General features: G+C 42.1%; 1 protein-coding gene across 2 annotated transcripts; it reads left to right on the top strand.

Annotated features, from left to right (window-relative positions):
* The first annotated feature begins 44,508 nt into the window (after window positions 1-44,508).
* snx16 (sorting nexin 16) lies at window positions 44,509-133,284 on the top strand. Of its 2 annotated transcripts, none has more exons than XM_039754304.1 (8): window positions 44,509-44,667; window positions 79,517-79,898; window positions 95,793-95,879; window positions 109,371-109,519; window positions 113,588-113,657; window positions 122,946-123,082; window positions 129,367-129,483; window positions 132,136-133,284. In XM_039754304.1, exons 2-8 carry the CDS (start codon window positions 79,533-79,535, stop codon window positions 132,251-132,253), a joined length of 1,044 nt encoding a protein of 347 aa, XP_039610238.1. In that variant the 5' UTR covers window positions 44,509-44,667; window positions 79,517-79,532; the 3' UTR covers window positions 132,254-133,284. The 2 variants fall into 2 exon arrangements, with proteins under 2 accessions (XP_039610238.1, XP_039610236.1); XM_039754302.1 differs by having other exon boundaries at window positions 79,448-79,898.
* The last annotated feature ends 10,895 nt before the right edge of the window (window positions 133,285-144,179 follow it).

The raw sequence follows: 144,179 nt of genomic DNA, 5'->3' as shown, positions 1-144,179 counted from the left end.
TTCTACACACAGCGTTATGCATGAGGCCCCAGGATATTCAACCAGTCTCTGTCTCAGTCCACTGTGCCACCCTGCCTGAAATCCTCTGTCATAGTGCCTGTGGCCAAGAAACAGACCATCACCAGTCTTAATGACTACAGGCCAGTTGCACTGACCCCTGTGGTCATGAAGTGCTTCGAGAAGCTCATCAGGAACCACATCATGTCATTCATGCCTCCCATGCTTGATCCGCACCAGTTTGCTTACAGAACAAGCAGGTCTACGGAGGACGCTGTGGCCACTGTTCTCCATGCTGTTCTGTCCCATCTGGAGCAGCAGGGGAGCTACGCATGGCTGCTCTTCATAGACTTCAGCTCTGCCTTTAATACCATCTTACCCCACAGACTGGTGACCAAACTGTCAGACATAGGACTTCCACACTCCACCTGCCTTTGGATCAAGGACTTCCTGAGTGATCGCACTCAGAGAGTTAGAGTGGGCCCCTACTTCTCCACACCCATCAGTCTCAGCACTGGCTCCCCTCAGGACTGTGTGCTGAGCCCCCTGCTCTATATTCTCTACACTCATGATTGCATTCCTGCACACTATAGTAACGCCATTGTTAAGTTCACTGATGATACCTCTGTGGTACGCCTCAACTCTTGGGGGGGATGAGTCCGCCTACAGGGATAAAGTGGAGCGGCTGACAACGTGGTGTAGGAATAACAACTTGCTCCTAAATACAACCAAGACCAAGAAGCTCATCATGGACTTCAGGAGGAAGGCAGACAACATCCAGCCACTCATCATCAATGGGGACTGTGTGGAGAGGGTCTCAGACGTCCACTTCTTGGGAGTCACCATTAAGGAGGACCTGACCTGGGGAACACACACTGCTGAGGTAGTGAAGAAGGCCTAAAAGAGACTCTATTTCCTGAAGGTGCTTAGGAAGAACAACATCCCTGAGAAACTGCTGGTGTCCTTTTACTGCTGCACAGCAGAGAGCATCCTGGACTACTATCTCTGTGTGTGGTTCTCCAGCTGCACAGTAGCACAGAAGAAAGAGCTCCACAGAGTCATTAAGGTCGCACAGCGGATAGTCGGCTGTCTCCCCCCTCACTAGAAGAACTACTGTACATAGTTCCTGTTGTCTCAGGAATGTCAAGAAAATTCATCAGGACCCATCACACCCAGGACGTGCATTGTTTGATCGCCTGCCTTCAGGGAGACGTTTCAGATCCATAAAGACTAAGACAAATAGACTAAGAAACAGTTTCTATCCTTCAGCAATCACCATGCTGAATGCTGCTAAGTGGTCAGTCTGACCGAGTGCACCTTCATTCTACGTTAACATTAGATAAGAGACAAGTGCAATATAATGTATGAGTGTATGTATGAGTGGAAAGCATTGTTCTGCTCTTATGGACAATTTTGGATACTTATTTTATTCCCTTATTTTAGTTGTAGCTTGAGTAATTATGTTTTGTTTTTGTTTTTATTTTATTTTTGTGTTTTGTTTTTGCTTTTATTTTCATTTGGTTTTTTTTTCTGCACTGGAAAATTGCACCTAAAAATTTCTTTGTACAATGTCTCATTGCTACAATCACAATAAAGATTTTGATTGATTGATTAGATACCAAAGGAGATCTTGATATGTCTTTTGTATTAAAATATTTACAGTTTCTTGATTAAATAGCTTTGGCTTTGACAATTAACAAATCACAGGGACAAATGTTCAAAAAAAAGTAAGTTTATTTATTAGAGAGAGAGAAACGATATTCAATCACGGGCAGTTATATGCTGCGTTGTCATGATGAAAGTTCAAACACAGAATCAAAATTCAATACGATATAAATGACAAGTTAAATCAAAGAATTGTTTTTAGATAGATAGATAGATAGATAGATAGATAGATAGATAGATAGATAGATAGATAGATAGATAGATAGATAGATGTGAAAGGCACTATATAATAGATAGATAGATAGATAGATAGATAGATAGATAGAAGAGGCACTATATAATAGATAGATAGATAGATAGATAGATAGATAGATAGATAGATAGATAGATAGATAGATAGATAGATAGATAGAATCCGAAATGAATCACAACATAGAGGGGGGGCGCCTGAGACAAAGGAGACGGAAGATGAAAATGAAGAGCCACACCAGAGGATCCTGTTCACTGGTGGACTGCTGAACGCCCAGGTGCCTTGCTTGGACCCCCCTGCATATTCGGTTTCTCATTTCTTCTGTCCCCTCCAATGCACTTTTTCTCCTACTTACATATGTTTGTCAGTTAATCAGGTTCTAATTTATTCTCATCTATCATTTCTAGCACGTCATGTTTTAATGATGTTTCTCTTTTGTTTTTCTTCTTTGACATCTCGCCTGAAGAAGGGGCCGGAGTTGCCTTGAAAGCCAGCATATTGTAATCTTTTTAGTTAGCCAATAAGAGGGGTCATTTTGCTTGACTTCTCACTTCTTTGTCATTCGTAAGGCACTTGGAGCCACATGCACTGCGTGAAAACTCGCTACAGAAATCAAGACGGCTGTGGCGTAACAGCAAAAGCAGCCCGTCGCCCATCAGCTGATGTCTCCAAACTGCTCTCAGACTCCACAAAGCACTTCAACGTCACTACATCTCCACTGCACAGACGGGTTCAGCTGTTTTTTCTCCCACGCCATACGCTAAATTAACAGGATGGCCGTCTCAATGCAAATGAAAGAAATTCACAAACAATGAGGCAGCACTAAAATTCACCTCCTAGGGGAAAATGGAGAAGATGATGTGCTGTGCTCTATTCTCAAACACCTTATACCGATTTATGGTCAGACCTGAAGCTGTGGGCAGATTAACCTAAGGTTGGATGCCAGTCTGCCACTCCATCACACAGGCTCACTTCTCATTTCTGGGCCAGTTTTCAATTCACAAATCTAGATAGATAGATAGATAGATAGATAGATAGATAGATAGATAGATAGATAGATAGATAGATAGATAGATAGATGAAAGGCACTATATAATAGATAGATAGATAGATAGATAGATAGATAGATAGATAGATAGATAGATAGATAGATAGATAGATAGATAGATAGATAGATAGATAGATAGATACTTTATTAATCCCAAGGGGAAATTCCCATACTCCAGCAGCAGCATACTGATAATAAAAAACAATATTAAATTAAAGAGTGATAAAAATGCAGGTATAACAGACAATAACTTTGTGTAATATTAACGTTTTACCCCCCCAGGTGGAACTGAAGAGTCACAGTGTGGGGTCTCCTCAGTCTGTCAGTGGAGCAGGATGGTGACAGCAGTCTGTCGTTGAAGCTGCTCCTCTGTCTGGAGATGATCCTGTTCAGTGGATTCTCCATGATTGACAGGAGTCTGCTCAGCGCCCGTCGCTCTGCCACGGATGTCAAACTGTTAAGCTCCGTGCCTACAATAGAGCCTGCCTTCCTCACCAGTCTGCCCAGGCGTGACGCGTCCTTCTTCTTTATGCTGCCTCCCCAGCACACCACCGTGTAGAAGAGGGCGCTCGCCACAACCGTCTGATAGAACATCTGCAGCATCTTATAGCAGATGTTGAAGGACGCCAGCCTTCTAATGAAGTATAGTCAGCTCTGTCCTCTCTTGTACAGATCATCAGTATTGGCAGTCCAGTCCAGTTTATCATCCAGCTGCACTCCCAGGTATTTAGTGGTCTGTACCCTCTGCACAGTCACCTCTGATGATCACGGGGTCCATGAGGGGCCTGGGCCTCCTAAAATCCACCACCATCTCCTTGGTCTTACTGGTGTTCAGGTGAAAGTGGTTTGAGTCGCACCATTTAACAAAGTCCTTGATTAGGTTCCTATACTCCTCCTCCTGCCCACTCCTGATGCAGCTCACAATAGCAGTGTCGTCAGCGAATGTTTGCATGTGGCAGGACTCTGAGTTGTATTGGAAATCCGATGTGTGTTGGCTGAACAGGACCAGAGAAAGTACAGTTCCCTGTGGTGTCCCTGTGCTGCTGACCACAATGTCAGACCTGCAGATGAGGGTTTGCTTATAATTGTAAGAGCTAAACTTAACGGCCTTCTGCTGTTATGAACCTCAAACCTGGAATATGAGTTTACCGATAGAAATTTGCCAGGCTAATACGGTGGACTGCTAAAAACTCATTATTGTAACATGGCTTTCTCAGAGCTTCATTTTAGTGTAACCCTGATATTCTGGATATGCATTGAATTATCATTTTTATCATGGCTCCACAATCCATACTAACCCCTTCTTTCTCTGCTGTTCTTTTTCTGGTTTTCTTTGGTGGCGATCTGCACCCCCACCACCTGATCAGGGCACCATGCAGTCTCTACATTGATGGATTGAAGGTCCACATGACCATCGTCATCTAATTCTTCCACGCGGAGCCTGAAAACCATGAGGACTGATTGAGATCATTGATGTTAGGTAGAATGCCCAGTGGGGGCTCGGTGGTCTCGTGGCCTCAGAATCCCTGCAGATTTTTTTTTTCTCCAGTTCTCTGGAGTTTTTTTTATATCCCCCTGGCCATCAGACCTTACATTATTCTTTGTTATTTAGTATTGTCTAACCTTATTTTTATATTTCTAATTTTTATAAACTTTTCTTTCATTATCTTGTAAAGCACTTTGCGTTATATCATTTGTATGAAAATGTGCTGTATAATTAACTGCTGTTGTTGTTCTTCTTCTTCCTAACCCGCCCTGGAATCTGCATACGTCCCCAAGCCAAAAGACTGACATTATCCCACTAGCATGTTCTGGATTCCCCCAGTGGGCCACGTCTTGTACATCTCCCGTAGGTGGTGCCCGAACAACTCATCGATACTTCCATATCTAGTTCCTCTCAAAACAGAAAAGCTGTCATTTGCTAAAATGAAAAACACCCCCCTAGGGTTATCTTTGCCCACCACATCAGTTATCAGCCAAGCTCCCTCCATCTTTGCTGCCCTTGAAGGTTTTGACCAAGTACTCTGCAGTGTGGCTCGGTGTGACAGGCACCATATGGAACAGAGACTGGTATTTCCAGCAATGCCTTATTGCTGTTTGTTATTTACTAGCAGTCAATACGTGGTGCCCATGTCACCTCTCACACAATTCAGCACGGAGCATTTTTCTCTCTCATTTGACCTGCCATTGTTTTCCGGATGAGCACAACACATCAGTCTGATACATCTGGGCAGCAGATGAAGAAAGCAGCCTGCAGCACACTTGTCTGTTTTTGAAATGTTTGCCCACCTTGTGCCACTCGCACATCTGCCATTCTCTTTAGCAGTTTGCAACCAAAGGATACGCTTCAAGGAAGAGATTAAGACAAATAAATACATAAATAGATGGCAATAGCAGCTGGCACTTGGGCAGGCTGTGGAGTTTTGTTATTTTCTTTTAAGGAAATTCTTTGACTTTTGTTGTCTCAGCAGATGAAATTGTCTTCCTCACTTCTGATGATTAGTAAGGATTATTAGTTACAGTGCAAAAGAGAAGCAAATTAAATAAAAAGGTGGGAAAATTTGAGGGGAGCATTTCAAAGCCAAATCAGTCCCGTCAGAGGAACATGGCTAGGGGCTATGGAAGATGGTGGGAGCTAAGGCAGCATAGCTTAATCCTTGTCATGGTGCAGATATTCTGTGTCACACACACGCACACATGGGAGACATGATGGTAATTCTCTGCCGAGACAGGAGATGGCGCTGCATAACTGTGATCTCTCTTCTCCTCCCTTTGCAGAAATCCTCTTATGTCACTTTTGAGATCTGTCCCCCTGGACCTGCCTCTTCCACCCAAAATGCCCAAACTCCGGAAAAACCACCACCCTGAGCGGTCAACCTAAGGCAATTATCTGAGGAAGACTTGTTTTGCGTTATTACATGTGTTGAATTATATGGGGTTGGCCACAAGGTGCCCCAAAACTTTACACATTGTTCTTTCATTTTTACAACTGTAAATTCTGTTCTATATCTATATATCTATATATATATCTATATACACTTGTTCTGCTATATTTGTACCTTTTATGAAGGTGTTTCTTTGATATTTGGACTTCAGGCTTCACACATTATACACCTCATGTCTACATTTTGACAATTATTACTAAAACATGAAAAACGTTTCTGTTTTAACGATTTGTTTACATAGATCGTTGTAGACACGAAACACACATGAAATGCAAGTGTTCCAAAATAACGATATAGTATTTATAAATGGTGTCATTTTGCTTGACTTCTCACTCTATACAACTCTATACAAGACTTGAGCTGAGAAAACTGTACGCCGGTGGGGGATGTGATAGCAGGCTGCTTGCTGCTTATCCACACATTTAAAGGACAAAAGACGCTGACGGAGAGGTGCGAAGCGATTTAAGGTGGGACGGATCTATTAGTTTTTTCGTAGGCTCTGGTAATTCTAGTGTTAAGTGAAAAACACACAGTCCTTGTAATCAGGTTAATGTGCATTTTAAAGTTTAGGTCAGAGTCCATGATCACACCTAAATTCTTCACCTCCTACCTAAAATGGACATGTTAGTTCAGGTAGTATAAGTTGTGAGAGACGCCATGCGGGGATTGACATCCCATGTACCAGGATTCTTGTCCATTTGGAAACACCAATGGAAGGACAAGGGAAGAGAATTCACTAAGGGCATTGTCTCCCCCAAAACGCAACCCGGGTAACGGCACCACCACAGATTCCCACAGGGTACTTTGGGATCTGTATTTCATTGGCTCAGCCCTGTGGGATTCCTTGGGTGCCACCAGGAGGAACTGGGAAGACTAGCGAGCCCTGCATTGTCGGGCTGCTGCCTCACTTGGAAGTACTCCAGAGTTCACAGTTTTGGGAGATCAGAAGTTTTCCCCGGTTTTAGATAAAAAGGTCTGCCGGCCTCAACTCTAGGAGCCAGTGACGGGAGAAGGAAGAAAAAAGATTGTCTGCAGAAGCGGAGGAGAAATGGAAAGAGAGACAACAGTGTTGCGGAGAGCATTGTGGTTGTGCTGTGGGAAATGATTTTTTATAAAGAGTTTCACACAATATAAACCCTTTTGTTCATAGCAAACTTTGGGGTGCTGCAAGCACCCCCTGGTGACCACAAGGTGTAAGTGCCAGGTTGTCATCAGTGCTGCTGTGTTGAGAGACAGATGTCTAAAAATTGTTGATAAAACACAGACAACCATTGTGCATTGTGAGACCCTGAATCCAGATCTTCACCTTTTGATAGCGAGCACCATTACAAAAAACAGCAAATAAAATCAAGCAAGTCCGTTGATAAATATTTCCAGCCCACTTTCTAATTTCCAAGAGAAAATGGAGACATCTCGCACAAATCTGAATCACGGCCTGCAACCACAGCCTACTGCACCGAGTGAATCCAATAAGTTCACGGCCATCTAATATTCTTGCAATTTTCCTCAAATAATGATATCCCTAGGAAACAAAAATAAATAAGCAGCCAGGCTGCATTTTCTCCACTCATCTGAACGGTAATATCCATTTCACCCCGCTCAGAAGCAGCCGAGCCCTCATACATTCCCAGGTGGGTGTTATTTATTCTTAATTTAATATGTTAGTGGATTATCCAAGACCACGCCACGCTGAAGGTGCTATATTGCTGCCGACAGAGTTTCATTTTGAACTCACTGAAGCCCGTCTCACTTGATTAAGAACAAATATGGTTTTAATGGAGCAGGTACGATTCTTCACAACTCATCATTCTGTGTATAATAAAGCCATCTTTTTATATATATTTCTTTTTTCCCTCGTGGAATGAGTAATATCTTTTTTGCCATCCTATCTGCAACTCATAAGAACAAACGTTTCTCACTGAAAGGTGCAGCTTCTAGAGTGATCAATATGTATTGATTAAGTGTCACTTTTTTAACCAGTTTAACCCTTTAAAGAAGTGTGGCTATGGCATCGTATGATTCAGCTGAGATAAGCATCTGGTAAGTGATATGCAAAAATAAAAAATAATAAATCAGGGTGGCACGGTGGCACAGTGGGTAGCGCTGCCACCTCGCAGTTAGGAGACCCAGGTTTGCTTTCCGGGTCCTCCCTGCGTGGAGTTTGCATGTTCTCCCCATGTCGGTGTGGGTCCTCCCACAGTCCAAAGACATGCAGGTTAGGTGCATTGCCGATCCTAAATTGTCCCTAGTGTGTGCTTGGTGTGTGTGTGTGTGCCCTGCGGTGGGCTGGCTCCCTGCTCGGAATTTGTTCCTGCCTTGCGCCCTGTGCTGGCTGGGATTGACTCCACCAGACCCCCGGGACCCTGTGTTAGGATACAGCAGGTTGGACAATGACTGATTGACAGACTATACGACAGTATTCAGAATTTGAGGTAAGGCCAGACTGTTATATGGGGTTCAAATCCTTGTGCTTGTTCAATTTATGTTAATCTTACTTTCATTCATTATGTGCGTTACTCTTTGGTTTTCATTTTGACTATGTACTGTATGTAGGCTGTCTGTGTTACATTCTGTGCGTTTTGTGGGTGGACCTTCAAGAGGCGGGGTCACCTGCCAATCACCGCTAAGGACTGCCCTCCACTCTATAAATCTGGAAGGTCTCCCACAATTCCTGGAGGTTCATTAGGAGTTTTGGTGAGTCACTGTGATTTTTTTTTCTTTGTTTTTCTGTGATTTCTGGATACTTTGGACCCGTCCTCCATTTATAGGTGCATTCACAAATAATGCGCAAAGCAAAGATTGCGAAAATTCATGTCTGTCTGTCTATCTGTCTGTACATATTGTAAATTAAACACAAAGACAACGTCAAAGGTTTCCTCAGGTGAATGAATAACATCTTTACAGACTGGAGTCCAAAACAGAACTGATTATAACAACAAGGAGGCGGTGTGTATGGAAATGACGTCATGGGTAAGTGGCATTGAAGGTGCGAAACACAAAGTGTGGCTACAGCAGGAATTTGACGCATGTAAAGTCCTTGGCGTTTCATATTTAATCAACTCCATTGTTTTATTAAAACAGTGTTTATTTTCCATGTTATGTATTTCCACAGTTAAAATGAAACTCAAGACAGACACGGTAAGAAAAATGTGTGTTTCCAACGCCCTATTAATCCACGCACAAACTTACAATAACTTCCGATTTCCCATAACTCCCGCTACCCAGCACCCCTTCTTAAAGTAACAATACCCCATTAGACTCAAATAATTATCTAGCCCTATTCTTAATATATAAGCTAATCTTGATCTACAAATAAATTGACCATATTTTCAGATTAACTGAACATAAAAACGTCAATACAGAACTGGGCTCATACAGGCATTCTGGAACGGGAAGTGACATCAGGAGAAGGAGGCGGGATCTGGTGCACAGGAACCGGAAGTGATGTTGTCTGGGGACAGGAAAGTGAGGGTTGAGCTGAGGTTTCTTCTGTTTTTCTGTAGAGAGAGAGAAGAAACAGAAGACAGCGCCAAAACCCTGGTCCGGCGGGCAAATGAACTTATTTGAGCTCGAACAACGGTCTACTAATCGCACGTGAGTGACAATATGTAGGGGCCAGTTTTGTTAAGATACAATACAATACAATACAGTTTATTTTTGTATAGCCCAAAATCACACAGGAAGTGCCGCAATGGGCTTTAACAGGCCCTGCCTTTTGACAGCCCCCCAGCCTTGACTCTCTGAGAAGACAAGGAAAAACTCCCAATAAAACCTTGTAGGGAAAAATGGAAGAAACCTCGGGAAAGGCAGTTCAAAGAGAGACCCCTTTCCAGGTAGGTTTGGCGTGCAGTGGGTGTCAAAAGTAGGGGGTCAATACAATACAATATACAGAACAGAACAATTCCTTAAGACAGCATAATAATAAAAATTTTAGAAGTACGGAGCAGAATTTAACAGTAGATGATATCACATAATAAGATTTGGATATTTTTAGAGTCCTGGAGACCTCATCCATCTAGCTGCCTCCCCATTTGGCCATGCCACGGCTGAAACATTGCTCCGATGAAAGGACCCCTCTTTCCCATGATTCCTGTGATCCTCCATCAGGGATGACTTTACCATAGGCAGGCAAACAACTTGGCAGGTGGGCCGTGGCACCAATTGCCACATTTGGGTACCGAGAAAGAAACAGAATAGGTGAGGGTTAGTATTCAAATATAATTATCATGTTACTTATGTTTTAGTGCTAATGACTAACAACAGAGATGCAGTCTGTACAGTTAATCAGCAGCTCTAGTCAGGATATGCTAAACTGAAGTAGTGAGTCTTCAGCTGGGATTTAAAGGCTGAGACTGAAGGGGCATCTCTTATAGAAGCAGGAAGACCATTCCACAGTTTAGGGCCCTGTAACTAAAAGCTCGACCTCCCACTGTTATTTTATTAATCCTTGGAATCCTAAGCAGACCGGCATCTTGAGATCTTAATGTGTGCTCAGGTTTGTAAGTCATGATAAGTTCAGACAAGTAAGCGGACCTTGGCCATTTAATGCTTTATATGTTAAAAGGAGGATTTTGAAATCTGCCCTAAACTTAACTGGGAGCCAGTGTAAAGATTTAAGAACTGGAGTTATGTGTTCATATTTTCTTGTTCTTGTAATAATTCTTGCAGCAGCATTTTGGATTAACTGGAGGCTGTATAGAGAACAGTTTGAACAGCCAGTGAACACCGCATTGCAGTAGTCAATCCTACTAGAGATAAATGCATGAATTAATTTCTCACAATCCTGTTTATTTAGAAAGCGCCTTAATTTCCTAACATTTTTAAGATGGAAGAAACATGTTTTGGACAACTTTGTAATATGTGCTTTAAATGACATGCTAGAGTCAAAGATAACTCCTAGATTGCGGGCTGATTCAGTAAAATTAATTGGGATTCCAACTGAGTTAAATGATGACAAAATATTGCTGTGATCAGCGTCATTCCCTCCAACAATTAACATCTCTGTTTTATCTGTATTTAAAGACAAGTAGTTCTCATTCATCCATTCCTTTAATTCACTAACACAACTAATTAAAGACAACATCGGAGAAACTTCATTTGATTTAAATGAAAGGTATAACTGGGTGTCATCTGCATATGAGTGAAAATTAACATTATGTTTCCTAATGAGAGATCCCAGTGGAAGCATGTAAAGTGAAAACAGTAAAGGTCCCAGTACTGAGCCCTGCGGGACACCATATTGAACTTCTGTGTATAATGATGGAGTACTGTCAGCACATTTCTGTACATACTGGAATCGATTTGATAAATAAGAACTGAACCAAGCGAGCACGGGGCCTGTAAGCCCAACATCATTTTCTAGCCTGTGCAGTAAAATAGAATGGTCAATGGTGTCAAATGCTGCACTTAAGTCCAACAACATAATTGTAACATAACATAAGATGTGACATGCTTGTTCTTCAAAGACAGCACAATTTTCGCTCAGAGATCTTGCTGTACACATTTAGTCAATTTATATATATAAATTTGCTGAATTTGCAAAAACATTCGGTGCGAGTTCAACTAGGGATGAGTTTAAGGTTACAATTTTACTTTGAGAGCGTCGCTTGAATTTGCAGATTTTGTCATGAAAGCCGCTCAGATGCCCGATGGAAGTGAATCAAATGTTGGGCAGAGCATGCGGACACACAGCGGCGCCCACACCTGGTGCCTTAGGCATAAGTTATTTAATAAAGCACAAAAAAGTCACTTCCATGGAAATAAATAGAAGGGGCAAACAATTATGTAAGCATAAATACGACTGAATTGATTGAACAGAATTATTTGCAGATTATTATTGTAAATAACTGACGTTATCAACCTGCCGATAAACTGCGTTTTGAACTCATCAATAACAAGGGAAAGGTTCAGCTGCCCAAGACTGATATAAACACCGGACAGGACACTGGTGTCAGGATGTGGGGGACTTCAGTGTTTAAAGCCCCTGATCCTTCAGTCCCAGATATATACAAAGAATTGCAGCGAGCCCCTGATCTTCTTGGCCATCGTGTGCCATTCATATTCCCGTTATACAATAAATCAGTTCCTTTCCAAGATCTTATTTATTTACCAGAGTCATTCAAATATTATGAGCTATGCTCTATTTATTGAATACAATGAAATGACGTACACACTAATTTTCTATGTTGTCTCCTGCCACTGCAATCCATTCGTTCCAGTGCCCAGGAAGCTTCTTAATCCCCGAAGAGTAGAAGTCTTCTGACTGCACGTTGATCTATTCTTGAACAGTGTTAATAATCTCATCATTCGGCTTGAAGTTCTTCTCTCCTAAAAATCCCTTAAGTGGACCAAAGAAATGACAGTCCCCCTCTGAATGACTTGCATCAATCATACACTCTAGACCAGGGGTCTGCAGCACATTGCTTGCGAGCTATCGGTACATTGCCACCCCTTTCCAAGTAGCTTGGTTAATGAATCCTACATAAATTTAAAAACTTGATTTATTAAATTAGGGCTGGGCGATCTTTCCAAAAAATCATATCACGATCCTGAATCGCAATCTCTTTTCAACATGGCAGACACTTAAGAGAATATCCGGACTCAAACTCATCAAGACCTAAGTAACACTTAGTTGAATTCAATTGGTCTCTCGTTCGCTAGTTAAGCGGAGTTAAGGTACACGCTCTGAAGCTGGCGAATGAGTGAGGAAGGCTCCTCGGATTGTTTCTTGGATTCGCACAAATAAATCGGTACTGCAAGCGAACTGTGATACATAGCGAAATGAGAGAAGCCGCAAAGTCATCCGGAATGTTCCAGCAAATTATAGAGAAAAACCCAATCTAAACCCGTTAAGCAGTTCACTCGTTTAAAGCTGACAGACACACATTGCATGTTATATATTACTAGCCAGCCCACGGCATAGCATACGCCACATAATCAGGCCGCTTTTTAAATGATTTTTAAGCACAGAGGAAAAAATAAACATTTGAAAAATCTGTAATTTAATAAACCACCAAGAAAAGTTGCAACAATGCACGTACGAAGCAACATACAATTGTCCGTGACTGAAAACCGGAGGAGCGCCTTCTCCTTCCAAAGCGAAGGACGGGGTTGAACGGCACTCGTTCAGTACACACTGCCCGCTTATGTGCAAAAGTAACATTGCAACAATGCACGTACGAACCAACATACAATTGTCCATGACTGAAAACCGGAGGAGCAGCATCGCGCTTTCTCCTTCCAAAGCGAAGGACGGGGTTGAATGCCGCTCGTTCAGTACGGCACTGTGCCCGCCCCCAACTCCCTATCTGAGTCGCTTTCGTCTGTGTACAGTCCACACGCACCTGTGAGTCACGTTGACTGTTAATTTTCCAAACACCGCCTCAGTCGGTTTCCACGTTGATTTTTCGTTGTTCTTTGCGGTTCCGGCTGCTTTTTTTTTGTATATAATCCAATGGGGGGCTTTACAAAGGGCAGGGACGTAATCAGTGCGAGCGTATGACCCCCACGTACTGGGAATTTCTCGTTCGTGGGGAACAATTGGAAGCCACGGTCTCCATCACGAATGGGGTTCAACGGCTTACCCGCCGGGTAGACACACGTTGATCCATTCAGTGTAGCGCGCGTGCAGTACCGGACATACAAGTGCATCACAGACCTGTTAATGCTCAATCTCACGTGGCTGAAAGCCACTTGTCCCTCTAAGAATTTGGACCCGACCGCTGTTGGGTCATGTAACTATTTAGCAGGCGGGAGTCTCGTTTATTTTCGGAAATAACCAGCCAAATCGCTCCACCAACTAAGAACTGCCATGCACCACCACCCACAGAATCGAGAAAGAGCTATCAATCTGTCAATCCTGTGCGTGTCCGGGCCGGGTGAGGTTTCCTGTGTTGAGTCAAATGAAGCGAAAGGCTCCACACCTGGTGGTGCCCTTCCGTCAATTCCTTTAAGTTTCAGCTTTGTAACCATACTGCCCCCTGAGCCCAAAGACATTGGTTACACGGTTGGCTGCCTGGCGGGTCATGGGAATGACGCCACCGGATCGCCTATTGCGGGACCTGCATTGGTGAAGCAGGTGAGACGGTAATGAAACAGAGGCACAGGGCTTATTGGTTTTTAAAGACTGCTCACTTCATTGTGTTTTAACCTCAGTTGTAAAGGAACGTTTTAAGGATCCCATGGGATACCCCTCGCAAACAGTTTTACACGCCGCATATGGCGATTCACCTCCGCGAGAAACATGCCTCTATTAACAGTCAACGTGGGTTGGAGCTGCATGTGACCTCTACGATAGACGAATATAAGTGACGCCAGTTTTTCTGTGTCGTCACGTCCGAGTTGGTGGGCATGGCTCTGTGAGTTGTTGTCGTATCCAATGGTCTTGGAGTTGGTGGGCGTGGCTCCTTCCTGCGTGCGCCATAGGTGTCTCACTTGTTGGCGGCTTAGTGAATCCACGCCCTTTCCGGCGTGCTTTCCATGGTCGTCTCGCCTTAGTGAATTATATATATAGATTGTGATAAGAATAAGTCTTCAGACATCTTAAAGGTTTGGGGCAGTCATCCGTATATTATTTCCCAGCTGCAAAAAGTTTTTGATTAAGATGGCGGTTTTAAGGAACGGGAAAGGAAATGATGTCATATAGTCCGGAACCGGAAGTGACATCATCAGAGGCACCACAGCCGGAAGTGACATCATCAGAGTCACCAAAACCCTGCCCCCACATCCACCCATTCCCCGGGTGCCGGAGGTGACGTCATCAGAGGCGCCGGTGCCAGAAGTGATGTCATCAGAGTCACCAAATCCACAACCCTGCCCCCACATCCAAACCTCCCGGGTGCAGGAGGTGACATCATCAGAGGTGAGAACCTGGTGAGATTTCCCAGGAATGGTCTGCAAGAAACTGAGTGAGACAGTCAGCACACTCTGCCACCCCGTGGTCTGGTGTAGTATTACAGTTCCCCAGCCCCCTTTAGCCATCTCCTAAATGCACGCGAGTGACATTTTATATTAGCAAACCTTCAGAATAATGTGCAGTTAAAGTCTCAACAGCATTCTCAGCATTTCTGGAGTTTAGTAGAGCCAGATAACTATAAGAATCTTCACCAAGCAGCTCTGAAAATATCCGCTTGGTTTGGGTCTCCATACCTCTGTGAGTCTGACATGAATGTCATGAAATCAAAGTTCAGAACAAGACTGACAGACGGACATTGAAATGACTCCATAAGAGTGAACCTAAGGGGGCTCCACTCACCAAACACCTCAGTGCCAGTCGTCTGACTAACTAAAAAACACATCACACATGCAACTGGGCCTGTGAATAAAGTGACACAGCGACATGTGACAGAATGACAAATGAATAAGTCAGATCTGTGGATTTAGAATTGCATTGTTTTGTGTTGACAGCATTCACGTTTTAATTCAATAGTGTGAGATACACGAGAAAATGCATACAGACATACAAAATGCACTTGCAGGTGAACTCAATATTTTTTGTGCTGTCTTAATGCAAAATATGAGTTGTGGACACCAATATTTTGTAAATGTGCAGGGAAAACAAGCTTATTTAGTTTGTTTGGGTTGAAATAAGCTATGAGAATAAACGATAGAAAACATGAGGAGCTCTCGGCCATTTTCATTTTGTAAAAGTAGCTCTCAGGTTGGAAAAAGGTTGGAGACCCCTGGCCTAGACTGAGAGAGAGAGACACTCATCCTCAAACTGTTTTTAAATCTCAAATAAATCTGAGGTGGAAAACTGAATAATAATGCGCTGCGCAACACTACTGTGCACCTTCTGCTCCGACATGTTGATTACAACTGACAGGAAGGGGGTAAAGTATGGAGCAGCCAGCACTACTAACCACACCTTCATATACAGTATGATTGTGTTTGTCCGGTGAGTCAGGTCTACCTTGCACTATTTATAAGAACAGAGCATGAAAATTCCTGTTTATAATTTTATATAATTTTAATGAATTACTGTACTATGTTTTAAATCATATTAATAGATTTAAGGGGGACTTATTTCAGTTTCTTTTATCCTTTCATATGGAAATATTGATCCTGATTTTATGCCTGTATTGGTCATTTTGTATTAATAGATATTTTTCAGTTGCTAATTATTGGATATGACTCTATTGGGTATACTTTCAAACATTTAAGAAGACTGGACATGAATTAGTCACAGATGCTCCGCCACTAACAGACATCATCACTTGAATTACAGTCTGCTGTGTGTGAGCCACCACGAGCCTCTTTGTGCTCCATTCTGAACTCCACTGTAAAGTGCCGATAAAACAGCTTAACTGATGGGATCACATTGTACTTTTGAATACGCCTCATTTTTATAAAATTAATTCCTAATTGAAAATGTAATAATAGACTCTTGGGTGAATTTATTAAAAAATGCCAAATGCTCCAACTTTCATATCCGTTAACATAGCACCTGAATGTTAGGCCATGCCAACATCGCCTCACTTGGATTCTGTTCAGTGCCCAGGGTTATCTTTGCTGGTGGCCACTTTATGGCTTTGTGCCCTTTGGAGCCTCATAGTGTAACAGAGCACTTTGTGAAAATAAATTGTACTTTATGAAGACCTGGGACCCCGTTTATGAAACTGTTTGTGGATTCCAGTGTGAAAATATGCGCACAACCAAAAAAAAAAGAAAAAAGATAAACCATGAAAACACATTTGGTAAAAAATTAAAAAAAAATCAGATTTAAAACTTATACACATTTCTCTGCAGTTTACCCTTTAAAAATCAAATTCACCTTGTAAATATAGATATCTAAATAAGGCTTGAAACAGTCATATATACAGTCATATGAAAAAGTTTGGGACCCCCTTGTTATTCTTTGGATTTTTGTTTCTCATTGGCTGAGCTTTCAAAGTAGCAACTTCCTTTTAATATCTGACATGCCTTATGGACACAGTAGGATTTCAGCAGTGGCATTAAGTTTATTGAATTAACAGAAAATATGAAATATGCATCATAACAAAATTAGAGAAGTGCATAAATGTGGGCACTCAACAGAGATATGACATCAATACTTAGTTGAGCCTCCCTTTGCTCCTTTGAGCCTCCAGACGCTGTCCTCCTATAGCCTGTGATGAGTGTCTGGATTCAACCCCTGCGTAACTTCAACTTTGTGACTGATGCTTGAACATTATCCTGAAGAATTTGTTGATATTGGGTTGATTTCATCCGACCCTCGAGTTTAACAAGGGCGCCAGTCCCTGAACTGGCCACACAGCCCCACAGCATGATGGGACCTCCACCAAATTTGACAGGAGGTAGCAGGTGTTTTTCTTGGAATGCTGTGTTCTTCTTCCACCATGCAAAGCGCTTTTTGTTCTCACCAAAGAACTCAATTTTTGCCTCATCAGTCCAAAGCACTTTGTTCCAAAATGAATCTGGCTCGTCTAAATGAGCATTTGATACAACAAGCGACTCTGTTTGTGGCGTGAGAGCAGAAAGGGCTTCTTTCTCATCACCCTGCCATACAGATGTTCTTTGTACAAATTGCGCTGAATTGTAGAATGATGTACAGATACACCATCTGCAGCGAGATGTTCTTGCAGGTCTCTGGAGGTGATCTGTGGTTGTCTGTCACCATTCTCACAATCCTTCCTCTCCATATGTCGCTCCTGTATTTTTCTTGGCCTGCCAGACCTGCTGTGTTGGTTTAACATCAACTGTGCCTGTGGCCTTCCATTTCCTGATTCCATTCCTTACAGTTGAAACTGACAGTTTAAACCTCTGAGATGGCTTTTTGTAGCCTTCCCCTAAACCAGGAGACTGAACAATCTTTGTTTTCAGATCTTTGGAGAGTTGCTTTGAGGGTCCCATGCTGTCTGTCACTCTTCAGAGGAGAGTCAAAGGGAAGGAAGCACAACTTGTAATTGACCACCTTAAATACCTTTTATCACTCATGATTGGACACACTGATCTATGAAGTTCAAGGCTTGACGAGCTCATCAAGTAATCAGCACTGAGCAGTGACAGGCATTCAAATCAGCACAATGACAAGGGGACACACATTTGTGCACAGCCAGTTTTTCACATTTGATTTAATTTCATATAACTAAATACGGCTTCACTAAGAATCTTTGTTCAGAAAACACCGCAATACTCAGATGTTCCCAGGAAATGAATACCACTGTTATCTTATTTGTTAAAAGGAGAGTCAATTATTATGCAGGCTGAGGGGGGTTCCCAAACTTTTTCTTATGACTGTATGAAGTACGCTAATCAGCCTTTGTAAGGGATGGCCGGCAGGTTATCCCAGCCGGGACGCCCCAGTAATGAAAGAATGGGGGAAGGCGGCTTATCAGGGACATTGCCTCCTCCAGGACAATAGGTGGCAGCTTCCCTGGACTGCAGAGGTGCCCCAGATGTCCACAGGGCACTATGGGACTTGGTGTTCTGCAACACAGCCCTGCTGGGTACTGTGGGTGCCGCCCGGAGAAGCTGCAGGGAGACTGGGGAGTGCCTACTGTTTACATAGCCCGGCAGTCACGGGGACGGAAGCACAGAACTACAAAATACAATTCTCCATCCGACCCAGAATTGCTGATGAGTCACATGGATGCAAGGTCAGAAGCATTTCCTGGTCAAGGACTATATAAAGGACTGTTGGAGACCCAGCAAGTGAGCTGGAGTCAGGAGGAATGTGACTGAGCTTGCTGGGATGTGTGAAGAAGAAATATGGAGATTTAAATATTATTGTGATTATGTGTTTATTTGTGCTTTGGGCACTATTTACTTGAAGAAGAGAAATTAAGCAGCTCCTTGGTGTTTTAAAAAATGTGTTGTCAGTGACTGTGTGTTGGGTTAAGCACTGGTATGGCGCCATTTAGTATTACACCTCATACATATGCAATAGGGACACTGCAGAACTTCGTTGGTGGGCAGAGTAGCTCCCACCTGACGCATTGAGACCCCTTCCCCTGCTTTCAAAAGTGTCTGACTGCACTCTGCAACTGAGAAAATGAAAGATCATATGCAGCATTACAGCACCTCTCATCTGCACTCTGCGGGACCAGTAAAAGTTTAAGGCACCATTGTCTGAGCGGGTAGTCACTATCGCCTGGCACATGTACTGACGTGAGTGCTGTTGCAATGAATAGTGCAGGCCATATGAAACACTGAGACTTCAGCCAGTCACATGCAGTGCCATCACGTCTGTCAAAGCTACTTAACCTTAAAACCACTGGGTGACCCAGGCCACTGAGCCCTGGCATTTGCCAATCACATCTCGGATGGCTTGTGCATTAATGGAATGTCACTGCTTATGGTTTATCAAAAGCGCTTCATTTTCGCTCAGTCCGTTAATGCAATATGAGCTCAGGCAAGTGGTCAGATTACATCAGAAGAACTAGACGCTGCTGCTAATTGCCTTTTTATGTTGGACAAAACCTGTCACGCTTTATGTATGTGCACCCACACCATACAAAAACTGGATGTGGTGCATCGCCTGTCAGTTAATGGCTTTCAGCACAGCAGGCATGATGAGGTGATACTTCTGACCTGTTGGGCAGCTCCCTGAGAAATAACAATAAGTAGCTCATATAAACTGGCAAATAAAACAAAACAAAAATACTTCAGTGCAAATACGCAGCTTTGGCCCTCTTAAAAGGAAACTGAAATACAGTATGTGCACCATATTCGTCATTTTTGAGTTTTAATATGTTTGATACATCAACACACTTAATAATAATGAGTTATTATATACAGTACGTAAGCTGTCATTTAGTTGATTTGCCTTCATTGTCCTATCAAGAGTGTCATCATTTCCCAGTTTCTCCGAAATGTTGCAAATGCATGGTTCCAAGGTCGTTATTGTCACACGCATGTGCATCAGGGGCTCATATAATAGTCATTTCCCACTTGGACACAAGAGGGCACTGCTGATTAACTCCTGGTCTCTTCCTTTCTCTGGAGACCGGAAGATTGATGGCTTTACCAATCCTTAATACCACTTCTGGTGTCCACCTACCTGGACCCGCCTCTTCCTGCAGGAAGTCCTTATCAAAGGAATCTCCGCCATCTTGAGTAGTCTATTTGGAGACTCGTGTCTGCAACATTTTTCTTTTCCTTCAACATGTTTATAACCTGCATTTTGTTTGCATTGTACGGGGTTTGCCAACAGGTACCCCAACTCTTCACAGCTATCTGTGTTCTTTCTTACATCATAAATATACACATGTTCCCCCATTACATTTTCTTTTATAAAATCCCAACTGATGCTTGCTTGGGAAGTTGCATATGCATTTTATAGGAGGCTCCTGCTGTTTCTCCATTTGAGACTTCTAGATCATAACACAGAAAAATCAAGTAGGGCAGCTGGCCAGCTCAATATATTTTTTTTTTACTGTTTGCAGACTGGAGGTTGCTTTTAATTACTGTGAAATATATTTTAATAGAGCTTCTCAACATAACAAACGCCGTTCCCATAGTGTTCCCCTTCTTTGCCAATGATATTGTGGCAAATTGCATATCACACTCAAGGTCATGCTGAGCAAAATGAACCGGTAACCTTGTGATTTACATTTCAACGTCTTAGGCACCAGCACTCCCGGGACACGCCGTTCATCTAACAACTGCATCATCTGAAAGTGCACGCTTCTCTGTATCTCAGGGGAGTGCATGCAAAGTTCACAAGATGGTTCAGTGATTTTCAATTACAGACACATCAGACAGACAGATGACCCGAAGTAAATCAAAGGGGGCCAGCACACAAAGTGAAAAAAGGCAGCTTGTGACTGGCCAGACCCTTGTAGCTGTCTCAGACAACCTGAAATATACGGACGGTTCAATGTCCAGATTTTATTTCTTCACAGCTCAGGCTTGTTTCTCTCTGCAGGACAGAATCGAATGAGAATGGAACATTTTATTATGACTTAATGGGAACATTTGGGGAGAAGCAGTACTTTAGTTGGTAAGTATCAGATTTTGGGGAGGTAAGCTATGATAGTCACATACAGTGTCACCCATGTGTGAACAGCGGGCACCTTCATGGCTTCTACAACTCTTGTAATTTCACTTTGAGATGCAGGTGGGCACTGTCAGTTATACCTTTTCTTCTGTTGCTCTCGGATATGGCAGGAATAACAACAGTGTCACTTTCGCTTTCAAGAAGTTCATTTGATGACTGATTTGAAATTTATAAAAGAACTTAGGTTTCCTCCCACAGTCCAAAGACATGCAGGTTAGGTGCACAGTGATCCTAAATTGTTCCTAGTGTGGGTGTGTGTGTGCCCTGCGGTGGGCTGGCGCCCTGCCCGGGGTTTGTTCCAATCCACGGCATTTTGCGGAGAGCCACCAGGCCCTGCTCCCATTCCCACCACTGCCAATCCAGGTTCCACCTGGCGAGAAGACATCCCGGAGTGCAGCGATCACCCCTGCCCTGGGCTGCTATCTCGTTCATTTTCTTCTGCATCTGCTGCTGTGTGCGCAATAGTAGTAGCCAGATCATCAACGTTATCCAAATCTTCCAGTTGTATCCAGGGTGGTCCGCCGGATTTCCATTTACTTCAAAGCTGTGGATATTCTCATTGGTTCTATTCAATAAAAGCGTGCACAAAAAGACAAGCTTCAAAAGGGCGACATCAATTGAGCGTGGCGAATAAAGGCGTTCGTAGATAATTTAGTTCAAATGGCTCTGGAATATGTGAAGAGCAACAAAGGTGCAGATCTGCTCGTAGTCGAAGGCTACACATTCAGAAAGGAGAAAACTATCAACGGGAAACACATCTGGAAATGCACTGAATATAGGATTGGAAAATGTTCGTCTCGCTGTCAGAAATAGTTCGTTAGAAGTTCATGCATTAATTAATTGAATGTTTTAATATTCTTGCTTTTGCCTTTTTATACATTCCATCATTGCCTTTATCTAATAAATTTTCTGTAATAATTTTGTTGTGTTTGCCTTTATTCGCTGCGCCCAATTGAGGTCGCCCTTTTGAAGCTCGTTTTAATTACGCGCCCTTATTGAAGGATACCGTCCTTATTATCCAATCCATGTAAAAACAGCTCAGGTTGGTCAGCCCACGAGAGCCTCATCCCCGGGTCAGATCTTTTAGGGATCGGAACTCATGTGGTGCTGAGGCATCACCTGCTACCCAACAGCACTTGGGTCCCAATTAGGGCGGTGGAATGTCTTGCCTCTAAAAACAGAATACTTTTAAAAATTAGAAACTATAGATTTGATTTTATGTTTTTTTTCTGATGGATTTGCACTGCTACAAAGAGTATTTATTTATGACAAAAAATGGATAAGTGTGCTCGGCGTTGAATAAGCAAGGGGTCCACTCTGATTGCTTAATGGTTTTCTTAATTGATTTTGCAAAAAGCAGAGAGGGAAATCCATCTTTCTCTTTCGTAAACCAGCCTCACGCTAGACCTTGAACTGGAGGCGCCATGGGAGTTAAAAACACCAAATCAAAGACAAGCGGCCAAAGGTGACATCACCAACGAGTGTCCTCTCAGGTCGCAATTAGACAGGTTAAACGTTAGAAGGCGGAGACACGGCAGGTGAGGCAATTAAACGATAAGGGGACATCTTTGGAAAAGCCATGCCATAAACGTGATCCGTAAAATAAATGTATTGATTTAACAGTAAAGCTAATTAAAGCTCAGATCAATAAAAAAGAAGGGGATAAAAATAAATATGGACAAAACTGAAAATTGTAGTCCATTTACCATTCAGGTGCTGCATTAAAGGAAGAAAAATGCATCTGTTATGACAGGCCTGCTTTTGTAAAGCACTGAATCGATCTCTAAAATGGATTTATTATTATTTTGACTCTTAATGCACAATGAAAAGCCAGGCATGAATGAGTGGATTTAGTCAGATGTGCTCTTAGGCCCTTTGTGATGGCTGTGAGGATTTTATTCTTTAAATGTAAGCCATGTCTTGGGCTACACAGACAGTAAATTAAAGTGAGTCTTACCACACAATTCTTATAATCGCTGATCTTTAAAAGTGTAGACCAGAGGTGGGCAAAGTGGACTGGACTGCCAATACTGATGCTCTGTGCAAGAGAGGACAGAGCTGACTATACTTCATTAGAAGGCTGGCATCCTTCAACATCTGTAATAAGATGCTGCAGATGTTCTATCAGACGGTTGTGGCGAGCGCCCTCTTCTACACGGTGGTGTGCTGGGAGGCAGCATAAAGAAGAGGGACGCCTCACACCTGGACAAACTGGTGAGGAAGGCAGGCTCTCTCTATTGTAGGCATGGAGCTGGACAGTTTGACATCTGTGGCAGAGCAATGGGCGCTGAGCAGACTCCTGTCAATCATGGAGAATTCACTCCATCCACTGAACAGGATCATCTCCAGACAGAGTAGTAGCTTCAGCAACAGACTGCTGTCACCGTCCTGCTCCACTGACAGAGTGAGGAGACCCCACACTATGCGACTCTTCAATTCCAACTGGGGGGGTAAACATTAACATTATACAAAGTTATTGTCTGTTTTACCTGCATTGTTCTCTTTAATTTAATATTGTTCTTTATCAGTATGCTGCTGCTGGAGTATGGGAATTTCCCCTTGGGATTAATAAAGTATCTATCTATCTATCTATCTATCTATCTATCTATCTATCTATCTATCTCTATCTATCTATCGTGAAAACAATCCTTGCCAATAATGTAATTTCATGGCTTGTTCGTCCTTTAACTCTGCCATGTCAGGTTATTCTCATATGCTAGATTTTTTTATCCTCTCTAAGGATATCATCCAAATGATTTGAAGACTAAAACGGGTGAGCAATTCTCAGTCCTTCACCTTTTTCTCTTCACTTTCCTTCCAGGCATTTAAAGTGCACAATAAAACACACAGAGGTATAAATGGAAACAAGCTAAATGGAGAAATGTCTGTTTCTTTTGTTAACACTAGAATTACCAGAGCATATGAAAAAACTCGTAAATCCGTCCCACCTTAAATCGCTTCTTAAATCCCTTCACACCTCTCCACCAGCGTCTTTTGTCATCTAAATGTGCTGATAAAAATCAGGCTGCACGTAGCCGGCTATTCCATCTCCCCACCGACTTAGAACGCGCACAAACTTCTCCCAGCTCATCCCTTGATTGATTTTCTGGGAGTGAAGTGGAGTTTTAGAGTGGAAATTATAGACCGTTGTTTGGAACACACGCATTTCATGTCTGTTCCGTTTCTCCAGTAATCTGTGTGAACACATTGTTAACGTTTTTTATATTCTACTCGTAGATGACAAAATGTAGGCATAAACTATATAACGTATGAAGCCTGAAGTATCAAACAAATACTTTCACAGAAGGTACAAATCTAACACAACAATTGCGTTTTTATTCAAAAATATAACTACAGAAACAAAAAGCCTCCTTAACATGCAACATTGACACCCATTTATTATGACTGCCTCCGTGGCGCGATAGAATCAGCTGCCGACAGGGAATCAAAAGGTTGCGAGTTTGATCCTGCACCACTCTGTTTTGAGAAGTAAGCTGCTCTTAGTCTTACTATTTTAGAATAAAAACATACATTTGATTTCAGTCTGTAACAGCCGGTGTAATTTATGATACTTGTAAAGGTTAGCTTTGTTTTTTTTTTTAGTCAGTTTTATTATCTCAGCCGCGTTCACGAGCCCAAACACACCCCACCCCTGCATCTGACCCTGCTGTTTTCACATAGATGCGCTGTAACAGACGTAAACTCAACTCCCTTCTACATCGGAGCAAGAATGCACATACCATTGCTTGCATACTAAAGTGTCAGCAGGCACTTTTTGTGGCATTACACATGTATTTTTTGAGCATGTCCGTGCCAAATAAATAACATTCGATGTTTTGAAGAAATCATTTTATGACACGATTTACCTTTATTTATTTACTTACTTCCTAAAGCCTAAAGTCACAAGTAGTGTGCAGAGGGCATGCTCAAAAATGTGTGTAATGCCATGAAAAGTGCCTGCTGACACAATCAAGGCATGAGCTGGGAGAAGTTTGTGCACTTTCTAAGTCAGTGGAGGGATGGAATAGCCGGCTGCTTGCAGCTTTTCTTTTATCAGCACATTTAGATGACAAAAGACGCTGGTGGAGAGCTGTGAACGATTTTAAGAAGCGATTTAAGGTGGGACAGATTTACGAGTTTTTTCGTAGGCTCTAGTAATTCTAGTGTTAATTGCTAATAAGGAGCAATTAACAACCAAGAATACGGTTGTTTAAGACTGAAATAAGCCATAAAGTTTCAAAATGTTAACGCGTGAGACCACTAAAATGAAGCAGAAGTGTTACTTGAGCAATGAGTGCTTCTTATTAAGCAATTGGGTTGAAAAATAAAACCTGCAGCCCTCCAGGAACAACTTTGCCCATCCCTGGTGTAGACAAACAGTTCAAGTCAATCGCCACTCTGTGTAACCCTGAGAACATTGACGCAGAATATTCACCCTTCATATAAAGCATGAAACTCCAAAAAAGTGTGGTAAACAAAGAAACGCTTTCATTAACCCTTTCGGCCCTGGATATTCTGCTTTTATGGGAAAAAATAATTTTGTGAGATATTCCACCTTTGGGGTGTCTAGGAAGTTCAAAAATGAATTAACACAAATAGTATCTCTTTTATTATACAATAGCTGCGAAATACTTCAGTCTTCTTGAGGAAATAAAACTCAAAGTGGTGCTACTTACTATGTGGTGTGCACAGTCGGGAAAGCGTCCATTTTCACTTCTGTGTTTCACGGACTGTATGCCAGTCTCTCCAGTCTGTGCTAATAGTGGCACACCTGAAAACATGGTTGTGCTTTACAAAAATGGCTGCATATTTATGTACTAGTAATAGGATGTCAGGGCCGAAAGAGTTAAGAAACAAAAAAATTTGGACATGAGCATCAGTAGGCTTTGCGCCCTGGGAATCAAGTTAACCAAACTATTTGATGACATTTCAGTCATTACCACTCTGATGCTGATCTTACTGATCATAAAATAGGTCATTATGATAGCAATTTACAAGAAGAATTCAGAATTAAGTGCAGAAATACGGTATCTGAGCGTTCCTCTCGAGTGCTTCTTTCTCTTGCACGATTTGGCTCAAAAACTAATCAGCACACCGTCATCTCGTAACAGGATTAAGTTTCGAGTTTGGTATTTTTCGGCCCGGCTGTATTAGCTTTAGACTGTCTTCGAGAAACTGTGACACACACATCCATTATCGAAATAGTAACGTTTTGGTATCAGGGAATCCTAAAAAATTGAGATCCGTTGAAAACCGCAGATTGAAGTTTTTGACAAATCTAAAGGTTTCTCTCCTTTCCTATAGACGATAGGTTATGGTGGCGGAAGATGCAAAGCAAAAAAAACAGCTCAAACTGTGGATCTTATGTTCACGGTGTTTGCTTCACAAAGAAAGTGTTGAGGCCATCTCTTGATTATGGATCAGCACTTCTTACCATCGCACCATCCAAGTGGTCATACCAGTGTCATACCCAAACCCAGCGGGTCTCAAACTGTGGGGTGCACCCCCCTGGGGGGGTGCTGAAGCTGTACAAGGGGGGCATCAAATAAATGAACAAGACATTGTCACGCATGCGCGAGTAGGAGGCCGCGGACGGACCTTGCACCGATTCGAAAGACGTTCGCCAGTAGGGAGTGGCAGGGTACTAACCTTTCTCCTTTGTCTTCCAGGAAAAAAGACGCTCCGCCATTGTAACCTTCCCGCAGTACGTCCACTTCTGCCCTTCCTCCGCCATCTTCCTTGACGTCAGCAGTCCCATCCTCCCTCACGGTTTCTTCCCAGCATTCCTCCACTTCCGGCTCCTCCCCTATAAAATGGCCGCCGACACCTCTGAACGGCGTCGCTCATATGAACTGTTTTGTTAATATCTTTGACCTGGTTTTTTTTATTATTGTGGAGTGTCCGCAATATCCGGGGCCGGGAAAAACCCCAAAACTTTATACTGTCTGTGGCTTTCTTTTACAACATCAAAATAAATTTTTTACATTCTTATTTCAAATTTAAATTTGCAAGTATATAATCACAACAAATGCATTATAACTAAAATTTAAATAAAACATTTCTAAGGCATAGATCTAATGACTACTAACTGACGAGCGGCGCCGCTGCTGCTGCTTTTACTGTCCAGAAAGTTCGAGACATATTGGTATCTGTTGTGAACATTCAGGTAACAGTAGATCAGGTGATAATTTTCTCGGTACCCAAATGTGGCAATTAGTGCCACGGCCCACCTGCCAAGTTGTTTGCTTGCCTATGGTAAAGTCATCCCTGATGGAGGATCACAGGAATCATAGGAAAGAGTGGTCCTTTCATCGGAGCAACATTTCAGCCGTGGCATGGCCAAATGGGGAGTCAGCTTGATGGATGAGGTCTCCAGGGGCCTCATGTATAACGGCGTGCGTAGAACTCGCACTATAACATGGCGTAAGCACAAAAGCCGAAATGTGCTTACGCACAGAAAAATCCAGATGCAGGAATCTGTGCGTACTCCAACTTCCACGTGCTTCCGTTACATAAATCCCGATCAGCGTGAAAACTAACGCTCGTGCACGCGCATTACGTAACGCCCCAAATCCTCCCAGAATTACGCCTATTTAAATATGCAAATCAATATAAATCGCCCTTAAGCGCAGCCTTCTGTGAAAAGACAATGGGAAAAGCACGGGGAAAATATAAGAATTTCAGCGAATACCAAGTGGAGGCAAAGGAAAAACATACTATTTGTTCAAATAAACCGTGGTATAATCAACAAAATGAAGTTGTTCGAGTAACATAGCGTGTTGGAGAAACTTGAAAGCTCACATTCACAAAATCGCACAGTGCGGGAACTAAAAAAGAAGTCACATATCAAAGTTGCCGTGAAAAGCGAGTTGTAAGCCCACTGTCTGAGTGTCATATGAAAGCTTATTAGGGTACAGAGAAAAAAGGCACACGGTGGGGAAAAAGCACGAAATGTCAACTTCAATCTCGACATTTCCATTTTAATCAAGTAGTTTATTTTGTCATTTAGTAGAACATCATAAACTTCATCTTAAAATCGTTTAATTAACCAGTTTCTCAAATCACATCGTAATTAAAGTAGCACGTTAAATGCTTTGTTTTGTATTTGATCTTCTACTGTATGTGATCTGTGTGTGAATCACTACTTGCTTCTTAAACTGGCTCTCTTCCTCCAACTGGACACAGAGTCCATTACATTTGTGATATTACAGCTCTCTGAATAACTAAAATACTGAGATGTATATGTGATGTCATTTTCATGATGATAGGAGTTAAAGCACGTTATTAAACATGTGTTTCACTTCGATGAAATAATTTATTGTCGAAATTTGTCGCTGTGTTTTTAGCTGTGTTGTTATTTTCTCTTTCTGTTTTATATTCAATATATATTGGCGTAGCCGTCACTGCAGTCAGTGCTTTTCTTTCCCCAAGTAACTGATCGCCACACAATCAGCTCTGTAATAGGCGTTAAGCCATCTGTAAGCTTAGCGCCATTCTTCAAAACGTTTAAAGAACATTGAAATATCTTCGTAGTACATGTTTAATTATTCTATCCTTCACGACACTCCCAGTGAAGAATATAGATTATTTAAATGAAGTTAAAGTTTTATGTGTATAATTTAACAAACATATTTTGCTGCATTTCACCTTAAAAATGATATCGTCATCATATGTAAATCGCGCTTTATAAAGTGGCCCAGGTTGTGAGATATTATAACTGTAGTGCAAGTTTACAGTGGGGTGATTGTACTTATAAGTACAAACCGTTCTACAAGGAGCAATTGATTGAGTGCATTTAAAGTTCTTGGGATTAAACTGTTTCTGAACCGCGAGGTCTGTACAGGAAAGGCTTTAAAACGTTTTGCAGTGGCTGAGACAGCGTGTCCTTAAAGCTGTATACCGATAATTCTCTTTCCGATCAGCTGCTGCTGTGATTCACACTCAGATACAGTGATATAAATACTCCGAGTGGTGCAGTGAGAGTAATATGGAAAAAGATGATCCGCTGTGGCAACTCCTAACGGGAGGAGCTGAAAGAAGAAGAAGAAGGAGAAGTGAGAGTAACAACGCTAAAGCAGTTCTGGTATTTGGAATACTATGGCTGTTCCCTGAACCATTATATTGTTACGAGTTAATTACAATCAGATGCATTACACTAATAAACAATATGCGGTTAGTTTCTGTGTATTTATAAAGCCGCGTCATGAAAATAATGAGTAATCACACAGGAACAGTAGCACTGCTTTGACGCTGGGTGCCGCCAGTCTGCAAAACCGAGCAGAGAACTTGCGTACGACAAGGCATGAGGTACCGAGGAAAAGTGCGTGGCTTTACGCCAAGTGTAGGTTTTATACATCGCGATTTGAACGTGGAAAAGTTCTTACGCAACATTTCTGTGCGTACGCACCGTTTATACATGAGGCCCCAGGACTCTAAAAATATCCAAACCTAATTATGTCATATCATCTACTGTTAAACCGTACTTCTAAAATTTTTATTATTATGCTGTATTAAGGAATTGTTCTGTTCTGTGTATTGTATTGTACTGACCCCCTACTTTTGACACCCACTGCACGCTCAACCTACCTGGAAAGGGGTCTCTCTTTGAACTGCCTTTCCCGAGGTTTCTTCCATTTTTCCTACAAGGTTTTTTTTGGGAGTTTTTCCTTGTCTTCTCAGAGAGTCAAGGCTGGGGGGCTGTCAAAAGGCAGGACCTGTTAAATCCCATTGCGGCACTTCCTGTGTGATTTTGGGCTATACAAAAATAAACTGTATTGTATTGTATTGTATTGTGATAATGCAAAGCGACTGCACCACATTGGCAGAGTAGCCAATATTGCCAAATTGTCTTAAATAATTTACTGCGTATTGGGTTATTTTCATGATACAACTAACAGCGGTATAATATTGGTCGGACGAAAATACATTTGTCTTGCTCTGCTTGACTTCATTGGTGTCCTCGTTTACGAGATTTTTTAAAATAAAAAATATTTAATCGTTTCTTTACATAAAAAAATAATTAAATAAGAATAAATAATTTTTTCTTTGTTTTTGGGATTAGAATTACTACCAAAAACCATTCAAGGCATTTTAACAGTTATTAAAGTACTTCAAAAAAAAAAAAAATTGCAAATATTTCATTGAAGTTAGGTGAACACATGCAAATCTTATGGAAGTAAAAATGATAGGATACCGCAGCACTGCACGAGTGTCATACCTTTGTTAGTTGTATCTTGGGGTATTCTCGTTTATCTTATATTATGCAGGGGGCGCAGAATTATTCCAGGTAGAAAAGGGAAGGTGCGAAATATGAAAGTTTGAGAACCGCTGCCCTAACTCCATATTTATGATAAAAGCGCACTTGTTTTGTTATATGTGTACTTTTTGGGAAAGTGTTTATTTGATATTTGGCCTTCAGTCTTCACACATTATACACTTCATGTCAAAATTTTGTCGTTAGTACTAAAACATGAAAAAAGTTTGTGCTTTAATCATGTGTTCAACATTTCTTGCAGTTCTCCCATTTCCTGTCATCCTACATTTGCACAGACCGTTGTAGACATGGAACACACATGAAATACATGTGTTCTAAATAACGATGTATTATTTAGCCTATACAACTCCAGGCACCTCACACTGAGATAAACAAGGCTTGAGCTGGGTGAACTTTTTGCCTGAGTTGAGCTGCAGTGGTGGAGGTGATGGTATAGCAGGCTGCTTGCTGCTTGTGCTGATCGGCGCATTTACAAAACAAAAGACGCTAATGGAGAGGTGCAAAGGATTTTAAGGCGGCCCGGGATTACAAGTTTTGTCATAGGCTTCAGGTATTCTAGTGTTAAGGCAAATTGTTTTTAATGTATTACTCCTTCTACATTTAAAGAAGAAGAAGGGGTCCGAGTTGCCTCAAAAGTTTGCATATTGTAATCTTTTTAGTTAGCCAATAAAAGGAGTCATTCTGCTTGGATTCTCATTTCATCCATAATGGCTAACAAGGTACAACACCCTAATACTTTCATTTTGCCCGTAACATTCTTCCAAATACATCATGAAATACAGTTTGAAATAAAACCGTTACTTCCACTCGTCAAAGTTAAGATGGTGGGCTCTAGCGCATACTGTGTTTTGATTGGAGAATCATTTTCTGTAGATTGCTCTTGCCCAATTCAATACGTCAGTGCGGGGAGATAGAAGTTAATGAAAGGTAACAAGAATTAATTAGAAAAATTCTCATTATTGCCGATCAAATGGATTCTGCTGAAGTCATCCTGCATTTCAGTGAGAAAACTGAAGATTTATAAAATTAAATTACAATGTTGGCAGCACTTTTAGACTATGATATCGATGACACTTATTTTGAAAACATTGAAGGACTGGTGCAACGGATGAGATTACACGCCAGTTCAGGTGACAAAGTTACCTGCCTTGGACGCCCATTCTTTGACACTGCAGCCGAGTCAAAGGAACACTTTCTTTTATGCGGTTTAAAAGTACGACAGATCTAGAAGACCTACAGGTCTTGTCGGTGCAGATCTATATGGTGTATGACTCAAGCAGGGACATCTTAACAGCATCAAAGGCTCCCTGTTTTGATAGTGAAACAAAAACATAAATAGGCATCATAAACATCATGGGTCCCCTAAGCTCTTGGGGCCCCCGGTCAGTGCCCATTGTGCCCATACATTAAGACAGCTCTGTGTATCAGAGAAGACGACAACAAGATCATTAAAGGGTTTAAAGACTTTGGGCCACATAGCTTTTACCATTTTTGTAATAAGAGACATCTCTTGTTCAAACTACAACAACCACAACATTTATTTCTATAGCCCATTTTCATACAAATGATGTAGCTCAAAGTGCTTTACATGATGAAGAAAGAGAAAAAAGACAAAATAAATAATTATAATTAGGGAACACTAATTAACATAGAATAAAAGTAAGGTCCGATGGCCTGGGAGGACAGAAAAACAAACAAACAAAAAAAAAACTCCAGACGGGTTGGAGAAAAAAATAAGATCTGCAGGGGTTCTGAGGCCACGAGACCACCCTGCCAGGCCCCTCTAGGCATTCTACCTAACAACAATGACATCAATCAATCCTGATTGTATTCAGGGTTCTCATTGTAGAACTTGATGATGACGGTCATGTGTGCTTCTGGTCTTTAATCCATCAATGTAAGGACATCACGGTGCTTTGATAAGGTGGTGGTGGCGCAGATCAACACCACAGAAAACCGGAAAAAGAACAGCAGAGAAAGTAGGGGTTAGTATGGGTTGTGGAGCCACCGTGAATAATCACGATAATTAATTGAATATACAGAGCATCAGGATTTAACTGAGATGAAGCTCTGAGAAAGCCATGTTAAAGTAATGTGTTTTCAGCAGTTTATTAAAGAGCTCCACTTTATTAGCCTGGCGAATCAATATTGGTCAGCTATTCCAGATTTTAAGTGCATAACAGCTGAAGGCCGCCTCACCACTTCTTTTAAGTTTAGCTCTTGGAATTCTAAGTAGACACACATTTGAAGATCTAAGGTTACGATTTGGAGTGTAAGGTGTAAGACATTCTGAAATATAAGATGGAGTGAGATTACTGAAGGCTTTGTAAAGCATAAGCAGGATTTTAAAGTCAATTCTAAATGACACGGTTAACCAGTGTAGTGACATCAAAACTGGGGTGATGTGCTCAGATTTTCTTTTCCTAGTTAAGATTCTAGTAGCTGCATTCTGTACTCATAATCGATTGATGTTTTTCTTGGGTGGTCCTGAGACGAGTGCATTACAGTAATCTAGCCGACTAAAACCAAAAGCGTGAACTAATTTTTCGGCATCTTGCAATGTTATTAGAGGTCTAACTTTTGTTATATTTATATTTCTGATTTAAAATTCAGCTCAGAGCCAATAGTTACCCCTAAATTCTTTACCTCCGTCTTGACTTTTAATCCTAATGCATCAAGTTTATTTCTAATAACCTCATTATATCCATTATTGCCTATTATCACTAAAATTTCTCTTTTCTCTTTAATTAGTTTGAGAAAATTACTACTCATCCATTCGGAAACACAAGTGAGACATTGTGTTAGTGAATCAAGAGAGTCGGGGTCATCAGGTGCTATTGATAAATACAGATGTGTGTCATCAGCATAGCTATGGTAGCTCACATTGTGCCCTGAGATAATCTGATGGAAGCATGTAAATTGAAAAGAGCAGCGGACCCAGGATAGAGCCTTGTGGACCACCAAATAGAATATCATGTGTCTTTGAAGTATAATTACCACAACTAACAAAGTATTTTCTACCTGCCAGGCAGGATTCAAACCAATTTAAGACACTGCCAGAGAGGCCCACCCACTGACTAAGGTGATTTGTAAGAATATTGTGATCACTGGTATCAAATGTGGCACTCAGATCTAAGAGGATTAGAACAGATAAATGGCCTCTGTCTGCATTTACCCGCAAGTCATTTACTTTAACAAGTGCAGTTTCTGTGCTGTGATTTGTTCTGAAACCCGATTTAAACTTATCAAGAATAGCAGGTTTATTGAGGTGGTCATTAAGCTGCACAATGACTGCCTTCTCTAGAATTTTACTTCAGAAAGGCAGGTTAGACTACATTTGGCAAAGCTACATTTTGCTTAGACCAATGGGGCTAAACTAGTCAGATTATCTGGCCAACTTGGCACACATGGCTTAAATCGCATTCAGCCGTGAAACTTGTGACAGTTTTCTGACAAGAAGCACACTTCGGTTAAATCGCAGTTGGGTTAGGGATAAATCGAGGTGCTCCTTATCATAAAGCTGCTAAACGTCTGTTGGCCAAATGAGATTAAAACCCTTTACAGTGCCTGCTAAATATCGTAGATCAGTGTGGTAGATAAGAAAGCATCATGTTTGCCACAGAGCTCTAAAGTTGATTTGAAAATGTAGCTGCACCTGACGTGAGACTTGTAAAACAAGGGTCAAATATTCAGTTCAAAGTATTAGTTGGTGCTGCTTTGGTCTTTCTGTGCCAAGTCGTCCAAAATGACACAGCCAGTGCGGCTCACTGTATCTCGCACTGCAGGCTCATTCGCCTTCTGTGATACACCATATTGACATGCAATCTGTCAAACCGCATAAAAAGGAAGCGTTCTAATGACTCAATAGCCGGAATGTCAGAGGACGGGCATCCAGGGCAGGTCACTTTGTCACCGGAACTGGTGTGTATCCTAGTTCCATTGCACCAGTTCTATGATGAAAAATAGTGCAAGGAAGGCTGCTGAAGAGACACCAGTAATTGTGAAATGCTTTTGTTAGGGTATGGATGTTAAATCCCTTTGTATGACCATGGGAGATGCTGTCGCCATTAATTAAAGGGCTTCAGGCGCTACTCGGCAGTGCAGTACCAGTCGTATAATCTCTCCTTCATGGACGCTCTTCAAGGGTTGACTCCAGGTAGTTGTCCTGGTCCCTTATTATGTCTCTCAGCTGCGTCCCCTTCCTCAGCTGCTGTACGGACCTCACCTCTGTGGTTCTCTGTCAGGTCCGGCGTTACGATAATTTCATTGATATTGCAGTCTAAAGGGGCAGCCAACATCCTAATTTCTTCTGATAAATCTTCAGTTTACTCTCTGAAAAACGTGATAGCTTCGGCAGAATCCATTTCATCGGGAGCAGTGAGCATTGTTCTAATTAATCCTTGTGCTGTCTTATTTACCTCCCGCACTGGCACATGACCAATCCACAGAAGACGATTCACCAATGAAAACACAGTGTGCCCTAGAGCCCACCCTCCAAACTTTGACGAGTGGAAACGACAGTTTTATTTCAAGCCGTATTTCATGACGTGTTTGGAGGAAAATTACGGATAAAATTAAATAAAGAAATAAGCCACAAACAAACGTATTTTATGACACACATATTTATTTATGTTCACATTTTATAGTACTTTTATTTATTTTCACTTTTAGTGAAATTTTAAGTAAATTTATTTATTTATTTACTAGGGGGCGTAACCCCTGCTTGCTTTGCTTCCCAACCCCCCTGGCCTGTGCTATGCGCCAGCCACTTTGCGTCTCTGCCGCTCGTATTGTGAACGCACCCCAAGGAGACGCGGTCGCTCCTCTGAAACCCCCTCTTAAACGGTGATACAACGGGAAACAAATACCTTTTTACCTCCTCTTTGCTCGATCAGCTGCTGGATTGCTGCGTGATCTGCATCTCATGCGGCGCTTCGAACATTTAAAAGCCTGTACAGCAGCTGTCCTACTCTTTGTCTTTAATTTCCGGCCCCGGGTCTGGTTGAATCGCTTGGCACAAAGTCTCGTCTTGCAGGACGTGAGCTCTTGATATTTTTGAGTTTATAATTTAAAATTGGAATAAGAATCTGAAAATCTAACAACATCACATTAAAGTTCAGTAAATTCTGAAAAGAATGATACCAAACATATATACAGTATGTAGGTTTTAAAATAATTTAAAGTGTGACAAAAAAGTGACATAAAAACGTCACCGTTGCACTTTTAGGTTTAGGATTTTATATACAGAGAGTAGATTTATTTAATTTTGTCCAAAATATTCCTCCACAGGATCGTGACAAATGCCACATATTTATGGAAAAAAAATAAAACAAGAAAATAATCACAGGCGTCATTCTCGCTTTTGGATTCACGGTGGATGATGATGACGTTCAACTCTTTTTTGCGCACGATGTCAGAGTGTTTTGACAAAGGAGAACTCAAGTAGATGACTTGCCTATGTAAACGGACATTTGTAAGAAACTCAGGTTTCTTCCTTAATCGTTTTACGAAGCTTATCCAGGCTATGTATGTGCATGTAAACTCACTCTGAGATTTATTATTCATTTTTTTTTTTATTTTATTGGATTTATTAAAAGCAAATAACATTCATACAAGTGACCCTAACCCTACCCTAACCCTAATTGCCTCAGGTACATGAATTAATAATGCATAGAGCAATTAATTTTGCAAAAAATAGATATAAGAAAAAAGAAACTTGTACATCTATCCAATATTTTAGAAAGATCTTGTAGTCACGTGTGGTGGATGAGTCCATTCCAACGACGTCCTCTTTTGGGCCAGCATATGAAGGTACGCCAAAACTGGATTGTATACTCACCTCATCACAAACTGAGATTGATATGCAGAATGAATCTCATGGGGCCGCATGTATAAATGGTGCATACGCACAAAAACGTTGCTTATGCCCATTTCCACGATCAAATCGCGATGTATAAAAACTAAACTTGCCGTAAAGCCCAGAGGGGACTGGGCGGTCTCGTGGTCTGGAACCCCTACAGATTTTATTTTTTATCTCCAGCTCTTGGAGTTTTTTTTTTGTTCTTTTCTGTCCACCCTGGCCATCGGACCTTACTTATTCTATGTTAATTAATGTTGACTTATGTTTATTTTTTATTGTGTCTTCTATTTTTCGATTCATTTTGTAAAGCACTTTGAGCTACATTTTTTTTGTATGAATATGTGCTATATAAATAAATGTTGATTGATTGATTGAAAGCAGTGCTTTTGTTCAAGTGTGGTTTCCCTTTCTTTTTTAAATCCACATCCCTGACGCGGCTTTATAAATACACTGAAATTAACCGCATATTGTTTTTTAGTTTAAGGCATCTGATTGTAATTAACCCGTAACAATATACAGAATGGCCAAACTTTTCCAAATACCATAGCTGCTTTTGCGTTGTTACTCTCAAGTATTTATCCCACTGTATCTGAGTGTGGAATCACAGCTCCATAGCAGCTGATCGAGAAAGAGAATTATCGGCATACAGCATCAAGCACATGCTGCTCCAGCCATGCTGTGCTGTCCATTTGAACTGCTCTCATACGACAAACGCTTCAGAGCCTTTCCTGTACGGGCCTCGTGGTTCAATAACAGTTTCATCCCAAAACTCTAAACGCACTCAATCAGTCCATCAAGTGCTCCTCGTAGAACTGTTAGGACTTAGAAGTACAATCACCTCAATGTAAACTTGTGATACAGTTATAATATTGCACAACCTGAGCCACTTTAGAAAGATTGCATATGATGACTATATCATTTTTAAGATGAAATGCAGCAAAATATGTTTATTATATTATACAGATAAAATGTTAAAATCATTTAAATAATCTATATTGTTAATAATTAAACGTGTGAGGACACGGTGGACAGCGGAAGCGATGAGCTGGAGCCCCGTTCACAGGTTGTTCCTGCCTTGTGCTGTATTCTTGCTGGCACTTGCGCGACACTGGAAGGATAGATGGATAGAATAATTAAACATGTACTATGAAGATATTTCAATGTTCCTTAAACGTTTTGAAGAATCGGCGTTCAAAGCTTACAGATGGCTTAATGTTTATTACAGAGCTGATTGTGTGGCGACTGGGGATTTGGAAAAAGAAAAGGAAGGACAGGAATTCAGGGTTAGTACGTTAGAAAGAGACAGTACTGCTGCAATAAATGATGTCATTGAAGGTCACACATGGCGCAGCAAGCATTTTGCGTGAGGCAGAAACAATCACTGAACAGGGCGCCAGCTCGTCACTATCACTGCGCCACCGCGTTCCCATGTTTAATAACATGCTTTAACTCCTATCATCATGAAAATAATAACAAGTATACATCTCAGTATTTTACTTATTCAGAGAGCTGTAATATCACAAATGTAATGGATTCTGTGTCCTGTTGGAAGAAGACAAAGCCCGTTTTAGAAGCACATAGAAGAACAAATACAAAACAAAGCATTTAATGTGCTACTTTAGTTATGATGGGATCTGAGAAACTAGTAAATTAAATGATTTTAAGGTGAACTTTATGATGGTCTACTTTAATGACAAAATAAACAACGTGATTAAAATGGAAATTTCAAGATAAAGTTGATATTTTGTGCTTTTTCCCCCACTGTTTGCCTATTTTTTTTCTCTCTGTACCCTAATAAGCTTTCATATGACACTCAGACGGTGGGCTACGACTCATCTTTTCACAGTGACTTTGATATTTGACAACTTCTTTTTTATTTCCGGCACTGTGCGACTTTGTGAACTTGAGCTTTCGAGTTTCTCCGACACTCTGTGTCACTCGATCAACTTCCTTTTGTTGTTTATGCCACTGTCTAAACCAGCAAATAGTACGTTTTTCTTTGCTTCCACTTGGTATTTGCTAAAATTCTTCTATTTCCCCCCATGCTTTTGCTTTTGCCTTTTCACAGAATGCTGAGCTTAAGGGCTATTTATATTGATTTGCATATTCAAAGAGGTGTAAGTTTGGGCAGCAGGCACGTGCACGTGTGTTACTTTTCATGCTGACCTGGATTTATGGAGCAGAAGAACGTGGAAGTTGGCGTTCACACAGATTTATGCATCTGGATTTTTTTTGTGTGTACGCACATTTCCACTTTTGTCCGTATGCCATGTTATAGTGTGAATTCTACTAACGGCTTTATGCATGAGACCCCAGGTCCAAAACAGGCAACGGTAATCCATCTAGTTTCTTCTCCTAAACGACTTTGGAAGTCGTAGATACGTCTGGTGGGTAGAGTGGTGATATATTTTCTCTGCCTTCTCTCTCTGTAGATTCAGGTTGGTCAGATGCCAGTTGCAAACCTAAAAAACAAACAAAAAAGGTTACTTAAAAATAGTAAATGAGTCTCTGAGGCTAAGTTCTCCCTTTATTGATCATCCTACCCCAACCTACAACCCTAACCTTAAAAATAATAACATAAGTCCCTGATGTTAAGTTTTCTCTTTAATTTATATATAAAAAAGGCTTCCTAACCCTACCCCAAATCTAAATCTTAAAATTAATACAAATTTATTCCTAATCTTAATAATTTGAACAATAGTCCTAATCTTAAATCCGTCTGATTGGGCTTTTTATAACCTTCTATAACCCTAATTAAATATGGTTTTATTCGTTTGTATAAAGTATGATATTAAATAGTAGTTATTGTTTATTAAACATCTATTTATTATTACTTTTTAATATATTGTACAGTAGACATCCTTATGGAATCTCTGATATTTATAGATAATTTATTAAACAAATTATAGAAGCATACTAAATATTTTTTGTAATTATAATTACAGTTAGAATTTTAATCTAATTAAGAACAAAAATGAAGTGAAGTTAAAGCTGTGTGAGTTCATTGTTATCTCAGCAACCAATTTAAATACATAAAACAAAGTGGCAAATGGCATCACCTGATATGCCTCGGGTGGAGTCAGGTTAGGTTCTTCTTAAAAGCTCTGCTGGCCCTTAAGTTGGAGTTTAATAAAATGTCCAAGACAGCGGATTAGTGAGCACAAAGCGATGCATCAAGTGAGACAAAGTTCTCAGTTTACAAAGCTAGCAGCGTCTTCTAATTAGATTGAAAGGGTCTTCTTACAGAATCGCCGTCATTAGTGTCACTGGCAAAATGGAATTGTAGAGTCATCATCAGCGGGGTTTGTGAAGACCCGAGATCAGGTAAATTTATACCAGATCCTATCAGGAAATTGATAGCATAACATTATCACTTATTATTACACATAAATGTCAGAGAACAGCATTGATATCATTTTTGATTCTCTGAAGCCTTTATGATTATGGACTAGTTTGATCAGACATTTCCAGCTTTTCACCACAAAATATTCAGTTTGTAAAAATCTGTCAAATCATTCTGTCATTGCTATGATATAATACTGTGCTGTGCATATTCCTAATATCATCTGACACTGGGTAAGCTCTGGCACAGTGATTAGTTCTGCTGCCTGTGGCCAGTAGAGGGCTTTCTTAGCAGCCCCTGATTGGAAAACAGCAGAAACAGATTAGTAAGGGAACAATAAGGAATAAATAAAAAATCAAAATAGGGGAACGATTTACATAACATGACATGAAGTTTCTATCTATCTATCTATCTATCTATCTATCTATCTATCTATCTATCTATCTATCTATCTATCTATCTATCTGTCATTTTCCACAGCATCCCTTTCATTTTTATGATGTCCATTTCAGCTATCACAAACAGCACCACTAGGTGGCAGCATGTCCCTGCAGATTACCACAGTGCCACTTCACTTGGATTTCTTGGATTTGAAGCCTCAGCCAGATTTCAGCTCCTTAAAATACAGAGAAAGAGAAAAACGGCATAATGGAAATTAAGAATGATAGCGCTAAGATGGAAAAAGATGCAGATGTACATTTAGTAAAGAAAATATTGGTAGCAACAGAAGTGAAATAAATTAGAAGTCATTAGAAGAAGAATTTCATTTTTGGAGAGTTCTGAATTCTGATAAGGGTGTTATAATTTGAATGCAGGCTTGCATTCATTCTCTTTCTTCTCATATATATATATAATATATATATATATATATATATATATATATATATATATATATATATATATATATATTTGTTTTCATAAGAGGCTATAGAAAGAAAAGAAAATGACCAAATTATAAAATACACGTTCAGTATTGATTGCTCTGTTACAGACTAATGTCCTGACCTGAAATGGCTTTAAACCTGAAGCTGCTATCTATTGTATAGGGTCTTTTACATCTATCTATCTATCTATCTATCTATCTATCTATCTATCTATCTATCTATCTATCTATCTATCTATCTATCTATCTATCTATCTATTATATAGTGCCTTTCACATCTATCTATCTATCTATCTATCTATTATATGGTGCCTTTCACATCTATCTATCTATCTATAATATAGTGCCTTTCATATCTATCTATCTATCTATCTATTATATAGTGCCTTTCACATCTATCTATCTATCTATCTATCTTTAACTTTTTTGACTTTAAAATTCTGCTTATGGTTTATAAAGCCTTAAATAATCTCGCCCCATCTTATATATCGGAATGTCTGACACCTTATATTCCAAATCATAACCTTAGATCCTCAAATGAGTGTCTCCTTAGAATTCCAAGAACAAAACTTAAAAGTGGTGAGGTGGCCTTCTGCTGTTATGCACCTAAAATCTGGAATAGCCTGCCAATAGGAATTCACCAGGCTGATACAGTAGAGCAGTTTAAAACACTGCTGAAAACACATTACTTTAACATGGCCTTTTTATAACTTCACCTTCATTTAATCCTGATACTCTGTATGTTCAATTCTTCATAATTACTATTCATAGTGGCTCTAAATTCCGTACTGACACCTACTCTCTCTTCTGTTTCTTTTTCCGGTTTCTTTGTGGCGGCCTGCCATGGCCTGCCCTTCTTGTGGTTTCTTGGTGGCGGCCTGTGACACCACCACCTACTCAAAGCATCATGATGCTCCAACATTGATGGACTAAAAGCCAGAGGTCTGCATGACCATCATCATAAAGTCCTTCCGTGAGAACGCTAAATACAAAGAGGACTGTATCATTAATGTGATTTAATGTGAGTCAGGTGGTCTCGTGGCCTCAGTACCCCTGCAGATTTTTTTTTTCTCCAGCCGTCTGGAGTTTTTTTTTTGTTGTTTTTTTCTGTCCTCCCTGGCCATCAGACCATACTCTTATTCTATGTTAATTAATATTAACTTATTTGAATTTATTTACTATGTCTTTTATTTTTCTATTCTTCATTATGTAAAGCACTTTGAGCTACATTTTTGTATGAAAATGTGCTATATAAATAAATGCTGTTGCTATCTATCGATCTATCTATTATCTTTTTATGTAAAAACGGCAATCGGGAACATGCAAGTAATTACAGGCCAGTAAGCTTTACGTGCATCAAAAGTGAATTAATGGAGTGAATTATTAAGGATAAGATTGAGCAACATATGGCAAGAACAGGAGTTTTACTGAGCAGTCAGCATGGGCTCAGAAGAGGGAGGTCGTGTTTTACTAACAGGCTGGAGTTCTATGAGGAAGGAAGAAAAGGATACGACGAGAGTGGAGTTTTTGATATTATTGATCTGGACTTTCAGAAAGCTTTTGATGAAGTGCCACATGAGAGGGCTGTTTTTAGATGGGTGCAGAATTAGCTCAGATACAGGAAGCAGAGGGTGATGGTGCAAGGAACCTCATCAGAATTGGGTGAAGTTAAGAGTGGTGACCAGCAGGGGGCAGTATTAGGGCAGCTGCTATTTTTGATATATAGAAATGATTTGGATAGGAATATAAATAACAAGGCAGCACGGTGGCGCTGCTGCCTGTCACTAAGGAGACTTGGGTTCGCTTCCCATGTCCTCCCTGCGTGGAGTTTGCATGTTCTCCCCGTGTCTGTTTGGGCTTCCTCCAGGTGCTCTGGTGTCCTCCCACAGTCTAAATACATGCAGGTTAGGTGCATTGGCGATCCAAAATTGTCCCTAGTGTGTGTTTGGTGTGGGTGTGTGTACCCTGCAGTGGGCTGGCGCCCTGCCCAGGGTTTGTTTCCTGCCTTGTGCCCTGTGTTGGCTGGGATTGGTTCCAGCAGACCCCCGTGACCCTGTAGTTAGGATATAGCAGGTTGGCTCGTAAATAACAAGCTGGTTAACTTTGCTGATGATACCAAGATAGGTGGATTACCAGATAAATGTGAATCTGTTGAATCATCACAGAGGAGCGTGGACAGCATGCAGGCTTGGGTAGATTTGTGGCAGAAGAAATTTAATGTCAGTAAATGTAAAGAATTACACATAGGAAGTAAAAATGTGAAGTTTGAGCACACAATGGGTGGTCGGAAAATCGAGAGTCCACCTCATGAGAAGGATTTAGGAGTCGTAGTGGACTCTAAGCTATCGAATTCCAGACAGTGTTCAGAAGCCATTAAGAAGGCTAACAGAATGTCAGGTTATATAGCGCCTTGACGTGTGGAGTAAAAGTCACAGGAGGTTCTACTCAAGCTTTATAACACACTGGTGAGGCCTCATCTGGAGTCCTGGGTGCAGTTTTGGTCTACAAAGGGACATAGCAGCACTAGAGAAGGTCCAGAGAAGAGCGACTAGGCTGATTCAGGGCTACAGGGGATGAGTTATGAGGAAAGATTAAAAGAGCTGAGCCTTTACAGTTTAAACAAAAGAAGATTAAGTGGAGACCTGACTGAAGTGTTTAAAAATATGAAGGGAATCAGTCCAGTGGATCGAGATGGTTATTTTAAAATGAGTTCATCAAGAACACGGGGACACCGTTGGAAACTTAAGGGTAAATTTCATATAAACATTTGGAAGTTTTTCTTCACACGGAGAACCACAGACATATGGAATAAGTGACCAAGTAGTGTGGTGGACAGTAGGACATAATTTTATTATGTAAAGCAGTTTGTATGAAAATGTGCTATATAAATAAATGTTGTTGTTGTTGTTGTAGGACTTTAGGGACCATCAAAACTAGAGTTGATGTAATTTTGGGGATGTTAAGCGGATAGCACTGGTGAGTTTTGTTGGGCTGAAAGGTCTATTCTTGTCTACATTTTTCTAATGCTCCATTAACATCTTTTCAATTGTAATGCGAAGCGATAACTTCCTCAACAGAAGGGAGCACTGGTGTACTGGACTGGATTTCAGGTCAAGTAACCCTCCCACAACCCTAATATCAACCAAAGTGTAGTTTTCGGTCATGCCAAGATCTAGACTTAAGCTTCCAGGGGATCGTGGTTTTGCAGTGCTGACCCTAAACTTTGTAACAGCCAACCTTTTCATATAAGGTCAGCACCAAATCTTAACTTTTTAAACTTTTTTTAACTAATGTATTTAATTATTTTTGGGGTATTTATTTACTGTATCTATATATGTATTTGTGTATTAATGGAAGCTGTACAGCACTTTGGTCAACTTCTGTTGTTTTAAATGTGCTCTATTAATACAATTGACTTGACTTGGGCGGAGTTTCTGGGAGTCTGCAGCTGGACTCTATTGGTGCCCATTGGCGCCAACTCCACCTACTTAAAACCGCCCACTCGAGTCAACTCCACCTACTTGGAGCTCCAGAGTGGAGGCTCCGGGCTACAGAGCTCTATACTTGAGAAGAGCGAACCACCTAAAGAGTCCTGTAAATAGAGTAAAAAAAAAAAAGAGTCCACTCTGCCATTACACTATCTTATATTATCTTTCATATCTATTTATGTATCCATCTATGATTAGACAGCAATTTACTGTATGAAATGACATATTAATAATAATTTAACTAATGACGCTACAATAAAAAGTAAAAACCCGGAAAGACACAGCAACTTTCCAGGTTCTGACACGCTCAATGGCGACGTCAACCTTGTACATGTAGTCCTGCTCCACAGGCGCTGGGAAATTACAGTAAAGAAACTCGAAATTTTTGATTAACTGTTTGTAGTGACACCTTCTAACTTTGAAATTAGCAGTGAATTAGCTCAGTGTGAGTTATCTTGTATATACTTTAAGTAATGCATAGTCATCAGACCGATCAAAGTGTATGATTTATTGCCCGCGCTCCTGCTTCATTCATCCCGTTCTTGACATTAATTGTTCTTTATATTAAATTCACCTCAGAAACCAAAATTTTTAAGACGTAACATTGAAAACTATTTCGATCTTCCGAGCGTCTCCCCTCTAATGCCAGTCTGAAGCTCCAATGACTCCTCAGACCCGGAGCACCGCCCATCTAGAGAAACAGCGCTTTGTGATTGGGCGAGGGGTGGGTTCTCATGAGCGTGCTGACGTAATCGCGTCGGGAGCGCGTAAAGCGCGTGTGCGTGTTACCTGGGATTCCGATGAGAGGATGAAATTAAATCTAAAATAAGAACCACCCAAAAAAAGGTACAGGTAGAAGCCGCGAGAAGAGTGTTTCACCACTCGAGAACAAGGATGGACATTTTAGATTGAAGCGGTAAGTAGATGATGGGCCTGGGGTGGGTATGATAGCGCGTTAGTGACAAGCAAGAAGCACATGATGTTGTTTATGCGCGAGGGTAGGAAGCAAACAAACCGAAATTTGCACGCCTCCTGCCTGTGGAGCCGCAGTGGCATTTGAGTTTCAACAACTTTCCTTTTCTTGAGATCTTTGGTTCCCTTTTCATTGTATTCGCCGCCGAATGAGATCGTCGAATCCTGTCAAATAAACGATCGTACTTTCGCTTTTATTCGGATTAACTTGTCAAATGTGTGTACAAATTCTGAGTGGTTTGTAATGCTGAAGAACCATTTTGCATTTTAGTAGATTTCCTTTTTTTTTTGATTATGTGAACCCTGGAACAGCTTGCTCTCTTTCGAGTGAGTTCCAGACGCGGTGTCTTAAAAAAGTTGAAACAGCTGCACAGCATATGGAAGACAGCGACTGGGAAAAGATTTCCCGACGGAGGACGTGTCTGTTTTTCTTTCTAGGGTTCTTGATTATTTCTTTCATGACGTTTTAAATGATTTGCTGTTTTCTCATTAAGTCTCATTTTGTATAGCACCGTAACGTGGCAGTAGACGCTCCCTCCTCTTTCCATATGTGCTTTTAAATGAAGTTTTACGTAACAATTAAAGTCAATCAGAATTAGAGAGTAAATATTATAAGGAAGGGAACTCGAGTCAGCCCAGATTAGCCCTGTTTGTTGCTTCCATGGAGTCAAAGGGCACTTGCTGCCTCATGTGTTTCCCTTCAGGCAGGGGTGGATGCAACAGCTTCTGCATTTTATGACAAGTCACCGGCTTATTCTTGATTTGTCTTTCTTCAGTTAACCAGTTTTATTTAAAAGAAGCAGAATCTGTTTATGCATAAATGTTTCCCACAGTGCTGTTCATACATAGCATGGTCCGTAACCATTGAATGAATTGTGAGCAGAGATATGTTTAATATTAACAGTTTAAGAAATGTGTTTGTTTAATAAGCATATTGATTAGTACTCTTCGGTTGCATTGGTCATTTTCAAATTTTGGTCAAACATTCTCGTGCCAGCTTGTTATTTTACTTCTGGTAACGTATGTTGGCTGAGCACATTGCTGCCTGTCTTACAAAGGAGACGCGCACACCTCACTTGTGTACACATTGCATACAATACTAGCCAAAAGTTTGGACACACCCAGAGATTTTCATATTTTTCGTATATATTATTTATTTATTTTTAGCAAGATACCATTGAGCTGATTTAAAAATACAGCTAAGATTATGTGTTGGCCAGTACAAACTTCTACAGTGTAGTGTACTGGGTGATGATTAGTGAGCAGCAGTGTGGTTTCTTGCCAAGAAAGATCACCACAGATGCAACATTTGCTCTGAGGATGATGATGATGGAGAAGTTTAGAGAGAAGGCCAGAAGGAGTCGCATTGCGTCTTTGTGGACCTGGAGAAAGCAAATGACAGGGTGACAAGAGAGGAGCTGTGGTATTGTATGAGGAAGTCAGGAGTGGCAGAGAAATATGTAAGAGTGGTACAGGATATGAACGAGGGAAGTGTGACAGTGGTGAGGTCTGCGGTAGGAGTGACGGAGGTGGGATTACATCAGGGATCGGTTCTGAGCCCTTTCTTATTTGCAATGGTGATGAACACATTGACAGGCGAGATTAGACAGGAGTCCTCATGGACTGTGATGTTTGCTGATGACATTATGATATGTGGTGAGAGTAGGGAGCAGGTTGAGGAGACCCTGGAGAGGTGGAGATCTGCTCTAGAGAGGAGAGGAATGAAGGTCAGTAGGACCACCAAGACAGAATACATGTGTGTGAATGAGAGGAGGTCAGTGGAATGGTGAGGATGAAAGGAGTAGAGTTGGTGAAGGTGGAGGAGTTTGAATACTTGGGTTCAACAGTACAGAGGAATGGGGATTGTGGAAGAGGAGTGAAGAAGAGAGTGCAGGCAGGGTGGAGAAGAGTGTCAGGAGTGATTTGTGACAGACGGGTATTGGCAAGAGTGACAGGAAAGGTCTACAGGATGGTAGTGAGACCAGCTATGTTATATGGGCTGGAGATGGTGGCACAGGAGACAGAGCTGGAGGTGGCAGAGTTAAAGATGTGAAGATTTTCATTGGTTGTGATGAGGATGGACAGGATTAGAAATGAGGACATTAGAGGGTCAGGTCAAGTTGGACAGTTGGAAGACAAAGTCAGAAAGGTGAGATTGCGTTGTTTTGGACATGTGCAGAGGAGAGATGAGGGGTATATTGGGAGAAAGATGCTAAGGATAGAGCTGACAGGGAAGAGGAGAAGAGGAAGGCCTAAGAGAAGGTTTATGGATGTGGTGAGAGAGGACATGCAGGTGATGTGTGTGACAGAACAAGATGATGAGGACAGAAAGATATGGAAGAAGACGATCCACTGTGGTGACCCCTAACAGGAGCAGCCGAAAGAAGAAGAAGAAGAGAGGCCCACCGAATCAAGAAACTAATGAAAAGGGCAAGCTTAGTGATGGGATCCCCAAGGTGGTCATAGTAAAAGAGAGATTTCCACAATAATAATAATAATGCATTTTATTTCAAGGCACATTTCTAAACCCCCAAGAACACCGTTCAGATAATAAAATCATAAAACCATCAAAAATGCATGTACACGTACAAATATACATACATAGTGGGGCATAAAGATCTCCTACATCTCGAGGAAACGCTGTGCGGGCTGTAGTGAGAGTATAGAGGTGGGGTAGGTGGTCTCATTCGGTAGGTCAGGCTCTACCGTTTTCAGTACCCTTCATGAGTTGGACCGGCGAATATATCGGGGCTTTGTTGTTCAAGCGTTCTGTGATAGCAACACAGAGAGCATTCTGTACACGCTTCGCGCTCGGATGTACCATTCGTATTAAAACGTTAACAGTTTCCCGTTAGAATAGCTTTTGCAAAGACAATTGACAAACCTCAAAGCCAAACATTCGAAAAAATAATTTAATTTAATAGAGAGAAAGAAGTGAAATTCAGTCACAGGCAGTTCTACGTTACATTGTAACAATTGCCATGAAAATCAAATTTTAAATTGTACATCCGCATCCCCCATACGCGAGTGGCTGAACCACAAAGTGGCTAGCGCGTAGCACCGGCCCTGGGGTTGGCGAGCGGAGTGAGCAGGGGGGCAAAGTCCCCTAGTAATCTTAAATTGGAAAAAATCAAATTCTCACTTTGAGGATCTAAACAAGACTTTTTCAAAACCTATCAGGATCTGATCAATAGCATTTTAGAACAAGCATTTAAAGTGAGGAAGCGCATTCTCTCCCCTCTTTTTCTATTCTATCTGTTTTTATTTATGTGTTAATTTCCATATTTTTACTACTCTGCTGACCTAGCCCTCCTTCTCATGGGCGGGGGTCAATTTGTTTCAATTGTAGTTCATGGCAATTTCACTTCTAGTAAAATCAGAATAATTGTACTCTTTTCAATTGAGTTCATTTGCATTTATCTACTTTCTTTTATATTTTTTCACTGAAGTTATTTTTCTCAGTAAATCTGAGTTCTTGGATAAATTTGAATAGAAAAATAATTACATCGCCTGCTACTGAAATTGAATCCTGGGAGCATCGGCCCCATAATCGAACCTGTTCTGCCCTTTTCGAGAACAACGAGATTTGCTGTTCGTGTTGTCTGTGAACTCGCACTTTCTTTACGGCGTCCTGAATTTATGTAAAGAGAGAATTATGAAAATATTATTAAATTGCTTGAAGAAGTGACTTATTACTTGATCAAGTGATAACTTAAAACATATTGCATTTATATGGCAGAATAAATGTGTTTTTTAAACTCTTTCAGAGCTGATGTTGACTTTTGTCAAAATTCAGGGGTAGAGGACGGTAATCAGCTGTAAACTGCAACAAAACTCGTCCTTACATTTTTCTTTGCTAGAAGGAGAGTTACATAGCTTTGCTGATTTAACCTCGAATTCCTACGCGTGTGAAAGTAGCGAAGAGTAAACAACCTCTAAAATTGCACCGACGTCTGGCGAGAGGCCAAAGTGATTGTGCAAAGCAAAATGCTCCATAGATGTTTCACGTAATTTCGTTGAATAGGATTCAAACTTGTCGAACTCCAAACTGGAGATGGATATCAAAACGACAGTGAGGTACCAGCATCGTCAGATCGGTCCCCAGCTGACTGTGGTGCTGAACACTTTTGTGTAGCTGATGCACCTACAGCAGCGTTCCCCTTAAAGAACCACCACTTATGATGACAAGAGGTACAAACCATATTGCATCACACTGTGACCGCCACCGCCATCCACCTGCTGTGCGAAGACAACCAGGCAGCCAGCCCACCGTGCATTCCTGCTGACCATTGAGGTGCCCCTGCGCAGCAACTGCCACCAGAGGCGCCAAACATGCGCCAACAGCAGCCACAGCACGTAGTGACAGATGTTTAATGTTGATTTATGTGTGAAACCGTTGCTTTGTGTGCTTTTCTAAAAAACTGAGTTTCTTTGGAAAAAATATTCAGCCCTCAAAGAGTTTTAAAATTGAAACTTTAATAGTTGACTCATTCATTTAAGTAAACGCTTTACTTACATGGTTGAGAGGTTTACTTACCTCGGTAGTGACATTCATGTGAATCTTCCTGTGAGGTCAGTTGGGAGAGCATGAGGGGTCATGAGGTTGCTAGAAAGGGATGTGTGGCGATCCCGATGTTCCTGCAAAAGGACGAAGGTCCAAGTCTTTAGAGTCCTGGTGCTTCCTGTCTTGCTATATGGTTACGAGACATGGACGCTGTCCAGTGACCTGAGGCGAAGACTGGAATCCTTTGGTACTATGTCTCTTTGGAGAATCCTGGGGTACCGCTGGTTTGACTTTGTGTTGCTCATGGAGTCCTGAATGAGGCACATTACCTGCATTGTGAGGGAGCGTCAGTTACGGCACTACGGCCATGTGGCGCGTTTCCCAGAGGGTGATCCGGCTCGTAAGATCCTCATTGCTGGGGACCCGAGTGGCTGGACCAGGCCAAGGGGTCTCCCTCGTAACACATGGCTGTGGCAGATAGTGGGTCATTTCCGGAGGGTAGGACTGGACCGCGTTTCTACCTGGGGGGTTGCCAATTGGGATCCCGAGTTGTTTCACCATGTAGTGGGTAGGGCTGTGCGATATGACCAAAATCTTATATCCCGATATTTCATTTCATATCCCGATATCATGATATAGTACATTTTCTTTGTATTCAGTGAATAGTTTATATAATCACCACTCCTTTTTTTTTTCATTTAAATTAAAAAAATCAAAAATGAGAAATACTCAACTTGTAATTATTTCTGTTCTTTTATTTAGGACATTTGAGCAAATGTTTGACTTGGAATGTAAACATAAAATGTTAATGTATCAAATATAAAACACTTTTCAAAAACAAGTTACTAAAGGCCCAATATAAAATACTGCTATATAAAATGCCTGACATAAACAAAATGTGAACTGTAGCAGCAATAACTCTCACAACATATATTAAATATAAAAGGATCAAAGCACTAACAACTAAACTATATAAGGCCAATAAACCCTTTAAACAAAATAAATACAAGTCTAACATTAACTGTCAAAACCAAATGTAAACCTTGTACTTCAAACTGTAGCAGCAATAAGGCTTACGACAATATATATTAAATATATAATATTAAATATATTTTTTAGGCTACATTCTAGTAAAATGTTAATTTGCACATCGTAGTGTGGCAAATCTCCGTTAATGAGTTACAGCTTATCGCCCCGTGCGTGGGACTGGACGGCGCTAACGTGTTGATGCCATCCAGCCCCAAGCACGGGGCGATCCGCGGTAACTCGTTAACGGAGATTTGCCGTGTTATGCAGTTGTGGCGTAAACGTAATTTTAACAAGATTAACGCTGACAGCAAACGCTGCAGGGAAAATTATGCCTTAAGCAAATTGTTTTGGTAGCAATTACTCTTCCAAGCTTTTAACATGCTCGTTTAAATAGTACCTTTACAACTGTAATATCCTACGTGGCCTGCCTCTCAGTTGTAAACTCTCTGCATGCTCGCTCACGTGCTTTTTGCGGAGGTGGTAGAAGAGGTTTGTCGTGTTGGAGTCTGTGGTAGCGATCGGTTTGCAGCATAATTTGCACAGTAACGTTTTCTGGTCCGTGGCAGACTCTTCAAATCCAAACCATCTCCATACTACAGAGGTAGCCCCTCGTTTAGGAACAAGGACCTTCTGTGTGGAGCTACCTGGTGTTGCCTCGTCTTCATCAGCCATGCTAGTGTGTCTGCATCCACGTGGTGGCCATCAAAACAATGAAAAAAATATTGCCGTGAACAGTTTATTTTGCGACACCACGAAACAAACGATAGCGTAATGTGCAGCGATAGACGTTTTCATATTGTCATTCGATATATATCGTTATATCGAACAGCTCTAGTAGTGGGTGTGGCAACGCGCTGTACCAGTGCAGGCTCCCCAACTTGACTTGAATCATTCATTTACAATTATAAATTCATTTTGAAGCAATGGGTGCTAATAACAATGCTTTCCATTACAATATTACAAAGCAGACCTTACTCGCACTTAAATATGACAGACTGTACCTGGATGTATGAAATTTCTTGTTTAACCGAGCTGCTGAGAGAAGAATTGAAAATAACAACAACAGCATTTATTTCTAGAGCACATTTTCATACAAATAATGCAGCTCAAAGTGCTTTACAGGATGAAAAAAAGACAAAATAAATAAGAATTAAAATAAGGGAACACTAATTAACATAGAATAAAAGTAAGGTCTGAAGACCAGGGAGGACAGAAAAAACAAAAAAAAAAAAAACTCCAGACGACTGGAGAAAAAAAATAAAATCTGCAGGGGTTCTGAGGCTACGAGACCACCTGGCCAGCCCCCTCTAGGCATTCTACCTCACATCAGTGACCTCAATCAGTCCTCATGGTATTCAGGGTTCTCATGGAAGAACTTGATGATGATGATGACGGCCATGTGTATTTCTGGCCTTTAATCAATTAATGTAGGGACATCACGGTGCTTTGATCAGGTGGTGGTGGTGCAGAAAACCAGAAAAAGATCAGAAGAGATAGTAGGGGCCAGTACAGATTTTGAATATGAATACCATGAGTAATAATGATAATTAATTGAAAATAAGATCTCAGATTGAAAACTTTAAATTGTAATTTCGATTTTTGAATAAATTCACTTAGTTACGGTGAATTGGGATTACAGATGATTAAGGTAATGAACAACACTACTTTTATTTATACTGTAAAGCTGAATTCAAAAGATGAAGTGAAAAGCCAAGTTGGACAAACATCAACTATTCTCGTCAATCTCTGTGTTGTTTAATACTGGAATTGAAGTGAAGATTCGGGGACTTTGGGGAAGAGTGTGGGCACAATTTCTGCAAATGCTGATTGGTGTACGGCAGGGGTGGGCAATGTTGGTCCTGGAGGGCCGCAGTGGCTGCATGTTTTTTGTTCCAGCCCAGTTTCTTAATAAGAAGTCAATTATTAATGATGAAGCACTTATTGCTGAAGTGACATTTTGATGCCTCATTTTAGTGGTCTCGCTTGTTAAGGTTCTCCACCCTTAATGGCTTATTTCAGTCTTAAACAGCTGCATTCAGTGTTTTAATAGCTCCTTATTAGCAATGAGATTTAAATGACAAAGCAGCCAGAAGTTCTCCATCTAGCTTGTTTCCATTTATATCTGTGTGTGTGTGTGTGTGTGTGTGTGTGTGTGTGTGTGTATTAATTCTGCACTGTTTGATTTAATAAAAAACATATTAGAAAAATGTGACTGACTGAAATTTATATGTCTTAGGCTCAAAAATCATTTGGATGATATCCTTGGAAAGGAAAACATCTACACTATAAGAACCAGAGTAACCAGCCATAAGATGAAATAAGTTCTGAGATTGGCAAGGATTGGTTTCTAATTAAGAAGCTGGGTTGGAATGAAAACCTGACAGCCACTGTGGCTTTCCAGAACCGATATTGCCCACCCATGGTGTACAGCTTTCAGTGTTTACCAATGATAAGCATATGAAGATCTTCAAATTATAGGAGCCAAAATTTTGGACATGTTCAAAATTTAATAAATTCCTCATGGACAGTCCACGGTGTCCTCATTATTTATTTATTTTTTTAAAAAAAACGCATGTCCCACAAAATGAGGCCGTTGGCAGCCCTATACAGGGGTGGCCATCACAGGCTGACAGAACTTAAACTGTTTCATTCACACTGTTTTAATCACTCATATGTCCGAGGTGGAATTTGAGTTCCACAAAAAAGCCTTTCCCGTGGAAATGTATTTTTCTCCCAGAATAAAACTACCTGAGGAAATGTTTAATTGCAAGACACCCCATATGGTGTGAAAGTGCATTAGTACACTTATTTGAACAGTTTGTCTTGAAATATATATTAGTACAGAGTTTTTGAGTGTCAAGTAATGAATTATTAATTCCTATTATTACTATTATTCATTTTTCGCTAAATCTTATTTTTCCTGTTTCTTTGTTGATGAGTTCCTGTTGAAGACAGTTGTAACAGCTAACACAGTGGCATTTATCGATCCCATTTTAACAAAGATGACCATCTTCCGTCAATCACAGAGCACCCCAGTAAAATGACAATAACATGTAATACACTTACAACCTGAAAACACGGGCTTCATAACCTCGCTGTGCATGGAGGAACAGCGGGCAGACGGCTGCATGTGCACGTTTACTGACAGACAGGCCAGTATTTTGCACGGAGCATGCATTAATTCAGAAGATAACCGGCAACATGAGGAGATTGGTGACAATCACACCTTAATGTGCCTGCCCAATAGGAAGGGACGATAGAATTCCACGGGGCGCAGATACAGTGGAACCTCGGGTCACGAACGTCTCGGAAACACGTACAACTTGGGTTACGACCAAAAAGTTCACCAAACTTTTGCATCTGTTCATGACCACACACTCGGGTGACGAACAAGCTAGTTTCCCTTCCGGTTCGTACGCGCCGATGATTTCCAAACGTGTTCAGTCTCTCCCTGTGCATCGAGTGAGCGAGCGAAATAGAGAGAAGGCTGGCCGTGTAATTCCGAGAAGACAGTTAAAGAATGCACCGGGCTTGTTTTTAAAGAGACTGATGTGAGCATTGTTTTAACCTCGTTGTATTTAATTAATGAAGACTTTTTATCGATTGGATTTTAACCTCCACTTCTGTTTACAGCGATCGGTTCATAGCGTGCATTGTTGCAATGTTACTTTTCTTGGTTGTTTATTAATTTATGGATTTTTCAAATGTTCATGTTTTTCCCTGTGCTTAAAACTCATTAAAAAAAGTGTTTACAGCGAGCGGTTCGTAAGGCTATAGCATTAATTCTTGCAATGTTACTTTTCTCTGTTCAAGGTTTTCTCAGTGTTTATTCAATGTTTTTACATTTAGTTTGCTATTACGCTGTGCATTCTATGGTGTAATTAACTATTTTTGTGCTTAAAAATCTGTAAAAGAATATATTTACATATAGTTTGTACGATCTGGAACAGATTAAGTGTATTTACATACAGTTCTATGGGGGAAATTACGTCGGGTCACGACCAAATTTTCCAGAATTTTGAAATGAATTACGGTCGTGACCCGAGGTTCCACTGTATCTTCATAACAGGGGACCTTCATGATGGGTAGAGGAATTTCAAATGTTTTGCATGCTTTCCTTTTATTTTGACCGCTTGCTTCATATTCAGCCCTTCGTTCATTATTCTGACACATGGTTCACCAGCCTCTCGTTGAAATTTACCAATACACGGCCGCCACGTCAGCCACACCGTGTACTTAGAAGTATTTTCACATGCGCGTCTTCAAGTCTGACATCCTTTTAGCCGCATCCAACGCAGACACGTGAAGTGCACGAGGTGGGGGACCAAAAATAACGTGAATTATTTTTTGGAGGTGGAGGGGCATTAGGTCTGATGTTTGCCGCTAGGTGCGTGTAGTAGACTGCCCTCTGCATCATTTAACCAAGAGACATCCTTGGAGTGCTGAAGCGATTGCATAATGTAGTGCAGAGAAAAATGACCTGAACTGTGGCGATCAGACGAGTGGCTTCTGTATCACGATAGCACAGCATTGAGTGTGTGGCAGTTTCTCAGCAGGGATGACAGCAGTCCCCCAGGACCTTGCACCCTGCGTTTTTTTTTTTTTTTTAATTTTATTTATTTATTTATTTATTTACAAGAATGAAGAGGGACCTTTAAAGGAAAGTGTTTTCAGGATATAGAGGAGGTCAAGAAGCAAACAATGGGTGCACTGAAGGCTATCACTTTGCAAGAGATTCAGTTTTGAACAATGGAAAAGCGCTGGGACAAAGTGTATTGCATCTCAGGGAGAATATTTTGAAGGTGGCTAAATTTTGGAAATGTTTTTAGAAATATACAATTTTTTTTTTTTCTTTTTTAATTCTCATTATTTTTGGGTCCCCCCATATAAACCAGCCTTTACGCAGCTCACTGAGGGTGTGATCACACCAGGCGACACACTGTTTGTTCTGTACCATGCCCAATCTCGGTTACCCTCCTCCCTACTCCCCCGCTGGCCTGCACTTACACTGTGCTTAACGTTCTGGGCCTGGGCACACTATCGTCATGACTATGCGACCAACCTCACCCCCAATACAGACAAGACGAAGGAGATGATCGTGGACATGAGGAAGGAGAGGAGACCTCACCGGCCACTGTTCATCCGAGGGCTTGAGATGGAGAGTGTGAGCAGCATTAAATAGCTGGGCGTCTACATCAGTGAGGACCTCACTTGGACACTTAACATCACACAGCTGGTCAGGAGGGCTCAACAGCGGCTGTACTTTCTGAGGAAGTTTGGTATGTCGACGAAGATTCTTGGCAACTTTTACAGCTGCATTGTTGAGAGCATCTTGACCAGCTCCAGCTCCGTGTGGTATGGCAACGCTACTGCTATGGACCGCAAACGCCTGCAGAGAGTGGTGAAGACTGCTGAGAAGATCACCAGGACTTCACTGCCCTCTCTGCAGAGTCCACAGGAGAACAGCTTCGATTCTCAGGGACCCCCAACACCAACTGTTCACACTTCTGCCCTCAGGCAGGAGGTATAGAAATATGAAATGCAGGACTTCCAGGCTAAAGAACTCTTTCTTTCCCAAGGCCATTAGACTCCTCAATAACTGACTGGAGTTTATAACCGTGGTTCACCTCATTCTATCTACCTCACACTGTATTGGACTTGTCCATCACGCACCTACCTGCACAACTGCATTTTATACTTCTATTCTGTTTTTATACTTTATGCTGCCTCTGTTACTTATTATCTATCTGCTACTTATTATTTATGTTTATCTTTATACGTTGGTTTTGTCATTTGGTGTGGACAGCAAAGAAAGAATTTCATTGTGCAGGGAAACATGTCTCCTTACTGTGCACATGACAATCGGGGCGGCCTTAGGCATTTGCAAACTGTGCACCTGAACAGGGCTGCCACGCCAATGTATATTGAATATAAAACAGAAAGAGAAAATAACGACACAGCTGACAGCTGAAGCGAAGCTAGTGCAAGTGGGCGAGTCGTCATACAAGTTAATGTTTCACCTAGTTTTAATAAAGTGTCAGTGTTTAGCGCAATAGTCATAGGGAATCTCTGGTCAGATAGGGGACACAAGACATTCGCATACCCAATCTAAGCAAAATGAAGAGATTTCGAGTACACGAATCTGGTTATTCGAAACGAAAGAGAAAGGCGGCTCAGGAGGCTTTCATTGCGTCACAGGAAGGAGCAATCCAGAATGCTTGTGTCTTGAGCACGAGGCATGCTTAAGATGCCATATTGACATTGGCAGGTAAAGGGGCCACTGATTCTTTCTCTGCCCAGGGCCGCCATGAGCCTAGAGCCGCCCCCATGACAATAAACTTTGAACTTGAACGTCGTGTAAAGCCAAAACAAGATCTGAACACAGAGTGACGGCATGCGTGTCAAAATGATTTTACTTATTTTGCGTTTTATTTTTAAAGTCGTGTATGTCAGGGTAACGCTCTACCCTGTTACAGATTTATTGAGTGTGCGACGTAACATTTTGCTGTTATTCCTGCTGCACGTACGAGAAGATTTTTATGGAGGCAGATGAGGTTAAGGGAAGAATCTGCAGCTTTTCTTACCATCTACAATGCATGTTTGTCTGTAAGGTGAGAATAAAAAACCTGTTTATAACTGAAATGGTATGAAATGAAATGAGAGTTGCAGAATCTGCCTTGTCGCATCATTGATGTCATGCCTGTTTTCCATGCTCGGGCACGTTTAGCGATCACACTGTTTCTGAATTCTACAGAACCAGGCCAGGGCATGAGACGGTTGGCCCGGCACGGAGCAATCACTTTTTACGTGCCTACAAATCTGCTTGGGCATGGAACAGATTGCTAGTATGAGTCACTCTAACATGCAGTATGTATTGTAGCCATTGTTTCTGATGTGCTTAGCCTCAAAGCAACCACTTGCCGTATATACTCAGCCCAACGGGTCACAACTGCAGTGTCACCCGTAAGGATCGTTCCATCAGCCACCCTGACTGCGACTCTCCAAGGAACAGATTCAGATGTGTGTAATACTTCGATTCCTCTGTAAGCAGAACGTGGGTCGCTAAACCACAGATGGTGTGTCACTTACTCACAGATTCCTCTAACTAACGCCTCTTTATCTGCCCTCAGGGCCATCGCAGCCGTCCTTCTCATTTCCCGGTACAGACCAGAGTTGCCATTGAGCCGTGCGCTGCGACTCCTCTCGATGACATCCAGGGTGCCCTGCGAGATGAAACGCCTCGTTCTGGGAACACCGGTAACGCCAGCACAACCCTCAGCAACCTTCAGGGTCTTGTCACGGAAGGTCTCCCACATCACATTAGGATCGGCAGTCGTGCCCAAATCTGTAAGTTCCTCACACAAACTGCGTGCAAACTTGTCGGAAACAGCCTGATCTTGTAGTCTGGCCAAGCCTAAGCTGGATTCTAAGAGTAGCAACAACAAGTCTTTGGTCAGAATTCACAAACTGGGCACTCCGGCATCTGCCCACGAGGATGTGATTGATCTCCTTCACCGCACCACCAGTATTGGAGTACCAAGCCCAACGATGCGGTTCAGGGCACTGGAACCAGGATCCAGCGGTTCGCAGCCCATGACCTTTTGCAAAGTCAAGGAACATGGAGCCACTTTCACCACGGTCACCAGACCCATGGGGACCAAGACAATCCTAATAGCCAGCCCTGTCAGTGCCAGTGGCAGCATTGAAGTCACCCATGACCAGAGGAGTGTCTCCTCGTGGGCACCCATCAACCACCGAGCGAAGCTCCAAATAAAATGTCTCCTTCGCCGAGACATCACTCACCACGGTCGGAGCAGACACTGAGACAACAGACAAGGCACCCAAGGAGTGCCGTAATCTGAGTCCCATAGTACACCTGTTGAAGGGAGTGATATTGGACACCATCGGAAGAATCCAATCCATTACAACAAGAGCTACTCCCCGAGTATGACATCCACCAGACTGACCAGAGCAATAAAAGGTGTATCTACCTACAGAGATCTGGCCAGTCCCCAGTCTATGCACCTCAGAGAGTGCCGCCACTGAAATGCGGAGTTTACGCAGCTCCTCCGACAACAGAGGAAGATGATCATCTTGCAGGAGAGACAAGACGTTCCATGTGCCCACCCGTATGGGCCGCCTCAAATTGTGACCTGAGTGCTGCCGTGCAGTGGGCGACGCCTTAGCACCACACCAGTTCCGATCCCCAACAGACCAGACTCCATTGGCACGGGCTTTTCCCCCATCCCCTTCATGATGCGATCAGCCTTTCTATTGGCTGGAGTGCCAATCCTTCCACTAACCCTCATGATTTCCCTGCAAGTTGGAGGACCGCTTGCAGGGCCGGATGCAGTTTAACGTCATACCCAGGACATTATAAAATACCAGAAATTATACAATACAGTAAAAATCAAGCCCTAACTTTTACTTGAAAGAAATCAAACGCGAGTATATGTACCCATCCATCCATTTTCCAACCCACTGAATCCGAACACAGGGTCACGGGGGGTCTGCTGGGGCCAATCCCAGCCAACACATGGCACAAGGCAGGAATCCAATCCCGGGCAGGGTGCCAACCCACCGCAGGACACACACAAACACACCCACACACCAAGCACACACTAGGGCCAATTTAGAATCGCCAGTCCACCTAACCTGCATGTCTTTGGACTGTGGGAGGAAACCCACGCAGACACGGGGAGAACAAGCAAACTCCACGCAGGGAGGACCCAGAAAGTGAACCCAGGTCTCCTAACTGCGAGGCAGCAGCGCTACCACCGTGCCGCTCAACGCAAGTATATACTGTATGGTAATTACATTTGTTGCTACGGAAGTTTGTGATTGGCTGTCAGCAGCACTGTTTGAGTAAGCAGACCTCCTCGGCCGAGTATGGCTCTAGGAAGCAGTTTTCTACGAGGGGCGTTCATTGATACACAGGGATTTTCATGCTCTGTTCTTAAAAAGAGTGCATGTCTGAATTTGTTGTTAGTAGTGCTAGCTACTGTTCTCCCCAACCCTTCCTGTCAGTTGTAATCACAGTTGTGTTTATTTAATATTACATTTCTGATGAATGAAGGAGTCATTCCCTCTTAGATTTATTAAAACCAGTTTGGGGATGAGTGTCTCCCTCAGTTTGGAGTGTATGATTGGTGCAAGTCATTCAGCGAGGTACTGTCATCTCTTCTGTCTACTTAAGGGATTTTTAGGAGGAAATGAGGAGGTAATTGATGTTGTGGAAGAATGGCTGAACATGTAGGCAAAGGACTTCTACTCTTCTGGGATTAAGAAACTTTCTGCGCGCTGGAACAAGTGGATTGCAGTGGCCGGAGACTACATAGAAAAACAAGTGTGTACGTCGTTTCATCGTATTAAATGAATAAAGTGTACCTCGTAAGTTCCTGTTTAGCTTGTCCTTTTTACAGCTGATTCATGTTTGGGGCTGTTTGGAGACCATTTGGTGTGCAGCCTATAAAAAGGAGTGACAGGTGAGAATGCGAACGTGACTTCTGTTCCTGAGAGTGCAGGAGAATGCGACGTGGGTCACTTTTTCATCGGTTATTTTTAGAGTGAACTGAACAACTTGAGATCTGAGCAGCCAAAAGGCTTCATGGGTGCCGTGAATGAAGACACCGTGTGGCTGACTAAATGAGGCAAATCAGCAGGGCCTGCTTTTTAGTGAAGGAGATGTCCAAAAGATCTATGAGGCAGCTGAGCACTGAATATGGACGTCATTGGCAACAACAACGTCACAGAATTTTTGTAGTCGGTACTGATAATTGTTGAAATTTCACGATCCTTGATACCTGTTTGATACCATGCCAAAAACAGAAATCCCTTTAATTTAATTGAAACTACCTCTTTTATTCAGGTGAACAACATTGTGCCTTTTTCTATAATTAGGTTAGATAAACTTCAGACGCAGAGTTCAGACACATACAACAGCAGAAGCATAAAAAAACAAGAATACAGACTCATGGGACAGATAATATAGTCAATCAATCAATCATGCCCTTGTCGATCAAACACATCAACTCTGCAGTCTACTTGTGACTTTACGCTGTAGGAAGATATGTAAATAAATCAAGGTAAATAACAATCAATCTGACTTTTATATAAGTGACATATAAATGTGTTTCATATAAAGGCCATCACAAAACATAATCACAAACAGGACTTTGCCCAATACGTTGGCGAGCTGTGTAAGCCCTGCTGTTTTATTAAAGGACAGGTGTGGGGCAGACTGACGGGTAGGATAACGCCAACCTCTTGCTGCATCCAAATGGTGCCATCTTTTGCCTTTATGCCTGGTGCAGCTGCGTTGTTCTTAAATGTGAGTGGACGTCTCTTATGGAGAGGGCTTTTGTTCTCTATCTCCGATGTAGAACCCTCATCCTCATCTGAGTTCACCTTGGTCATAGTGCGTCTTTATTTGGAAACAGCTGTGTCAGATCGGGTGGAGCGTGAACATGACTGAAAGAATTAACACTAGAATTACCAAAGTCTACGAAAAACTCGTAGATCCGTCCCACCTTAAATTGCTTCGCACCTCTCCGTCAGCGTCTTTTGTCTTGTAAATGTGGCGATAAGCAGCCAGCAGCCTACTATCGCATTCCCCCTACCGCTGCACAGTTCTCTCAGCTCAAGTCTGTTTACCTGCATGTCAGCTGCTTAGAGTTGTATAGAGTGAGAAATCAAGCAAAATGACACCTTTTATAAATACTATATCGTTATTTGGAACACATGCATTTCATGTGTGTTCCATGTCTACAGCGATCTATGTAAACACATCATTAGAACAGAAAAGTTTTTCATGTTTTAGTAATCCATCCATTATCCAACCCGCTATATCCTAACTACAGGGTCACGGGGGTCTGCTGGAGCCAATCCCAGCCAACACAGGGCGCAAAGCAGGAAACAAACCCCGGGCAGGGCTCCAGCCCAACGCAGGGCGCACACACACACACCCACCCACCCACACACCAAGCATACACTAGGGACAATTTAGAATCGCCAGTGCACCTAACCTGCATGTCTTTGGAGTGTGGGAGGAAACCGGAGTACCCAGAGGAAACCCACGCAGACACGGGGATGTTTTAGTAATAATTGACAAAATATAGGCATGAAGTGTATAATGTGTGAAACCTGAATTCCAAATATCAAAGAAACACTTTCACAAAAGGTACAAGTATAACAGAACAAGTGGGCTTCTATTCAAGAATATAACTGCAGAAAAAGAACCCGCGTTAGGGTGCGACATTGACACGCATTTGCTACGTCAGCTTCGGTGGCGCAACAGTATCTACTGTTGACTAGTAATCAAAACTTCACGGTTTCGACCACAGAGGAGTTCATTTTGAGAAGTGAGCTGCTGTTATTCTTACTACTTTAGACTAAAAACATACATTTGATTCCAGTCTGTAACAGCCGGTGTAAATTTATGATACTTGTAAAGGTTAGCTTTGTTTGTTTTTTTTTTTTTTTTGTTTAGTTTTATTCTCTCAGTTGCGTTCACGATCCCACTTAACCCCTCAACCCAGCAGCCGCCCCCCACCTCCCCCCAATCACAATTGACACTGATGTTGTCATCTGAGTTCAACTCTGTTATAGTGCATCTATGTGAAAACAACGGTTCTACATCGAAGCAAGAATGCACGCCGCACTTTTGCCATCGCTGTACTTTGCATATATACACGGAAATCTCTGCAGTCTACTTGTGACTTTACACTGTAGGAAGTAAGTAAATAAATTAAGGTAAATCCTTCTATATAAAAGCGGTCGGGATTGTCCTTCCGTCCCGTGAGTGCTACGCAGGCGCGGAGTTTCACACACGCCCCATCCATTTTGCAATGCACGATGGGATTTGTAGTTTCGTTTTTCCAGGTAAAAGATGATTTTCTACTCCAGACTGTGCGATATCTTCTTCTTCTGTCTTACTATGTAAAAGCGGTCGGGATTGTCCTTCCGTCCCGTGAGTGGAAAGCGTAGCGGTATTCCGCTTATCACAGACTTACTACTTGCAGCTTGCGGTACGAAGCGACATGATGTGAGCAGAGTTCTGGTGCTCCCATCGTTCCCTTGCTTTTGTGAGCGATGCGCTGGAAAAACAGACAAAATTATGTCTCTGGATATAATTAATGATGATGGAGTACAAATGTCACACCACGTAGTAAATATCAGGGTTGTTCAAAAGGGCGACCTCATTATAGAAAAAAAAGTTTAAATTTCATCACAAAAATTACAGAAACTACGAGTATTAAAGTAATACCGCTCAAATGCAATATAACCAAATTAATGAGTTTGTATAAAATACCAAATTGATCTACATATTGAATTGCCTTAAGAAGTGGTCAACTTAAAAGGCGGGTCAGCCTAGTAAGTAAATAACATTCGATATCGACAGTCTGGTTTTACGTCTCAGAAGTCTACCATCGACCGCATCCTGGCACTGAGGGTTCTCATGGAGCGCAAACGCGAATATCGGCAGAGTTTATTTGCAGCCTTTGTCGATTTTCATAAAGCGGCAAACTCGGTTGATTGAGCTGCCCTGTGGGACACTGTGAGGGTTCGTGGGATCCCCTCAAGGTTGCTGGATATCATGGCTGGCCTGTACACTGGTATTGTGAGTGCTGTGCAGAGTTGAGGCCGGACCTCTGCGTTTTTCCTAGTTGATTCTGGGGTCCGTCAGCAGCGTGTTCTGCTCCTACTCTGTTCTGGGTTTTGGGCAGAGTTGTGGGGTACAGTGGCTGTGGGGAATCCGTTGGTGAAGAAAGATTCACAGATTTTTGACTTTGCTGATGATGTTGTGATCTTCGCGGAGTCAATGGAGGCTCTGATCAGGGTGCTCGAGAGACTAAGTGAGGAGTCTAAGGGTCTCGGCTTGCGAGTGTCCTAGATAAAAACCAAGAGCCAGGCCTTTAATGACCTCGTGGGCACGGCCATCAGCAGTGTGTCTGTTTGCAGAGAGAGTGTCGACCTCGTCGAGAGGTTTACTTTGCTTACCTCGGCAGTGACATTCATGTGACTCTGGTGACTCTTCCTATGAAGTCAATAGACAGATTGGGAGAGCATGGGGGGTCATGAGGTCACTGGAAAGGGGTGTGTGGTGCTCCCAACATCTATGCAAAAGCTCCAAGTCTTTAGAGGCCTGGTGTTTCGTGTCTTGCTATACGGTTGCGAGACATGGACGCTATCCAGTGACCTGAGACGAAGGCTGGACTCCTTTGGTACTCTGTCTCTCCGAAAAATCCTTGGGTACCGTTGGTTTGACTTTGTGTCGAATGAGCGGTTGCTCATGGAGTGCCGAATGAGACACATTACCTGCATTGTGAGGGAGAGTCAGTTACGGCACTACGGCCATGTGGCGCTTTTCTCCGAGGGTGATCCAGCTGGTAAGATCCTCATTGTTGGGGACCAGAGTGGCTGGACCAGGCCAAGGGATCATCTACGTAACACCTGGCTGCGGCAGATAGAGGGTCATTTCTGGAGGGTGGGACTGGACCATGTGTCTGCCTGGAGGGGGTTACCAACCGAGATACCGAGTTGTTACGTCATGTAATGGGTGCAGCAATGCACTGGAACCAGTGCATGCTCTCCAACTTGACTTGACTTGATTCTGCACTAATTGCAGTCGATTGATGTCTTTCTTAGGTATTCCTGTTAGGAGTGTGTTACAGTAATGTAATTGACTAAAAAGAACAGCGTGAATGAGTTTTTCAGTGTCTTTTACAGTTATAAGAGGTCTAACTTTTCTTATATTACTTAAGTTAAAGTCTGACTAATCTGGTTAATGTGTGATTTAAAGTTCAGGTCAGAGTCAATAATTACCCCATAATTCTTAATTTTTAAACCTAAGGAATCAAGTTTATTTCTAATATTCTTGCTATATTCATGTTTGCCAATCACTAAGAGTTCTATTTTTTCCTAGTTTAGTTTGAGAAAGTTATTACCCATCCAATTGGAGATACTAACAAGACACAGGATCAGAGAGCCAAGAGCGTCAGGGTCATCAGGTGCTACGATAAATAAAGCTGTGGTAGCTCACCTTGTGCTTTGAGATAATCTGACCTAATAGAAACATGGAGATCGAAAAGAGCAGACCATATACGATATCATGAGTCTCCGAGGTACAATCACCACCACTCACAAATAATTTTTTTACCTATTAAATAAGACTGAAACCAAATTAAGACACTGCCAGAGCGGCCCTCCGACTGTCTACGGTGATTTATAAGAATACAGTGGTCTATGCTGCTTTCTAAGAGAACAAGAACAGATATTAGAGAATTTTAATAAAAAAAAAAATTAATCAATACATGTAATGAGAAATCAAAGAAAATGACACCTTTTATTGGCTTTGGCCTTGCATATTGTAATCTTTGTAGTTAGCCAATAAAAGGTGTCATTTTCCATAACTTCTCATTTCATCCATAATGGCTAACACAGTACAACACCTTAGTACTATAATCAGTGCCTGATCATTTTAACCGTAGACATAGAATTACTAGATGCTGCATGACCAGCAGCATCGTACGTCAACGTCGCCGCCATATTGCGAGTGGCAGTGCTGTGGAGTGAAGTAATAATAGATAAAGATGCCTCACTCATGTGCTGCTTGGGATTGTACAAACCGCTGTACGCTCCAAACCAGATCCTGGGGGATTACATTTCATAGGTAAGGCTGAACAATTGTTTTGGTTATATTTGGCCATTAGAAAATCCTGTTTTATAATCTTTACTTTAGCTACGCCAGGCTAAGCTAGCAAAGCTATGCATTCATGTGCTCAAGTGAGCCTCCAAACAACATTTTGGCTAAACGTATTTAGTCACTAACTACGTAGATTGTTGTTAGCTGTTAACATTTCTCAAACTTTGAAGGTTTCCATAAGAAATACACCTCAGGAAGCAGTGGGGGTCAGGTAGCCCTTAGACGGGATTTTGAGAAAGCTGTCCTGTGATGTGTGCCGTGCTAGTTTGGTAACAGATGCTGTACCGGCATCATATGATCAAAGCTACCACTCGCTCAAATTAAAAAACATAGGAGGTCGGATTATTCCTTCTGAGGGTCCAGTCAAGTGGTCAAAGTAGCTGAGCGTGTTATCCGACAGTCGACATTAGGGCAAGCTGTCAGTGTATCTTTGATCAATCAGTTTGTTTGGGCTGAGATTGGTTCAGACGAAGGAGCACATCGAGGAAACACAGTCTGAAATTGGCAACCATCATGTTATGCTCATGTCTTTAGTTGTGTCTGTCTTCCACAAACTAAGACTGCACCATATTGCCAGACTGAATACTCTCAAATTACAGAGCGGCAACACATGGAAACAGTTCTGTTTCAAGGATTTTAGATCCTTGTATATATTTAATTAACCACATTGTGTGTGTGTGAGTGAGAGATTGAGAGAGGAATGAGTGAAATGTTTTCAGAAATTAAGCCAATTTGTATACAATAACATAGTTTATTTTTGTCATTGAGTGGATCATTTCACTGTTTAAAGAAAGACCAGACTGCCAGTTGCAGTCTTACTATTTTGACTTTCAGGCATTGGTCAAGTTTTTGTCTCAATAATTAATAATAATAATAAAACATTTTATTTAATAGGCGCCTTTATTAGCACTCAAGGTCACCTTACAATAAAATTAAACAACATGAATAAAATGAAAACAAGAGAATTATAAATCACAAAGCAATAATTAGCAAACAAACAAAGATAACTGGCAGTAACAGTGCAAGATTCACAATTGGTATGCCAGTTTGAAAAGATAAGTTTTGAGGGCAGTTTTAAAATGTGTTATTGAATATGAGAGACTCCTCGAGCTTCCATAGAACAGAGTCTGACGTGTGGCACAGAAAGTAGAGCTGCAGAGGAGGATCTGAGTGAGCAAGAGACCGGGAGTGTGTCTGGAGGAGATCAGTGAGGTTGTGGAGAGCTTTAAATGTTAAGAGCGGGAGTGTGTATCGTATTCTGTAGTTAACAGGGAGCCAGTGAAATTCAGAGAGAATCGATGTGATGCGTTCAGTGGATTTACAACAGCAGGTTATTATCCTGGCAGCACAACTTTGAAGAAGTTGTAAGCCATGGATACGTTTTTGTGGGATGCCAAATAGAATAGCATTACAGTAATCCGTAGGTGAGGTGACTCGGGCATTAACTCTGGGGCTAGGGATCTGCACTGGCAATCGGAAGGTTGCCGATTCGAATCCCATAAATGCCAAAAGAAACTCTGCTCTGTTGGGCCCTTGAGCAAGACCCTTTAACATGCAATTGCTGAGCGCTTTGAGTAGTGAGAAAAGCGCTATATAAATGCAAAGAATTATTAATTATTATTAACCAATACTTAAGTACTTTGTTGCGTAAGAACAGGATGAAGTCTAGAAATGTTTCGGAGATGGAAGAAGAAAGTCCGAGAAATGTTACTTATATGGGAGAAATTATTTAATAATAATAATTATTATTATTTAATAATTGCCATTATATAAATGGATATAAATAATTGCATTTAAATGATTCGCCAAAATCTGTTGTACGTAAACGATACTGTTTTAACGTTATTGTTTTTTCATCAGAAAACCCGGTTTCCACGTCTACCTGTATTAGTTTAAATGGCACTTTTGCCACTCACAATATGGTGGATGCGATGACGTATCGTGTTGACAATTTAATACAGGGTGGGCCATAAGTTTCCATACATATGGTTTTAAACATTTTATTTTTTATATTTCAGATACCCTAAAAATGTGTTTTGAATAAAGAGCAACAAATTGAAATCATACTGATGGCCGGGTCAGGAAGCAGTCGCATGTTTGCAATTGAATTTAACAGAAAATGTGGAACGAACAGCACACACAAAACATAAATCATCTTAGGGAACGTATCACCAATGCCATTACATGCATAACTCCAGCTGTGCTAATACCTCTTTATCGGCAGTGGCGGACACGTATTGAAATGTGTTTTCAAAACAATAGCAGTCATGTAGAGCATATTATATAAATAAAAACGTTTTTTCGTTAAAAAAATGTTTATTTTTCCCATATATGGAAACTTATGTCCCACCCTGTATAATCATATACAGTGAAACCTTGGATTGCGAGTAACTTGGTTTGCGAATGTTTTGCAAGACGAGCTAAAATTTTTAATAAACTTTAACTTGATAAACGAGGTCTTGCAATACAAGTAGTACGTGTACGCTTTGTCTGCCGAGTGTCACGTGGGGATTGTGGGTAATCATCTCCCATGCTTGTTCTCAGTCGCCATGCCTCACTCGTATAGTCAACATCCGTATGAGCTTATACTGTTTACTATAGCAGGGTGACCGCTTACGAGTCTTTGTCATGCACCCCAAAACACGAGGTTGAGTCTCAGTACTTTAGCAAAACCAGCTTTATTCACCGTGAAACAAAAACAGCACGCTTATTTATTGTAGCGGGATCTATTGCTCTCCTATACGGAGACGCAGCAATCGGGCAGGGTCGTGACTGGGTTATTTGCCAAGTAGTACTGTACCCTGCACATTTATAATGTTCCTTGCATCGCCTATCGACAGCAGGCGCTTATAGCTTGACCGCAATATTTTCTGATTCTCTTTCACGGCGAACTGCTACAGCGCTGGGAGCCTGCGGTTGCTTGCTTTGGGACGCTTGCGTGTCGTCCTGTTGGGGTGGGGGGAATCCCAAAAGAGTTTAGAAACCTTACAGTGCGTAAAGCATTTTTTTTATTTTGTGTCCAAGTGTAGTGACTCTTCAGGCAAAAGCAACTGTCATTGGATAGGCCAGGGGTGCCCACACTTTTTCGGCTTGCGAGCTACTTTTAAAATGACCAGGTCAAAATGATCTACCTACATTTAAAAATGCTGTGTGTGTGTATATGTGTATATATATATATATATATATATATATATATATATATATATATATATATACACTCACCTAAAGGATTATTAGGACCACCATACTAATACGGTGTTTAGCCCCCTTTCGCCTTCAGAACTGCCTTAATTCTACGTGGCATTGATTCAACAAGGTGCTGAAAGCATTCTTTAGAAATGTTGGCCCATATTGATAGGATAGCATCTTGCAGTTGATGGAGATTTGTGGGATGCACATCCAGGGCACGAAGCTCCTGTTCCACCACATCCCAAAGATGCTCTATTGGGTTGAGATCTGGTGACTGTGGGGGCCATTTTAGTACAGTGAACTCACTGTCATGTTCAAGAAACCAATTTGAAATGATTCGAGCTTTGTGACATGGTGCATTATCCTGCTGGAAGTAGCCATCAGAGGATGGGCACATGGTGGTCATGAAGGGATGGACATGGTCAGAAACAATGCTCAGGTAGCCCGTGGCATTTAAACGATACCCAGTTGGCACCAAGGGGCCTAAAGTGTGCCAAGAAAACATCCCCCACACCATTACACCACCACCACCAGCCTGCACAGTGGTAACAAGGCATGATGGATCCATGTTCTCATTCTGTTTACGCCAAATTCTGACTCTACCATTTGAATGTCTCAACAGAAATCGAGACTCATCAGACCAGGCAACATTTTTCCAGTCTTCAACTGTCCAATTTTGGTGAGCTTGTGCAAATTTTAGCCTCTTTTTCCTATTTGTAGTGGAGATGAGTGGTACCCGTGGGGTCTTCTGCTGTTGTAGCCCATCCGCCTCAAGGTTGTGCGTGTTGTGGCTTCACAAATGCTTTGCTGCATACCTCGGTTGTAACGAGTGGTTATTTCAGTCAAAGTTGCTCTTCTATCAGCTTGAATCAGTCGGCCCATTCTCCTCTGACCTCTAGCATCAACAAGGCATTTTCGCCCACAGGACTGCCGATACTGGATGTTTTTCCCTTTTCACACCATTGTTTGTAAACCGTAGAAATGGTTGTGCGTGAAAATCCCAGTAACTGAGCAGATTGTGAAATACTCAGACCGCCCGCCTGGCACCAACAACCATGCCACGCTCAAAATTGCTGAAATCACCTTTCTTTGCCATTCTGACATTCAGTTTGGAGTTCAGGAGATTGTCTTGACCAGGACCACACCCCTAAATGCATTGAAGCAACTGCCATGTGATTGGTTGATTAGATAATTGCATTAATGAGAAATTGAACAGGTGTTCCTAATAATCCTTTAGGTGAGTGTATTTTATATATATATAAGCCTGGCAATTCCTATTGGCAGGCTATTCCAGATTTTAGGTGCATAGCAGCAGAATGGGCCCACCTCACCACTTCTTTTAAGTTTTGTTCTTGGAATTCTAAGGAGACACTCATTTGAAGATCTGAGGTTACGATTTGGAATATAAGGTGTCAGACATTCCGATATATAAGATGGAGCGAGATTATTTAAGGCTTTGTAAACCATAAGCAGAATTTTAAAGTCAATTCTGAATGACACAGGTAACCAGTGTAGTGATATCAAAACTGGAGAAATGTGCTCGGATTTTCTTTTCCTAGTTAGGATTCTAGCAGCTGCATTCTGCACTCGTTACAAGCGATTGATGTCTTTTGGGTGGTCCTGAGAGCTATTCCAGGAGAAAAACAAAAAAAAAAACAACTCCAGACGGCTGGAGGAAAAAAAAAAAAAATCTGCAGGGGTTCCAGGCCATGAGCGCAGAAGGGCCCACCTCACCACTTCTTTTAAGTTTTGTTCTTGGAATTCTAAGGAGACACTCATTTGAAGATCTGAGGTTACGATTTGGAATATAAGGTGTCAGACATTCCGATATATAAGATGGAGCGAGATTATTTAAGGCTTTGTAAACCATAAGCAGAATTTTAAAGTCAATTCTGAATGACACAGGTAACCATTGTAGTGATATCAAAACTGGAGAAATGTGCTCGGATTTTCTTTTCCTAGTTAGGATTCTAGCAGCTGCATTCTGCACTCGTTACAAACGATTGATGTCTTTTTTGGGTGGTCCTGAGAGGAGTGCGTTACTGTAATCTAGTCGACTGAAGACAAATGCGTGAACTAATTTCTCAGTATCTTTCAGTGATGTAAGAGGTCTAACTTTTGCTATGTTTCTTAAGTCAAATGAATGAATTGTATTAATAATTGCTCACTCCATGGACGGAGACATTTGTGCTTATCTATGTGCAAAAAATGAATAGTTCTGAATTTTCATCTGGTCTGCAAGAATGACTAACTTGAATAAAGAGGAAAGTTTTTTTTTTTTATCCACATCAATATGTGGCCTCTGCCCACATTAGTTTGCAAATCATTTACTACTAATAATAGTCCGCGCAGTTTCTGTACTATGGTTTGTTCTAAAACCTGACTGAAAATTGTCAAGAATAGAATGCTAGAGCTGGAGCCGTGATTGCCAAGCTTGCATCCCACAGGGTTTTTAAGAGGGGATCGGGGAGCAAAAGGAGAGGTAGAATGGAAAAGGAGAACAATGAGGAACAAAGGTTTAAGGAAAGGAGACAAGGGCAGGAGCGCAATGTAGCCGGGGCAATATGACAGGAGAAGCAGGTGGACAGGAAAGCGAGCCCCGTGTAAGGAGTGTACGGCCAAACCAATTAATATCCAACTGCAGAGCCAGAGCAGGACAGGTCACTGCAGGTTTGCGCCAGAAATTATAGGATGGAAGTTAAAGTTAGGGGTTCGCATGTAGGATAAATGGTTAAGGTTAGGGTTTGGTGTGGTTAGAGTGTCATCCAGTTTGATTTGTGATGATGTAATAAACGTTTATTACCAAACTGCTAGTGTAGACATGCAGTGATGTCACTTCTACCCAGAAATTGCTGGCGTAGACCTATGGTGACATATGGTGTTGTGGCTCTGCAGGTTGATATATCTCGGGCCAAACGCTCGAGTTGCAGAAGGTGCTCAGCAGTGCTTTGGTGGGCTCTCATGGGAGCCTAAAGGACTGCAGCTTACAGGGAGCAAGGAGAAAACTCAATATGGTGTCCTGCAAACGCCGAGGGACTGGCAACAGCGACCCAAGTTTGATTTAAGGGTTGTCTGTGCCTGTTAGTTGGATGTCCCCTCAAAAGGGACCAAAATGTTGGCAAATCCCCTTAAATGAAAGCTATGCGATGTGCACTCTAATCACAATGTCTGAATGGTTTCATTTGTAATTTTAAACCATGGAACAGAAGGGGGACATCAAAGAATCATGGGTCTTTTGTCTCAAACATTATGGAGGACACTGCATGTTCAAGAAGTAAAAACATTTCAAGGGGTGTTCTTAACTTTTCACATGAGTTCGATTTAGCTGAGCCCTTAAGTTAAGCGGCTTGGAGGGAGCAAAGAGAAAAGCTCAATATGGTGTCCTGCAAACGCCAAGGGATTGGCAACGGGGACCTAAGCTGGATTTAAGGGTTGTCTGTACCTGCACCAGAGGGGACTGGGTGGTCTCATGGTCTGGAATCCCTACAGATTTTTTTTTTTTCTCCAGCCTCTGGAGTTATTTTTTTTATTTTTTTTTTTTCTGTCCACCCTGGCCATCGGACCTTACTTATTCTCTGTTAATTAATGTTGACTTATTTTTAATTTTTATTGTGTCTTCTATTTTTCTATTCTTCATTTTGTAAAGCACTTTGAGCTACATTTGTTTGTATGAAAATGTGCTATATAAATAAATGTTGTTGTTGTTGGTTGGATATCTCCTCAGAATGGACCAAAATGTTGTGCACATCCCATAACTTTCACTTAAGACAATGTGCATTTAATCACAATGTCTGAATGGTTTAATTTGTAACCAAAGAATAATGGGTCTTTTGTCCCAAACATTAAGAACATTAGAGCACTCGAGATGAGAACAGGCTATTCAGCCCAACAAAGCTCGTAAGTCCTCTCCACTTATTTCTTCCAGAAAAACATCAAGTCGAGTTTTGAAAGTCCCTAAAGTCTTATTGTCTACCACACTACTTGGTCTCTTATTCCAAGTGTCTTTTGTTCTTTGTGTAAAGAAAAAGTTCCTAATGTTTGTGCAAAATTTCCTCCTAACAAGTTTCCAACTGTGTCCCCGTGTTCTTGATGAACTCATTTTAAAGTCACCGTCTCGATCCACTGTACTAATTCCCTTCATAATTTTAAACACTCCAGTCAAGTCAGGTCACCTCTTGATCTTCTATAAAGGCTCAGCTCTTTTAATCTTTCCTCATAACTCATCCCCTGTAGCCCCTGGAATCAGCCTAGTCGCTCTTCTCTGGACCTTCTCTTGTGCTGCTATGTCCTTTTTGTAGCCTGGAGACCCAAACTGCACCCAGGACTCCAGATGAGGCCTCACCAGTGTGTTATAAAGCTGAGCAGAACCTCCTGTGACTTGTACTCCACACCTCAAGGCGCTATATAACCTGACATTCTGTTGGCCTTCTTAATGGCTTCTGAACACTGTCTGGAAGTCGATAGCTTAGAGTCCACTGTGACTCCTAAATCCTTCTCATAATTTTAAGACCTCCCATTGTGTATTCAAACCTCACGTTTGTACTTCCTGTGTGTAGTACTTTACATTTACTGGCATTTAATTTCATCGTCCACAAATCTGTCCAAGCCATATATAAAAAGAATATATGCACATACAACATATCTCTCTATCTATCTTAAATTTCATCTGCCAGAAATCTGCCCAACTGTGATGATACAACAGATTCCAAATTATCTGCTAATCCACATGTCTTGGTATCAACTGCAAACTTAATCATCTTGTTACATAAATCATATATATGCATTAAAAACAGCGGCGGCCACAGCACTGCCCCCTGCTGTTCACCACTCTTAACATCGGCCAATTCTGATGAGGTTCCTCTCACCATCACCCTCTGCTTCCTGTGTCTGAGCCAATTCTGCACCCATCTAAAAACATCACCCTGAACTCCCACTTCTTTTAGTTTGATGCCCACCCTCTCATGTGGCACCTTATCAAATGCTTTCTGAAAGTCCAGATCAATAATATCATAAGCTCCACTTTGATCGTATCCTTTTGTTGCCTCCTCATAGAATTCCAACATGTTAGTAAAACACAACCTCCCTCTTCTGACCCCATGCTGACTGTCCCTAATACCTCCTGTCCTTGCCATGTGTTGCTCAATCTTATCCTTAATAATTCCTTCCATTAATTGTCCTGTGACGCACGTTAAGCTTACTGGCCTATAGTTGCTTTGATCTGCCCTGTCACCCTTTTTATATAATGGGATGATATTTGCCATTTTTCAGTCCGTCAGAATCTCTCCAGTGCACAGTGACTTCCTAAAAATATGTGTCAAGGGGTTTCTATCTGTACTCACTGGCCCCCTTAAGAACTCGAGGGTAAATATGATCTGGTCCTGGTGATGTGTTTGATTTCAGCTTACTTAAGAAGTAAAAGCATTTCCTGGGGTGTTCTTACTTTTTCACATGTCTCTAATTGGCTGAACCCTCAAGTTACAGTATGCCTTATAAAATAAGTTGACTTCAGCTGAACTTGAGGCACCAGTTCTTCGTGCCCCATGAACCTGATTAGCGAGTTACAAAATGGGCGGAAAGTCCTCTCCGTCTGTCGGCGTGTGCTTCGCGCAGCATCTCTCCGGATGACTCATCCCTCAGTTTTGCATTCGCAGCTTCTTGCAGAGTCATCATATTGCATGTGTCTGTCAAGTGCCTCTGTGATAAACTGTTCTTGCCTCTCCGCCGCCGTTCAAATGTGCTTACAAACTTTCTATTTTTAGAGAGCACCTTCCACAGAGATGGCACTTTACTGAGCACAAAAATGCATGCTGGCCTCCTGACCTCTTCAAGGTGATGTTTCTCGTGTTCTTTCCAGGAATTTTGCAGCTGCTTCCTGTTTCCAGTTTTGTTTTTCATTTGTTTTTAGTTGGAGATCTCTCACTATAGTGGAGGGCAGCTGCTGGCACACGGCATTATCAGGATTGGAAAAGACAAAGTCGTCTCTGCTTTGACTTTATGAGCTTTAACACTGGAAATGGGGAAGCAGAGGTGCTTTGCATTTACAGTCTATAAGCCACAATAAACGTAACCTTACTGGAAATTGATGAGTCCCTGGTCCGGGTGTGCAAGTAGGCCTTTGCTTATAGAATTTTCATATTTAGAGCCGGAGCTGCCATACTTCCTGTGACAACAGTGACCACGTGTGAAAGTGAATCCATTCAGTTTGCCATACTTCACTGTCATCAAGGATCGAGACAAATCTCAAGGAGAATTAAAGCAAAAATAATTTAGAGTGCCAGAGCAATGAGTCCGCATACTTGTAGTGCCCTCCATAATGATTGGGGCAAAGAGACATTATTCCTTGATTTGCCCCTCGGCTCCACAAATCAATCAATTCAGATGTGATTAAAGTGCACATTGCAGACTTTCTTTTATGGGAATTTGCAGACAATTTGGTCACACAACATTTCAGGGCACCATAATGTTTGGCACCTGGTGATGTCTAGCATGTCATTTAAAGCGCACATTACAAAGTTGTCCAAATCCGGTTTCTTCCATCTTAAAAATGTTGGGAAATTAAGGCGCTTTCTAAATAAACAGGATGCTGAGAAATTAATTCATGCATTTATTTCTAGTAGGATTGACTACTGCAATGCGGTGTTCACTGGATGTTTAAACTGTTCTTTATTCAGCCGCCAGTTAATCCAAAATGCTGCTGCAAGAATTATTACAAGAACAAGAAAATACAAACACATAACTCCAGTTCTTAAATCCTTACATTGGCTCCCGGTTAAGTTTAGGGCAGATTTCAAAATCCTTTTAACATATAAAGCATTAAATGGCCGAGGTCCGGCTTACTTGTCTGAACTTATCATGACTTACAAACCAGAGCGCACATTAAGATCTCAAGATGCCGGTCTACTAATGATTCTAAGGATTAATAAAATAACAGTGGGAGGTCGAGCTTTTAGTTACAGGACCCCCCTAAACTGTGGAGTGGTCTGCCTGCTACTATAAGAGATGCCTCTTCGGTCTCAGCTTTCAAATCCCGGCTGAAGACTCACGACTTCTGTTTAGCACACCCTGACTAGAGCTGCTGATTAACTGTACAGACTGCATCTCTGCTGTTAGTCATTAGCACTAAAACATAAGTAACATGATAGTTAGAATTTTATACTAACCCTCACCTATTTTGTTTCTCTTCTCTGTACTCAAATGTTGCATTCGGTGCCACAGCCCACCTGCCAAGTTGTTTTGTCTGCCTAAGGTAAAGTCATCCCTGATGGAGGATTGCAGGAATCGTGGGAAAGAGGGGTCCTTTCATCAGATTAGCACTATTTCAGCTGTTGAATGTCCAATAGGGGGAGGCAGCTTGATGAATGAGGTCTCCGGGACTCTGAACACATCCAAATCATATTATGGGATATCATCTTCTGTTAAATTCTGCTCTGTACTTGTAATTATTCTATTTTTATACTGTATTGAGGATTTGTCATGTTCTGTGTATTGTATTGTATTGACCCACTGCACGCCCAACCTACCTGGAAGGGGTCTCTCTTTGAACTGCTTTTCCCAAGGTTTCTTCCATTTTTTCCATACAAGTTTTTCTTTGGGAGTTTTTCCTTGTCTTCTTAGAGAGTCAAGGCTGGGGGGCTGTCAGGAGGCAGGGCCTTTTAAAGCGCATTGCGACACTTCTTGTTTGATTTTGGGCTATAGAAAAATAAATTGTATTGTATTGAATGTTTGTGAATCAAAGATCATTTAAGCAATCATTTCATGTGAGGGATGTGCGACAAAGTCCTAAATATGACTATGGCTTTAATAGACCTGCCATTGCTGTGTCCTAAACATTATGGTGCCCTAAAATGTTTGGGATAATTGGGATTACATGGCAATAAGATACATCTGCTTGCTTTTAACCTTTGGAGTCTGTAGCTGCAATTGTTCAAAATTAGGATAACAACAGTGCCAATGAAAGTCAAAAAAGTCTTTATGAGGCTCAAAAACAAGAATAAAACCATCAGAGACATCAGTAAAACCTTAGGATGACCGAAATCAACCATCAGGAATATCAAAAAGAAGAAAGATGACACCTGTGACAGATTTTCCATAAGATTCAAATCGAAGCTCACATAAGGCCACCTCAGAATAGTCCCATGTTTTATTCTCTGCCATTCCTGGGTGCTTTTCGCCGAGTGTTTTATTTCGTTATCCTGTTGTAGGTTCCATGGCCTGAGACAGAGCTTTCAGACACTGGGCAGGACATTTTGCTCCAGAATGTCTTGATGGTCTTAAGATTTCATTGTTCCTTGCACAGACTCCACGCACCCTGTGGCAGACACAGCAAAGCAGCTCCCAAACCATAACTGAGCCTCCTCCATGTTTCACAGTAGCTATGGTGTGTTTTTATTTTTATTTATTTTTTTATAAACGATTTTATTTTACTCGACTCCCCGGTCTGTTTGTTTGGCTGGATCAAATCTTGCAAGTGATTTTTAACTCAATTACTTCAAATTTTGAATATGTGTTCAGTATCGATGACGATACAATAATCCGTCAAAACCGATGCAATTACCTAACAAATTTCACCATAATCATGATGGTGATTCCAATTAACGCACACACAACAATGACGGAGAGAGATTAGAGTGAGATATCGGAGCATACAAGTGAGAGACGCATCGCATTGTCCTCAATGAGTGGAGTGGGTGAATACGCGGGCAGACTTTACTCATTTACTCTTGGGAAGGAGTAAGTCTTGATGACCACGGCGAGGACGTATTGCCGTATGCCTGCCGTTCTGTCGTTGATATTTTTTTTTTTATTTTCGCAGTGTCTGAGCACTACACCCATAAGAGCCGGAACAGGAAAATAGAGACCAATAAATTACTTATAAATGCACTTGAAAGAAAAAAAAAATTTCTTTAACCACAATATTCGTAGTTATATGTGACTAAATAAAACCGTGGGCTACACATAAATTAATAGATTCAGACAATTTTTGAAACTTGTTTTGCATGCTGGGAAATTACAATGTTGTTGTTTTTTTTTAATATTCTATGATCAAAGTAGCTGTTCTATTAATTGATTGAATGAGTTAATCCTTCCCATCCAATCTAACAGATCTTTGGAGGATCTGACAGGAAGAACAGGAAAAACTGCCCATATCCGGGTGTGCAAAGCTTGTGGAGATGTAAACAAGAAGACTCAAAAGCTGGAACTGCTGCCACATTGGGCTTCAGAAAAGTGCTGAATTGAGCATCTGAATACGTCCATGAATAAGAATTTTGATTTTTAAAAATTTGCAATCCAATCTGAAGACATGTTTTCACTTTGTCATTATAGATTATTGAGTGTAGATTGATGGGGGGAATAGAATGGCAACTTTATCCATTTAAAATGAGATCTCCAACACAATAAAATGCCCGGAAAATGAATACTTTTGCCTACTTTTGTAAGTTGCTTTCACCATTCTGGTCAGACAAAATGTAATTAATTAATTCATTAATTTTGGAAAATGTCCCAGTTTGTGTAAAATGCTCCCCGAGTCCACTCGGTGGGCTACCTCTGTGTTCTCCATATAAAAGAGAGTCAATAAAATAAAGTTTATACTAGAGCCAGGCAAGCCAAGCCTGAAATGGGTTGATTGTGAAAGTGTTTTTTCTTCTTTACGAAACTCTTTTACATTTTTAATTGCCGTAGTGGTAGCGCTGCTGTCTCCTAGTAAGATGATTTTGGGTTCGCGTCCCGGGTCCTCCCTGTGTGGTAGAACTTTGAGTTGTAAGAAAAATCCATCCATCCTCTTCCGATTATCCGAGGTCGGGTCGCGGGGGCAGCAGCTTAAGCAGAGAGGCCCAGACTCCCCTCTCCCCGGGCCACTTCTTCCAGCTCTTCCGGGAGAATCCCAAGATGTTCCCAGGCCAGCCGGGAGACATAGTCCCTCCAGCGTGTAAGAAAAAGCGCTATGTAAATATAATGAATTACTATTATTGTTATTGGATGTTATCTTGTGTTTCTTTCTCCGTTAGTAATCAATGTGTTTATTAAAATAAATTGAGAAAAAAAGTATTCAAAGTTAGAAATTATGATTCTTGGGAACTTGCTCACCTAAGAAAAATAAGGCTGATCTTTTTCACTTTTGGTGCTTTCCCACTGTAGGAACTTTATTTGGGAGCCAAGGACTTTTAAAACTTTTTTTTTTTTTTTTGTGCCATTTGCACCACATGAACTTGGGCCATTTATACAATACAATACAATACAATACAATTTATTTTTGTATAGCCCAAAATTACACAAGAAAGGCCGCAATGGGGTTTAACAGGTCATGGCTCTTGACAGTCCACCACCCAGCCTCGACTCTCTAAGAAGACAAGGAAAAACTCCCAAAAAAAAAAAAAAAAGTTGTAGGGAAAAAATGGAAGAAACCGCGGGAAAGGCAGTTCAAAGAGTGACCCCCTTCCAGGTAGGGTGGGTGTCAAAAAGAAGGGGGTCAGTACAGTACAATACAATACAATACAATACACAGAACAGAACAAATCCTCAATACAGTATAAAAATAAAAATTTTACAAGTATGGAGCAGAATTGAACAGTAGATGATATCACATAATAGGATACTTCCTGGTACTTTTTTCTGACCCCTCCTCCTGGTTGCTTACTATTCGTTCTACCAGGAACTATTGTGGGAGGGGCTTGGGGTAGGACTTGTGCTGATTGGTTATTCATAAGCACTGGTGCTGTCTTGTAAATCTGTTAGTAATTTGGAGTTCAGGGAGTTATCAGTGAAGATGGAGTGCTGCACTTCTCGCTGCATTACTCTTAATCGTGAAGTCACAAGGTGGTCTCATGCATCACTCTTCATAACCACCTCCAGGCCGTGCAGTGTATTGAAGTGAAAAGGTTTTGGGGTTTGGGATCCCCTGTGGACTTCTGATTGCAACGGAAAAGGCTGGGAGGGGTGGTTTGGGGTCCCCTGTGAACCGCACTTAGCAGCGCATAACTCATCATAGCCACGTCAATTAGTGCATTGAAGCACTAAATGAGAGTGGGGTGCTTGGTTCCCATGTGAATTCCCAAATGTACTTCACTTTGCACTGCATCGCTCTTCACTGCACGTCACATATTTACAGTTCCTGATGTGTGGTGGGAATGAATGCACAAAAGCATTCTGGGACCACAAGTGTCCCCAATTTCCTAAAAGGAAAGTTCCTTTGGTGGGAAAGCATCTTAAAACTTCTTGGGTTTTTTTTTTTTCTGCCGAGAAGAACGGCCACTGTACATCCTTCTTTGAGCATTTATTCTTCTTTTTCTTTCTCCACAGAGTTTCCATCCTCTGCTGAAGAAATCAGCTAAACTTGCCATATTTTTTTTTTGGCTTTCATCTCCACAGGCAGGCTTACAGAGTGATGGCAATGCCATTTGTCCCCGTTCCTGTGCCTATCGATAGTGCCTCGCCAGGTTCAAACCGAAGACGAAGCCAAAGAAGTTCTTCATTTGGGAGCATTTCCAGTAGCTCTTGTTCGTCAAAAGGCCAAGCTGAAGACCTCAGTGCAGACCACCATAAGAAAATGTGTGTTTCTGACCAGTGTGGCTCTTCTGTGCAGCAATGCAAGAGTCCTTTAATTAGAACTAAAATGAATGGAGTAGACGCCTCTGTGGAGTACTCCAGCTGTCCTAGTAGACAGATTAGTGAATCGGCCAGCTGGGACGAGAGACCATCAACACCCACTGTGCTAGGCTATGAAGTCATGGAGGAGAGAGCCAAGTTCACTGTAAGTGTGCCCTACCATGTCTTGTGCACTCGGGCGACTTTTATTTGGTGTAGTAGGCAATGCCTTGTGGGGAATTTTACTGCTTTGTTGTGTGTCTAGACCAGTGGTTCCCAGACCCCATCCTAGGGGACCCCCTGTGGCGGTGGGTTTTTGTTCAAACCAGCTTCAGCATTTCATTGGACTCCTAGCCTAATTAAGTGAGTCATTATGCTGTCTGTGGTTTGGGGTCAGTGTAGAAATTACAAAACAAAGTTTGCTAGATCTTTATTAAAATGTACTAAGCAGTGATGTGGAGAATACATAGTTGTTTTTTTTTTTTTAACATGTTAACAGTATTTTCATCTTGATTTTCGTTCTGCTTATTTAATTATTTACTCATTAGTGCGTCTGCCTCTGACGTCGTTGCAGCTTTCATCACCCCAAGTGTCTTCTCTGCTTGTTGTTAATCATCGCTATTAGGGTTAAAAGGAGTCAACCGCACAGCAAAAAAGGGGAAAATAACAGAAACACAACAAAAGAGAGTTAAGCATGTAAAGCTTTAGAAAAAAATAAAAAATATTTCTAATGAATATGTCTTATAAATATTAAAAAATACCACCGTGCTTTTCTGAATGAAGAATAAGAGACGAGAAGAAAAAGACCACCTAATTAAATGAGATCGGTTTGTTATCGTTTTTTATCTCTGCTTGTGAGTCTGGTTGGAACAGAAACCTGCAGTCATAGGGGGTCCCCAGGACTGAGTGTGGGACCCACTGGTCTAGGCTGTAATTATACGTGTGGCTCGTTGACATCAATATGATTGATTACGGTCAAAGGGTGGGAATGTAACGACTCAATGAAATTAATCTCCTTAGTGTTAGACCTGAGCATTACTCGGGCTGTTAAAAAAATGCGCTAAAAGTGTTAGTCTCAATGTCACTCTGCCTACGGTATAAACACATCTCTGGTAATACCCGAAGATTACTCGGGCAGTAAAAATGCCAACAGTGTTAGTGTCACGCCTTACTTGGCCAATGGTATAGACACATCTCTGGTAAAAACCGAGGATTACTCGGGCAGTAAAAGTGTCAACGGCATTAGTGCCATGCGTTACTTGGCCAATGGTATAGACGGGTCTTGCTTAAGACCCAAGGATAGTAAAAGTGCCAAAAGTGTTAGTGGCGAGCATCATTTAGGCTGTTAAAAAAAAAAAAAAGTTCTAAAAATGTTATTCCCGAGTGTCACTATTGTGTATGACCCAAGGTTTATTCGGACTGTAAAAGTGACAATGGGATTAGTGCTGAGCATTACTCAGGCAACTGTTTAGACGTGTCTTGCGTAAGACCCGAGAATTACTCAGACAGTAAAAGCGGCAACACCTTTTGTGCAAGGCGATACTTGGGCAACGGTATAGACGCATCTCTCGCAAGACCCGAGGATTACTCGGACAGTAAAAGTGGCAATGGCGTTGGTGCCATGCGTTACTCAGCCAACGGTATAGTCACGTCTCGTTTAAGACCCAGGGATAGTAAAAGTGCCAAAAGTGTTAGTGCCGAGCATCACTCAGGCTATAAAAAATGAGCTAAAGCCATTAGTCTCAATGTTGCTCGACCAACAGTATAGATGCGTCTCGCATAAGACCCGAGGATTACTCGGGCAGTAAAAGTGCCAACATCATTAGTCACACAGGCAACGGTATAGACATGTCTTGAGTAAGACCCGAGGTTTACTCTGGCAGTAAAAGTGCCAAGAGCGTTAGTGTCGAGCATCACTCAGGCTGTGAAATAAAAAAAAAAAACGGCGCTAAAAATGTTAGTCCCGAGTGTCACTATTGCGTAAGACCCAAGGTTTACTCGGGCTGTAAAAGTGACAACGGTGTTAGTGCTGAGCGTTACTCAGGCAACGGTATAGACGCATCTTTTCCTAGCCTCATAATTCCGTCTAAGAAACACCTCTGAGCAGTGATGACGAGGTGAACTGAAAGTGGTAAATCGTAAAGTGACGCTCGTGTCACTCGCACATGTGCAGTATGCTGTTCATATTATTATTATTATTTGTATCATTATTGTACTTTCTACACTTCTTACTTTGTACTTTTGGTGTTTTGCATATTTTACAATAGAACAATGAGATTTAATAAAAATGTCATTTTTCAAGCAAAAAAATGCAACACTTTTTATGTGTTTTTTTTATTAAATTAAACAATGTAATGCTAAGGAGGTTAAAGTACTCCATTGTAGATTTAAACACATCCATTTGATGATTTTTTTTGTGTGTGCATTAAGAGATAAAAAGGAGTTTGCAGGAGCACTAATGAAAGCTCTTTCATGCTTATATTTCCTTCTAGACCAGTGGTTTCCAAAGTGTAGAATACATAAAGACGTTCCAAGGGGTACATTGTAAATTTTACAATATACAGTCATATGAAAAAGTTTGGGGAGCCCTCTTAATTTTTTGGATTTTTGTTTCTCATTGGCTGAGATTTCAAAGTAGTATCTTCCTTTTAATTTACGACATGCCTTATGGAAACAGGAGTATTTCAGCAGTGACATGAAGTTTATGGGATTAACAGAAAATATGCAATATGCATCATAACAAAATTAGACAGGTGCATAAATGTGGGCACCCAACAGAGATATGACATCAATACTTAGTTGAGCCTCCTTTTGCTCCTTTGAGCCTCTAGACCAGTGGTGGCGAACCTATGGCACGCGTGCCAAAGGGGGCACTCAGAGCCCTCTCAGTGGGCACGCGCGCCGTCGCCCGAGCACAGAGTTCGTTACTATAAAGCCAGAGGAATGCGGGCGGGCTGCTCCCCTCACCGCTCCCCTCTTCACGCGCTCCTGAGGACTTTTCTCACATCACCCGCCCCTCTGCCCAGCAGCCCAATGGGAGCGCTTCCTTCCTCTCCTGTCTGGAGTAAGGCGGGCGACACACATGCTGCTTGAGGGTGCGGCACGGACTGCAGCCTTTTGAGTCTGTGATTCCCGTGGTGGGGTTGGAGGGGATGTGGTATAGCGGGTCCACAGCTCAAAATTGAAATGGCCAGTTTTAACAGATAATTGCCGCGCTTTTCGCTTAAAGGGGTTATGGTAGAGTGGCGGAGCGGTTTCCGGGAGCTTTGTGGCGCGGGCAGTCCTCGCTAAGCGCACAGGTGAGGAGTCGTCCGCATCTGTAATTATTGCCGGGAGTTGCTAATCGCCACACCTGATCCACGACCCCGTAATATATAATAGAAGCTTTGGGGGCGGAGCTTAATAGGGAAGACCTGCGTGAAACACTTGAGAGGATCGAAGGGATGACAAAGGGCAGCACAGTTAGTTATGAAAATGAAATCCTTAAAGTGTGGAATTCTCTGCCAAATAATCTTAAGTCAATGAAGGCACTTGAGATTGCTTTCCTTACTTTTTGTTTGTGTTTTATCTTGGTAGAGTAATATATATATTGCTCTACTTTCCCCTATTGTATTAATATGTAGCCTTAGAATGCCTAATCTCACAGACTTACCACTGTATATAACTTATCCCCACCTTCCCTTCTATATCTATAACCTCAGGTAATTAGATGTAGTAAAAGACAAGCAGGAGTTAAGTTACACATAAAATAATGTATTACTGATAATATTCATAAATAATAACAAAATGCAAAGTACATTTGAATATTGGCAACCATACAACCTGATTAAATGGTGGTGTGTAATTCAGGTGGCACACAGACTTGCAGTTACTTAAAATGTTTCTAGTTAAGGCATCGTTGGTGCTCAGCTTTCAGCCACATGTCTGTTCAATATGGCTGCTGAGCTGTGCTCTTCATTGTGTTGTCTTCATCCTCACAGGTTAGCAAGAGAGATGCTTCTTCATCATATGTCAGTTAGAGAGAAAATGTGGTTGAGCAAGTACATTTATAGATGTTCTCTCCAATTCCTAGAACCAATAGGACATCATGGTACTTAAAGGCCTCTGAGACAAGCCAATTCCGTGGTGGGGTTGGAATGTGGTACAGCCATACCTCAGACCAATGGGAGCAATAGTACATTTAACACCTGCAACCACCCCCAAGACCATATGCTAAGCTAACCTGGCTTTGTGTGGGAGATCAAACTGGTTTAAGACACATCCCCCCAAATCCTGTCATAAAATTACAAAGAGACAGTCGCTTAAAGGGGGATGGGGGAAGGCAAACATGAATACCTCTCACCACTTGGTTTGCCTAAATTATAAATAAAGACATACAAAACATTTATCAAGTTATATGTAAAATCTCACATCACAACAGTTTGGAACATCTTATGCTTGTGCGCAGCTGTTTTCAGCTTTGAATTAAATCAAATCTGACACCAGAAACAGACTAACAGATGACCTGAGTGCTGCATGTATTGCTCTCAAACTTACAAAGTATGAGCCAAGGTTAGACAAATTATCAGCATGCATACAACAGCAAAAAGCACATTAATTGTTCAAAAGCATACCGAATGCAAACTTTTACCTTTCAAAAAAAGTTGTTTGTATCATTGAAAGCTCTGTTATTATGTTTTTCTTTTAAGACAAAAGATGTTAATGTATGAGTTGCTTTTCTAAACTAAAAGCTCAGTAGATAGACAGACAGACAGAGCATCAGTATTGGCAGTCCAGTCCAATTTACCATCCAGCTGCACTCCCAGGTATTTATAGGTCTGTACCCTCTGCACAGTCACCTCTGATATCACGGAGTCCATGAGGGGCATGGGCCTCCTAAAATCCACCACCAGCTCCTTGGTTATGCTGGTGTTCAGTTTTAGGTGGTATTCAGGTTAAATTGCCATGTTGGCACTTTGCGATAAATAAGTGGGTTTTGGATTGCAGTTTGGGCACTTGGTTTCTAAATGGTTCGCCATCACTGCTCTAAACACTGTCCTCCTATAGCCTGTGATGAGTGTCTGGATTCTGGATGGAGGTATTTCTGACCGTTCTTCATACAAAATCTCTCCAGTTCAGTTCAATGTGATGGACAGCCTGCTTCAAGTCATCCCATAGATCTTCATGATATTCAAGTCAGGGACTGTGACGGCCATTCCAGAACATTGTACTTCTCCCTCTGCATGAATGCCTTTGTAGATTTCCAACTGTGTTTTGGGTCATTGTCTTGTTGGAATATCCAACCCCTGAGTAACTTCAACTTTGTGACTGATGCTTGAACATTATCCTGATGAATTTGTTGATTTTGGGTTGAATTCATCCGACCCTCGACTTTAACAAGGGCCCCAGTCCCTGAACTGGCCACACAGCCCCACAGCATGATGGAACCTCCACCACATTTGACAGGAGGTAGCAGGTGTTTTTGGGGCGGCACGGTGGCGCAGTGGTAGCGCTGCTGCCTCGCAGTTAGGAGACCTCGCTTCCGGTCCTCCCGTGGAGTTTGCATGTTCTCCCCATGTCTGCGTGGGTTTCCTCCGGCGCTCCGGTTTCCTCCCACAATCCAAAGACATGCAAGTTAGGTGGATTGGCGGTTCTAAATTGGCCCTAGTGTGTGCTTGGTGTGTGGGTGTGTTTGTGTGTGTCCTGTGGTGGGTTGGCACCCTGCCCAGGATTGGTTCCTGCCTTGTGCCCTGTGTTGGCTGGGATTGGCTCCAGCAGATCCCCGTGACCCTGTATTCGGATTCAGCGGGTTAGAAAATGGATGGATGGATAGCAGGTGTTTTTCTTGGAATGCGGTGTTCTTATTCCGCCATGCCAAGTGCTTTTTGTTCTCACCAAATAACTCCATTTCTGTCTCATCAGTCCAAAGCACTTTGTTCCCAAATGAATCTGACTTGTCTAAATGAGCATTTGATACAACAAGTAACTCTGTTTGTGGTGTGAGTGCAGAAAGGGCTTCTCTCTCATCACCCTGCCATACAGATGTTCTTCATGCAAATTGCTCTGAAGTGTAGAACGATGTCCAGATACACCATCTGCAGCGAGATGTTCTTGCAGGTCTCTGGATGTGATCTGTGGTTGTCTGTCACCATTCTCACAATCCTGCCTCTTCATATGCCACCCTCTATTTTTCTTGGCCTGCCAGACCTGCTGTGTTGGTTTAACATCAACTGTGCCTGTGGCCTTCCATTTCCTGATTCCATTCCTTACAGTTGAAACTGACAGTTTAAACCTCTGAGATGGCTTTTTGTTGCCTTCCCCTAAACCAGGAGACTCAACAATCTTTGTTTTCAGATCTTTTGAGAGTTGCTTTGAGGATCCCATGCTGTCTGTCACTCTTCAGAGGAGAGTCAAAGGGAAGGAAGCACAACTTGATTGACCACCTTAAATACCTTTGACCACTCATGATTGGACACTCCTGTCTGTGAAGTTCAAGGCTTGACGAGCTCATCCAACAAGTAATCAGCATTGAGCAGTGACAGGCATTCAAATCAGCACAATGACAAGGGGACACACATTTGTGCACAGCCAGTTTTTCACATTTGATTTAATTTCATACAACTAAATACTGCGTCACTAAAAATCTTTGTTCAGAAAACACCGCAGTACTCCTAGGAAATGAAAGACATACCACTGTCATCTTTTTGTTGAAAGGAGAGTCAATTATTATGCAGGCAGAGTGGGGTTCACAAACTTTTTCATATGACTGTATATGTATGTGTGTGTGTGTGTATATATATATATATATATATATATATATATATATATATATATATATATATATATATATATATATAACATTAATATAATATTCCATTTGGTGTCGTTACTTTTTACATGACTGTCTGCTTTTGTTGCTTCTTCATTGACTTAACTCGGTGCCCCAGTGCCCATGGATATTATCTTTAGCATTGACCGATTTAATTTGCCATTTTATTCAAGGATTACAGAAGAGTTCATTTAGTGCAGACAGCTTCAGGAGTCGACCTTGAAGAAACTGTGCATTAAAAATGTTTGACCTTTGTGCATTTCTTGTTATGACTGTTTAAAAGAGGAAATAAAACTTAATAATAAAACAGCCGAGCTAAAACAACTGATAATGCCTCACTGAGGGCGCGCCATGATCAGGCTAGTTGAGGGCTGTCCCAGGATGCATCTTCTAAAGGAAAAGCATAAAGTGAAAGTTACAGCCACAGTGGAGCAGTAAAAGGAAAGTTGAAAATGCAGCACTTTGACTGTTGAGCTTTCATTAAGTGTCTGCACCTTCTCATTGCACTTCTGTGGCTTTCATCCTACATTTTGGGTGACAACAACTTGTTTGTAGGGTGACGAGTAGTAAATGCTCAGAGAAGTGTTTCAACAACAAATGTGATAACTCAGGAACACAGAGTTTAGCAAATTTGTCTGAACATCATCTTTTAATATTTTCTTTGACGTCAAACCTTAGAGGTTTATTTTTCTCCAGCATCCATCCGGCTGGAGGTTTTGTTTCCCTGACCTCACTGTGGCCATCTTACCATAGCATTTGTTTATTATGTTAGATGTGTTGTTTCTTATTTCTGCTGTCTTAATAATTTGAACACAAGATATGAGTTAAGTCATATCTCACTGATCCTGTCAAGACATAACATACGAGAGAACTCTTATCTCAGCGTCTCTGTTACTTACTGTAGTGCTGCCATCTATTGCAGTGGTCTCAAACTCTGGTCCCGGTGGGCCCCAGTGACTGCAGGTTTTCATGCTGATCTTTTTCTTAATTGGTGACCTGTTTTTGCTGATAATTAACTCCTTTTCCTTTCATTTTAACCGACTTGTTGTCTTAAAATTGTTCCTCTGAATTGCTTCATTCCTTTCTTTAAATGGCACCCAAACAGAAATGAAATGTGAAATGAATGAGCCAACAGAAGACCAACTAAGTCAACAATTTCACTCCAACCAGTTTTGTAATTAGACGCCGAGTCTTGTTTTTAATTAAACCCGTTCTTTAATTTCATGGCTTATTGCTGCTCTTATTGTGCAATAGCAGACTTTTCCGAAATTGACGATTTTCTCTTTTCTAAGAGGACTGGTAAAATGCTTTGTGGACCTGAGCAGATCAGCATTCCTGAGACCTTCATCTTCCTTTATTTTCAGATATTGTATGATGGACACCAGTTGTTTTGGCTCATTTTGTGTCTCATTCTTGTTTGACCGTTAATTAAGGAAAATGAAACAAGGGGTCCGAGTCTTCAAGATCAAATTGATTAAAATGAATTCAAAATAAGTGAATTAGCAGCAAAAACAGGTCACTAATTCAGAAAAGGGTTAGAATGAAAACCTGTAGCCACTGCGGCCCTCCAGGATTAGAGTTTGAGGCCCCTGTTCTCGGTGATTATTAAAGCAGCAGGTAAATCCACTTCTGCATATACCAAAGACAAGACAATAATGGCGTTGTCTTCTGCTTATGCAGCATTGAGAAGTAAAGATTTTACTGATTGGTTGAAATGAAAACCTGATGCCACTGTGACCTCCAGTGTAGAGATTAAGAACTTCTGACTTAGGAAGTGCAGAAGCCCTAAAACAGAAGTGAATTAAACTGGCGTGTCAGGAAAGGACACAATGGAGAGATTGTTGTGGCCCTCCAGACCCAGAAGTGACTACTCCTGTGTTAAGATACGCATTTATTTAGAGCTTTTTATGGGTTGTAAAGTCTCATTATTTCATTGTGGTTATTTTATGTATGAATTTAACCACAAGTGTGAGTTACAGGAAACCTCCCAGAAATAAGAAAACACCTATCTGTTGGCGCTTCTACTGCTTACTTACTAACTGCATACCAAATGCCATTAGCCACCAGCTGAGAAACGGTGACCTCCATAATGTTTGGGACAAAGACGGATTGTTCTTCTGGATTTTCCCCCTCTGCTCCAAATTCCAAATCACACAATTCAGACATTGCGATTACAGAACACATTGCAGACTTTTATTTAAAGTGATTTGCACAAATTTCGGTCACACAACACTTTGTCTACAGGGCACCATAATGTTTGGACACAGCAATGGCCGATCTATTAAAGCCATCATATTTAGTTCTTTGTCGCATATCCCTTATGTACAATGACTGCTTAAAGTCAGCCATTCACAGACATCAGCAGGTGCTGAGGATCTTCTCTGGTGATGTTCGGCCAAGACTCTAATGCAGCCAGTAAGCTTCACATGCATCACAGGAATATTAATGGAAGGAATTATTAAGGATAAGATTGAGCAACACATGACAAGTACAGGAGTTATTGGGAACAGTCAGAAGAGGAAGGTTGTGTTTTACTAACATGCTGGGATTCTATGAGGAGGCAACGATCAAAGAGGAGCATATGATATTATTTATCTGGACTTTCAGAAATCATTTGATAAGGTTTCCTCACAGTTTGAAGACCCGGGTTCGCTTCCCGGGTCCTCCCTGCGTGGAGTTTGCATGTTCTCCCTGTGTCTGCGTCAGTTTTCTCCCACAGTCCAAAGACATGCAGGTTAGGAACATTGGCGATTCTAACTTCTCCCTAGTGTGTGCTTGGTGTGTGTGTGTGCGCGCCATGCGATGGGCTGGCACCCTGCCCAAGGTTTGTTTCCTGCCTTGTGCCCTGTGTTGGCTAGGATTGGCTCCAGCAGACCCCCGTGACCCTGTAATTCGGATATAGCAGGTTGGATAATGGATGGATTTGATAAGGTGCCGCATGAGAGGCTGGGCATCAAACTAAAAGAACTGGCAGTTCAGGGTGACATTTTTAGATGGGTACAAAATAGGCTCAGACACAAGAAGCAGAGGGTGATGGTGCGAGGAACCTCATCAGAATTGGCCGATGTTAAGAGTGGTGACCAGCAGGGGGCAGTGCTGGGACCGCTGCTATTTTTAATATATATATAAATGATTTCGATAGGAATATAAGTAACAAGCTGGTTAAGTTTGCAGATGATACCAAGATAGGTGGATTAGCAGATAATTTGGAATCCGTTATATCATCACAGAATGACTTGGATAGCAGACAGGCTTGGGCAGATTTGTGGCAGATGAAATTTAATGTCAGTAAATGTAAAGAATTACACATAGGAAGTAAAAATGGGAGGTTTGAATACACAATGGGTGGTCGGAAAATCGAGAGTCCACCTTATGAGAAGGATTTAGGAGTCGTAGTGAACCCTAAGCTATCAACTGACAGACAGTGTTCAGAAGCCATTAAGGAGGCTAACAGAATGTCAGGTTATATAGCGCCTTGACATGAGGACTACAAGTCACAGGAGGTTCTGCTAAAGCTTTATAACACACTGGTGAGGCCTCATCTGGAATTCTGTGTGCAGTTTTGGTCTACAAAAAGAACACAGCAGCACAAGAAAAGGTCCAGAGAAGAGCAACAAGGCTGATTCAGGGCTACAGGGATGAGTTATGAGGAAAGATTTAAAGAGCTGAGCCTTTACAGTTTTAGCAAAATAAGATTAAGAGGTGACATGATTGAAGTGTTTAAAATTATGAAGGGAATTAGTCCAGTGGATCAAGACTGTGACTTTAAAATGAGTTCATCAAGAACACGGGCAGAGTTGAGGGTAAATTTCGCACAAACATTAGGATGATTTTCTTTACACAAGGAAGGATAAACACTTGGAATAAGCGACCAAGTAGTGTGGTAGACAGTCAGACTTCATGGACTTTCAAAACTCCACTTGATGTTTTTTTGGAAGAAATAAGTGGATAGGACTGGCGAGCTTTGTTGCGCTCAACGGCCTGTTCTCGTCCAGGGTTTTCTAATGTTCTAATCTTCAGTTCCTGCTTGTTTTGGGGGGCTTGTCCCTATAAGTTTTCTCTTCAGCATGTGGAAGGTCTGCTCAGTTGTATTTTAATTGGGTGATTGGTGTGGCCATTCAAGAATTTTCTATTTTTTCACTTTGATAAACACTGCCTCAGCAGTGTGTTTGGCTCATTGTCTTGTTGTAGAATGAAGCACAATCCAGTGAGTTTGGAGAAATTCGCTGGAACTTGAGCAAATCAGATGTTTCTACACGCCTCAGAATTCATTGTGCCACTGCTGTCAGCAGTTCCATCATCAATGAAGAGAAGTGTGCCCGGACCTGTGGCAGCCATACATGCCCAAGCCATAACACCCCCAGCACTGCCATGTTCAGCAGATGAGGTGGTCTGCTTTGGATCTCGGGCAGTTCCTTTGTCATCTCCACCCTTTGCTCTCACCATCACTCTCATCAGGTTTATATTTGGCTTGTCTGTCTACCAGACCTTTTCCCAGAAGTCTGCAGGCTCTGTTAAGTCCTTTTTCACAAACTGTAATCTGGCCATTCTGTTTTTGTGGTCTGTATCTTGCAGTGTGTCCTCCTCTGTGTTTCTATTCATGAAGTCTTCTGAAGACGGTCACCTCTGACACATCCACATTTACCCATGAAGACTGTTTCTGATCTGTCGGGCAGGCATTAGGGGCTTTTTCTTAACCATAGTGAGGATTCTTCTGTCATCAGTCATCAGCGGTGGAGCTCTTCCTCAGCCTAGCAATCCCTTTGTGATTCCTGAGCTCACCAGACAGCGCCTTCAACACCATCCAACCTCTGCTCCTTAGAGACAAGCTGACTGAGATGGGAGTAGACTCACACCTGGTGGCATGGATTGTGGACTATCTTACAGACAGACCTCAGTATGTGCGTCTTGGGAACTGCAGGCCTGAAATTGTGTGCAGCAATACAGGGGCGCCGCAGGGGACTGTACTTTCTCCGGTCCTGTTCAATCTATATACATCAGACTTCCAGTATGACTCGGAGTCCTGCCACGTGCAAAAGTTCGCTGATGACACTGCTATGGTGGGCTGCATCAGGAGTGGGCAGGAGGAGGAGTATAGGAAACTAATCAAGGACTTTGTTAAATGGTGAGACTCAAACCACTTACACCTTAACACCAACCAACAAGACCAAGGAGCTGGTGGTGGATTTTAGGAGGCCTAGGCCCCTCATGGACCTCGTGATCATCAGAGGTGACTGTGTGCAGAGGGTGCAGACCTTTAAATATCTAGGAGTGCAGCTGGATGACAAATTGGACTGGACTGCCAATACTGATGCTCTATGTAAGAAAGGTCAGAGCAGACTATACTTTCTGAGAAGGTTGGCATCCTTCAAAATCTGCAGTAAGATGCTGCAGATGTTCTACCAGACGGTTGTGGCGAGTGCCCTCTTCTACGCGGTGGTGTGCTGGGGTGGCAGCATAAAGATGAAAGACGCCTCATGCCTGGACAAACTTGTTAAGAAGGCAGGCTCTATTGTAGGAGTAAAGTTGGACAGTTTAACATCTGTGGCAGAGCAACGGGCACTAAGCAAACTCCTGTCAATCATGAAGAATCCACTGCATCCACTGAACAGTGTCATCTCCAGACAGAGGAGTTGCTTCAGTGACAGACTTTTGTCACCATCCTGTTCCACTGACAGACTGAGGAGATCGTTCCTCCCCCACACTATGCGACTCTTCAATTCCACCCGGGGGAGTAAATGCGAACATTACTCAAAGTTATTGTCTGCTTTTTTATTTTTATTTTTTTCATTTTATTACTATTTAATTTAATATTGTTTCTTTGTATCAGTATACTGCTGCTGGATTATGTGAATTTCCCCTTGGGATTAATAAAGTATCTATCTATCTATTTAGGTTATCCTAAATCTGCTGATTTTCTTTTGACATGTGTTGATGTGGTGCAGTAACGTCAACACCATGAGACATTTTTATATGTAGTTCTGCTCATTTTTATATCATTTTTCACCGTGCCTCACTCTCAGTCAAACATGAGTGCAGTCTCAACTTTCTTGGTACTACTGAAACTGGAAAAAACACTCATACTGTTAAGTTTGCAGATAGTTGGTACCCAGTTAGTATCAAAATATAAGGACTTGTGGTATGTTGGATTATGGTTTTCTTCTGTGAAGGATGATTAGTCAGATGTGTTAATGTGCAGGAACCAATCCGGGCAGGACAAAATGACTTTTGAGAACCAATAAAAGTGCGATTAGAGTCTTCAATTTCAAATATTTCAGTTTTTGCCCAACCACATCACAACGCTGAGGTTACATTTTTAGAAGTATATGACTTCTTTCTTCTTCTTTCAGCTGCTTCCATTAGATGTTGTCATAGCTGATCATCTTCTTCCATATCTTTCTGTCCTCGGCATCTTGTTCTGTTACACCCATCACCTGCATGTCCTCTCTCACCATATCCATAAACCTTCGCTTAGGCCTTCCTCTTCTCCTCTTACCTGTCAGCTCTATCCTTAACTCTTTTAGGGCTAATTTTTTTTTTTGTTTCTTATCTCCCAGGGTTGAATATTTTTCCAAAAACTAACATTTTTTAAAAAAAGAACACAAAGCAATTGTTTAACATATCAAATCAACAAAAAATATTTACTTTTGACAAATGTTCCTGTCTTGCATGTTGTATGAGCCTGCATACTCTATGAGTTCACAACATACATTTTACACAGCACAGTCTGATGTCGCTCAAAGCAGCCAATTTCAGTCATTGCCACATTGCACTGCTTACAATACGTGTTGCTTTGGTGCCTACTTTTCAATTGTCTGTTGCTGCACTTTCTCACATATATTGTTAGTGTGTACTGTAGAGAGACAAGTCACCCTTTTGCCATTGTGCCATTCCACTGCCACTAAGTTTTCTGCCCGCATGAAATCTGTATTGTCACCTCTTTTCATCTTCTGAAACTTTATGAACTTTATGCATGGCATTATAGCCTGACTCACCCCATGGGATTTGCTTCTGTTTATTACAGAAGTGAATAAAACTTTGCAGCAGCATCACGTACCTATCACCATGCTGCATAACCTGTCCAAAGCCTCCATGGGACAAAGCACGTTTGGACCAATGCTCCCTGAAGTTATATCACCAGTTCTGTCCCATCTCTATTTGTAATACCACAGCACGCTTCATCTCGTCTTTTGTTGTGGGTTTACACTTTGAAAAACAAGAATGCGATGCAAACGCAGCCCGTGATTCAAAAAATTTCTCTGCCTACCTGTTTGTCTCGTCTGACGGTAGCTGAAAAGCAGCATCAGGAGAGAGCAGCGTGATGTACAGCAGCTGGTGATCTGTCGTGTCCAACAGCAAGCCATGCCGTCTTGTAAAGTCCAGCAGCCAGATCGGCTCTCAAAGGATCAATGTCTGTGTATTTATCCCACGCGAACCTTGCCGTAGATGCATCGGGTGCGCGAAAGCGCTCAACTGGCAGCAGATCCGCTGGCGCGGCATCGGCTGGTGTTTGATCAGCTGATGCCGGCTTCTCACTCTCTTGCTCGATCTCCTGATCACTGCCAATAAAATCCGATTCTGAAAAATCAGAGTCCGACTCCGCGATAATGCGCAAAACATTGTCTGCCGAGTGTTTTCTTTTCTGCACTCACTTCGCTCCCTTGTCACATGTCGATGCCATCTTGCCATTGTTTACATTTCGCAACTCACGCACACGCTAGGATTAGTTGCCGAGTCAACGAGTCTAGCATTCCTCCAAGCACAGAGGGAATGCTTGTGACGTGACAGTAAGATTTGTCGCCATTAACAGCTGATTATCGCCCTCTATCCCTGGATGTCGACTTTAGTCGACATGCGCCCTCAACCCCTCCTGTCGACAAATGTGGACATCCGCCCTAAAAGAGTTAACATCCTTTTTCGCAATATCCCCAGCGTCTCTCCTCTGCACATGTCCAAACCAACACAATCTCACCTCTCTGACTTTTTCTCCCAACCGTCCAACCTGAGCTGACCCTCTAATGTCCTCATTTCTAATCCTGTCCATCCTCATCACACCCAATGCAAATCTTAGCATCTTTAACTCTGCCACCTCCAGCTCTGTCTCCTGTGCCACCGTCTCCAGCCCATATAACATAGCTGGTCTCACTACTGTCCTGTAGACCTTCCCTTTCACTGTTGCTGATACCCGTCTGTCACAAATCACTCCTGACACTCTTCTCCACCCACTCCACCTTTCCTGCACTCTCTTCTTCACTTCTCTTCCACAATTCCCATTACTCTGTACTGTTGATCCCAAGTATTTAAACTCCTCCACCTTCGCCAACTCTACTCCCTCATCCTCACCATTCCACTGACATCCCTCTCATTTAGACACATGTATTCTGTCTTGGTGGTCCTGCTGACCTTCATTCTTCTCCTCTCTAGTGCTTATCTCCACCTCTCCAGGGTCTCCTCGACCTGCTCCCTACTCTCCCTACAGATCACAATGTCATCAGAAAACATCACAGTCCACGGGGACTCCTGTCTAATCTCGTCTGTCAGCCTGTCCATCACCATTGCAAATTAGAAAGGGCTCAGAGCCGATCCCTGATGTAATCTCACCTCCGTCACTCCTACCGCAGACCTCACCACGGTCACACTTCCCTTGTACATATCCTGTACAACTCTTACATACTTCTCTGCCACTCCCGACTTCCTCATACAATACCACAGCTCCTCTCAGTCACCCTATCATATGCTTTCTCCGGGTCCACAAAGATGCAATGCAACTCATTCTGTCCCTCTCTATACTTCTCCATCAACATCCTGAGAAGAAACATCACATCTGTGGTAGTATAGAAGTATACGACTCTGGGGAACATTTTGAAAAATCTGTTTTTGGGGTGGTGTGGATAAAAGGTGAAAGCGGAGACTATTGTCTGCCTTTTTGAAAAGAAATGTAGTGGTGTGAACGCAGCCTAAATGACTGTGAAAAAACTGGGTAGGTTGCTCAATCTACATGTGCTGTAGAGGTCAAATGATGTGGATACAATTTTTTAGTACCCTAGTCTTGTGTGTCATCTTGGGTGAAGTTGTCCACTGTCCAACTACAGTAATGATGCTAAAGCCAGAAATGGCTTGTGTCTTTTTGGCCTTCTGGGTCAACTAAATAAATAACAAAATGTCAACGTTCTGCTTAATTTGACCTGTGATTATTCTTAAAACATTTGGCCTCTGATATTATTATTCCAATTTGTTGCTTTTTTGTTTTAGGTTTACAAAATCCTTGTACGAAAGTCCCCAGAGGAGAGCTGGATTGTCTTTCGAAGATATACAGACTTCTCACGGTTAAATGATAAGGTAGGTATGTATGAAGGAAATTAGTTAAAGGGATCGGGACTGTGACTTTAAAATGAGCTCATGAAGAACATGGGGACACAGATAGGAACTAGTTAAGGGTAAATTTAGATGTACTTTATTTGTTCCCCAAGGGGAAATTAGGACTTTACAGAAGCTTGAGAGAGGGAAAGAGAAATATATAAATAATAAAACAGACAACAACCCCTTTAACACACATACAGTAAGATCTTCTGGCTTGGCTGCTGGAGAACTTCTGTGATCGATAAGAGGGCTATAGGACGCAGTAAGATGGACAGACCTGTCCAGATGTTCATTTGAAGGCTTTAATATTTGAGAAAAGCAGATCCAGCCTGTTGTGCCCACAAAAGGAACATGTCGTTAGTCGTTGCTTCAGAAATTCCTCATCGTCCTCTTGCCGAGTTTAAAAAGAAACATCAGCAGGGTGCTACAATCGCTCCTAGGCAGTAACGTGGACAACTTCAGTCAGTTTTTTAAAGTCTGGATCAGCAGTTCTCAAAACTGGCCTACAGGGCGCAGCGAAAATATTCCAGTATTATCTTTTGCAACTGTAACAAATCCAAAAATAACTCAAAATATTTAAAATTAATAATACTACCGTTATAATAACAGTAAACAACCCTTTTTGTAAGTTAAGTCTTTCTCCGGAGGTTTATTCATAATAAATAATGTGCCACTGATGATACCGAATGGTATCGTTTTGGGAACAGACCCGAATGAACTCTTCAAGACGTCGGGCAACAAGTGTAGATACGTATGAATCACGTGAATATAATAGGCTTGTTCCATTCGTGATGCATGAACTAGTCGGGGCTAATCAACGTGCGTAAAAGAAGTCACATAGTTGACATTTGTGCTTTCTGATTGATGTTTGTCATCATAATTAACTAATTTGGAAAATTGGCCTTTTTTCAACTATATGATGCCCCTTAAAGAAGAACTGAATTGAAACTATTCTAATCTTCCTCTTCTTTCGGCTTCTCCCGTTAGGGGTTGCCACAGCGGATCATCTTGTTCCATATCTTCCTGTCTCATCATCTTGTTCTGTCACACCCACCACCTGCATGTCCTCTCTCACCACATCCATAAACCTCCTCTTAGGCCTTCCTTTCTTCCTCTTCCCTGGCAGCTCTATCCTTAGCATCCTTCTCCCAATATACCCAGCATCTCTCCTCTGCACATCTCACCTCTCTGACTTTGTCTCTCAACTGTACAACTTGAGCTGACTCTAATTTCTAATCCTGTTCATCCTCACGTTTGTGATAATTTGCATTTCATTTTTTTATAACTAATCACATCAAGCCACCAACTGCGCACTGCAACTGTCGGGTATGTATGAAACAACTATAAACTATATTGCGGTTTAACTTAGGGTGCCATGAAAACATTTTGAAACATTAAGTGTGCTGTGAACAGAAAAAGTTTGGAAAGCGCTGGTCTGGATCACACTTACCAGCTTTAATTGTAATGTGCTCTAGACCTTCTCCTGCTTTTACCACTCTGTCGGGTCATATCAGTTGAAACTGTCCTGCATTACATAGCATCTGAAATACGTTTAAGCTGGTTATAAAAAAAATTGCCACTGTACACAGAACAGTCTGTGACTCGCTATAACGTGTAAATGTTTATCCAACTTATTTAAAAGCAATCGAACATTCTTCATTTATGATGACCGGCCAGTTCTGGGTCCTTTCTACCTTATTTGTATTGTTGCTCCGTATCCTTTCCATTTTTGGATGAGCTTATTCTGTGAGAAGGTGCAACAGTCAACGGTGATCGGAGACCGATCAGCCGAGTATGAGGTCATTTAATATTTCCCCCTTTACAGGTGCCGGTCATAAAATTAGAATATCATGACAAAGTTGATTTTTTTCAGTAATTCCATTCAAAAAGTGAAACTTGTATATATTAGATTCATTCATTACACACAGACTGATGTATTTGAAATGTTTATTTCTTTTAATTTTGATGATTGTAACTGACAACTAATGAAAGTCCCAAATTAATAATTCAATAAATTGGTTAATACATTTGCATTTATTTTCTTGGCAGACACTTTTAACCAAAGTGACTTACAACAAAAGGTAAACATAATCGAGCAACTTTAGGCCTGGGCACTGTTTGTTCAGCAAGTGTAGTAGGACAGGTAACAAAGGTCGATTGCCACAAGTGAAAAGATATAATAACTAATAAATCAACTGTTATTAACTGATGTAATAACTAATAAATTTACAATCGAGAAAGCGATGAAACTTAATCTAACAGCAGACTAACCAACAATAATAAAACCTCACACAGCAAATATTTTACCAGTCAGTCAAATCTTCACAGAACAGATGGGTTTTTCAATCGCTTCTTGAATACAATGAAGGAGTCCGCAGTACGGATGGAAGTGGGCGGCTCACTCCACCAACCAGGAACGACACAGGAGTAATCTATTCCAGTAACATTCCATACAATCAAATCAAGCTGAACAAAGCTAAATTCAATTCAGCCGACACCCAACAGCCAATGGCTCAGTCGCAATTGCAAATACCAGTGGTGACAGGGGGCATGTCCATGTCTAGTACCTTGTTCTAGTTTGATGTAATCTGAAATAATGTTGTTAATACAAACTGATGCTTCCAGACTGGTATACATTAGAGTGATCCATGCACATATGTTCAGGACAAACCCAAATTTGTAAAATGTAGTGAATAGGTTGTAGAAGTCCAGTGCCACTAAGATTCACACCGTCAGTAAGACTGCAAATTATTTATTTTTTCAGTAGGGATTCCATGAACGTACCCAGCCTTCACCTGACCCGCACACACACACTCACAGGCAGAGACACAAAACCAGTGAATGAATGAATAAATAATTGTAATAGACGGCCAGGAACCCTGCCCCGCCGAGACGCCTGGAGGATGGAGGGACTGGGAGAGCGGCACTTCTCTTCCCTGGGCACCTGGACGTTCCTTGATCCCTGGGGGACAGTGCTTCCGGTACACCAGGAAGTGCTGACTGACCAGGGAAGGTGTACGCCTGGAGCGCTTCCGGGTGCAAGGGCAGCACTTCCGCCACACTGGGGAGTGCTGCAGGAAGTTCGTCATCAGGCACCTAGAGCACATCTGGGGAGTTATAAAACGGGCTGCCTCACTCCATTCGAGGAGCCGGAGTCAGGTGGAAGAGGACGGAGCTTGTGAAACAGGAGTGGAGGCGGCCCGAAGGAACAAGGACTGAAAGCAAACTGTAAGTAGTTTTGTAAATAGTGGAATAAACATGTGTGTGTTTGGACATTGTGGTGTCGTGTCTGTCTGTGGCCGGGCTAGCTCTTACATAATATATTAGATGGAAAACCCAATACACAACAGCAACAATGAGACAAACCTCTCCTTTCCCCTATGGTGATACAATTTTAACATAACAATGAACCACAACAATAAACACTCATGACAATGTCCTTATACAGTCCAGTGCGGAAAAAATGGATGAAATGGTTTGGTGTGAAGATTACAATCTCGAGAACAGCTTCCGTAATAAATGAGTAAACCAGTCTTACCGGCAGTCCTGAGCGGCGAGGGGTGAGATTTGCAGGAGCACTCCTTTTGAAGACGCACAATGACGACTAATCCACCACTATACACACGACAGGCAGGCACGAGACTGTTCATTCATCCTAACGGGAAACAATCCAGGGGCACTATTGACTTTTTCAGAAGACACGTTGGACAGGATACTCAAAAACACAGATCTCCAGTTGCTCCACCGGACACCCTTTTTCAACTTTCCCGCTGGCCTTTCTTGCACCCCAGCAGCCCCTGCTTCTGTTTCAGTCATCCAATGTGGGTAATCTCCCTTGGGCTGCTGGGAAATGGAGTTCTTCCCACGCTAGCACTGCTACAAGATAGTCCCACTCAACCATTTCAAATGCTTTTTCTGCATCCAAAGGTAATAAGATCTCTGGAGTGATACACTTTATGGGTGAATATATTACATTACGTATAGGAATAATCTTAAGAAAGTTGTCCCATTAAAAGAAGAGAGAGATACTGTAATAGCGCGCGCAAGAAAACTACAATTTCACGCAAAGTATAGTGTAAAGTTTTCCTTCATACAGAGAATTACAGACACGTGGAATAAGTGATGAGGTAGGATGTGATGGACTTTCAAAACTCGACTTGATGTTAGAGAATTAAGTGGCTGGTGAACTTTGTTGGGCTGAATGGCCTGTTCTTGTCCAGATTGTTCTAATATTGTAATGTCAGTGCCTTTTTTTTTTTTTAGTGTTTTGCAGTTTTTATGAAGTTTGCCTGTTTACTGCAAGTGTTATGTATCCTTTGATTCAACAGAAGTTGTACTTTTCAAAAATGATTAGTAGAGTCACGTATACCTTATAGTTCAGCTAAAAAGTGGTATTGATATTGTCGGTTCAAATCCTGTTCTTCATACTGTGTGACCATTAGCTTGTTACTTCAGCTGTCTGCACTTCAATTGAAAAAACCTAAGAAAGTAACCAATTGTATTTAAAATCTTGTAATCCACCTTGGATAAAGAAGTCGGCCAAATAAAAATAAATGTAAAATATCTGGCACTCAAGGTTTGAATGAGCACTTGCAGGAGAGTTAATTAAAGGGGTGAGTTGGCACAGTCACATGTCTCCATTCTAGTGTGGCTAATACAAGCTGTCAATCACTCTACCTATAATATAGTGCCTTTCACATATGATCGATCAATCTATCTGTCTGTCTGTCTATCTGTTCTAATCTAAATCTTGCATATTATAGCAAAGGTAGCATCCTCTGACAGTGCTATGTTTAAGGTCACTGAGCTTTGCATTCTGTTTGTCAATGTCGATTGCATGGCCGTCTGCTTGATTTAATGGGCCTGTTAACAAGGGGTGCAGCTGAAAGTCAGTAATGTGGAGGGGTGTCCAGATGCTTCTGCCCATATAGTGTGTAATGCAGGGGTCTCCAACACGTTGCTCACGAGCTACCGGTAGCTCACCACCCCTTTCCAAGTAGCTCACCAGAAGGTTAATGAATCCTACATAAATTTGAAAACTTGATTAGTCAAATTAGGGCTGGGCGATCTTTCCAAAAAATCATATCACGATCATTTTAACACAAAATCACGATCCACAATCTGAACTGCAATCTATCTTTTCAATGTGGCATGGACTTAAGAGAATATCCGGACCCAGACTCATCAAGACCTAAGTAACACTTTATTTTAAATATCAAACTAAGTTGAATTCAATTGTTCTATCGTTTGCTAGCTAAGCGGAGTTAAGGTACGCACCCCGATGCTGGCGAGTGAGTGAGGAGAGTCCCTCCTCTTGGCCCGCTACACGTTTCCCAGATTTGCACAAATAAATCGGTACCGCAAGTGAACTATCATACATCGTGAAATGAGAGAAGCCGCAAAATCAACCGGAATGTTCAAGCAAATTATAGAAAAAAACCTAATCTAAATCCGTTAAGTAGTTCTCTCATGAAAAGCAGACAGACAGACAGAGAGACATTGGATTTTGTATATTATATATTAGTAAACCTTTAAAATAATGTGAAGTTAAAGTCTCAACAGCATTCTCTGCATTTCTGGAGCTTAGTAGAGCCAGATAACTGGAAGAATCTTCACCAAGCAGCTCTGAAAATGTCTGCTTTGTTTGGGTCTTCATACCTCTGTGAGTCTGACATGAATGTCATGAAATCAAAGTTCAGAACAAGACTGACAGATGAACATTTAAATGACTCCAGAAGAGTGAACCTAAGGGGGCTCCACGCCACCATACACCTCAGTGCCAGTCATCTGACTAACTAAAAAACACATCACACATGCAACTGGACATGTGAATAAAGTGACACAGTGACATGTGACAAAATGACAAATGAATAAGTCAGATCTGTGGATTTGGAATTGCATTGTTTTGTTTTGACAGCATTCACGTTTTAATTCAATAGTGTGAGATACACTAGAAAATGCATACAGACGTACAAAATGCACTTGCAGGTGAACTAAATATTTTCTGTGATGTTTTAATGCAAAATGTGAGTTGTGGACACCAACATCTTGTAAATGGTCAGGCAAAACAAGCGTATTCAGTTTGTTTGGGTTGAAAAAAGCTATGAGAATAAACGTTAGTAAACATAAGAAGCTCTCGGCCAATTTCATTTTGTAAAAGTAGCTCTTGGGGGGGAAGGTTGGAGACCCCTGGTGTAATGGCTGTGTTCACATTTGCAGGCCGTTGAGATATTTTAACACCCCACTACTGTGTCATAACCCTGATTATAGGGGCAGTGCAGCCGCTATCCTATATGTTAGTAATCCTGATGTTAGCAACCAAACAATGCAACAGCTGTCATCAGAAGTGGCCAAGATCTGACCATCGCAACACCCAACCATTGTACGGGATGCCAGCGTCTTCACAAACAATAGAATGACATTAAACACGAAACAGCAAAAGTGGTGCTTTTCCTGGTATTCATTTGGATACCACCTAGCATCAAAGGCAGACAAATTCATGTTAATTTTCATATACTAGATGAAAGATCTGTTGTTTGGTGTTACAAAAATGAGTAGAATAAAGGAAGTGCCATCAGCCTTCATGCATGAAGTGAGAAAAAAATCCCCTTAAGAAGAAAGTATAAAATCTTGTATTGGTTGCACCATCTGAACAGATCAACCTTTTCCTTTAAAATCTCTTGGTCGCAGGCTGCACCTGTCACTACAAATACTGTAGCCGTTCATTGTTTGTGAGAACTGCATTTCTTGGTACGGTTCGTTGATCTTTTCCTCGCTTGACCGATGATAATGGAAGGGAAAAATAGCATTCTTTGTCTCGCCTCCGTTATAGCAGGCTAATGAGATTCACGAGTGGCGTCTGTAGAAATAATTGCACTTAGTAATTATTCACATGAAAGTAAAAGAATAGCAGATGAAGAGGCCCACAGCCCATATACTGCTACGGTGAGTCGACTGTGGAAAACGTTTCCTTCTTTATATCCTGTATTTTGTACGTTTTAGTATTACCTTCATTTCGTGGAACCACAGACAAAATGGCCTGTGCAGTTTGTTTTTTTTGTATGACGTAGGGCAGTTATGTAGGTGAACGAAGTTGGTTTGGTTGCACAGCATTACTAGAAATGGGAAGGTTGCAAAATTTAAAACAGTACGGTACCAGCATTTTGGAATTTTCGTGCGGGAGTAATCGTCAGAATTCCCTGCAATCCCTTGTCCTTCTTCCTCAACACTCACTCATTCAAGACTTCACTCCCATTGCTTAGAAGCTATCAGAAGTTCACGCGGAAGTCATTGTTTGGGTGCACTGGGAACAAAATTGTTTTCAATGTGACTGGGACTTCATCGGGGACGTCCTCAAAACCACAGATCCATTTAAGCTTCATCGCGATCAAAAATTCACGGGTCCCCATACTAAGCCTTTGTAGGCTCCGACACCATCAGGACTTCATCGGGGGCACACACCAAACCCCTTTGAAGCAACGCTATTGAGACTTCACAGTTTCAAGTGGAAAGAGGCGTGTAGTGTGGTAGAGCGACAACTGAAATATGGGTGGCCACGGCACATTCAGAGTGAGGAACTGGCTAATTAAGTGTGCAAGTGCAATAGAGAAAGCACAGCCATCCCCTCATTAGCAGCAAGTAGAGTAGCGCCTACACTACCGACTCAAAAAAGACTTGAGTAAAGTGAGAGGGGGTTAATCATGTATGGAAAGAATTGATTCCGAACGGTGCAAGAAAGAGGGAGATCCAGTGAGATCAAATGAGCATTTGGATGGCTGGAACTGTCATGTGCGAGGTCTCCGGAGAGCGTGGATTGCCATTCCAGAGCAGCGTCAAGGCTGTTGAGTGACAGAAGGAGCAGCGGAGATCAAGGCCTTGTTTGGTCTCTGCGGGGACCTGAGGAGGTGGCACAGAGTGAGAGCCGGGCAGGTTATAATTAGGGCTGTGCAATTAAATCATTTCATTCAAAATCATATTTTAGAGCGGTGGTTCCCAAATTTTTCTATGCCCTGCACCCTTAGAAAATGTTTCATTTCTGTTCGCGACCCCTATAATAGTAATATCACATTTGAAGATGAAGTTGTCAAATTTCTTATTTTTGAATCACAAATTGAACCCTGCCCTGCAGTTGTCTGGCACCCTGCCTGGGGTTTGTTTCCTGCCTTGCACCCTGTGTTGGCTCAGATTGGGTCCGGCAGACCCCCGTGACCCTGTAGTTGGGATATAGTGGGTTGGATAATAGGTGGGTGGAAATTGAACCATATACCGCACTATGAGAGAACAAATTGAACTCAAGAAAATAAGTGCATAAACTTTGAGCAGTTTACCTTTATAAATATCAATAGTCTTGTAAATGTTTTCCCCCTGTGAAGCTTAGACACTCGATTGATGATCTGTGGGTTGCGGTATTCCACAAAGCATCAGGCGGTGTAAGGAAATGACGTACAATCAACGATCAAGGGGTTTGAGTGACTGCAGAAACCCATGAAGCAATGGGTGCTGGCGAGTTGCTAAGCAGTGAACCAGTCGACAAGCTTTCTCCCCCTGGTAACCCCTGCAGTTCAGTTCAAAAAAGGATGCACCGCACAGTTAAATTGCTGGGCTACGGTCAGGACCGCCAGCAGGAGAAATGGGCTGAGTGTAAGCAGCAGGTGTTGCCTCCAATTCAGTCCCTAATGTCCCCTCCTGACAAAAATGTCAATCAGACCTTGAAATCGGTGACATTTCAGTGTTGAAATTAACTCTAGACCTCGGCCTTCTCTTCTATCCTCACAGGTGGCGCAGTGGTAATGCTGCTGCTTTGCAGTAAGGAGATTGTGGATTCACTTCCCGGGTCCTCCCTGTGTGGAGAGCACTTTGAGTAGTGAGAAAAGCGCTATATAAATGTAAAGAATTATTATTATTATTATGGATCATAATAAGGTGGAAGTTCCATTCACTTAAAAAACGTTATTCACCTTTGCGAATGGTCCGTCTGCAGCAAGGGAACCCATGAGAATGCGCATTTCTGCGACTAATTTAAAGGTGAGAATTGCGCTCTTAATGCCCGATTCTTTTCATATCACAGAACAGCAGCACTAAGTAGTAAATGACCTACAACTGACGGCACAGTGCACAACACCGACTGCACCACCGTAAAGTTGTACAACGCACTTCACTCGATTTTGGCGACTCGCGAAGAGGCCTTTCTCTTTGTAGCGCCTCAGGTTGGAAACCCCTGTTTTTAAAGTAATATTCAAGCATGAAAATCACGAGTGTCTTTTTCAAATGATACAGGTAGACAGTCAAGCAAACTCCTTAGTTTGATCAGCTGGTCATGTGTGTGCAATCAAAACATATTAATATCTTAAGAATCTGACCGGGGGTGCTGGTCTTACGCATGAGCTCATTGCAAAGAAAGGCTGTAACGTTAAGTGGGCTGTCCGGATCTTTTTTTGTATTTGAAAGAGCGGATGTCAAACAAACTAACGCTAAATGCAAAGTTTGCAAAAAGGCAAAAGCGGTTAAAAGTGATAGCACATCCAGTTTAGTTCAGCACTTAAAACGGAGAGTCTCCGTGAGAAGCTCTGGAGTATTCTTTGCCCTGCTTCTGCGTGGGCCATACAAGGCACACTCCCTGTCGCATATCTCCTTAGAGAGCACAGTTACTTGTCTGGGGGCAATGGGGGATATGCTGGAGCTGTCCATTACGCCTTCTTACCCTGCAACAGGCTGGAGTAAGATCAGGGAGTTTGTGGAGTTTTCTGTTATTGGTTTCAGAAATGTTTTAGTACCAGCACTGATGTCCCAAAGCAGGCATCGATACAAAAGTCAAACTCTTGGTACTGATCCAGCACTAGCCAGTGGAGCGACGACTGAAATATGAGTGGCCACAGAGCTCTCAAAGGGGGTATTGGCTAATTAAGTATGCACATGCAATAGAGAAATAAGTGCAGCCGCCCCCTCATTAGCAGCAAGTAGAGTATACAGACTTAAAAAGACTGAATAAAGGGAGAGGGGGTTAATCATGTATGGAAGGAATCCATTCCAAACAGGGCAAGAAAGAGAGAGATCCAGCGAGAGCAAAAGAGCACTTGGATGGCTGAAGCCATCATGTGTGAGTCTGCACAGAACGTGGATAGCCATTCCAGAGCAGTTCCAGAGCTAACCTATGGTGGTGGAGAAGAACGAGCAGGCAATCATAGGCAAGGGCTATCAGAGTACCCTTAAGAGTAAGAACTCTGCTTACTAACTTACTTAGATTTAGTAACTCTGGTACAGGCGAGTCACTCCGGGGACCTGCAGATGTAATAGATGGGAGAGGCTGGCTGATGTGCTCTGCAAGATAAACTCTTTGAAAAAGTCATCTGTGGTATAGCGGAGGGCATGTCTAAGTTTTAGAGAAGAATGGTGAGGGCTACAAGAGTGAAAAGGTTGTCAAGAAAACTGTTGAGCTTTACCTCCTTGGCATTAACCCTGAGCGTGAATTCTATGCAATTCCGGTTAAACCCGAGCCGGGCTTGGGGTGACATGTAATGATACACTTTATAGTGTTAAGCTGGAATAACTACTGCCAGGGAATAACATCCTGCTTCTAAAAAATGTGACTATTTATATGCTTTCTGCCACTTTATGGTAACTCTTATGTAATTTATCAATATTAATGAGTGGGGCGGAGCCTTCAGTGAACGACACAATAGTAAATGATAAGCGGTAAAGGCAGTTTTAGAACAAACTGAAACTGAACCATTGTTCGAATTGAATGATAGTGCTGTTGATGTGAATTGGTCATCAGACTTTGACAAGGATGAGGAAACTAATGCATAATACGGCACAGCTGTGATATGCCCAGTAAATTTAGTCATGGGAAGCTTCATCATTGTGAACAGTGGCTATGTGGCAAATAGTCAAAATAATTGCAATCGAAAAGCCGTGTCCACAGTGCAGCAACTGGCATTGCCCGTGTTAGTGCAATGCCCTTCAGTTTGGTAGCCTACAATAACACACGGAGTGCGTAGATTGTGCAGGTCTGGCCGTGCCATTCTACCACCTACTGTGCAAGCAACAGAACAAAATATAAGAAAAGAGCCCAAGGAAGCATGCTTCTACTGTCCAGATTACGACATCGGTGACTGTCTCCAAACATATCACTCAAAGGACGTGTGCTAATTCTGCATCAGAACAGCAGTGGACACTCCACATGCCTTTACGACCTTATTTATGTTGATGTTTTGATCATAACACGTTTCTCTTTCACACAATAACATTTTTTCTTCAAAGTTTTTGGCTCATTTTTCCTTGGGTACCCATGACGATGTCACCTGCTCACCAGTTGTCCTTCCTAGGACCACTTTTAGTAGATGTGATGAGAGAGGTCCATGATGCTGCACATTTTAAATCAATAAATAGAAGTCCCGGAGTGTGCAGGTGCATGTGGTAACGTGCACACGCCACCCCGAGGTTGATTGGGGTGCTTGGCTGCTCGCAAATGCACATGCAAACGATCAAGTGCTTCATTCACACCTCGGAGCAGCACCTGCACCAAATCAGTGTAAATAAGGACAGGAAGCGGGAGGATAGGGGAGACGAGAGAAGAAAAACACAGAACAGTAGGTAAAGGAAAGAAGGAATGGGAGGCAGGAGTGCGAGCCATGCACTTTGGGATGGAGGTAAGTGCGAGTCTCAGAGAGGGGAGTGTCTGGCCAGCGCTCAACGGGACTGAAGAGTATCGATCCTGCTGAGCACCTTACCATGCAGGAGCGACCCCTGTGCTCGGTGTAGGCTTCCACAGATGTCGGGAATGGCGGCGGGAGTAGGATCATGTGTGTAAGCACCTGGGGAATGGCAGCCAGGAACACAAATCTGGTTTTTGATGATTGACCACATTTGTCGGTGGGCGTCTCTTCGTGCTGCAAGGCTTTTACGGGACTAGCTGAGGAGGAAGATGGCGGATTTAATGAGAAGCATTGAGGCTTGTGTGTGAATGAGAGGGAGGTCAGTGGAATGGTGAATAATGAGGGAGTAGAGTTGGTGAAGGTGGATGAGTTTAAATACTTGGGATCAACAGAGTAATGGGAATTTTGGAAGAGAAGTGAAGAAGAGAGTTCAGGCAGGGTGGAGTGGGTGGAGAAGAGTGTCAGGAGTGACTTGTGACAGACGGGTATCAGCAAGAGTGAAAGGGAAGGTCTACAGGACGGTAGTGAGACCAGTTGTGTTATATGGGCTGGAGTTGGTGGCACAGGAGACAGAGCTGGAGGTGGCAGAGTTAAAGATGCTAAGATTTGCATTGGGTGTGATGAGGATGGACAGGATTAGAAATGAGGACATTAGAGGGTCAGCTCACGTTGGGAGACAAAATCACAGAGGCGAGATTGCGTTGGTTTGGACATGTGCAGAGGAGAGATACTGGTTATATTGGGAGAAGGGTGCTGATAGAGCTGCAAGGCAAGAGGAGGAGAGGAAGTCCTAAGAGAAGGTTTATGGATGTGGTGAGAGAGGACATCAATCAATCAATCAACATTTATTTATATAGCACATATTCATACAAAAAAATGTAGCTCAAAGTGCTTTACAAAATGAATAGAGAAATAGAAGACACAATAAAAGATAAACATAAGTCAACATTAATTAACATAGAATAAGAGTAAGGTCCGATGGCCAGGGTGGACAGAAAAAACAAAAAAAAACTCCAAAGGCTGGAGAAAAAAAAAAAAATGCAGGTGATGGGTGTGACAGAGCAAGATGACAAGGACAGGAAGATATGGAAGAAGATGATCTGCTGTGGTGACCCCAAACGGGAGCAGCTGAAAGAAGAAGAAGATGATTAAGGCTCGTGGCTGTTTTACTAGAAGACTGTCTGGAGTTTTATTTTCATGGATTTGTTTATTGTCATTTATTTGGACTTTATTTGTTCACCTTGATTTTTTTTTTTTTTATGAAGGACTGTGGCACTGCACTTTTTGAACAATAAATTTGTTTTAGTGAAGGCTCTCGAAGCACTTTTGCAGACTGTGTGTGTGTCCTAATTTGATTATCTCATCCTTGGTTTCCTAATCGATGGCTCCGGGTTCAAGCTGACAAGTGACTGTGGTGCCAACCTGGACCGTCATATTCAATACTAACCAGCATATAATGGCAGCACCCCACAAGACCTGGCGTTGTGGAGATGCTCTGACCCAGTCGTCCAGCCGGTCACAGATTGGCACCTTGTCACAGTTGCTCAGATCCTTAAGCTGGCCCATTTTTCTTTCTGCCTCCAACACGTCACCTTGAAGAACTGACTGTTCATTGCTGCCTAATATTTGTATGCTATTGTGACGGGACAATTTACGGTGTTCATGTCACCCTTCAGAGCTTTTAATGTTAGGTCTGCTAGGTGTATACGTATGTAAATATTTTACAACATGAGCTTCTTTCTCTTTGGGGGTTTGGATTGAGGCGGAACCCTTTTCATTCATGCATTTGTTAAACAAATGATTTTTTGCATTGCAGCTCAAGGAGATGTTTCCTGGTTTTCGCCTTGCACTTCCCCCAAAGCGCTGGTTCAAGGACAATTATAATCCAGATTTCCTGGAAGACAGGCAGCTAGGGTTACAGGCATTCCTACAGAACCTGGTAGCGCATAAAGACATTGCAAACTGGTAAGTAGATGGTCTGAAAATAAATAAGTTCTGACTGTTTACTAATAAGCCATATCCATCATTAGGTGATCTCAGTCCACTAATGTAGCATGTTGAGCAACACACAGCCTCATCCATCACTAGATATAAAAGTGCAAAAGAAAATAGAATGAAATGAACAAGATAGAGAGACACGGTGCAGCGACCACCGTTACCGGGTTGCAGTGCCTTGGCCCGTAATTCTTATATTCTGTAAGTGCCTTGAGCATGGGAAAGGCGCTATATAAATAAAATGTATTATTATTATCATTAATGCTGTCTTGCTTGAAGAGGGCAACAGGTCTGTTTTGCTCCATGCATGTCCTTCCTGTTCTGATTTGTACTTTATGAATATTGAAGTGCCGACTACACCATACTTTATAGTAAAAATGGTGTTCAATGGCAAAGAAACTCCCTGGATGGGTGAGTGGATTGGTTGTATGATGTTGTTTGATTGACATGCAGCGCTGCCCACTTCTTCTTTTTCCTCTTCATCCTTTCCCATTTGTATGTGGAGGTCTGATCAGCCTTCTCCATACAGCTTGGTCCTGCACCCTCTCTTTAGTCAGACCCTTTTCCTTCCGATCTCCTTTTATTTTATCCATTGTAAGAAAACAGACAAACAAGAAAAAAGGTTTGGGGATCCACCCCGTATATTGTGAACAGCAATTTATATCTCTCAAAAAAGAAAAAAGGTAGAGTAATAGCTGGTGTGGAGTCCAAAACGGGACTGACTCGTAAGATGAGGCGGAAAGGTTTCATAGGTGTTGGGCAGGAAGAGGTGGGTCCAGGAGGGATGGGATGGAAGTGTGGTCAGCAGGGAGGTGTGATCAGGAAGTATTTTAGCTGGGCTTCTCTTCTGGCGATCTGTAGGAGAGGGAGAAGAGACATTAGTGCACTTTATCAACCCCTGTGTGTGACCTCAGCTTTATCCCACTACAGTTTCCACAACCCGACTCTCATTCTTCTCCTTATAAATGAGTCCAATCTCATTGTTCCTCCACTCCTCTGGTATTCTCTCCTGTTCATAGATCTTCTGCATTAGATCTCACAACACATTCATTCCAATCCTGCTGCTTTTCCATTTTGAATTCTTTACACTACCTCCTTTTATTTCCTCAATCCTTATTCTTGGTACTTGCCCTTCATTTGGATCTCCATTACCCTTGGATTTTCTTCATTCAACAGCTTTTCAAAGTACCCCTTGAGTACCAGGAGTGCACACCCTGCTCATCTTTCGTCTACTTTATCTGACTAAAATTCTTTCCAGCCTTCTTCCTAGCCTTCACTGTTCTAAACATTCTTGTCTCTCCCTCTTTTGTCCCCAGTTTTTCATACATCTTCACCACAGCTTGTCCCTTAGCTCTTACCACTGCCCCCTTTGCCTCTACATTTCTCTATCTTCCTTCCTGATGTTGTCTTTGCCTCTTTCTTGGACTTTATCACATCCTGCACCACTTTGTTCCAATACTATGTGTAAGAGCCATTTACTAGTTATTTAAGTTACTAGTGGGCTTCGCCCCCTGCTCGCTTCACTCGCCAACCCCCGTGTTTGGTTTTCCGGATACACACTTTTAAGATTTTTTTTTTTTTTTTTTGTATTGTTACTATTTCATTAGTTTCACTTTTATTTCAGAAATTCTGTAAAAACAATATTTGGAATCTTTCGAGTCCCAGTATGCTGATTCTTTTTAATGAGGTCAGTGAGACGTGTGTTTAATGACTTTGTACCGTAATTCAGGATAAGTTTCTTTGTTTGGAATTTCTGCACAGACAAAACGATCTTCATCTTCAGCAGTTAATTTTTTTTTTTTTTGCAAAGTAACCAATAAATGCATGTGAGGTAAACCCCATTTTTGAAATTCTCTGACTTAAACTTCCAAGCCTTTCAATATTTACATACTTCTGACATATCACCTGTGTCCATATATTCGATCTCTATTTGCCTTTTCGTTATTTCTCCGAGTAATAATTTCTCTTCTTTGCGCTAATGCGATGTTTACTTTTTTTTTTTTTTTTGTTTACACTTTTTCTGCTTTCATATTCTGTATCTTGCTCTGCATGTGTTTCGCCCCTACATTTTTTTTGAGTCTTTTGAATTCCAGTTTTCATCATCTCTAACCTGCTCTGCATGTGTTTGGCTTCTTGTTTTTTAACCTCTTTATGATGTTTTACTTTGTTTTCTACTCTGTCTTTTATTTCTGACCTCGCTTTGTCCTGCTTTTGTTACAATGACACCTGGTCCGTGGTGATTATTTTCCCTTTTTCGAGTAATAATTTCCATTTGTTTGCGCTACTGCAATGTTAACTTTCTTTTTTATTTTTTATACTTTCTACCTTTCCTACCTCCACATGTATATCGTGCCAACGTTTTTTTTTTTTTTTGTTTTGAGCCTTTCAAATTCCACTGTGGGCGGCACGGTGGCGCAGTGGGTAGCGCTGCTGCCTTGCAGTAATGAGACCCGTCTGGGTTCGCTTCCCGGGTCCTTCCTGCGTGGAGTTTGCATGTTCTCCCCGTGTCTGCGTGGGTTTCCTCCCACAGTCCAAAGACATGCCGGTTAGGTGGGTTGGCGATTCTAAATTGTCCTTAGTGTGTGCTTGGTGTGTGTGTGTCTTGCGGTGGGTTGACGCCCTGCCCGGGATTGGTTCCTGCCTTGTGCCCTGTGTTGGCTGGGATTGGCTCCAGCGGACCCCCATGACCCTGTGTTCGGATTCAACGAGTTGGAGAATGGATGGATGGAATTCCACTGCTTTCATAATCTCTAACCTGCTCTGCATGTGTTTGTGAACGTCTTTATGAAGTTCTACTTTTACTCTCTGTCTTTTAATTCTAAGCCCAATTGGACCTGCTTTGTTTCAATTCCACTTGTTCCGGGCTGATCATTACTTTTCTTATTTTCTGAATTTGCACCTAGATTATTCTTTTTTGGTCCTTTTTCTCTCCAACGCTTTTGAGCCTCTTTTCTCCGCACTGCTTTCTTCTTCGCTTAGTCGTCAACATTTCATTATAACGTATTGTCCTTGTATGCTTTATATGCGCTGAGAGCCCTGGATCCGTGTGTGCTCAAATACTTCACACGACTAAATGTTTTGCTGCCCATTGTCTTATCTGATATTGATTGTCAGTAGGGTTTGTCTTGCAAGAATCTCATATTCTACGTCATTGCTAGAGGGTTCTGGGTCAATCTCTTGGCACAATGTCTCATGTTTAAGGTCCCCACGAGACGGCCAATTTAAGGTCCCAGCGAGATGCTCCGTGGCCATTCTCTTTCTTCTCACAGGTCTTTTAAGTGTCTTCCATGATCTTAATGTGAAGATCACGCCTCGACGCCCTGGTGTTTCTCTCCCGGATTTTTTTTTTATAGTATAGAGATATTAAATTATATTAGTGCATAGTCTATGGGAGCTGGATTGAATTGGTATATTCTAACAGCTGTGCTGTATGGTTTGGAGATGGTGGCACTGACGAAGAGACAGGAGGCAGAGCTGGAAATGGCGGAGTTGAAGATGCTCTGATTTTCACTCGGAGTAAAGAAGGTAGACAGGATTAGAAATGAGTATATTAGAGGGACAACACAGCTATGACAGTTTGGTGACCAAGTGAAAGAGGCTAAATTGAGATGGTGTGGGCACAGGCAGAGGAAAGATGAAGGTTACATCAGGAAAATAATGTTGAGGATGGAACAGCCAGGCAGTAGGAAAAGAGGAAGGCCAAAGATGAGGTTTAGGGATGTGGTGAGGGAGATAGGAAGGCAGTTGGTGTGGAAGAAAATGATGTGAAAGAGGATATTAGATGGAGACGGGTGATATGCTATGGCGATTCCTAAATGGAAGCAGCCAAAAGAAGAAGAAGAAGAAAAACATAAAGGGAACATTTAATATTTATTTTGTTTCTCTGTGCATTAGTTAAAGCAAAGTGGAAATGAGGCCTCTAAGCCCAAAAAGTTAACAATGCACTTTTACATATGCGTATTTAATTGTTCTTCCAATTTTTCATGTGTAAGAATAACCCATTTATTTATTTATTTATTTTTATTTATTGTCTAACAGCATTGCTGTGCGAGAATTTTTATGCTTGGATGACCCCCCAGGGCCATTTGACAGTTTGGAAGAAAGCCGGGTGAGTCGAATTATTTATTGTACAAACACATCAGAAGATATCTCTCTTATATTTTGGAAATTATGTAATAAAGTGGGCAGCTGACCCATTAATAATAATAATAATAATAATAATAATAATGCATACAGTATGTTGTCAGTCAGTCATTGTCCAACCTGCTACCTCCTAACGCAGGGTCATGGGGGGGCTGCTGGAGCCAATCCCAGCCAACACAGGGTGCAAGGCAGGAACAAATTCTGGGCAGGGCGCCAGCCCCACTGCAGGGCACACACACACACACACACCAAGCACAATTTAGGATTGCCAATGCACCTAACTTGCATGTCTTTGGACTGTGGGAGGAAACCGGAATGCCCGGAGGAAACGGGGAGAACATGCAAACTCCACGCAGGGAGGACCCGGGAAGCGAACCCGGGTCTCCTTACTGCAAGGCAGCAACGCTACCACTGTGCCGCCACAGTATGTCATTTTAAACATTATTTATTCCTAAAATTATTTTTTAATTTATAAAGCACATGATGTTCTACACCACATTTCCTTTTCGATTTTAATTAATGTTAATCAAATAATTATTTAGCAAAGGGCGGCACATCAAGGGTCAAGTGTCTTGCCTTTGTATTCTGCTCCTGATGCTGATTGAAGTGAGTCCTTTAAAGTAAATTGTTCAAATAAACAAATTAAATCTAGAAAGTGTTCCTGTACTTCCTGATCACGGTGTACATTGGGATTTTGGATTAACATCACAACCTAAAACTCGGACTTGAGAGAACAGGCCTGAATTTGCACATGATGATATATAGCACTGCGGTGGGCTGGCGCCCTGCTCGGGGTTTGTTTCCTGCCTTGTGCCCTGTACTGGCTGGGATTGGCTCCAGCGGACCCCCGTGACCCTGTAGTTAGGATATAGCGGGTTGGATAATGGATGGATGGATGATATACAGCACATTTCTTTCCAAATTTTCTTTGCAATTTTCATTAATGTTTACCAATTAATTATTTAAAAATGGGTGAAACATCGAGGATCAGCTGTCTTGCCCTTGTAATCTTCTCCTGGTGGTTGTCTGTGTAGAGTTTGCATGTTCTCTCTGTGGTGAGGGTACCCCACCCAAGTTCTCTGATTTTCCTGCTGGATTTTACTGCACTCCCAGTGTTGCTCTCATTTTGGATAGCTTCTGTGTCCAGTAAATGAGAAAGCTTGTGAGGTGTGCCCTGGTGGTGTAGTGGATAGAAGCACGGCCTTGGTGGATCCAGCAACCAGCGGTTTGAATGCCATGCCAGCAGCAATGCCACATGCAGTTCAGAAGAGGTCATCCCCCTGCATCTCGGCATATTCAGTCCCGGTCAGTAGCAGTACTTGGATGGTAACCTGTAATAAGCACAAGTTTAATACGTCACTGTGCTCTGTGCAAATATATCTTATAAATCTGCTTTTGTTCTGCACACATGCACAGCTGACACAGAGCCAGATTTAGCACAGGGGTTCACCGTATAGAACTGGTAGGCACGCAGTATGACATAAGACAGATTGAAACAACTGGATAACGTGCAGACTGAGAACTGCCGTATACTATTTTTTTGTCTGTCAAAGTCTTCATGAAACTGTTGCCTTGTTTGGAATTGCACGTTCGCCTAAGTGGGGTCCCTGTACGTGGAGAAAACAGTATAAAGCCTTGGAAAACGGCCAAGTCATGGATGGATGGGAGATACCGCCACCTGTTCCTGAAAATCCTTCCACTGCACCAACGATGTCGACAGACTCTACACATCTGGCCCACACTCCCGGACTGGGTTCTGTCATTGCCTTCCCTCGTCCGTTATGTAGTATAAGCCGACATTAAAGAAAGCTAAGTTATTTCTCCTACAGTGCATCCGGAAAGTATTCACAGCGCATCACTTTTTCCACATTTTGTTATGTTACAGCCTTATTCCAAAATGGATTAAATTCATTTTTTCCTCAGAATTCTACACCCCATAATGACAACGTGAAAAAAGTTTACTTGAGATTTTTGCAAATTTATTAAAAATATAAAAAACTGAGAAATCACATGTACATAAGTATTCCCAGCCTTTGCCATGAAGCTCCAAATTGAGCTCAGGTCCATCCTGTTTCCCCTGATCATCCTTGAGATGTTTAATTGGAGTCCACCTGTGGTAAATTCAGTTGATTGGACCTGATTTGGAAAGGCACACACCTGTCTATAGAAGGTCCCACAGTTGACAGTTCATGTCAGAGCACAAACCAAGCATGAAGTCAAATGAATTGTCTGTAGACCTCCGAGACAGGATTGTCTCGAGGCACAAATCTGGGGAAGGTTACAGAAAAATTTCTGTTGCTTTGAAGGTCCCAATGAGCACAGTGGCCTCCATCATCTGTAAGTGGAAGAAGTTCGAAACCACCAGGACTCTTCCTAGAGCTGGCCGGCCATCTAAACTGAGTGATCGGGGGAGAAGGGCCTTAGTCAGGGAGGTGACCAAGAACCCGATGGTCACTCTGTCAGAGCTCCAGAGGTCCTCTGTGGAGAGAGGAGAACCTTCCAGAAGGACAACCATCTCTGCAGCAATCCACCAATCAGGCCTGTATGGTAGAGTGGCCAGACGGAAGCCACTCCTTAGTAAAAGGCACATGGCAGCCCGCCTGGAGTTTGCCAAAAGGCACCTGAAGGACTCTCAGACCATGAGAAACAAAATTCTCTGGTCTGATGAGACAAAGATTGAACTCTTTGGTGTGAATGCCAGGCGTCACCTTTGGAGGAAACCAGGCACCGCTCATCACCAGGCCAATACCATCCCTACAGTGAAGCATGGTGGTGGCAGCATCAGGAACTGGGAGACTAGTCAGGATAAAGGGAAAGATGACTGCAGCAATGTACAGAGACATCCTGGATGAAAACCTGCTCCAGAGCGCTCTTGACCTCAGACTGGGGCGACGGTTCATCTTTCAGCAGGACAACGACCCTAAGCACACAGCCAAGATATCAAAGGAGTGGCTTCAGGACAACTCTGTGAATGTCCTTGAGTGGCCCAGCCAGAGCCCAGACTTGAATCTGATTGAACATCTCTGGAGAGATCTTAAAATGGCTGTGCCCCGACGCTTCCCATCCAACCTGATGGAGCTTGAGAGGTGCTGCAAAGAGGAATGGGCGAAACTGGCCAAGGATAGGTGTGCCAAGCTTGTGGCATCATATTCAAAAAGACTTGAGGCTGGAATTGCTGCCAAAGGTGCATCGACAAAGTATTGAGCAAAGGCTGTGAATACTTATGTACATGGGATTTCTCAGTTTTTATTTTTAATAAATTTGCAAAACCTCAAGTAAACTTTTTTCACGTTGTCATTATGGGGTGTTGTGTGTAGAATTCTGAGGAAAAAAATGAATTTAATCCATTTTGGAATAAGGCTGTAACATAACACAATGTGGAAAAAGTGATGCGCTGTGAATACTTTCCGGATGCACTGTATGTGATTTCTTACCGCCGTATCACTAAAGGAGGGGTATCACTTTTTATATCTGTATAGTTTTGGGTTATGTAAAACACGCAATTACAAAAGAACTCATTCCCAGGGAGCTAACGCCCCCTGCTGAACACAGAAACCATCTAAGAAAAGGATGGGACGCTTACCCTCTGGTCTGAATGTGGATCCCAGTGTAGTGACGGGGACACTGGTGACGTCTTTCCTGTGAGACATAAAACTGAGGTCCTCTCTGTGGTCATAAAAGATCCCTGGGCAACCGTCATAAAGAGTATGGTGTATCCCGATGTCCTTGCTAAATTGCCAACCATGGCCTAGTCATTCTGGCCCCTCTAAAACAGTAAAACCTCTGGTCACAAACATTTCCGAACACGTACAAATCAGGTTTCGATCAAAAAGTTCACCAAACTTTTGCATCTGTTCACGACCACACGCTCTGGTGGCGAACAAAAACACTGGTGGCCAGTTTCCCATTCTGGTTCGTACGCGACAATGATTTCCGCACGTGTTCAGTCTCTCTCTGTACATTGTTCTCACTCAGACACGCGTGAATTCACTGTGAACTCTGTGCTCTATTTCGTGTGCTTTTGAATTAATTTTGCAATTAACCATGGCCTCTAAGCAAGTGAAGAGTGGTAGTGTAAGTGAGAAGAAAGGTTCGAAGAATATTGAAATTGAATTAAAGAAAGAAAATATTGAAAAGTATGAGCGTGGCGTTCATGTTACTGATGTTGCCGCCGAGTACAAGTAGTCAAAATCTGCGATTTCCACTATTCTAAAGCAGAAAGATGCCATTAAAGCAGCTGATGTTGCAAAAGGAGTTACAATGTTCACCAAGCAGAGGCCTCAAATGGTGGAAAAACTGTTGCTAGTGTGGTTGAACAAGAAGCAACTTGCAGGGGATAACGTAAGCAAGGCGATGTTATGCGAGAAAGCCAGGAAGATTCACGGCGATTTGCTACAAAAAAAATCCTTCTACGAGTGACAAAGGTGAGGAATTTAAAGCTAGTAGAGGATGGTTTGAAAAGTTTCGCAAGAGAAGTGGCATTCATAGTGTGGTAAGGCATGGAGAGGCTGCTAGTTCCGACGCTGCAGCTGCGGAAAATTCGTGGAGGACAAAGGCTACATCCCTCAACAAGTGTTCAACTGCGACAAGACTGGATTGTTCTGGAAGAAGATGCCAAAGAGTACCTACATCACCCAGGAAGAGAAGGCTATGCCCGGCCATAAACCAATGAAGGAGTGGTTAACCCTTTTGCTGTGTGCTAACGCTAGTGGCGACGTAAAAATCAAGCCGATTGTCATTTGCCAATTTGAGAACCCTCGTGCGTTCAAGCAGCACAATGTAAACAAGGCCAGACTGCCCGTGATGTGGAGGGCAAACACGAAGGGTTGGGTCACAAGGACCTTGTTTTTGCAATGGCCGCACGAGGCTTTCGCTCCCGCCATGAAGCAATATCTCGAAGGGAATAATCTGCCTGAAAAATGCCTTCTTCTGATGGACAATGCTCCGGCACACCCTCCAAATTTGGTTGATGATATGGTCGAGGAGTACGACTTTATTAAGGTCGTGTTACAAACCCCAAACAACACGACTCCTCTTCTGCAGCCCATGGACCAGCAGGTTATCTCAAGTTTTAAAAAAAGCTGTACACCAAAGGACTATTCGCCAGGTGTTTCAATATGACAGAAGAGACATCTTTGACCCTGAATTTTTTTTTTATTTTTATATTGTTCATTGCATCAACCTCATCGACAAAGCCTGGGAAGACGTCACATACCGGACCTTGAACTCGGCCTGAAAGAAACTTTGGCCTGAATGCATTCCTGAACGGGATTTCGAAAGATTTGAGCATCTTGTTTTGGATGAGATTGTGTCCATGGGCAAGAGCATGGGTCTTGAAGTAGACAATGAGAACATCGAGGAGCTGGTCCTGGATCACAAGGAGGAGCTGACGACGGAGGAACTCGCTGAACTCCAACAGGAGCAGCAGAAGTTGCTCGCCGAGGAGCAGTCCTCGGGGGAAGAAGAGGGAAGGGCGGTTATAAAAAGTGATGTGATAAAAGCCATCATGGAAAAATGGAACGAGTGCCAGGATTTTTTCGAGAAGAACCACCCTGACAATGAATGCGGTTGCGAACAGAGTGATAAATACGATGATCGCCCATGTTGTCTCGCATTTCCGAACAATTCTAATGTGTATGAAAAGGTTGTAGCGGTCAGAGGCCGCTAAGATTCACACCGTCGAGAAAGACGGTGATTTATTTATTTTATATGAGGATTACCAGGGACAACCCCAGCCTTGGCACGACACACACCCACACACACTACAGAGACAAAGAAAACGCACTGGGAACTTAAACGACAAAAAAGTATAATGAAATTAAATTACTAAATGAAAAACAATAATACCACCCCTGATCCCTTCGGCGATATTACAATTAACAGATAAACATGACAAACACGCAGTAAAGTCCATGTATGAAATAATAGCGGTGAAGTTATGTCCAGTGATTTGAATGAAGCGAGGGAAATGGAAAAACACAGTCCTACCGGTAGTTGCTGAAGTAAGTTGACAGATGAATGGTTCAGGAGCGCTCCTTCTTCCGTGAAAGCCAAATACTCCAGACAACGTCCTCAGGAACAGTAAACAGGTAGACGAATGATTCCAGACCCCAACAGACAACACAATCCAGGACACGAAGATGTAAAGCAGGCAAACGACAGGCAGTTCCACAGATAAATACAAGCAGCAAACGACCAAAACAAAAACTTCTTTCTCTTCGTCCCCTGCCCTCCTTTTGAACCCCTCTGGCCACCTTTGCCCCCAACAGCCCTGCAAGGACTGCTGGGAGATGCAGTTCTAACCAATGGTAGCACTGCTACAAGGTAAGGCACATTAGACCGCTATTTCGTGAAGTTTGGTCCACCAGCTAAATGGATAAAAACACCAGAAACCCAAGAAATCACAAGAGAGAAAACACCTGAAGGAGAACATCCCTCCGTCGCGAAGCCGGACTCTCCAGCAAAGCTGTAACCTCCTCTCCACCCAGCATCCTCCTCGCTTCCTTCACGTCAGAACTCGACTCATGCAAGGTTATTGCTAGTTTTTGTATAAATTAAGGATTTTGCAAACTTTCATTTTTTTCCCCTATGCTTAAAACTCATTAAAAAAAAGTGTTTACAGCGAGCGGTTCGTAAGGGTGTAGTGTGAACTCTTGCAATGTTATTTTTCTGTTGTTCAAAGTTTTCTCAGTGTTATTCAATATTTTTACATTTTAGTTTACTATTACTCTGTGCATTATATGGTATAATTAACTATTTTTGTGCTTAAAAATCTTAAAAAAATATATATTTATATACGAACGGATTAATTGTATTTACATACAATCTTATGGGGGAAATTACGTTCGGTTCACGACCAAATCGGGTCGCGTCCAGAGTTTTGGAACAAATTACGGTCGTGACCAGAGGTACCACTGTAATCCCCTGTCTCTAATTAGCTAGTTATCTATCACCCCTTTGCCACCCTACAGCTAACGTGTGGTGAGCATACTGGTACAAAATGGCTGCCGTCACATCATCCAGGTGGATACTGCACATTAGTGGTGGTTGAAGTGGCTGCCCACTCACTGAAGTGCGTTGAGTAGTGAGAAAAGTGCTATATAAATGTAAGCAATTACCCAGTCTCTGCTTTATGAGAGCGTGGCAAAGAAAGAAAACACACTTGACATCTCGGCAGAAGACACGTGGGAGACTGTGAAGTCAATGGGAAGAAGGACCTGTGATCTCACTGAGCCGTTTTGGCAATCGGACTAAACGGCATGTTTGGCATACTGCGTATTATCAACACACCATCCCAACCATGAAGCATGCAGGAGGTAACGTCAAGCTGTGGGGATGCTTCTCTGCAGCAGGCTCCGAAAGGCTTGTCAAAGTAAAATGAATGCAGCAGAACGTGTGAAAATTCTGGAAGAAAACCTGACGGAGTCACCAAGAAACTTGCACTTTAGGAGAAGAAATTTGTTCTCCAGCAAGACAATGAACCCAAGTATAAAGCCAACGCTAAACAGCGATGGCTTCAATGTTCGTGTCTTGGAGTGGCCAGATGTCAGTCCAATTGAGAATTTCCCGCAGGACTTGAACAAGGCTGTTCACTCATGATCCCCATGACACCTGACAGAGCCTCAGGTAGTCCTGCAAAGAAGAATGAGGGGAAAATGGCGGCGCTGATCAAGGGAGAGACCGGTGCACAGAGACTCAAGGCTTTCATGGCTGCCATCTCCGAGTGGAGTGGAGGTGAAGAAAAAGAGAAAGAGCTAATTTACTAATTTGCAGCATCTCCCTAGATGATATGACGGCAGCCATTCTTGCGGCAAAATGTCCACCACACATTAACTTTTAGTGGTGAGAGAGAGGCAATTAGCCAGTTAGAGATGGTAGAAGATTAGGAGGCCAGAATGACCAGGCCGTGGTGGGAAATTTAGCCAGGTCATCGGGATAACACCCTACTCTTTACTAAGGATGCCCAGGGACATTTTATGACCTCAGTGTTACAACTCATCTGAAGGATGGTGGCATTTTTACAGCACAGTGTCCCCCGTCACTGCACTGGGGCATTGGGATCCATACACAGACCACGGGATAAGTGCCGTCTGCTGGCCTCACCAACACCTCTTCCATCAGCAACAACCTAAGCTTTTCCTAGATCAGGGGTGGCAAACTCTAGGCCTGGAGGGCCGCAGTGGCTACAGGTTTTCATTCTCACCCTTTCCCTAACCAGTGACCAGTTTTCACTGCTAATTAACTTTTTTCCCCATCACTTTAATAGCCCTGTTAGAAGAGTTCAGCCCTCTGAATTGATTCCTTTCTTGATTAAATGACAGCCAAGCAGAAATGAGACGTGAAACGAGCTAACAGATGACCAGCTAAACTGGGGCTTCAAACTCCAACCAATTTCACTCCGATCACTTTCTTAATGAGAAGCCAATTCTTGCTGTTAATTAAACCCGTTATTTAATCCCATAGCTTGTTCCTGCTCTCATTCTGCCACAGCAGACATTTCGAAAACTCTTGTTTTTCTGTTCTGTCTAAGAGTACCAATGTCAAAATGTTTTGGCGACCTGAGAGATCATCCTTACCAAGACCATCACCTCTCTTTAATTTCAGATATTGTGTGATGGGCACAGGGGAGCTGGTCATGTGGTGGCTTGTTTTGTGTCTCATTATTGTTTGGCTGCTAATTAAAGAAAAAGAACAAACAAATATGGGGCCCGAGTCAAGTTAATTAAAAGAAGTAATCAGCAGCAAAAACTGGGCACTAATTAAGAAGATGGTTAGAATGAAAACCTGCAGCCACTGCGGCACTCTAGGCCTGGAGTTCGCCACCCCTGTCCTAGATGGTCTCCTATCCAGGTTTCTGGACGGGCCTGAATAGGCTTAGCTTCCGGTGGATAACCTCCTCTGAAGTGCAGGTGGTACGGCTGCTGGCTTTTGTTAGGATGCCACTCCTGGTGTAGCCACTGTTGCATCCTTCCACCTCCGCCTCCTGGTATATAAAGGAGATATCACTCCCTATGTGGCCTTCCGTTATCATGTTCTTCTGTTATCAAGGTGTCCTGGCCAGATAAGAGAGCAGCATTCATAGCAGCTGGGATGCGAGTTTGTCCGTCGCAATTTAAAGAAATACTATATTTTAAAGTCTCATAACATTTTTGTCAGTGATCTTTTATTTTTTTTTCCTATGCTGCAGCACTCCATACATTTACATGATTTTTTTTGAACAACTCTTTATTTATTTTTTTTTTGTTGTCTGCAGGCCTTTTGTGAGACTCTCGAAGAGACAAACTACAGACTCCAAAAAGAGGTCATTGAGAAGCAGAAAGAAATCGAATCCCTCAAAAAAATCCTGGAAGAAAAACAGCTGTACATTGACGTTTTGGAGAATAGAATCAAGTAGAGTCCTCTTCATACTTACAATTTTAAGCTCTTGACAAAATACTGAACATCTAAATGGCCGTCTTCATTTGTGTTTCACGTGTGCCTTATGATAAAGGAGGGTTTTTGTTTGTATTGCTGTTTCTTTCATCATGTCGGCCGTTAACATTTATAGATAGATACTTTATTAATCCTAAGTGGAAATTCCCATACTCCAGCAGCAGCATAATGATAAAGAACAATATTAAATTAAAGAGTGATAACAATGCAGGTATAACAGACAATAACTTTGTATAATGTTAACGTTTACCCCGGGTGGTACTGAAGAGTCGCATAGTGTGGGGTCTCCTCAGTCTGTCAGTGGAGCAGGATGGTGACAGCAGTCTGTCACTGAAGCTGCTCCTCTGTCTGGAGATGATCCTGTTCTGTGGATTCTCCATGATTGACATGAGCCTGCTCAGCGCCCGTCGCTCTGCCACGGATGTCAAACTGTCCAGCTCCGTGCCTACAATAGAGCATGCCTTCCTCACCAGTTTGTCCAGGCGTGAGGGGTCCTTCTTCTTTATGCTGCCTCCCCAGCACACCACCGTGTAGAAGAGGACGCTCACCACAACCGTCTGATAGAACATCTGCAGCATCTTATTGCAGATGTTGAAGGACGCCAGCCTTCTAAGGAAGTATAGTCGGCTCTGCCCTCTTTTGCACAGAGCATCAGTATTGGCAGTCCAGTCCAGTTTGTCATCCAGCTGCACTCCCAGGTATTTATAGGTCTGTACCCTCTGCACAGTCACCTCTGATGATCACGGGGTCCATGAGGGGCCTGGTCCTCCTAAAATCCACCACCAGCTCCTTGGTTTTGCTGGTGTTCTGGTGTAAGTGGTTTGAGTCGCCATTTAACCATTTAACAAAGTCCTTGATTAGCTTCTTATACTCCTCCTCCTGCCCACTCCTGATGCAGCAATAATATGGTAGGTTTTCGGTCATAGACAGCTGCCTGGTATTTTTTATTTTATATACAGTACGTGAGGGTTGGTCAATATCTTTCAACACTTTTGTGAATTTTGTTTGGGTTGGCTGCACAGCTTTCCTTTCGAATTTGTGGACAGGGCTGTGGAGTCGGAGTCGAGGAGTGGGAGACAATTTTGGGTACCTGGAGTCGTGGTCAGAGTGGGCAAAAATGTACCGACTCCTACGAAATTTAAATTGTAATGAAATAAAATACAGCAAATTCAAATGTCCCATTTCACAAACAATAGTCCTAATTAAGTACTTGTGTGATGTAAGAATAAAGCCCAGTGCATAGTTGTGTTACTACAAGTGTGAAGTTCAGCTGAGCTATTATACAACCTGACATTCACATATTGTAATCTGGATTATGGTACATTACAAAAAGCATTTTTTATTTTATTTCAGATATAATGTGTTTAACAAGTTCATTTGAGTGTAAACAAGTGTAATGGTGGAGGTGGAGGTGTGTGCAATGGCCTAATGTGTGTTCAGGGGTTCATGTCTTTTGTTTAAACTGGCCAATACAGTAGAGAGTCCGCTTCCTAGCTCAGGTGTATGTTGCCTTCCTTCAATCAATATGGAAAATACATCAGCAATTAAATACTAAATATTAAATATTAAATACAGAGAAGTCCGAGTCGGGGAGTGAGAAGTACCAGAAACTAAGGAATCAGTGTAGAAGGATTTATCTACTGACTCCACAGCCCTGCTTGTGGACACATGGGATGTCCGCGCTTGTGTTGGATCGCTCCTAAAACTTTGAGTTTGGCATCCAAACCAGCTTTCAGAACTAAAATGGTTCTGAAGCAAATAACCACTAACTCCAATGCCCCCGCGGCTTACTCTTCCTGGTACGCTGCCCGATTGTGACAAAACTATACATTGTGTCCCTGTTTATAGCTATGAAGTCCTGATTGCAGTAACAGAGGTGTTCCCCACATCAATAAGAGCAATAAGAATGGTGGTGGGTTCCCTGTGAAGTTCAGATCATGTTGAAGTGTGCAGTTTCGACTTCACAAAACACGCGGTTTGCCAGCCAGACAGTCAGCCATTGTCCAACCCGATAAATCCTAACACAGGGTCACTGGGGGTCTGCTGGTGCCAATCCCAGCCAACACAGGGCGTAAGGCAGCAACAAATCACGGGCAGGGCGCCAGCCCACCACAGGGCACACACACCCACACACAATTTAGGATCGCCAAATGCAGTTTACCCCCCCCCCCCCAATGCAATAGAAGTTGTAGGGGATGGGAAAGCGGACTGAAAGGAAAGCTGATGTTTACTTCCAGTACTGAAAATCCTGAAATGCTGTACCTACTGTTTTAAAATTGGGCGTTTTTTGGTACTTTTCCAGTACCAGTATGTTGCCCGCCCCTAGTCTGTGGTCACAGTGGTGACGTTTCAAAATCGATTAGTCAGTTTCTCTTACTGTTTTCTAGGAGTAAACAAAAATGCCTGACTCTCTGTTGACACCAAAGTAGAGCAGAAAGCAGTGACCCACTTTTTAGGGGCTGAAGGTATACTGAGGTGAAAATCCATAGAAGGCTTTAGGCACAATATGGACATGGTGTTTTACCACAGCAGAGGGTTTATGAATGGAGTGTGAAGTTCAAAAACAGTGCCTGTCCACTACCAGTGACAATACTGAGCAAGTCCGCGCCATGATTCTGACGAACCAACGAGGATTTCCGCCCCTGGTCCTCACTGCTCACTGCTGTCGGAGTGTGGCGCATCCATGTTTACTCCTAGAAACCAACGAGAGAAAATAACTGATCAAAAGTGTCGAAACTTTAGCACTACAACAACAACAACATTTATTTATATAGGACATTTTCATACAAAAAGTAGCTCAAAGTGCTTTACATAATGAGGAAAATAAAAATAAAAGACAAAATAAGAAAGTAAAATAAGACAGTATTAGTTAACATAGAAAATGAGTAAGGTCCGATGGCCAGGGTGGACAGAAAAAACAGGGAAAAAAAACTCCAGACGGCTGGAGAAAAAAATAAAATCTGCAGGGGTTCAGGGGTCATAAGACCACCCAGTCCCCTCTGGGCATTCTGCCTAACATAAGTGAAATAGTCCTCTTTGTAGTTAGGGTTCTCACGGAGTCACTTGATGTTGATGGTCATACAGACTTTAATCCATCCATCATTGTTGGAACATCACGGTGCTTTGAGTAGATGGTGGTGGCTTGGATACCGGAAAAGGAAACAGAAGAGAGAGTAGGGGTTAGTACAGATTTTAGAGCCACTGTGAATAGTTATTATAATGAATTGAACGTACAGAGTATCAGGATTAAGTTAAAGTGAAGTTATGAGAAGGCCATGTTAAAGTAATGTGTTTTCAGCAGCGTTTTAAACTGCTCTGCTGTATCAGCCTGGTGAATTCCTATTGGCAGGCTATTCCAGATTTTAGGTGCATAGCAGCAGAACGGCGCCTCACATTATGACAACAGGGGGAAAGTTGTACAGCCAACCCGATCAAAAGTCGGTGAATTTCAGCAGGTTCCTCACCCTCTGCTCCACCTCAGTACCGCGCGTATTTCAACAACAGTGTAGTCCTGCGGCGGAGTGTCCACGTTCGTTTGACACTAACAGCAGAGCACTGCACTGGACTGTGGGTGGTCAGGCTACCCATAAGCCATTGTGAATGTGTTGTATTGCGTCAGCTTTTATCCATTGCAGTTACTGTGTAATTGTCAATTTGCCTTTACTTTTTGCCTCGTAAATACAAATGGAAAGAAATGAGCAACAAAAAACAATTTGTGGCTTATTTAATTATGCTCACGTATCATTGCAGTTTTATTTATTTTATCATTTCACAAAACATTTATTTATTTGTTTATTTATTTAACAGATTGATTAATTTTGGAATATTCCTCCATAGGCCCGTGCCCCTTTATTGATATAATCTAAAACTCATAATGAAAGAATAAATATGTATGATCTAAATATGTAAAGTTCCCTAAATGACTCGCTGACAACAAATTCTTTGTTATTTGTAACAGAAACTAAAGGGGTTTCTCACTGAGCGAGAACAGCACTATATAAATGTAAAGAATTATCATTAAGAACGGATGAACAGTTTTCACTAATGGATCCATATCACAGCCCACAAATATCCAACCTCATCAAAAAGTTAATTTAATCAACAAAAAAGTCAAGAGAAACCCCCAATGATGTTTTCCACGTAATAGTCTGATAGGGAGATCTTTGTGCCGATCTGCGGCGACTACCGAATAGCACAGAGGGTGGCTCGTCCAACTGCAAGTTAGCAGCGTCATAGTTCGAATCCTGCATGCATTCATTTTTCTTGATTTTTATGTATGTTTAAAATGCAAAAATACATACTGAAGAGTAAAGGCAACAAATATGTCTTTTTGGTAATCATCAGAGACCACACCACTCACTTTTCTAAATCAGTTTTTCCAGTCACGTCAGCTTTTTGAGTTATGAACAACTAGCTGCGTGCGGTCTTCTGGACAAAAAAACAACCTGAAGACGCCCTAGCAGTTTTATTACATTGGTGAACTTGGAGAGGCGTCAGCTCACTCTTAAGAATGACCTGGTGCAGAAGATGTGGACCAAACTGGGCTTGCTGCCCCACTGGCTTTCGAAAGAAGATCCCATATGTTAGCCGGATCGCTGGAATATGAGTCCTATTAATCTTTGTCTTGAGAAAATACCTCCAGATAGACGATGTTTTTAGGGAAAACTTCAAGTCTTGCCCCCCCCCATTGGTGAGATGTTTCACTTGCACGTTGTTGAGCGGTGGTTGCTTCATTTTGACGTTGTGTCTCCTCATCGGTGTCATTAGCATGACGTCGTTGTCGCGCAGCAGCGTTTACTGTACACGAGTCTTTGGTAGCAAACCCTGTAAAAGTGCAAGCAGGCACCATCTAGTGGCTGTGGTTGAGCATGAGCAGAGCAGAGCAGACTGCTCCATACACACATGGGTCTTTCATTTATACAGCTGTGGCCAAAACTGTTCAGAAAGACCCCAGTATTAATTTTCACAAAGTCTGATGCTTCAGTATTTTTAGATCTTTTTATCAGATGTTTCTCTGGTGTACTGAAGTAGAATTACAAGCATTTCAGAAGTTTCAAAGGCTTTTATTGGCAATGACATGAAGTTTATGCGCAGAGTGCATATTTGCAGTGTTGGCCCTTCTTTCTTTTTCAAGACCTCTGCAATTCGCCCTGGCAGGCTGTCTGTCCATCAACTTCTGGGCCCAATCCTGACTGATGGCAGCAGCCCATTCTTGCATAATCAACGCTTGGAGTTTGTCAGAATTGGTGGGTTTGTTTGTCCACCCACCACAAGTTCTCAATGGGATTAAGGTCTGGGGAGTTTCCTGGCCATGGACCCAAAATGTAGTTATGGCCTGGTGCTCCATCATGCTGGCCTAGGCATTGTTGGTCACCAAACTGTTCTTGGATGGTTGGGAGACTGAATTGTATTTTGTAATGCATTAATACAAATGTTCATGATGCACCATCTGTTGGAATGACAAATACAATGCATCTGTCTCTGTCAAATGCCATTTGGTATGGGGTTCGTAAAAGCAGAGCTAATGTTTATGATGTGCCACCTTTTGAAATGACGAATGCAATGCCAGGCACTGTGATGTTTGCAGAGACAGAAGAGCTAGCTAACTTTCACTCTTTCAAGTGATCTCTGCATTACATAAGAATGTCATTAGTATCCTTTAAATTTCGGTGTTCCTATATGTACTGTCACAAGAACTGTTTTCCATTCCATGAGCCAAACAAAATGGCTTACAGACTGCATTACCTAATTCCATCCGTCCATCCTCTTCCGCTTATCCGAGGTCGGGTCGCGGGGGCAGCAGCTTAAGCAGAGAGGCCCAGACTTCCCTCTCCCCGGCCACTTCTTCCAGCTTTTCCGGAGAATCCCATGCGTTCCCAGGCCAGCCGGGAGACACAGTCCCTCCAGCGTGTCCTGGGTCTTCCCCGGGGCCTCCTCCCGGTTGGACATGCCCGGAACACCTCACCAGGGAGACGTCCAGGAGGCATCCTGATCAGATGCCCGTGCCACCTCATCTGACTCCTCTCGATGTGGAGGAGCAGCGGCTCTACTCTGAGCCCCTCCCGGATGACTGAGCTTCTCACCCTATCTTTAAGGGAAAGCCCAGACACCCTGCGGAGGAAACTCATTACCTAATTACTACTAGAATACGTATATTGTTACTAAATGGTGATACTGCAGATTATATCAAGTGCCAACACTACAAAAACAAGCAATGAGGAGTATCATTTTGTTTCTTCCAGAGAAGATCCGGTTACGGAAGAAAATACCCGCAGGCCATCTGGTGAAGAGAGTGAGTGCAGTGGGGACGTGGAGTCTTCAGTGGCAGAGGCAGATCAAGAAATGCAAGTCGAGAACGGGTAAGCAGACAAAATGGAGGTTCACTGGATTAGCAATTCACTTTAGCTTGTAGCCCTTGCAAGATTTTGTGGTTTCATTTGTTCTGAAAGTGTAACTTGGGTAGTCCAGGTACTGCAGGATATTTCAAATGTTAACATTAAATCATCACTTGCTTCTTAGCGTAGGACTGGCACCCTGCCCGGGGGACTCTTTCTGCCTTGCAAAATTTTTCGGTATTTGTCCAGTTTTGTCGCATTTCAACCTGAAGTTCAAATGGATTTTTGGGGGTTTTGCGCCATTCGATTTACACAACATGCTTATCACTTTGAAGGTGCAAAATATTTCAATATTTTGTAGAGCCCCCTTTTCCTGCAATTCCAGCTGCAAGTCTCATGTTGAATGTCTCTATTAGCCAAGCACATCTCACCATTGGGATCATCGCCCATTCCTTAAGTCCAAACCGCTCCAACTCCTTCACATTCAATGGACTGCGTTGGTGTCCAGCCATCTTCAAGTCCTGCCACAGATTCTCAGTTGGATTGAGGTCTGGGCTTTGTTGAGGCCATTCCAAGACCTTTCAATGTCTCCCTTGACACCACTCCACTGTCGCTGTAGCAGTATGCTTAGGGTCCTTCTTCTGCTGGAAGTCTCAAATCACTGGCAGACTGAACAAGGTTTTCCTCAAGAGTTACCCTGTATTTGGTGTCATCCATCTTTTCATCAATCTTGACCAGTTTTTAGTGTCCCCACTGCTTGATGCCATCACCACCATGCGTCACCGTGGAAATGGTGTCCTTGGGATGTTGGGAAGTCTTGGGTTTGTGTCACAGATGGTGTTTCCCATGATGGCCAAAGAGTTCAATTTGAGTCTCATCTGACCAGATAACCTTCTTCCATGTGTTTGGCGAATCCGCCACATGCTGTTGGCCAAACACCAGAGGCGTTTTCTTATTTGTTTTTCTTGATGCAGTGACTTTTTTTCTGGAATCTCTCCCATAAAGCCCTGTTCTGTGAAGTGTATGGCTTGAAGTGGTCCTATGGACAGATACCCTCATCTCCACTGTTGATCTTTGCACTTCCTTCAGTGTTATCCTTGGTGTCTTTGTTGCATCTCTGATTTATCACCTCCTTGCCCCGTCTGTGAGATTTGGTGGGCAGCCTTCTTTTGTGAGGTTTGTAGTGGTGTCATATTGTGGTGTGATATTCTCTCCGTTTTCTTATAATGGATTATTGGTGTTCTGTGGGATATTCAAAAGTCTTTTTTTATAAACTAACTCTGATCTCTATTTCTCCACGAGTTTGTCTCTGACTTGTCTGGAGTGTTCCTTGGTCTTCATGTTGCTTGCTTAGCGGTGTTGCAGAGCCAGGGGCCTTTCATAACAGACATCATGTGTGACTTTGATTGATACGACTTCTGAAGTTAATTGGTTGGATCAGGTCTTATTAAGAGGTTTCAGTGTGATGGGTGAATGCATATGCACTCAGAACTGAGGCTCCATGCAAGATCTCATTTCATGGGGTGAGGATGATCATGAGAAAGGTGAGAGATCAGCCCAAAACTACACGGGAGGAGCTTGTTAATGTACTGAAGGCAGTTAGGACCACCACATCTTCAGGGTCAGACTTCACCCAGGAACGTGTGCTATTTGTGGGTGGCCACCCTGAAGTTGAAACCGTGTCACGAATCCCCGAGAAGAAGCCAAGGGTTGAGGTTCTCTGGGTGCTCCCGTCTGGCGAGTTGGACTCATGATTAAGTTTCTTCGGGATAGCCAGCCGGGAAGCCGTTTTTTTTCCACTCCATCTTACAGTAGGAACTGTACTGCAGGTTTCTTGGCTGTGTTCATGGACTACGTTAAATCTTTGTCTTTTTTTTTTTTTTTTTGAGATCTTTTTTCTTTATGTCTGTTTCAAACCAGGGATTAAGATTTGGCCGCTGGGGAAAGGGGTTCACAAATAAGCAGTCAGGCACCGGTCAAGTAAACATATTAATTGGATTACAGTATACTTAATCAGTCCAACTTCTTCCTTGTAAATTTTGCCAATTATTTAGGGGCATGTATAGGAGAGAAGAGAGGCTGAGGACTGAATATGTTAATGCTATTTTATCCTTCAAATATCGTCCATTTTCCTCTCGGGTGGTGAAGTGTAGTAACCGTGTTCCATATCGGGCGATTGTTACAATTCCACTGTGGTAGGTCTCATAGTCAGGGTCAAGGTGAAGAAGCTGTCAGCATGGGAGCTCCAGCAACAATTACTCACTTAACACCCACCTGGGCCACCTAAGAACCTTCCCAGAGTTGTCCCTTAGCCACTCCTGTTTTATTCTTGGAGTTATTGTCATTTTGAAAGGTAACTCTGAGGCCCAGTCTGAGATTTAGAACACTGTCGAGGAGGTTCCAACTAAGCACTGAGTGAATGGTCTGAATACTTGGGTCAATGGGATATTTCTGTTATTTTATATTTTGAAAAAATGGGCCAAAAATTTCTAAAAATCTCATTTTCGCTTTGTCGTTCTGGAGTATTAAGTGTTACTTAAAGGGGGGTAACAAATGCACTGAAATGATTTTAGCAATAAAAAATGAAGGTGTCCAAATGCAGTCCTTTCGAAAGGTCCTGTGACATCTACAGAGGTTGAAGAGTTAGCTGAAATTCTCTATTTTATTTATTGGCAGGCTTGAATCAGCTGTTACTGAGCAAAATTTTGCAGCTTGCTGGTGCGGCCCAAGTCTTGGAAGTTCTCCACCGGTGATTGAAGTCGGCCAAATCGTGGAACCCACAGAGCAGAAGTAACGCACCTTTAGAAGAACTACAGGCGGATTGAACCCGGAGCGGAACGTAACTCGGGGAATTTATATCCCAGACAACATGCAATTACAAATGACATTTGTTGACTCACTTAGCTGCTGTGGCTCCCTAATCTTCTAGCTCGATATAGCACAGCAGCGGCAGGTAACGTACAGGCATGTGCTTCCCGTTTGACTGGTTTAAACAGTTTTGCCGTAACAATAATGGTGACAGTTAACGTCTGTAACCTTCTACTTGCTTTTATAAACGATCATTTTCACAAAACGAAAGCTTCTGCTAGTCTGTAAATCATATAAAACATTTGCACTACATGCTCCTCAGAAGTTTTGCAGAGACGATTTTTCACTTCATTATTTTAATAGGATAGCAGTTTTGGTTTTCTTCACTACGTGCGAAAAAGTCCTTCACTGTGATTCTACTGCACGTCTTGCACTACACAATCAACAGAATACTCAGATACTTGTTTGCTTTACCAAATACAAAGTGTACCTTAAATGCTCTCGCCGCCAATTAGGGTATTTGTATTTTTTTTTTAATTTGTTTACACGTAGACCACCACGCAGGACGTTTTAACTCGATCGAAGATTGCTTGGAATAAATATTAACTTTCTGCAGTTGCGAAATAAATTTCTTTATATCTATGCATTTTTCTAAAAGTTAAAAATGCTGGTGTAACATTTATGGATTGTTTGCTATTTAAAATCCTGCCACCATTCTGACAACATTGTGTCGCTTATTAGACTTTCGATTTACGATAACAAAGTTAAGACGAAGTAACAACGATGGATGACAAAACTTTTAAATGTGTACAAAATATTAAACAGGTCCTATTATAAGAGGAAAGAAAAATTATTTGCCGCCATCGATTACAAAAATAAGGAAATGACCGCAACTGACCAAACGTGAAATTTTTGCATCTTTTTTTCAGCTTATTTGCATCTGCCGTTCTGCAAACAACACTGTCTTATCGTAAAAAGCCATATTCATTGTGATGGTGCAATATCAGGCCGAGTACAGATACAACGAAAAAACGAGAATTGTGTGTTAGATTTTTTTTATATATATATATATATATATATATATATATATATATATATATATATATATATATATATATATATATCTCATATCTCGCTCCCTATAACGGGTTTATCGATTCCTATCATGCACTTTAAATTTCACAGTACGTTTTGTGCCAAGTCTCATTGGCAGAGCTTTTAAAAATCTCTCTCTCCTTCTATATATATATATATATATATTTATCGATATTTGTGTGTGTTTTTACTGCTTTGAAAATAACGATATAGTGCCTTTTTCTCCGTCGTTCTTTTCACGCACTATTTCTTGCTTTTCTTTTCCTACTTTGAAAAGTCTTTGCCTCCGTTGCTGTTGACGTAAAACACATTTTGCATTAAATTTGATAAGCCTTTTTTTATCGTTGTTTTACGACATAAATTGAGCAGTTCGTTACTTTTTGACGCTATCACCGTCTTCATCATTTTCGTTTTTTCTCGAAGCGTTATACTAAGTTGAATGTAATATAACGTTTCAACAACAGTGATTTCCAAGGGGGGGTGGGATTATTTTACTTTCTCTGGAAGAAAGATTTGGTTACAGTAAAGGCTGACCTAACACAGTCCTCGATACTTCTTGTCGTAAGTGAGCTTCTTTTGTGAAAGGCGTACACACACCCTTAGACGACATTGTGCCTTTGCTTTCAGGAAATGTTAGCATAAGATATTTTAGCTTTGTTTAACTGCCAAAACACCGTTAGCATTGCTGATGACTCGTGAGAGATTTGTAGAGCAAACCTCTGGATTAAATAGGGGAAGACGTGAAAAAAATTGTATTTCTGTTTGAAGAAAAAAAAAAACAAAACAAATCAATAATCTTTATACCAAGTGAAACCTTTTAATAAATGACTTGAAGGCGTTACCATCTTTTTGTGATGTGCATTTTTTTCACATTCCACGTAAATTCCAGGCGGGTATTCGATAAAATGAAAGCATGCGAGAGGTGCAACGTGCCAACGAACAATTCACAACTGAAGTGAAGTCGCCTCAGATTTACTCTCCTCCTAAGATTTGCACCAACCAGACACGGAAAAAGAGATTTTACCGATGTGTCGAATGACTGGATTCTTGTTTTTCAGCCTGTTGACTTTCTTCAGCACAGCGCTTGTCCTCATGTTGGCAACTACAGAGTCCGAAAGGTAGAAGTGAGCCGAGGTATCTTATGAAGTCATGAAACCCACCTAAAGAATCACAAACGCCTGTGACGACAATGGTGGCAAACATTATGGTGCCCTGAAAAGGGGTGGTGGGCCGTAGAAAAAGTGCTGTGTGATCGACAGGTGTGTAAATCCCCTTCAATGAGAGTCGGCCATGTGCACTTGAGTAACATCGGAGTTGTTTGATTTGTAATTTTAAACTGTGGAGCCAAGGGGGAAATGAAGAAAAAAATGTGTCTTTGTCACAAACATTATGGAGGGCTGCTGTATATAATACACTCACCGGCCACTCTGTTGGGTACACCTGGCTAGTACCCGGTTGGACCCCCCCTTTTACCTTCAGAACTGTCATGATTCTTGGCGGCACAGATTCATCAAGGTGCTGGAAACATTCCTCAGAATTTTGCTCCACATTGACGTGAGGGTATCACGCAGTTGCTGCAGATTTGTACATCCATTATGTGAATCTCCTGTTCCACCCCATCCCAAAGGTGCTCTACTGAATTGAGATCTGCCGACTGTGGAGTCCATTTGAGTCCTTGTCATGTTCAACAAACCAGTTGGAGATGATTTGAGCCTTGTGACATGGCGTGTCATCCTGCTGGAAAGAGCCATCCGAAGATGGGGACACTGAGGGGATGGACATGGTCAGCAGCAGAGGTGGGTAGTAACGAGTTACATTTACTCCTTTACATTTACTTGAGTAACATTTTTAAAAATTTGTACTTCTACAAGTAGTTTTACTGCACCGTACTTTTTACTTTTATTTGAGTACATTTGTGAAGAAGAAACGCTACTCTTACTCCGAGACATTGGGCAACACTCGACTCGTGACTTTGTTTCATTTACACATTTGATATGCTATGCTTTAGTTAGAGAGAAGTCGCCAGTGGATCTACTGAATGACTGTTCCACCAATCAGACGTAGCAACAATAATCACATGACTCCGTTTCACTAATCAGACATAGCCTTGCAGTCACATGACCACACACAAACCTCCTGCGTCTGCAGCCTGTGAGAGACTGTTTAGTCATGCGGGGCTCCTGTTCACTGCTAAACGGTCACAGCTTCACTGCAGGAACCTTGAAAGCCAACTCCTGCTGAAGGTTAACCATCACTTCAATGAGTGAAGAACAAGCACGTTTTAACCAAACACGCACAGACACGGACAGTCAAGGTAAAGTGAGACTTCTTGGACGTGCACAAGCTGCCTTGTTCTAATGTTGTTTTCTATCAGCTGTGCTATTTGGAGGGTAAGTGACTATGCGGTATTCTACGGTCAGTGTACACAATATCTGCGGTGGGCTGGCGCCCTGCCCGGGGTTTGTTTCCTGCCTTGCGCCCTGTGTTGGCTGGGATTGGCTGCAGCAGACCCCATGACCCTGTAGTTAGGATATAGCGGGTTGGATAATGGATGGATGTACAGGAGATCTTGTTATTTTAAGTAGTCTGCACTGTTCAAACGTACATGTCGCCTACTGTAGGTATCGGCTTCAAAAGCTTTGTTGTGAAAAACTGAGATTTGGAACTTTGTGTTAATTGTGCATCTTTATTTTGTAAATATGTGATTTTATTTGTACTCATTTTTTTATTTTATTATTTGGAAATAGCAGAATTTGCACATTGTTTTATATTTTTGTCTGTCATATTACAATATTTCTAAAAAATAAATCATTTATTGTGATCAACCAGTTACTCAGTACTTGAGTACAGATAGCCCCCAGTTTACGGACATCCGACCTACGACTTACGAACGATGCATGCGCCTCAGTAACTGCCGCTCTGCCATCTTCGGCCTGGGGATGCTGCAAGCGGTGTCACTGCTCGCACAGTGTAGTGTCCCTCGGGGGGGCAAGTGGTGACCCGTGATTCATAGTCACCGGGGCCACAGCTATCGCTTGTGTGCAGGACGATGGTTCGCTGCCCGCCCACTACGCCACTGCAGCTACTGCTCCTGACACGACGCAGGCTGGATGGAGCGGAGGGGGGCGTTGCAGCACACACGGCTGGTGATGCTGCAAGCGCTGACCCGGTTGTGGCTGAACGGAGGCTATTGAGGGTGAACAGGGTGGCGGGGGTAGCACTGTAGTGTGCCTCAGATGGCTGCCTGTTGAATTGGGGTTGGGTGATCCACTACCCGGCCTTGGCCGCACCATGTTCGTTCTCGGTGGACGGGCGCTGCAGGCAGCATACTGCAGTGGAGGTGACTGTGTGGTGGGCTGGTGATGAACCCCCTCGCCGCCCCCATTCATTCTCAATAGCAAGCCTGCTTGTACCGTTACGCACATAGCAGGAAGTTGTCTCTCATCAGTACATCAGACGTGTTGACGACGGGTGCCTTCCTGCTGTGATAGCATGTTACAGTGCTGTGCAGAAGAGCTCATCCTAACCTTTTGTCTTCACCCTTCAACAATGTCTCTGAAACACAAATCTGATGCAAGTGCTGGTGATACAATAAAGAAGAGAAAAACCATCACCACTGAAAATAAAGTAGAAATAATAAAAAGGTCAGGGAGGTGAAACTCCATCATTCATTGGCAGAGCATTTGGTTACAGTCAGTCAACAATAGCACTTATTAAAATAATGGACCTGTTCTGACTTACATTCAAATTCAACTTAACTGCAAACCCACAGTCCCTATCTCGTACGTAACCCGGGGACTGCCTGTAGTCTTTTCCCCCAAATACTTTTTTATTCTTACTTGAGTATTTTTTGGACGACTACTAACCCTAACCCTAACCCTAACCATCTTCTTCATTAGTGAGCTGCTTTGCCTTTGTGTTAATTGACATGCCTCGGAGCCCTTAGTTGTTTCTTTTTCCTTAATGAGCAGCCAAACAATAATGAGACACAAAACAATCCACCACATGACCAGCTGAACCTGAAAATAAAGAAAGGTGAAGGTCTCGCTCATGTTGGTCTGCTCAGGTCACCAAAACATCTTGATGCTGGACTCTTAGAAAAAAACAGAAAATCAACAGACTGCTGTGGTAGAATGAGAGCAGCAACAAGTGGTGATATTCAATAACGGCTTTAATTAATACCAAGAATCGGCTTCTCATTAAAGAACTGGTTGGGAGTGAAATTGGCTGGAGTTTGAAATCCCAGTTTAGCTGCTCATCTGTCGGCTCGTTTCACATCTCATTTCTGTTTGGCTGCCATTTAATGAAGAAAGGAATCAATCCAGAGGGCTGAATGCTTAAAAACAGGATCGCCAAATCCAAAACGTAGTGTTTTATAATATAGCAAACATAGATTTTATAGGGTGGCACAGTGGGTAGTGCTGCTGCTGCCTCACAGTTAGGAGACCTTGGTTTGCTTCCTGGGTCCTCCCTGTGTGGAGTTTGCATGTTCTGCGTGGGTTTCCTTCCACAGTCCAAAGGCGTGCAGGTTACAGTTGTGCTTGAAAGTTTGTGAACCCTTTAGAATTTTCTATATTTCTACATAAATATGACCTAAAACATCATCAGATTTTCACTCAAGTCCTAAAAGTAGATAAAGAGAAACCAGTTAAACAAATGAGACAAAAATATTATACTTGGTCATTTATTTATTAAGGAAAATGATCGAATATTACATATCTGTGAGTGGCAAAAGTATGTGAACCTTTGCTTTCAGTGTCTGCTGTGACCCCCCAATAACTGCAACTAAACATTTCCGGTAACTTCTGATCATTCCTGCACAACGGCTTGAAGGAATTTTCACCCATTCCTCCGTACAGAACAGCTTCAACTCTGGGATGTTGGTGGGTTTCCTCACATGAACTCCTCACTTCAGGTCCTTCCACAACATTTTGATTGGATTAAGGTCAGGACTTTGACTTGGCCATTCCAGAACATTCACTTTCTTCTTCTTTAGCCATTCTTTGGTAGAGCGACTTGTGTGCTTAGGGTCGTTGTCTTGCTGCATGACCCACCTTCTCTTGAGATTCAGTTCATGGACAGATGGCCTGACATTTTCCTTTAGAATTCTCTGATATCATTCAGAATTCGTTGTTCTATCAATGAAGACAAGCCATCCTGGCCCAGATGCAGCAAAACAGGCCCAAACCATGATACTACCACCAGCATGTTTCACAGATGAGATAAGGTTCTTATGCTGGAATGCAGTGTTTTCCTTTCTCCAAACATAACGCTTTTCATTTAAACCAAAAAGTTCTATTTTGGTCTCATCCGTCCACAAAACATTCTTCCAATAGCCTTCTGGTTTGTCCACGTGATCTTCAGCAAACTGCAGACGAGCAGCAATGTTTTTTTATGACAGCAGTGGCTTTCTCCTTGCAACCCTGCCATGCACACCATTGTTGCTCAGTGTTCTCCTGATGGTGGACTCATGAACATGAACATTAGCCAATGTGAGAAAGGCCTTCAATTGCTTAGAAGTTACCCTGTGGTCCTTTGTGACCTCGCTGACTATTACACGTGTGCCTTGCTCTTGGAGTGATCTTTGTTGGTCGACCACTCCTGGGGAGGGTCACAATGGTCTTGAATTTCCTCCATTTGTACACAATCTGTCTGACTGTGGATTGGTGGAGTCCAAACTCTTTAGAGATGGTTTTGTAACCTTTTCCAGCCTGATGAGCATCAACAACTCTTTTTGTGAGGTCCTCAGTAATCTCCTTTGTTCGTGCCATGATACACTTCCACAAACATGTGTTGTGAAGAGCAGACTTTGATAGATCCTGGTCTTTAAATGACACAGGGTGTCCACTCACACCTGATTGGCATCCCATTGATTGAAAACACCGGACTTGAATTTCACCTTCAAACTAACTAGATCATCCGTGAGGTTCACATGCTTTTGCCACTCACAGATATGTAATATTCGATCATTTTCGTTAATAAATAAATGACCAAGTATAGAAAAAACATTGCTGCTCGTCTGCAGTTTGCTAAAGATCACGTGGACAAACCAGAAGGCTATTGGAAGAATGTTTTGTGGACGGATGAGACCAAAATAGAACTTTTTGGTTTAAATGAAAAGCGTTATGTTTGGAGAAAGGAAAACACTGCATTCCAGCATAAGAACCTTATCTCATCTGCGAAACATGCTGGTGGTAGTATCATGGTTTGGGCCTGTTGTGCTGCATCTGGGCCAGGACGGCTTGTCTTCATTGATAGAACAACGAATTCTGAATGACATCAGAGAATTGTAAAGGAAAATGTCAGGCCATCTGTCCATGAACTGAATCTCAAGAGAAGGTGGGTCATGCAGCAAGACAACGACCCTAAGCACACAAGTCGTTCTACCAAAAAATGGCTAAAGAAGAAGAAAGTGAATGTTCTGGAATGGCCAAGTCAAAGTCCTGACCTTAAACCAATCAAAATGTTGTGGAAGGACCTGAAGGGAGAAGTTCATGTGAGGAAACCCACCAACATCTCAGAGTTGAAGCTGTTCTGTACGGAGGAATGGGCGAAAATTCCTCCAAGCCGGTGTGCAGGAATGATCAGAAGTTACCGGAAACATTTAGTTGAGTTATTGGGGGGTCACAGCAGATACTGAAAGCAAAGGTTCACATACTTTTGTCACTCACAAATATGTAATATTCAATCATTTTCCTTAATAAATAAATGACCAAGTCTAATATTTGTGTCTCATTTGTTTAACTGGTTTCTCTTTATCTACTTTTAGGACTTGAGTGAAAATCTGATGATGTTTTAGGTCATATTTATGCAGAAATATAGAAAATTCTAAAGGGTTCACAAACTTTCAAGCACAACTGTAGGTGCATTGGTGATCCTAAATTGTCCCTAATGTGTGTGTGTGTGTGTGTGCCCTGCGGTGGGCTGGCACTCTGCCTGGGATTTGTTTCCTGCCTTGTGCCCTGTGTTGGCTGGGATTGGCTCCAGCAGACCCCCGTGACCCTGTAGTTAGGATATAGCAGGTTGGATAATGAATATATTTTATATTTTAATTAGAATTTATTAAATATATAGAAATATATTATCTTTTGTTTTAAAGGTTGCATATGTTCATTTATATTTAAATATAATTTAAATATATTTAAATATGGTCATTATTTATTTCTCTTTAGCATCCATATCCACTGTTGCACTGCCCCGTGCCCAGACCCTCCACTTCACACCTCCGGCCACAGGGAGGTCCGCCGCCAGACCCTTCTCATTTACACAACCATTTTCTTCCAACGGTGCACTGCAATATCAATCATTTTCTGTAAGAACCAGCACACAGATCTGTCTCGTTCAGTTTTATTTCTGTACATTTTTCTCATTCCTTCATTTAATTTGTACATAAAGTCCTGGAAAAACAAGACTGTAATTTTGAGTAAGATATCTGTAAACTAAAATGCAGTTTATACAAGAAGTCATTTACAGAATTACAGAGAGTCGTCAGAAAGACTTTCAAACCAGCGAAGCAACGCAAGGCAGTCAAGTCTTGTGCAAAAGTATGGAGAAATATTTTAAACAAACTTAAAAATATGCAATTATTATAATATTCATACACAGTATTAATTATATATATTTTTTTAGATAAATGATAATTCAGTGTTTTTCATTGCTTTTTCTTGATGTATTTATTTAACTATTTCTTCAATCATTCATTTCAGAGACAACGTGTGCAACATGAAATAAGACTTAAAATGATAACCTCAAGTACAGGAAAGAAAGGCACTATATAAATATTATTATTACCTGTTAAAAGTTATGAAGGTGGGCTCTAGCGGGTCATGTGTTTTGATAGGTGACTCATGGGTGGACTGCACATAAATCTTCGGCTGTTAAGGTCTACATTTATAGACAGACACCACATGTCAGATGCAGACCACCAAGAGGATGATGATGAATGGAGGGCTTCATTGATTGAAGTTGTCACTTGCGGGGCCATTCTGGCCACTTGTGTCCTCCACAGACGCACACACTCACAGCTCTGAGCAGCCGCTTTTGCTTGCCTTGGGAGTCCTGTGTCAGGGCACCGCCCCTTTACCGACGATTCACCAATCAAAACACAGCACTCACTTGAGCCCGCCCTGTCTGCTTTGACTGGTGATGATGACAGTTTTCATTTCAAGCTGATGCAGGAAAAGCTACGAAATAATGAAATGCGGGTGGCGCAGTGGGTAGCACTACTGCCTCACAGTTCGGAGACCCGAGTTTGCTTCCCGGGTCCTCCCTGTGTGGAGTTTGCATGTTCTCCCCATGTTCTCCCCATGTCTGCGTGGGTTTCCTCCCACAGTCCAAAGACATGCAGGTTAGGTGAATTGGCGAGCCTAAATTGTCCCGAGTGTGTGCTTGGTGTGTGTGTGTGTGTGTGTGTGTGTGCCCTGTGGTGGGCTGGCACCCTGCCCAGGGTTTGTTTCCTGCCTTGCACCCTGTGTTGGCTGGGATTGGCTCCAGCAGACCCCCCCATGACCCTGTAGCTAGGATATAGTGGGTTGGATAATGGATGGATGGATAATGAAATGCATTCAATAAAAAGTTACAAGTATTTCATGGAACAATTATTATTTTTTTTTTTTTGCATGTCATTGTGGTTTTTATTTATTTACTCACACATTTATCTATTTGCATATTTAATTTTGTCAAAAATATGGCTCCATACAAAAGAGCACAGATGCAACAAGCTACACATCAACCTTGAATAAAACAAAATGCAACTGCAGTTAGCATCCCGTCGTTCTGCAAGGCCCTTTTTGAAACCAATGATCTCAGTCGTAAGGACCGTGTGTGTAAAATGTCAGTACATGTTGGCAATAAAGCAGTTGGGTTATCCAAAAATAAATTGTAGCCCCCCAGATCAAACAACAATGGTCAAACAAAGATTAGGGAACTCGGCAATCTTTTTTTTTGTGGCGATGAGGAGTGAGCAATAAATAAATAAAGAAGGTGGTCTGCCATTTCAGGTGAAATTTTTCTACGAGTGCAGGTGAAAAAAAAGAAAACATTTTACCAGGACGCTAAATTTAATGGAAGACGTGTGCAGACCTTCTGTAACAAGAGGGCAGGGGGTCCAGGGTTTACGTCCCTGCGTTCTCCCCATCGCTGTGTGGGCTTCCTTTAGGTGCTCTGGTGTCCTCCCAAAGACATGCAGATTACGTAAATTGTGTGCGTGGGGTGTGTGTGTGTGTTTACTGGCACCCTCTCTGGGATTTGTTCCTGCCTTGCACCCTTATGCTACCAGGGATGGGCTCCAGCCCCCATGTTAACCCTGATAAGGACCAAGTGGGTTAGAAAAAGACGTGACAGAAATAAAAACAGGCAAGTGCAACAAAAATCCATGAATGTGTAAGGGAACTGTGGGTAATAAGTGAGCTTTCTAATAACAGTGACGTGCAGTACAGCCTGGTGGGTGTTTGCTCCAGGACCCCACAAGTCTACATTGCATTAAAAGAGTTTGATGTCATATGTGCTGCATGTTTAAAGATGGCAGCCTGGAAAAAAGAGAAAGAACACGAAAAAGCCACGTCCTGTCCTGTCCTGCATTGGCAACAGCGTGAGTGAGAAGAGTGAGCGGGTGACAGAAATAAGGCCGTACTTTAATTAGCAAATGCCACAGAGGTGAATACCTGCTAGGGAGTCCATTTGAGTAGCACAGCGACAGACAGGACCACGCAGTTGGAGTCACAGTTATTGGGTTACTGGGGTCATAGCTGATTAAAATCTGGCATGTGTTCAAATCTCCAATTTCACAAACACTAATCTGACAAAGCTATTTTTTCTTCCTGCCCTTCGATAAAAATATTGTATATTTTGTAGCTTCTTTGATTAACAATATAAAAAAAGGTCACAAGGACATCTCTATAGCCTTTAATAGGTTACGGCGCTAAAATGTGGCCTGGTGATTCACGCAGGCAGCGATGAAATGCCTTGTGTCTTGTATGTTAGCGGTTTTCAACCAACACAGCAAATATACGAGTCTAATTACAAACTGAGGAGTGAGAGTCGGAGGTACGATAAATTGGGAAAGATTTTGTTTGCTGACTTCCACAGACAAATTTCGTGGATCGGAGGTAAAACAAATTGAGGAAGGTTTTGTGTACCGACTTTCACAAAATCAATTTTGTTGGGTCACAGGTACGTTGAATTCCGTTGGGTCGGAGGTACAATGGATAGCGAAATGTATTGTCTACTGAATTCCACAGATAAATTTGAGAGACAGAGGTATGATAAATTGAGGAAGGTTTTGTGCGCTGACTTCCACAGACAATTTTTGTGGATCAGAGGTACAACAAATTGAAGAAAGTTTTATGTACCAACTTCCACAGATACACTGAGTAAGGCTTTGCTTACGAACTTTGTTTACCGACTTCCACAGATGAATTTCATGCAATCGGAGGTACAACAAATTGAGGAAGGTTTTGTGTACCGACTTTCAAAAAATCAATTTTGTTGGGTCGCAGGTACGATGAATAGAAAAATGTATTGTTTACTGAATTCCACAGATGAATTTGGGAGACGGACATTTGATAAATTGAGGAAGGTTTTGTTTACCGACTTCCACAGAAGAATTTCATGGATCAGAGGTACAACAAATTGAGGAAGGTTTTGTTTACCGACTTCCACAAAATCAATTTCGTTGTGTCGCAGGTACAGTGAACTCTGTTGGGTCGCAGGTACGATGAATAGAGAAATGTATTGTTTACTGAATTCCACAGATAAATTTGGGAGACAGAGGTATGATGAATTGAGGAAGGTTTTGTGTGCTGACTTCCAGACAAATT

The sequence above is a fragment of the Polypterus senegalus genome, chromosome 5 (genome assembly GCF_016835505.1).
Source record: "Polypterus senegalus isolate Bchr_013 chromosome 5, ASM1683550v1, whole genome shotgun sequence".
Lineage (NCBI taxonomy): Eukaryota > Metazoa > Chordata > Cladistia > Polypteriformes > Polypteridae > Polypterus > Polypterus senegalus.
The sequence above is the reverse complement of the archived record's forward strand: the minus strand, read 5'-3'. Positions and strand labels throughout refer to the sequence as shown.

Coding starts and splice junctions, on each gene's coding strand:
- snx16 (XM_039754304.1), top strand. CDS start 79,533: ATGGCAATGCCATTTGTCCCCGTTCCTGTGCCTATCGATAGTGCCTCG. Junction 113,658..122,945: donor ACAGTTTGGAAGAAAGCCGG/GTGAGTCGAATT, acceptor TGTTGTCTGCAG/GCCTTTTGTGAGACTCTCGA. Junction 129,484..132,135: donor GAAATGCAAGTCGAGAACGG/GTAAGCAGACAA, acceptor ATTTATTGGCAG/GCTTGAATCAGCTGTTACTG.